This window comes from Coffea eugenioides, chromosome 10 (assembly GCF_003713205.1).
Source record: "Coffea eugenioides isolate CCC68of chromosome 10, Ceug_1.0, whole genome shotgun sequence".
Taxonomy (NCBI): Eukaryota; Viridiplantae; Streptophyta; class Magnoliopsida; order Gentianales; family Rubiaceae; genus Coffea; species Coffea eugenioides.
The window spans coordinates 1,452,984-1,574,879 of record NC_040044.1 but is presented as its reverse complement, the minus strand read 5'-3'; the positions used below and the strand labels follow the sequence as shown (position 1 = coordinate 1,574,879).

Sequence of the window (121,896 nt, the reverse complement as noted above, 5' to 3'; positions counted from 1 at the left end):
ACCCATGAGAGACAGATGAGAACTAAACCATCACTGGATTAGACTACGCACTCATCTGGATTTCTTGGAAGATATACTTATTATAATAATTGATGGGAGATAAAGTTTAAAATCTTGACTCACCCGTCACCGGTCCAAAAGCTGTTGGTTTGCGTGTTTTCATTCTTGGAAAGTGATTTTATGAGATAAAATCTCGTCTCATTTAATAACATCATCTTATCTTTAAGAGTCAAAACAAGAAAGACAGTTAATTTGCTCTAATCAACTTATGTTTTTCATTTTTATCATGTAAAAAAAAAAGAAAGTAAATTTCATTTTGATTTGCAGTGTCAAAGCATAGTCCTTTAACAATAAAGTGCCAAGCTCGAGGGCGATCGGGCTGAGAGTGTCAAAAATTCGGGTTGTATTCTATCGCTATAGAAAGCAAGAAGTCAAAGCTAGAAGGGGAATTTGGAAAATGAAAGGCTTTACACCACAAATATATTTTGATGAAGTGTCACACAAACGTGGTTTCCATATGGCAGTTTCCTGTCAGCAAATTCGGGCTGAGCATTGTCCCCCTGCAGGCCATCCAAGAAAGCCCAACACGGTTCGGCTGAAAAGTGAGGAGTGAAAAATGCAACTATGCAAAAGAGTCGACTGTACATTCACCTGAAATTCACGCCAAATTCACCGCGGACTTTCCCACAAACTCCCACGTCACCATCTTTGTTATAACTCCAATTTTGTGCCTCTCACTCCTCAGCTTGTTAACTTCGTACGGCCTGCACTGAGATAGCAAGAAAGCAGAGATTAATGTATAAATAAAAAAAACGCTTCTGCTTCCATTTTGCACTTTCGTCATTTTCTATGCAATCCGAAGTTTTTTGTCTTTTCCAGAACACCTTTTTCTTCTGCTACTATTTAACGTAATCACCGCCAGTTTCAGCGGGAAATTCGCTTGTTTTCAATATAAAGTAAGCGATAATTCCCATTTCTTTCCTTCTTCCTCATTTTCTTTTCAACGCGGCTCCGCTGATCGATGGTTTGATTGGCTGCATTTCTGATGCTGTAAGGTAAATCACTTTTGTGTTTCTAGAAAAAGTTTTCTATCGGCTTAATTTTCTTTCGTTTCTCGTAGAGTTGTAGGGTTTTGGATGGATAAGAGTTATTGAGTGGAAATGAATCAAAGTTCTGAGTTTTCTCTGATTTTAGCTCTTGGTTTATTTGATTTAATTGGGTTTTTGATAGAATTAGTAAAATGCCGGAATTTTTGCTCCTTCATTTGTTTTGGGGTTTTGGGTTTAGGCCGGGGGGTGGGGGCAAGAAAAACCCTGCTTTGTTTGATACACTTCAGTAGTTGACTAGCTATATTCTTACTCCAGTTTCAGAGATTTTGGGCATTTGCTTGTTCTTTGAGGCTCAATTCAGTGGCCCATTGAATCAGCACTAAACTTCTGGGGGCTAGAGGATAATTTAGGATTTGACGAGGGAGGATATACTTCTTGCGTATTTGTAATCAGAATTTTGATGGCTCAGTTGAATTGTAAGCAACCCATGAATCAGAACTATGGCGCGGGGAGTTCGCACTCCAGGTCTACATCTCAACCTGCATTTTTTGCTAATCATAGCTTGCCCCCATTGAGCCCGTTGCCTCATAGCGAATCCTCATTGGCCTCCAACTCAAGTATCAAGGACGTGTCAATGGATGAAGTGGATGTTAGTTCTCGAGTTCCGCCAGTGGTTGGTGGTCCCTCCGTTACATTTGAGAATAATTTTCGAGGCAATTTTGAGGGTCTTCCGCCTCGAAAAGGCCATAGGCGATCCAGTAGCGATGTTCCCTTGGGGTTCAATGTTATGATTCAGACTTCACCTCAATTGGTACCAATAAGCGGTCAGGGAATATCGGGCAAAACAGCCTTCGGAAGTGATAAAGTTGGAATGGATAAGGCCATTCATTTGCAAAAGCAAGAAATGGATGCAATTAGTGAAGGTAACAGCAATTTCAACAGCATGGGTCAGAGAAGATTGGAGGGAGAGATTGTGAATGACTTGTTTCAATCTTATTTGAAATTGGACAATGCAGATAGTCTAAATCCTTCTAGAACTGATGAGAAAGATAAAAGAAGCATGGTTAGTGGCATGAAGAAATGTGGTGGTGAGAATAGTAATACTGAAGCCCAAAGCATCTCAAAGGCAAATAGTACTAAATTCGATGGGACAGGTTCAGCAGAAGGAAACAAAAGGAGTGCTACTGGGGATATTGCTCCTGCTGCTCGCCACTTTAGAAGCCTTTCAGTTGATAGTGCCTTTGGAAGTTTGCATTTCAATGAAGTGTCACCAAAGTTACCTATCGCTGCTGGGATTCATGTCAGTCAACTCTCACCAAGCAATTTGGCCAGTGAAAACTCAGCTCAGTTTAGCTTGGACTTTGGAAATGGTGAATTTAGTGAAGCTGAGGTAAAAAAGATTATGACAGATGAGAGACTTGCTGAAATTGCCTTATCAGATCCAAAACGTGCCAAGAGGTATGTGTACTGGATATGAATTTGAACTGATGAATTTTTTTGAAGTTACATTTGTAGATTGGATGTCTCATTTACACGGTTGAAATTGTTTATCCAGGGTACTAGCTAATCGTCAGTCAGCTGCTCGTTCTAAGGAGCGCAAGTTGCGATACATCTCAGAATTGGAACACAAGGTGCTGACACTGCAAACCGAGGCCACTACACTATCTGCACAACTTACTGTTCTTCAGGTTTGCACATGAGTTTATGGAAATCCAGTACTAAAATCCCAGTCAGCCCTATGGAAATCAATGCCTTGGCCACAAATGCTTAGGACTAGTTTTTTTCTTAAGGAGGTAGCCTTGATCCTATGGTAATTGTCTATGTTTTTTTTTCCTTACAGAAAGATTTTTCTGAGCTTACAAATCAAAACAATGAGCTGAAATTTCGTCTTCAAGCCATGGAGCAACAGGCACGACTTAGAGATGGTATTTGCACTTCCTCCCTTGATTCTTTGCTGATAGTTTGTCTACATTGTTGATCTACTGGAATCTCTGTATAACCTTTGAATTATGTGTGTTTGCTACAGAACCCTTTTCGTAAATTTCTTTTGGCGAAGAAGAGGGGGGGGGGGGGGGTGGGTGGAGGAGTGATTTGAAATTCGTTTGGATTTATGAATGCAACAATATTATTATGCACAGTCCACTGAGTCCTGATTATTAAAGATGATTTGGTTCTGTTTCTCCATTTGCTGACTTACATTGCACCTCCCTAGTTTGTTGAAAGTCTGTGTCATGATAGTTTTGGAGCTCAGATAAATCTTCCAAATTATTAGTATCTGCAAACCTGTTATCGTAAAAACAAGTGCAATTCTTTGATAGAAAATTGGCAATACGGTCAATATCAAAAGATTTAGGGCCTAAAACTCTTTATTTTACCAATTCTTGTGTCAGGTGTGGACTGTGACGTAGTGCTTATTTATTTATTTGCGTGTTGGGGCATTTTGCTGGGTGGGGTAAAGGGAGGAGGAGGCTCAGCCAGGGGGGGGGGGGGGAAGTTATTGTGACTGAACTTTGTATGAGTTTAATTATGGATGTGTGAGACCTAAAAGTAGCAGTTTGACCATTCAAGATAGAATCATGATAAGTTACATGATTGGATTATTTAAGGGCTACTCCTCTCAAACACCTCCTTCCAGCTTGTGGCTTATTGAAGACTAGAATGCGAGACCTCTTTATAAATGCTTGGTTGATGCTCCTCTTTAGCCTGCTTATATGGCAATTTGTTATGAAGAGTGACTTGGTATGTAATGCGTGCTTTTGCCCTGTTGTTGTGCAGATATGATGAGTTTGCCTGTCTTGTATTATGCAGTTACAAACAACTATTAATAGGCACAAGATATTATTGTACAGATAAATTTTTCCCCCCTTCATTTTAGTCTTGGGTAGAACAATTATTCATGTTGGTATATTTATGGCAGCTCTTCACGAGGCATTGACCGCAGAAGTGCAGCGTCTAAAGCTTGCAGCTGCTGAGCTTGGTGAAGATGATGGGTCATCGACTTCCATGATTCAGCAGCTACCCATGAAGCATCATGTACTCCAGCTGCAGCACCATCAATCCAGTCAAATCCAACAATTATCTGTTGCAACATCCAAAACTGCAACAACAACTTCGGCAACACCTACTTCAGCTTAGTCAGCTGAACGAAAATTCAGCATTCTTGGGCATTTCCTAACGAATCGGAAAACTTTGCCATATAGATAGAGCTCGTAGACTCAGGACGATCTTCCTGTGTTAGAAAAACTGAAACGTTCCGTACAATTTGTGGCTCCTTAACTGCTTGTTGCATACTTTATTTTGGGTTATTTATCCAATGAACCAGTGGCTTTCTTCATTGGATTGCTTTATAAATATTTAGGAATACTTAGACCTGCCGCTCTGTACTGCGGACAGTGGTGCAGCCAATAGGAAACTCTTCCATCTTGTGGTTGTGGCTCCCCAGAACTTCTTTGTTTGTAAAATAGGTGGTGGATAGGTATACAAAATAGATTTTGAACATTCCAACGTTGTCTTTGTTGATGTACATTTTATATCGTGTTTTAATTGGTGAAGAAACTCATATTCAGGAAAGTTATGTGGAGTTGCCTTTCATCAAATTTTCTGTTAGCAAAGTTAACGTGGGGGGAATTCTGAACTTCAAAAAAGATGGGAAAATTGTTCAAAACGTCCCTCACATTTTACAAAATAACTTTTTTCGTCCCTTACTTTTAAAATGTAATTTTATGTCCTTTACAAATTCACATTGGTCAAATTTGGTCCCTGTTTAGATTTTCAACTAGTTTTTTGTCGGAATTCACCACGTGCCTTGCACGTGATCATATTTTAAGGGCAAAATTGTTAAATCTAATTTTATATAATTCGATTCATAATCCCTCACATTTCATAAAATAAAATTTTTCGTTCCTTACATTTCACAAAATGAATTTTTTCATCCTTTATTGATCATGTGTGTGAATAATTTTTTTAAAATTCATGTATATATTTATTTGATTTTACCTGAACAGTACGAATAGCATATGAAATCAAATAGAGATATATTACATATTATTCGTACTGTTCAAGTGAAATCAAATAGATATATATATGGGTTTAAAAAAATTGTTAGTTTTTCACTTATATTCATTTTCTTTTACTCGAATATTGAAAATAAAGAAGACATTTAATCCTAAATATTATCGACTGTTTATATCGAATTAAATTTGGATAGAAAAAGTAAACAAAAGAAAAGTATGACAAAAAGAAATAAATGACTGGCACTTTCAAATTTTAAGACAATCACAAGGTAAGTAATTCAACTGTTAGTCTTAAAAGTGTCGAATAGAAATTTCATATTTAAACTGAATTTTGTTAGCACAATTATAAAATTCGAGTTAGAACCCATTAATTAGATGACCTTATTATACAATTCAATAAATAAATTATTATCAAAAGAAAAATATCACAAATATTGAATAGGTTCAAATGGTGAAATCATATAAATATATACATGGATTTCAAACAAAATCATTAGTTTTAAACCCCTATATATATATCTATTGAATAGTTTGTATATAACTACAATTAGTATGTTTAGATGAAATTTAATAGAGATAAATTCCATGTTATTTATACTGTTCAGATAAAATCAAATAGATATATACGTAGATTTATAGAAAAAAACTATTCATACACATGATCAATGAGGGATGAAAAAATTCATTTTGAAAAATGTGAGAGATAGAAACATTCATTTTTTGAAATGTGAGGAACGAAACAATTCATTTTGTAAAATGTTAGGGACGAAAAAATTTATTTTTGTGAAGTGTGAGGGATTATGAATCAAATTATGTAAAAATTTGATTTGACAATTTTACCCTTAAAAATTGATCACATGCAAGTCACGTGGTGGATTCCGATCAAAAACTAGTCGGAAACCTAGGTAGGGACCAAATTTGGTCAATGTGAATTTGTAAGGGACGTAAAATTACACTTTTAAAATTGGGGGACGAAAAAAGTCATCCTGTAAAATGTGAGGGACGTTTTGAACGATTTTCCCAAAAAAGATGGAGAAGAATGCTTGAAAGTTGACATCTTGACACAGAAGGTGAGGTCTATAAACGACTCCGTTTGGATTGGCCATTTTTTCAAAAATAAAATTTTCAAATATAATACTACAGTAATACACAATAATTCAAAAAACATCTCATTTATACAATATATCAAATATTTCAAAAAATTATTATAGTAAAAATTTTTCATATATACTACTACAGTAAAATTTTTCAAAAACACCTTAAAAAACAGTTAATTCAAACGAAGCCTAGAAGAACATAAAGTAGATATTGCTACATCTCATCAAGTTATCTTCTATTAATAAACTCTAAACACATCCTTCTTCTATTCAAAATTGAAAATATGTTCCCTATTTTCTATTCAAAATAATGCAAGCAAAAAACCAAAATCAATATTTTGTTTGGATAGTGGATTATTTGCACAAATTTATTTACTTGTATTATTGACATATTTTTCAATCGCCTTATTATCTTACATGCATCACACAATAAAAAAGTGTTATAGTATTTTTTTCAAAAAATTATCCCAAAAATAAACAACCATCCAAACACACTCAATATTAATATTTTGCAAATATAAAGTTAAATAGAAAAAACTTATAATATGAGATAGAATAATAATAATAGTTATATATGTATTCATAAGGTAAGTTATGTATAATTTACGTGTTTTCTTATAGGACATCGTTAGAAAAACTCTTTAACATGTTATTAAAATAGTAAAAAAATGAGAAAAAAAGGGGGAGAATATAGCCAAAAGAATTGAATGGGAATCAAGTCACTTCATCCTGAAAGTGAAATGTCCAACAGTTCAACCGTACAAGGCATACGGCGGGCTCACAAGGCTTGTTCGAAGATTTGGCCAACAAGTTAAAAAGCAGCCCTCCTCCCCCTCCCTCGAGTCCAATTGCCCCTTCCGCCCATATATTGCCCCAATGACGAAATTTGCGGGAAGCTTTATGAGGCCGAAACCCTGCAACAAAAACAAACAGGAAATTGATCCGACGGTGACCAGATAAAAGTCATACCAAGCCCATAAAAAGTAGTACCGCACTACCATTTATGCCCGGACTGGATTTCGACGCCGAGTAAACAAATGGTACAATTATACTGCTATAAAAGGAAAGAAGAACGACAGATTTTTGAAAAATATTTGTACGCTTAAAGTAAGGAAACAGGTGAAGTCACTCACTTGAGCAACAATTCAAGTATATATCCCATCCCATCTACTCTTTTTTTTTTTTTTTTTATCCACCAAATTGTAAAGCTGTATTCTTTAATTAGATTCATTCATTTATTACTCATAAAAGTCGCATTCTCGGAAAACCCACAATCCCTGTCTTCGCAGATATATCTCTTTCACTTTTTTCTTTAATCCAAAAGGAAACAAAAAATAATAATAATAACAACTCCAACAAACACAAAAAAAGTGCTTACTCTTGTTGGCATTGTTCGTAGGGTTTCGAATGAGGTTTTCTCTCTGATCTAGGGCTTACTTAAACCCTAACCGCCGATTCCCGTAAACTAGCCGTTGCTCCGTCGATTGCAAGCTCTTTTTGAACCTTCATTCGGCGGCAATCGGGTAATTGCGGTTGGATCTCGGAGTTTCTTTGTTTGCTTTATATATATAAAAAAAAAGTGAAAGGTCTTTTCATACCTAATAGGGTTTTGGTCGTTTAGTTTGCCGGAGATAGATGGCAGCTGTGGAGCCGGAGAAGAAGGTGGAGGAGGAAGAGCAGGCTGTGAAGGGTGGAGAGCTCTTGTTCTGTGGGGCCACTGCTTGGGACGCAGTTGGTCGGCGCAAAGGTTTGGAAGGGAACTTAATTTCTCCGACTCGGCTCCGCCCTCTTATTGGCATTAATATTTCTTTCGTTGCCTCTGGCTGCAGTAAGCTTCTTAGCTTTTTTGTTTTTCTTTTCCTCAGTCGCTGATTTAGCTTCAGTCTTTTCCTTTTATTTTGTGCTAAATATTTTACCTTTGCGTTTATTTACTGCATGTAGCTCTAGTCCTGCCATTTTTTGGTATGCTAGTTTCAGTTTTACCTGAATGAAGTGAAAAGAGCTTTGAAATTTATACATCTTCGACGCTAGTGGCTGTAGACTTGTTTGGCTTGTCATTTTTAGGTCAAAAGAAAAATGCAGCTAATATGGCAACAATTCAAGCATGCCTCTTGCTCTAAATGTGTACCAGGATCTTTCATAATACTGATATTTTGTTCCCGGGTGTAATGTGTGCCTTTAGCTTCTTGTCACTGTGTGGCTTTGGATGTTGATGGACGTTGCTACACCTGGGGCCGCAATGAGGTGATTTTTGAGTTTCAGTTCAAAGTTTTTCTCCCAGTAATATTTTTGTGTAGAAGTATCTGTAAAAAATATTATGTGGTTTCTATGTTGTTAAAAATGTGCAGAAGGGGCAGCTTGGTCATGGAGACAAAATTCAGCGTGATAGGCCCACTGTTGTTTCAGGACTCTCCAAGTTAGTGGCGTACTAGCTCATTATAATCCTTTCTTTGGTATTTTCCATCTGAATTCCGGTGGTATGAGCTCATGGTTCTTGTACTTTGCTTGAATTGCTTTGGGAATATCTTACTGCAGCCCTTTTTGATACATAATTTAGGGTTTTAGTTTGAACTCTGTTGACCCTCATTATCTATCCTTTTTTTAATTCTTTACCATCTCCCTCACTAATGGAGACTAATTAAATTGCTAAACTCTTTTTTACCAGGCATAAAGTCATTACAGCAGGGGCAGGAAGAAGCCACACTGTAGTGGTGACTGAAGATGGTGACTCTCTTGCTTTTGGTTGGAACAAGCATGGACAGCTGGGTACCGGTTCTGCTAAAAATGGTTTGTGTTCTTCTTTGCTGTGCCTTGTATCAATATTCTGACAGTTGATTAAATTGGTGCTTTTTGTGAACAGTATGCTTGATGCACTGAAATGGATTAATATCAAATTTAGTGATCTAGTCTCACTTATATGTGGTCTTTTATGTGAATGTTGCTCTGGACATGGTAATACAAAGTTGTATGTACCTTACTATAAGGGCTTTGTAACTTGCCTACCTTTGCCTTTGTTGCAGAAGTTGAATTATCACCTGTCCGATGTCATGTGTCTGATGTTAGTAACACTGCTTGTGGGGCTGACTTCACTGTGTGGTTGACTTCTGTTGAAGGAGCATCTATAGTGTATGGTTTGGGAATGTTTTCTCCTTCTGCATGTACTAATGTGGAGCTACTCTTTGATGATTTCATCCGTTGACAAGCTCTGTAATTTTTTCAGAACTGCTGGTCTGCCACAATATGGTCAACTTGGTCATGGAACAGATAATGAGGTATGTGTTAAGTTGCTCTTTAGACATATTTGGATTGTTTCCATACATATCAGAGAGAGAGATTTATACCAAGAGAGAAAAAGGTTCTGGCTGTCAAAGCTAGAATCTTCGAAAAGTTGATTTTGTATCACATACTTGATAGTGTCTAACCTAGAAATGATCGATGGGCTGTGTTCTTTATGCTTGAAACAAAGCCTGAGAACATTTACCAGGCTGAACTCCTTAAGAAACATTGTCCATTGTGTTAGTGTTGGCTTAAACCAAACTGTGAATGTTGTGGGTTTCATGCCACTCGATATTAAGATGCAATCTAATGACTACAAGCATTTACGGGTCTCATGAAAAAGGGTATGCTGCATCCAACTGTACATTGTCACGCCAGCAATTGATTTGTAGTTCATATAAGTGATGTTTGCATAAGTGGTGTTGCTATAATTATTGTAAAGGATTTTTTTAATCCCTTTTCTGCAGTACAATACAAAAGATAGCTCAGTGAGGCTTGCATATGAAGCTCAACCCCGCCCCAGAGCTGTAGCTTCTCTTGCTGGAGAAACCATAGTTAAAGTTGCATGCGGAACAAATCATACAGGTTTGTGAGATTATCTTCATACCGTCTATCTTATAAAAGTGTAATGAACCTTTATAGTTATTTCCAAAATGCTGTTAATATACATCTGACTTGAGTTTTTAACATTTAATTCAGTGGCAGTGGATAAGAATGGTTATGTTTACACGTAAGTTGAGTTGCATGTTTAGTGATCTGCTATTAAGTTTTGTTCATTCAATTGCTACCATGTGCTACGTACTGACTTTCATTTTTTTTATTTTCTGGCGTAGATGGGGATTTGGTGGTTATGGGAGGTTTGTATTCTAGATTTTAAGTCAACTCATTAAGTCAATATCAAGAAGGTGTGGGCCTTTCTGATTAGCTGTCTCTTTTCCCCATGGTCATCTTGAATTTTGCTGGTCTGCTAATTACAGACTTGGCCATAGAGAGCAGAAGGATGAATGGGTTCCCCGCCGTGTTGATGTCTTCACTAGGCATAATGTTCTGCCTCCAGATGCAGTCGTTTCTGCTGGTTCTGTCAACTCTGCATGTACTGCTGGTACAATAAGCCACTCCTTTATTGGCTATTTTCAGTGCTACATGATACTCTAAATTTTATTGTTGCCATTTTGTGAGCCTCAACCTCTTCTGCTGGTATGCTGGTATGGCATCATACAGAAGATAACTCTAACTGGGGCCAAGCTCCTAGAATGTATATCCTTAAAAGTGAAAAGGTCTCTGCTTAAGTCCTTTAAATAATAGATAAAATATTGAGGCACTGATTTCAATCAGAGGGTATAAGACCACTATAATACTGGAAAGTTTCTTCTTCTTCTTCAATATAAATCAGGTACTTATGGTAGTTGTTTTTGCAGGGGGAGGACAGCTTTACATGTGGGGCAAGATAAAGAACACGGGGGATGACTGGATGTATCCTAAGCCTCTAATGGATTTAAGGTTGTGTACATGTCTTGAATCTTTATCATTACCTCTTTCTCGGTGTAGTTTTCTTCATTTGGCTGGGCACACATACATATACAGCGATTTCAAGTCATAAGCAGCGTACATGAGTTACTCTTCATCAATTCTTGTCTCTCATTGATGTTAATGTGTTGCTTTCTATCAGGGGAAATCTCCCACTTTTACGAGCACTGCATCTTTCTCCCTTTGAAAGTTAAAATGAACATGAAAATGATGTAAGATGTTAATGGACAAAAAGAATTTAGCTGATTGGTTTATTGCATTCTCATATTAAATTTTGCCATTTATACACTTATATTGAATTTGTTCAATCTAGCTTTGATATGGTATAATTTTGCCCTTAATTATTCCACATGGAGACTAACAGGGTTGTTCTCATATAACCTATGTTCTGAAGTGGCTGGCATCTACGCTGTATGGATTCAGGTGGTATGCACCATTTTGTTGGTGCCGATCGCTCGTGTATAAGTTGGGGACATGCACAATCAGGGGAGCTGGGATATGGACCTGAGGGGCAGAAGTATGGTTGACGTCCTACTGATAATCATTTTTCGTTTTTACCAGTGTTCCTCTGTCAGTGTTACTTATGTTTTCTGTTTCTTTTTCATTGCAGATCTTCTGCAGTTCCCAAAAAGGTCGACATTCTGGAGGGCATGCATGTTATCAGGTTGGTAATTCACCACTAAATACATTTAAATAGGTCACAAATTAATGTAGCAAGAGCTTATTTGAGCTTTCTTTTGTTCGCCAATGTAGTGTTGCATCTGGATTTGCCCACTCAATGGTAGTAGTTGATAGGACTAATGTTGATGATCGACTTGAGCAGGTAAAAACTTTGCTCATCTCTCTCTTTTTTGTTTTTAATTAAATAACAAATTCCTATATGGAGGGGATGGTTATATAGGGAGACGAAGTGGTTGAAGTTTAATTGTAGGATCTATTGTGTGGATTTGCCCACTCAATGGTATTAGTTGATAGGACTAATGTTGATGATCGACTTGAGCGGGTAAAAACTTTGCTCCTCTCTCTCTTTTTTAATTAAGTAACAAATTCCTATATGGAGGGGATGGTTTCTTGGATTTATCAAGAATGGGGTTAATAGGGAGACGAAGTGGTTGAAGTTTAATTGTAGGATCTATTGTGAGGTAGTTACAACTGAAATGCCGGAAGATTTAACATAAGGATATCTACTGTTATTGGTATTTGGTCATAGAGTATCCTTATGTTAGGTGCTGAGTATCATGCAGTTACATCCTTTAATAGGAGTCTGATCTGACGTGATGCTTCTGATAATTATGATGCACGAGTTTTTCTTTTTGTGTGTGTTTTTTTTTGGGGTTTGGGCGGGTGTGGCAATGTGAGGAGACCATATTATAGTGTGTGTATGTATTTCTATCTTATTCTTCTTTTTTTTGTGTATATTTATTTTTAAGGATCAGCTTCTTTAAAAATTGCATCACTGTGTTTTACCCAGTTCCGCCAGAATATAATCTTTGTCCATTTACTTTTGGCAGCTGGACGTGTATGATGGCAAAGCCTCTTTTGAAGGTATTGACTAGCAAAATTATGAATAGGGTGTTGTTTCTGAATGTTGTGCATATGTTTAGGCATTAGTGCGTTGTATATTCAGCAACTAGTTGGGAGATCTTGAACGTGATCTCTTAGGATTTTCATATATGGTTGGACTAGCTGTTCTGTTATGTAGATGGGGTTCAAGACACATAAGCATATCTGATGGACTTAATTTCTTAGAAAATCTTAGTTTGCAGATCCGGCATTGCCAACACTCCTCTGATTTTGAATATTGTTCCTGCAGCAAATGAAGAACCACAGAATAATACACTGGCTCTGAAAAAAGCAAAAAAGGGTGCTGAAAATTCCAAGAAAAGGAAAAATTCAAAAGATCTACCAGAGTCTGAAGAAGATGGCGAATCTAGTGACGATGCTAGTGATGAGGATGAAGGAAAATTGAATGGGCAAGCTGAGAACAAAAGGAAGCAGAATGCCAGAGGTCGAGGCAAGAGCATTGGCAAATCATCGGGTGACAAGAAGGGCAGCGGGAGGGGCCGAGGGCGTCCCTCGTCTGCTAAGAAAAGTTCCGAGAGCACCCCAGCAAAGTCAGGGAAAAGGGGAAGACCCCAAAAATCATGATCTACAGTTTTCTGCCGATGGAGCAATTTTGTTTTCCACCTGGGGTGGTGTACTATGTCCTTGTTGGCTGCTGCATCTGCAGTCTTTCGTATCATCTTTTTTTTTATTATTTTAAATGTGCTTTTCCCCTTTGCATTTTATCAGGATATGATTGTTTCTTTGGAAATGGTCATCTTGAATTTGATGACAATAGCGTTTTAAGGATGTGCCTTGTACCTTACATTATTACTTTCCAGGGAAAAAGAAGAATTTTTCTTACTTCTTATATTCTTTGTTTCAAAGATTGGGTAGCGTAGTAGCGAGGCAAAGAACTTTAAGTGGTGCCTAGTATTGCATGTTGAATAGAAGTTTGAGGTTTCTGGTCTTCTTCCAGTGAGTTAGCAGGTGATGGTTTGTGAGTGGAACATGCTATGTGGAGGAAATGTGCCAGGTTGGTTGGGAAGACTGGTTCGCATAGTTGCTTGATAACATTTGAAGGGAAAGAAAGACTATCCTGCAATGCACGTTAAAACTGATCCCCACTTGAATTGGTTGGATGTTTCTTCAGGGTCCTACCTTCACTCATGTTTGCTGCCAAGTATGGAAAGCTGTAAGCAGGTTTCCGCTTGCTGAGCAGAGGTTGTCAGTTGTGGTCTCACTGCCAACAAAGAATGTTGGAATCGGGGGAAGCTTTTTTACATCACAATCTGATTAATCCTACTGGGCCTTCTCTTCGCAATCATAAAAGCGATTTAATCATAATAATTGAGAAGAAAGGCACACGAGGACATCTGGGCTGAAACGCTACGGGTAATGTGCAGCAGTTGTTTGTTTCATCAATGTATTTGAATCTTCAGGAGATGAACTGTCCATCGCTTTATACGATCTAATAACTAAGTTGATCTCTCAACTCGCTGAAGGGATTTTTATCAATTTCTTTTTTTCGGTCCAAGGATTTGTATTACCTTACCCCCCTTCTTGAAGTTGAACGATGCACCAACGAGATTGTAGCCAGATCCGTACGAATGTTCAAGTCCTCCAGTTGTCCACAACAGACATTGAGACTCTCAACTCAAAGTGGCTGGACTTTATTGATGAAGAGGATGCAGTAATAATTCGCACCAAGAAAAAAGGAGCCTTGAATCAGTCCGTGGTTTGTAATGATTGAAGGTTTCTCCATGTGACCAAGGCTCCACCACCACAATGACCACACCTCTACTTCTTTTGAAAAAAGAAAGCTACACGCTTGAGAATGACCCCTGCTCTTGTTGTACCTAATTCCTTGTTACTTGCTAATTGCCCACAAGCAGCGTGGTATTCTCCACCTTCAAGTAATGACCATTAAGGCATGCCTCTGCAGTTTTCGACCGTGACGTATTGCCTTAAAAGATGTTCCCCAACCTATAACAAGCATGGAAGAACCATTTTATGCCTTCAAAGGCTGGTTTCCTTGATTAAGTAACGAATTCCAAACCCCACAAAAAAAAAACTTTATAACTGATCGTAGAAACATAAATGTCGAATGGAGGAGAAGCAGGCGAAGAGCAAAAAAAGGCTTTAGTTAGACTGAGCGTATGTTTTCTTGAGCTAGTTTGGTGCTTTCATTGAAGGGAAACAAAATGAGGGAAATTATCACGGAGAGGGACCAGACAACTAAGTCGGCATATCCAGTTCACATAGGATGGCATTAAACAAATATTAAGTTGGAACAACAAACTTATTAAATTGAATTTGTTGCGTTGTTGGCTATCTATCACCCACATGATCTGCATTCATGCCTGTGCTTAGTACATTTAATGTGTAAGGTATCCTCTTGTTTGTCACCTTCATTCTGCAAATTGAAATTTGTACAATAGAGAGAGAGATGTGATGGTCATTAGATGCAGACATCTCGTCTCGCTGCTCTAATTGCTATGCCCAGTGTAGACCGAGGACCAAACCAACCACCTCCAGTTGATTATTCCACTTCTTTTATTCTTTTCCTTTGTCCCCCCCGCTTTATTTCCTTTTCTTAAGCTAGATTTTATTTTATTTTTTTCCCCCATATAAGACTATTCTAATCAAAGTTGGTCCTTCAGAGAACAAGTGACTTGGTTTGGCACGCGAGATAAATTAGAGCCACGAGTTTTAACGAATCGAGCAAGTCTTTGTGCCTTCTGAGTTCGATCAAGTCCTTTTATACCTTCTTGAGTCGGACAATTGAGGTGGCTGCAGTTTAATATAACTTAAGATCAGAAGTTAAATAAAGCTAATTTGATGGCCATAAGCCCCACAACGTCCAATTTTCAGAATGTGGGATTGCATGGAAGATGTATGCCATAAGATACCTTTTTTTTTTTTTTTTTTTTTGTAGTGATGATTATTCGTAGTATTCATCCCCCTTTTGGACAATTACTCCGTCAACCATTTGGCTTCCCGCTCTTTTTTTTATTATTTTCTTTTTGAGGGGAAATTGATTTTTTTGTCACCTTTTAGTTTACTTTTAGGTAGGACATTTTTTGTTATTTTGCCTTGTGAAATAAAACACGAAGTTGAGCCAAAAAATTTTTTTGGGGTAACACTTTTCTTCAACATTGCTCCTTATGTTGAAAATATCAAACTTGCATATGAAGTGGCTAAGAAGGGAAGTTGTAATATATAAGGACATAACCAAATAGAGAGATCTGCTAAACTAAAAGACAATTGAGGAAAATTTGTTCAAACCACCCTTCACATTTTGTCAAATTAATTTGTTCATCCTTCATTTTTAAAATCGCAATTTTACGTCATTTACAAAAATTAAGTCGATAAAATTTGGTCCTGTCGGCTACTTTTGTCTCTGAATCTATAATTTGATCCACATATAATCTTTTTATTTTTTAAGGAGTAAAAAGATTATATTCCATTTATAGTTAAAAAAGTGATCTGATTCATATTCAGTTTTGGTCCTAAAAAAGTAAGATATGACCCGAATCATATTCATTTTTTTCCGACTTAATCCATATTTTTTTTGTTGCTAAAAATGTGAAATTTGATATTTTTGTATATAAAAAATGACTACATGTAGATCACATAACGATTTCAAGTTAGAAATTGGTCAAAAACTTAATGTGAGATCAAATTCTGGTAATTTGAATTTGTAAATGACGTAAAGTTCATATTTTAAAAATGAATGATGAAAAAATTCATTCGATGATATGTGAGGGGTGTCTTGAACTATTTTCTTAAAATGAAATATCAAGTGTAAATACTCTCCAGGTTCTCCCCATCTAATTTTAGAGTTTGCTAATAAAATCTAATAAGTTTTACATCATTAATCTTTTAATCTCGAAGAAAATAGTACTCTACTTGTGTTTATTTTTTTGAAGAGATATTTCAAACTGTACAAATGGAAAGAAATAAACGGGGGATGAGTTTGAGATTATGTAATACCAGTGAGAAAAGCACATTCTACGAGTATGTAAATTAAGAAAATTTTAAATTGTTTTATTAAAACCAATAAAAATCATTAGAAGTTTTTTTTTGTTTTGCAGAATAGTTTATGATTATTTTTGGAAAACGAATTAAAAAATAGAAGTTAGTAGAAATGGAAATATTAGAAGTTAGCACTACATTTAAGTAATTATTCTTATAAATCTTCACTTTTGTGAGGAAGAAATTAGAAAACTAAAAAAATGACACATTACTTTAACACCGAACCCATTGTTCATACTTTATATATAGAAGAAGAAAAAAAGGCGTAGAATTAAGCATGTTTTTAATTTAGGGATAATTTCATAAACCTCTCATTTGACAATTTCACTCACCTCCCTTTAGGCTTGAATAATTACACTAACATCCCTTTATGTAGTAAAATGACTATAATATCCTTCACTTATAAATAATTCATACAAAAAAAAATTATACAACTACAACTAGTCTAAGACAACGACTGCCACACAAAATAAACTATTATTTTTTCTCTCTGACCGTTTCTCCTATATTCTTTTTCCTGTATCTCATAATCCACTATTTTCGCAACTGCCATCTAATACATCTCAAATCCTCATTGTTATAGAAATAGATCCTTTATCTTTTTTTTTTGGTGTTCCTTTTTTGTGTAAGTATTATTGAATTGAAATTTTCAAATGACAAGCTGTTGGACCAGATTTGTTGCCGCGCTAAATGAAGGTAAAAATATGTCATAATTGATTTGCATGGAAAGCTTTGGAACAACAATGATAGGCTGTCAAAACTGTGAGAATATGGAAATTAAACTGAAGTGATTTATTGAGTCCGTTAGAGTGGTATAGTTGCAACGTGGAAGAAATTTATTAGTGAGTTTTCCCACTTCTAAGTAACAAAGGAGTATTTTAGGATTTTTTTAGGATAAATTTCGCATACTGGGTCTGTATTGTTACTGAAATGCTAATCATATTGGAGGTAAGTGTAATTTTTCAAACTAGAAGGGAGCTTCTTGCAATAGTTAAAAACCTCAAGGAAGGTTTCTAAAATTATTACTTTAATTTAAGTGTTGATCGTCCTTTTCTTTTGAGCTAAATGCCAAATGACGATGGTGGAGCGGTCCAGCGGTGGGAATCCTGGTGGGTCCCATGGAAAGATATAATGGCGGCCTTCTTAATTGAAGCAGATATCTGACATGGCATGCGCAGCAGAGTTGGGCATAAAGTAACCCGCATTAGCCCTGCCCAGACCAGACACATAGCTGAATCGGACTCGTGTGCCATAACGTGTCGGTTTTGGATCGCAGACACGTGCCCAACCGAACAAAATAGCTGTCAAGATGGTTTGGTTACCTCACACTGGTCTGATCTGTTGGAGACCTCAGCCTCAGTCCTGCCGTCCAGCAGCACTTGTGTTCAGTTCACTGGGAAACTACTATTAGAAAAGGTTAAAGATAAGGCCTGGAGCTGGAGATACTACAGTACTATATTTGAGCCAATATCTACGAATATTTGGTGCTCGAGCCATAATATTGCGGTCCTTGAACAGATGTCAAGATCTTGCCAACTTTGAAGTAATGAGCATTTTCACAATTATGTTGTACTATAAAACAGCTCTTTGAACAATTCTTTATATATACGTAGAGATATGTATATAATTAGTATTCTGATCCGTGCTAAGCATGTCTAACCTGAATTCCAAATTACAAAATATTTAAATTTATAAACTATTATTAATCAAATTAAAATCTATATCAACTAAAAAAGAATAAAATTAAAGTTATACAGGTCATTATTTCATTTTTACATCTTATTTTACTGATCATACTTAAGGTCGAACTATAAACTAATATGTATTTATCTGAACTAAATAACAACCATTTTTTTTTCAAAAAAAAAAAAACTTATTTCGAACGCTATCATCTAACAATTTGTTAACAATCATAGAAAGAGTGAAAATTATTATGGAAATTTTAGTTACTCCAAAATAAATTCGATTAAGAAAAGCTACTTTCAAATTCGGAGCACTCGATCCAAATTTCAGTTGCTTGGTGTTTGTCAAACTAAAAGGATAGTGCATCACACCATAACCTCCGTTTACCCTGTTTAACGTTACCGTTTAATTAAATAAATTACTAGTCCTCCAAATCCTGATGGTTACCTGTCCCGGAGGTCATGATTCCTATCCGCTCGCATGAATGGTCCCACCCTGGGCCCCAACCCCCGCCGCGGTTCTGCTCTATGATTCGCTATCATTTTGACTTTCTCGGCAGGTCTATCGTGTGATGTGTTACGAGTCACCATCTTCCTCTTCTTCTCGCGCTTGCTTTATTCACTCTAATCATGCAGGATTATGACCAAACATCCTGGGTAATAATGGCATCAGATTACGGTCCATTGGCTAATCATGCTGGTTCAGTTGATTAACCAATTAATCCGACATAATTAGCAATGACCCGGCTTTTAAGTTGTAAGTGGTAACAACTATTCAGGTGGGGAGATGATTGCAACTGCAGTCACCAATTAATGACAATTTGAAGATTGATGATTATGGTGTGGTGATCTTATCCTTCCTGTGGGGTCAAAGGCTCATTCTTGTAGTGCTAAAAGTTATCGACAATGCTTGTTTATGCATCCAAATCCAATTCATCATTTTATTTCCTGAGCATTTGGCAAACCCGGTATTGTATTCGAGCATTTGTATGATGCACTAAAATCAAGAACAAAGAAAAAATTCTCTTTCCATCTATCATAGAATGCAATCATCTCCATGCGTACTTCCGTAAGCTAATCTAATTAGGTTGTTTCCTTCATGATAAGAATCATAATAATAATAATGTACTTCCGTTTTAGTTCACTGACTTGACGTGCTTTGTTTGAATACTATTATGCATTATAAAAAAGGTAGGAAAATGTAATTTACACTCCATTTTTTATTATCCGTACTCTCTCACGCTCTATTTTATCATATAGTCTTATAAATGAAAACTATGTTATTAAAATGACAGAAGGAGCATGATTAACCAAAAAAAAAAAGGGAGGATTAGATGTATTTGCATGTTTCTGTACGCTTATTTGTTTGTATCATAAACACATTTTTCAATCAATTTTTTTTTTAAAATTTGTTCAACCACCTTTTTATCTCACATTTATCATATCATAAAAAGTATTACACTAAATGTTTCAAATAATTTCCTATCCAAACACAATATATTTCCCAAAGGATATTACCAACTGTTTGCTTTGTTATTTTCCTAAAATTTTCACGAGATTCTGGGCACAACATTTAGCTAAGTATTTCTGTTAAAGATGACCATAAATCATACTTGAACGAATTTTGTGGCTGTTATGTGGAACTGGCCATGTTAAGAAAGCTTCAACTTGATATAAGAAATGCCGTACCATACGTGGTTATTAGTTTATGAAAAAAGAAATGATAGGCAACTGCATGGAGTCTGCTTTTGCAAGGGGCAAACTCGTTCGGGCAACATATTTGTTATCCTGTTAATGGTCTCATCTACGATGCATTTATTGTAATTTCATTGCTGCAATCGTTTTGCATGCTTCTCTTTTAAAATTAGGTTCATGACAAAGTTCCTCTTTTCTTGAATAAGCTCTAATAAGTGGATTCATCCCACACGATTACGTTATGTTAGCAAACTAACAAATGCTTCTTTTTCAAAATTTATTTAAGTGATGAAAACGTTTTAAAAAAATGGTAGTTTGGCAGTGGGCAGTAGGAAGTACGTTTTGTGGAATTAAAATAATATGGTAGGAAATCTTGTTTAACCCCTTCCCCCGTGGTCAAAATTGTTAGCTGTTGACTGCAAAATACATTTTTAAGAACATCCATCTTAACGTATTTTAAAGAATTTTCTATATAAGCTTTACGTTGACCATTTCTACAAATTTTACCGATATGTTGAATTTCTTGTGTTTTTCTATGGGCGGGTGATAAATCTATGTGCAGAAGATTTTTTACCATATTTTTTTATGCACGTACCTCCTAAAATATCTTTTTGCAAAGTTCAACGGAAAAGTCAATAAGAATAAAACGTTTGGATCGTAGTTTATTAACACAAAATTTTTTACATAAATACGTTTCTTAATCATCATTTTATCACACATACGTCAAATTATTATAGTACACATTTGTACGAAAATTTAAAAAAAAGGCAAATCCAAACGGATCTGTCACCAAAAGGCACACGTACTTGAATACATTTGCAACGCGTTGAGTTTTTAATTCAAAGTTAACCATAATCTATAAAAAGAAAAGGGTAAAAGCAAACTGGATACATACGAGGATTACTTGTTTAAATACCAATAGTAAAAATTAGTTTGCTTTTTTTTTTTTCTAAAGTATCTTCTAAAAAAAAAAAGTATTAGTGATGTAATTAAATAATTTTTTTAAAAATAATGCCAATGCAAACACATCCATTTTTGTTGGTATCATATCCGTGCGAAAATAATAATAATATATCATAATACTGTTTAGACATAAGGTAATCCACGAAAAACTTAAAAAGAAAAAAGAAAAATGTAGAGAGAGAAAAAGGCAAGTATCAAACTTTTTACGGTGTAAACACTAAAACACATGTAACGGATAAAGAAACACAAGTACCTCTAGGCATGGTACTTTACATTCTTTGTCCGCTGTTGACACGAGATAAAGCAAAAAAAGTAAGCAATTTATCGTGATATTTTTTTTAAAAAAAAAAGCTTTACCCGATATTTCAATTTTGTACTAATCAATAATTGTTTTTTAATTCAGAAACAACAAAGAAAAAGGAAAATTAGTAACAGTATGGATCTGACAACTTTTGTTAATCGGATTTCCAAACACTGCTGCTTTTTATCTCACTCGCCACTCATCTCTGGCTTTGAAATCTCAACGGATATATATATAGAGAGACGAAAAGAAAACGAGGACCTTGGCGGACTCGTAAAGCAATATTGAGCTGGATTTCAGGAGAGGGTTGAGGTCCGGCGTTCCTAAAACTTCCTCTCTCTCTCTCTCTCCCCCAGTGTGTCCTGCCTTGGGTACAATTTCCCATAACAAAGACCAACTTTAGAGTGACTCCAAGCAGTAGAAGTTCTACTACTCTGCTGGAGACTGTGAGAAGTGTGTGTACTGTGTGAGTGAGATCACGACATTAGAGAAAATCGATCGATAGAATGGTGAGATCTGGCACAGCTTCATGTTTCAAGCTCATCAATTGCGCCGGCAACAATGACTCCGTCGACAGAGATGATCTTCAAGCTCCTGAGGTATATGCTTCGGTTACTGGTTTGGTTTGTTATTCCTCCGCTGTTTTGTTATGAAGTTTTTGACTTCTGATGAGGAACTGTCGTGATTTTTCCATTCTTTCTGGAGATGAGAAAAGTAAGGATCTTTGCGAGTAGACATGGAGATTGAGGTAATATCTGAGGATTGGTATGGAGGTATGCCAATATTGTGAATGAACTGGCGAGCTAGGAAATTCAGAAGTTGGAGCCGTATTTCAGATGGATTAAGGTTTAACTAAAATCTTACTTTTGTTTACCCGGCAAGTTTAGGGATGAAACGAAAAATGTAATTTAGAGATTCAAGTGCACTATTAATTTCATACTAAAAAGCATATTATTACGCAATTAGTTGGTTTCTCCCGTTGAGTATATATATCATTAGGGAATCTTAATTCATGCGATTAGTCTGCCACGGCCGAGGTATGAAATCGATGTTGTTAGTTGTTTCCCCAGAAGTAATTAGCTATGACTATTACTTCAAAAGATTTAATTCGGTGTCACTGTTCACTTTGCCAAGATCCTTTGATAGTGTATTGCATTGGTAAATGCTGAATGTTAACGAGGTATTAGAAGTAGATCTTCGATTCTGGAAAGATAGAATCCTACATATCCCACTGTTTCGAGTTTTATTTGTCCTCCTTCCTCTGCATTTCATTTATCGACGAAAAGTGTGTAGAATGACTTTTGATTTCCAGTGGCTTTGCTTAGTGTAAATGGATTCATTTTATTGCATAACTGAATCAATTAGGATATTGAGGAATGAGGGCTGGGGTTTAGGATTTGAATCTTAAATTCGCTTGTGATTAGTCATTGTGGATATATGGTGCTACAGGATTTGCAATATTAAGGGAATCCGTGTCTCAGAAGGAAATTTATCTGTGTACAGGAAGTTATCTTGTTGATTCCTTTCCTTTCCACCTGGAATTATCTTGCTTTTTGTTAGATTTTAGACTGTGAACCTGATATCTTGTCTTTCTTCAAACCTTCAACTAGCTTCTTTCTATTAGAACAGATTATAGTTGCTAGCGGAGGAGTATCAAGATGTTCTATATTGTTGGTCCTGAATTGCTGCAGATTTAGCTTTAAATTTATCAGGGACACTGTAAGGGAGCTTTTACAGTGCAGCAGTTTGATTGTGAAGCTATGCATAGTTCTAAATGTGTAGTCCATTGCTAGATTGACATGGACTATCCAGAGAAGATACTTCTTGTTGTTTCTGCTTTGTCTTAAATAGTGGTCATTTAGTGAGATTGTTCCTTTCTTAAAAGTTGGAGGATGTGTGTTCAATGCTTCTAGGTTATTACTTATCTATCTATTAAATTTAATTTGTGGAATTGAACCAATCACTTTGAAAACCTGGGATGAGTCAGTAGTTCAATGCGTCTCATGGTGCGCCTTACTAAAAGAGGGAACAAGAAATGCAAGAACCTTGTCTAGTGGCAATTTTTACGTTGTTATTTTCTGCAAAATTATTGAGATATTCATATTTTTCTGCTCATAACAAGTTTTGTCAAGATTTTATTGCCTAACAATATTTTGCAAGATATAGTAGCATGGATATGGCGTACATGCTTGAGGTGACTTGTGTTGCCAGCAATGAAATGCATGCAAGTAATTCTAATTAATGTATGTTGAGTTTTGGACATATTATTTAAGTTTACTCTAAAGAAAAGAACATGTTTCTCTCATCTACTTACAAACTACAACAAAATTAGAAATAACAGGCTGCTCTGCCAGGTTCATGGCTGATGCTGCACAAGCATTATTAGAAGTTACTAGTGGTTTTAAGGCCAAATATCTACCTACATAAATATGTTAATTCATTTACATCTAAACAGAGCATTTCTTGTGTTTCCTCCCTGAGTCTGCCCATGTGAAGAAAAAGATGAGCGCCTGAGCTTATTGTCCACCATAGTCATGGCTGCTTGTGAGTCTTGGTAGCAGGGTGGCTAAATGCTTGTTTAATTATTCAATTTTGTAAACCATCAATTGAAAATCAGGTTGATGGCTATTTCATCTGTCAATTGGAGGGTAGATGAAATTGTACAACATGAGTGTAATGTTTGCTAGTATCTTATCCGGTTTATGTCTAGGGGGTATTCTATATTAATTTCAGAAGGAACTTTTATTGTGCGCTGCAGTTATTAGTGACTTCCACCCACCTTTTATTTCCTATAACCAGCATCAAAGTCATCTGACTGAAATGGTTGTGGTTTCCTGGCTTCTCAACTTCTGAATAAATTGGTTAATTATGTACTGATTGCTTATCATGCATTTTGCTGTCTTCTTTTTGCAGCTACCTTCCAGCAGGATAATGTCTTGAAAGAAACTTCCAAAAGTATGGATATATGTTGTGTGTCAGCAAAATTAACATGTGTTGTGGGCTCTTTGGAGCATTGTGAGTCCTGACCAAGTGTGATTCTTCTTGGAAGAAGCTAGCTTTCTTCTGTTTCTGATAAAAGATCACAATTGATAATTAGGAACTTGCACCTTTAGAGTCTTTGTTAGCGTATGCTGTTAACCTAAATTTTCTTCACACTTGCGCATTTTTCTCGTTGTTGTGCGAATACGTGCATGATTAAACAAGTAGTAGCATTTTTCTCATTGGTATGCTATCTCTTCGTTTTATTCTTTTTCCTCCTCCCTACTTCCGATGATTTTGCTGCTTACAGAGTAAGGGCTCAAGTGATAGAAGTAGGTGGAGTTTCCGGAAAAGATCTGCAAGACATCGAGTGCTGAGCAACTCTGTTACCTCAGAAACACCTTTTGTGAGCAAGACTGATCCGGATACTGCTGCTGTCAGCTTGCAGACGCAGGCTAGCTCTACTATTCGAGATAAAACCTCTGCTGCTCAATGGACAGAGGAGAAAAACGAGGTGCAAATTCCTGTGGATTCAAAATCATCATCAGCTATAGCTTCTGCCGAGGATGAGAACGGAATTGCCAGCATCCTGGATGAAGCAATTGTAATTGTCATCCAATCTGCAGTTAGGAGATATCTGGTGAGGCTTTCAACGTATTGATTGTTTAACTTAAGATGAAAATAGATTTTTATTATGTGTTTCTTATGTTTCCAGGCTCAAAGAGTGTTATTGAAGCATAAGAATATAATTAAGTTGCAAGCTGCTGTACGTGGACACATAGTTAGGCGGCATGCTGTGGGTAGCCTTCGATGTGTCAAAGCCATTGTTAAAATGCAAGCGCTTGTCCGAAAACGCCGTGCTCGCTTGCTTCTAAAACGGTCAAACATTGAAGAAAATTTAGATGAAAAGAATGGAATTAACAATCATGGTTCATTCATGGTAAAAGTTCAGCTCAAGTTATCACTTTTCACAATTTCATCGTGAGTTAAGTTTATCATGGTGGTTATTTCTGTTTCCATTGATTGACTTTTAGACAAGTACCTGCATGAGTTGTTGGTCCATCCTGCATATTTAGGACGAGGATTAAGGGTAAAGTTTGTTTTTTTTTTTTTTTTTTGTCTTGTATAAATAGTATGCAAAATGATTTTCTAGAAAAATTCATTGTGATCTAGACAATTTGTGGTTGTTGGTATTATTTCTGGATTGTACTTTGAAGATGTCTTATTGTCAGGCTGACTTGCCTGATGGAAAAGTTTGAGGAAGAGAAATTTTGTATCTAAAATTTTACTGTGTTGTCTTTTAAATATTTGTCTAAATGTTCTTCAATGTGTTCAGGAGAAAGAAAATACGGGGACCGAGCCATACACATATACTTCCATAGAGAAGTTGCTAAGTAATGCATTTGCACGTCAGGTAAAAGAAGTTATTATGATTCCTATGTCTTTTATTTAATCTTATTAAGATTGGATGGTTGAGAATCTTATTCTGTTGTATCTTGTTTTCTGTTACTCTTCTTGGCGTAAGCTTCTGGAATCAACACCCAAGACCAAAACCATCAATATCAAGTGTGATCCTTCCAAGTCGGACTCAGCCTGGAAATGGTTGGAGCGCTGGATGTCCGTTGCATCAGTGGAAAATGGACAGTCACAGAAATTAGAGTTTGCTAAAGATCAACAAGGTAAGGACGACATCGTGGAAGCAGACTGCCAACTAGAAACTGCAGTATCATCTCCAGAAAATTGTCAATCAAGAGACATCAAGAGTAGTGCTGAAGCATTGTCACTGGCTTCCGAAGCTGATAATAATGTCAACACATATGATGCAGACAGCTACAACTTTCAAGAATGCAGGCCAACCGTATCTTCAGTGAGTCACAGCCACAAGCAGTCCCATCCTCAAAATGTTGAACAAGCAAATTTGAGCAATAACACATTAGAATCTCTACCTGATGATCATAGAGCATCTGATGTTTGCAAAGCTGAGCCTGATTCATTTCATGATCAATCTGAAATGGAACGCAGGCAGCATGTGGACGTGTCCGAGAGAACTGCACCTGAAGGTTCTGAAATTGATGGAAAGAAATCTTCATCCGTATCAAGAAAGGCATCAAATCCTGCATTTATTGCAGTTCAATCGAAGTTTGAAGAACTTAGTTCAGCTGCCAATTTAGGAAAATCAGTTGGTTTGTCCAATCAAGATGCTGGTGTAGATTATTCTATGGATGCTGTTTTACCTGGCACAAATCATGCATTTGGTGCCAGGGAAATTGATCATGCTGAAAGTTCTATTCCCCAAACTTCTGGAATTCAAGTTGGTGGCTCTGAATGTGGGACTGAACTTTCTATTTCTTCCACACTTGATTCTCCGGATAGGTCTGAGGTTGGAGTGGTTGATTTTGAGAAGGAAACCAAAAGTTCGGAGTACGGCACTGAAAATCCTAAGAGCAGTCTAAACTTGGAAGTTGATGAAAAGGTTGAGTCCATACTCTCGGAGAGAGATGTATCACACTCAAATTCGAGTCAGCCAGAGAAACAGGAGAACAGTACTGCTGTTGAATCCGAGCATGTGAGCTCTATAGTGACTGTTGAATCATCTGAGATAGAGGAGAAGCCAGATTCTATTGCCACTGGTGTGCTTGTGGAGATGGAATCTGAGTCAAGCCATCCAGTGTCTAAATCATCACCTGAAGCTTCTCCAAGAAGCCATGTAACAATCCCTGAATCCCATGGAACACCTTCTAGTCAGGTGTCAGTGAAGCCCAAGAGAATCAGGAGTGGGAAGCATGGTACCAAACATAAACATGGACCTGTATCTACTGGTAAAGAATCCCAATTGGAACCTAATGAAGATAATGGTGCAAGAAGTAGCTCAGAGCATTTATCGAGGGAGCATAAAGCAGGGAAGCGGCGCAACTCCTTTGGGACAGCTAAAACTGATCATGGTGATCAAGAACCAAGGGAAAGTAGTAGTAGCAACTCTCTGCCGAGTTATATGCAAGCAACAGAATCAGCAAGAGCCAAAGCTCTTGCTAATAACTCTCCAAGATCAAGTCCTGATACGCAGTACAAGGATGTGTACATTAAAAAAAGACAATCCCTATCTGGTTCAAACACAAGACAGGGGTCACCTCGTGTCCAGCGGTCTCTGTCTCAGGCACAGCAGGCTGCCAAGGGAAATGGAACTCATTCTCCTCAAGGTATTTTGGTTTTTTTAGCTCTACAGAGAGCTTGTTGAAAAGTTGATTTCATGTGTAATCATTATTATGTGTTTCATCCAGTGTTGGCTTTTTTTTCTTCTTTTTTTGTAAAATTTATTATTTTAATATTGTCTGTGGTTTTTTATTTGTATGCGGTTGATGTTTGGCTTGTAGCCTTGTATCTTTTTGTTCACAATGAGATTTTACTTTTTTTCCAGAGAGGAAGTGGCTAAGATGAACATATCGATGACACAATGCACATGATGCTCAAGATTCCTTGAAGGTTTATTTGCGCGGATTTGACCAATTTACAGGACTGGCCATCTGCTGGTGATTTCTGGCATTTTGCTCTTTATGATTCATACTAAAACTGGTACCTCAGGCTCATACTTTTCAGAGGCGGAGAGATGTGAAGAGACAAATTTCATGTAAATTAACAAATTGCTCTTAATTTCTTCTTTTGTTTATTTTCCCCTGCTTTGCCTAGTGAAGATTCGTGGTAAGGTTTGCCTGTATGCTTGCTGTAATTTGTGATTGATCACTGCATCTTGACACGATTTTGTGTGGGGCAATATATAATTAAAAGAAATGGCTGCTTGGCTAAGTTTTTAAGTCATGATCCGGTTGTATGCCCGAATCATGTTGACTACTTCGGCACCAAAATATTCCTAAAGCACTGCAGAAGTTGTTTGGTCGGACTTTTAACGGGAGGACGATGAGGACCATGTGTATGATGGTTCTGCTGGAATCAAACGATGAAATTACCAAGGAGTTTCCCTCAGTGGAACAGTGTCATCTCTGGGCTGAGAGGTCTTGAGTTTAAGCTACAGTCGGGCAATGCATGCCAAAAATTCGTTTTTAAGAAAAGATTATTAAAGTAATTTCTTGTTGAGAGTGTTTGAGTTTAAGCTACAGTTGGGTGGGGGAAGGATTGGGTTGAGTGGTTCGAAAGAAGGGATGCAAGTGAGAGGCTCTAGATTCGAGATCTCTTATTTCACTAAAAACAATTTAAAAAAATGTCACAGTTGGGCCATATGTAATGTACCAAGAAAATGTTTTTAAAAAATGACTAAAGTAATCTCTTGTTTCTTCTGGGTTTGGGTTTATAAGTCTCTGGGAGGACCTCAAGAGTTGCCGGCTTTTGAGAACCAAGAGTTGCCGGCTTTTGAGGTTTTTTCTGGAAGTTAGGTTTATAAAAGTCGAATTTCTAACTTCTGTTAGAAAAGGTCAGAAGTAATCTCTTGTTATGAGTGTTGCCCTTTTTAGTGGTAGTTCAATTTTGAAAGAAGAGCCTTGACTTGAGTTTGAGTGAAGTTGAACAATATGCACAAAAAATGGAGGGGAAAAAATGAATGATCCTCAAATTATATAATTGGTTAACTTAATCGATCTTTTTTAACTATTGAGTGTATATTTTTGCCAATTGAATTTGTAAGAAGGTATACTTTTTACCAAAAAATAATTTTAGAAACCCTTCTTAAGATTTATGATAATGTCATTTGGCATTCTTAAAATTTTAGAAATATTACTTAACTTCCATTTTACAATTTATAGATGGGACCATTGATTTTTTTTTTTTTTGGGTAGAAAGACCATTGATTACTATCAGAGCATATAAATTGACAAAATTATCTTTGCTATTTTAACAATTTTTAGGCAAAACATTAATAAAGAGAAATTTTTAAGTAAAATATATAAATCTTTTATTATAATCAAATTGGTAGAAAATTTAATATAAGACAAAACAAAAAAGGAGAATTAGGAGAATAAAATATCTCTCTTATTAAATGATTATTATAAGAATATTTTAATGATACAAGGATGAGATTGTTACAAAAGGTATGATTTTAAGGGAAATTAATAGCATTTTTAAAATTTTTTGAGTGCCAAGTGATATTAACATACACTTCAGTGGAGAATTCTAAAATTATTTTTATCCAGAACCGTGACCACCAGTAATCCACGGTAAGAACCACCAACATTTGAAACTGACGATAACCTAATCAAAATTTTACAGGTGTGGTGACGCAGTAGGACCTAACTCCAAAATCAAACTAGTTTAGTTTAGAGTGTTCACACATTTTGTTCTCTTTGCACCAAAAATGACTCTGAGTTTACAGATTCTCTTCCAAATCAGCATTGTTTGTTGTTTACAACAAATCCTACTGGAGAATTCACGAATCTTCCAAATCTGATTAAAGTGACTTTGATCAGCTCTCTCATATTTGAACGCGTGCAGCCCCAATTTACTTGAACTAATTCTTCAACATGGCTCTCAGTGGAATATTATTACTTTGACAACAAAAATTTGATTTTAACCATCACTCAAACACAAAAAACAAAAAAAGAAAAAGAAAAGAAAAAGGTCAACAGTAAGAACACGATTAAAAATACTAAAAAAAGAATTCGGATCGACCTCTATTACGTGGTATTATAGATGAAACGGGCTGAATAGCCCAGCATTTGCCAGGAGAATGGGCCGTTGGACTGCGCGGAACTAAGTTTGGACTTCAAATGGAACTGGTGCCGGGCAAGGGTGTGCTAATTAGCCGCTTATACAGATTCTCTTTTTGGGCCAAAGCTGCCTTCTTACATTTAGGGGTTTTTCTAATTTACTAATATACGATTAGAGCAAATGATGAAGTAAATGGTTACCAAATTAATATAAAATTCCTGTTTTGGTCCACTTAATTCTTTTATTTAGTGAGGTGGTCGCATAACTAATAAAAACATATAATTTCTAGACAGAAAGTTAAGTAACTAAAAAAAATATGCGTTTGTATAGTTGACTGACTAAAGGTGTATATTTTTAAATTGATTGAAGAAAATTAATTATTAGCCAAAATAAAAAATTTAAATTGTTTAATGACAATTCATGTCATTTGGCTACAGTTTTATTTCGTAATAGAAAAATCTGTACAGCTATAATCATATGAAAAGAAAAAACAGGCAAATCCAAAATTACAGTTTGAAAAAAGATTTGAATAATTTATATTAGACAAATGGGACGGCCTATCAAGAATTCAAACATCAAGACTTCCAATCTGAGGAGGCGTTACGGTCAATCGGCAAAAATCGTACGTTGATAGTACGCAATGTTCAAAATCGGGAACCGTCGTCGTTTTGGCTTCTGCCGTAAAGTGAGGAATCTAAAACCAAATCCAAAACCAGAACAAAACAGAGTGTTGAGTCCCACACTCTGTCTATAAAAGAAGGCAGGTGACGGTCCCAGTCACGTTAATTCACGCGCTGTACTGGGGACCACTGGCAGGTTCCAACGAAATCGTTGTAGAAAAAGAAAATAAAAAACAAGAGAGGCAAAAACAAAATAAAAACTTAATAAAGGCAAAGGATCTAGGGTTCCTATTTAGGGTTACCTTGGATCGATCTCTCTCCTCTTCGCCCATTTACATATCCCTCTTCGATAAGTTTACATGCAGGTTTTGTATTGATGTGTATATATCGAGAAGAATAATCGGTCTCCGGACAAACATCGGCCTGTTTTTGTGGATTGGTTAGTAAAAGAATTAGGGGTTTAAGGGTTTTGAAAAAGACAATTGATAATAAATCCCCCTATAGAGTTTGGGTAGTTAAGATAACTTTGATTGGTACTATATTGTTATATGTAATAATGGGAGGATCGCAGAAATCAAAAAGGGTTAGATGGCCTTCCGATGATAATCTTTGTCAGGTAAACATATATGTTTTTTGTTAAAAATCCTTAATTTTTTTTTCCTTGCATATTGATTATTTTCTTTTTAAACAATTGGGGATAAAAGACAACTTCCATTATCAATGTTGATTGAGAGATTGGGTTTCTTCTTTTCATTTTGGAGAGGTTTACTCTAAATAAACCGGGTAAAAAAATTAGCGTGGGCTACGGATATTGTACAAAAAATATTTTATTCTTGTAAGTATATCAGTAAAGTTTGTATCTTGTTCTGTTTGGATGTGGTTAGTAAGTGAAACCGAATTGGATATTTTCCTTTTTATTTTTGTACTGGAGTTGCTAATGAAATGAAAATGTGTTTCAATCCTTTGGCTTTGCCAAGTTCTAATTCGGAAACTAAAGCTCGAGAAAGAATGTAGTTTGAAGAAAAGGAACAATCTTTTTACTATCTATAAATTTAAATTGGGAATTCCAATGATCTAAATGGTGATATTATTTGAAATTGAAGTCCATTGAACTAAATTTGGATCGTATTTCAAGTTTTTGGTAGTTTGGAAGTAGAAAATGTTTATAATAGTTAAAGGCATGATGCTGAATTTGACTTTAATCGATCTAACTTAGGTTAGTGTGATTTCAAAATGCTTCTAATGAATAGAGTTAGTTTGATTGGTAAATTGCCTTCACTTATATAAATTCTGGATCAATATCCTAAGGCAAGATTGCTGCAAACAAGTCAATAATAACTTCAAACACTTTACAAAGAAGATTGTATCCTTTTCGATTGTGACTTTGTAAAGGTTGATGACACTCATAACGTGAAATTCTTACACCAATCTTGTTTCCCCAACTAATAGGAAAGACTAAATTAGATGTTTCTTTGGGTGCTAAGCTCATGCTTTTGGTCATTTAAAAGGTGATAATTGAATCAACTGAAAGATTCTATGGCATTTTTCCTACAAGTTTCTGAATGCTGTGACCTGTGAATGAAGAGAAGTGGTTTATTTATAATAACCTGGATAAGTAATTAACTTAAATCTTGAAAGGGCTTTAGTGCTATGCCTTCTTTTTCCAGCATGAGATTACATAACAGGGTGGAATAAGAATATAGGTGGAAGTTTTGCCAGCTTATATAGTATAAATGACTATTCAGGAGAAACAAAGCCTTCGTATTCTTCTGTAAGCTTAAGAAAACTTTTAACTTATTTGTGTTTCAATGAAGTACTGTTGCAGAGATACTCTGAGAGACTGGATTACCTCAAGCGTTTTGGTGACTTTCAGTTGGTAAACTATTGCACAAATAACTTTGAAAGATTGGTTTAGGTCAGGCATGTTTGCTACAAGTGTTGTTGTATTATGGGTCTTGAAATGGGCAAGAGGCTGTGCAAGTAGGAAATATGAGCAATGGCTAGGGTATGAGAAAATGCGTATGCTGGAGTTACTTCAGTTTGTGGCTTGTAGTTGGGTAGCACTCAAAGTTTAGGGAATTCCAAGGTTAATGTCTGCTTCTTTTGAACTTTTGTATGATAGAATTATTGCATTATTCATGAGTAATCTATACAAAAAGCTAGAAGTGGAGGTTAAACTTTTTCTCATGGACTTTTAAGATAATCTCTCCTGACGTGTGATGATGATAATAGTATGGAGCAGGTGTTTCTGGAATATCAGACAAGAATATATTACAACCGTAAGCATACCAGCCTTTTGATTAAGATAAGATGGTTTGTCTGCACATGACACTGAATTCGGGATTTGAGGGCAGTGGTACAGTGACAGGTCAATATTATGTTCGGATGTACTAATTTCTTGGTGGGTTGAAGAGGTTTGCACCAAAAAAAAAAAAAAAAAAAAATTCAAACAGTAGGAAGAATGAACTGTGCTGAGCTGGGGTCTAGAAGGAGCTTGACTTGGCATGTTAACCTATGTCCATGCTTAAACAACTGTGGATGATTAGTATAGTATACTTCAATCGGGGGATTTTCCAAAACGACACTTGGGAAGGAGTGAACAATCTGCAAAAGATGTAATCCTAGACATTGGTAGACATTGAACTCTATTAACTTTTCCCCGTGACAAGCGCATCAGCATTCAAGTAGTGTATAACATCTGATATTGTTGATGCCATCTATAGTTCTTGATTTTCAGAATCTTGAAAGAAAGTGAGTGATGGTTGAGTGGATCAGGGGCAACTTGCATATCTGTCTTGGTCAAGAGGTTTATATCATCTCGCTGCTTTAAAATAAAAAATTGGGTTTTCAGTTCCAAGAAGACATGTATTTTCTATTTTATCATATTCATCTAGTCCTTTACTTTTCTATGACAGTCTCCAGACTTCATTGTGCATCTGAGCATCAAGAACTGTGTAGTATGTGCAGCACAGGGTTGCCAATGTTCAAAATTTTATTGTTCTTTGGACAATACGGTTCCACACATGCTTCCAAAGCTGGTCACAGATAAGCTGCCTTGTCACTGGTGAATGAGGTTAGACAAATGGATGCAAGGATGCTACCACTTTCTTGGGAAGCAGTCATGCTCATCTGTGTTTTTGCATCTGGGATGAGGTGGTTTGGATTGTGGCAATTTGTGGAGGGAGGGGAGAGAGGGAGACAAGTGGGGTGAAAGTATTCTAAGGCCAAAATTGATTGGAGCTACTGAAGTGTTTTGGAACTTGGGAAGTGTGGTTTAATGTGGAAATTGCTTTTGCTGGCAATCTGCTTTTTGTAGTAGTTCTAACCAGACAATTTGTCTGTCAAGTTTTCTACTTTAAATTTCTTTACTTGGTTGTTCATATTCTTTTGCAACTTTATCTGGTTATTCTGGAAGTTCTGTGTCTTTTCATTCTTTTATTGCTTTATTGTTTGCATGCTTTAATGGATACACTATCAAAATTTTCATGGGAGTATTTTATCTGCTTGTCCCTTTCTTGATAATGTGGTACTTACAAACTTATATGATTGATTTATATTTGTGTTTGATGGATTAATGTATTTCTTTTAATAGGTAAGACTGTTTTTATCGGAAGAGACTCCTGCACAAGTTGGGTTTGGGTGTCAGGATCACCTCCAAGCAAAGACATCATGGTCATCAAACTCAAATTCCTTAGTGTCTGATGACAATTTACCACCAGGCTTTGAAGGAACTCAGCCTGCAAATCTCCTTTGGAATAAATTACCCCAAATACCTCTTATCAAATGGAAATGCCCTCCTAGAGTAAGAGACTTTTTCCACTGAATTTGTGGCGTTTATATTTCTCTTTAAACTCTTGAGCCATTCTTTCCATGTATGGGGAAAGGAAGAATAACACTGGGAAAGAGGATAATTTTTAATCAAATTTGTGATCAAAATATGATTGAGTAGAAACAAAGATGACTTATGGTGCTACTTTTTTTTTTAAATTATTTTTGGGTGTAATGTGGAGTTGTATACTTGCATGGAGTTGAAAATCTGCAGTTTTAGTTTGTGTTTTATGGAATAGAGGATGTCACATGGGGTGAAAGAACAGATTTTCGTTTAGGTTTTGGATATTTCCTGAATTACGGGGTAGGACGATAACTAATTGTCTCACGAGTTTCCCACTGAATTTATATTCGTTTAGATTGTGTGAGTTTGTTTCCACTTTGGTTTTCAATTTAGCATAAAGTCATATGTATGCAAAAACAAAGTTGCTCGTAAGATTCCAAGCTTAAAGTTTTGTACGTCTTTGTGGAAAAAGAAAATTTTCTTGGAAATCACTCTTTGTAGTAATGTGAACTGTCTCTTAAAGTGCATGATAAAGCATACTAATTGAAGACAATTTGCAGGTGCACGATCATGTAATTTGGGTTGCAGAACCCGTTCCTTGTTGTAACATTCTGTTTGTTCCTTTGGATTTGGCAGTTTGTATTGGATGATGCTTGGAGAGTGGTTGCTGGAGAAGAAAGTGTAGAAGTTGAACGTGAAAATAGGCGGGAGAACACAGTGCTTGAGGCAATTTATCCACGACCATCTGCTATTCCTCCAGAGTGGGTTTTCTTTCTTACTAGGTGCTTTATATTTGTATGTGTTTTGAGACTTATTAGCATGTAAAGTTTTTCCTCAAATTACATCTATTTCCATGCAGTCCTTCTACTGATGCGGGTGCAGAAATCTCTTCTGATGAACCAGTTACTCATATTCCCATCACTCCTATTGAAGATGAAGATGCACCTGCACCTACAAATGCATTATTTGATTCTGTGACAATGAACACTCTTCCCCTCAGCTTACAGTCCCAGCCCTTGACACCTGGAGCTTCCTCATCTCATGTGACAATTAATCATCCCCAGAGAGCCCCTGCAACTGAGGTAATCACTGGAGTGGATCTTGATGTTGTAGCAGCTGCACATGCTGCCTTGAGTGCGGTAATGACCAACACCAATCAAGGAAATATGATTGACCGCGACTTGCTCATCAAAATTCTGAGTGACCCAAAAATGGTTGAACAATTGGTCAAGAACCATGGATCCTCCACTAGTACACAAACCATGCCAGCGACCAGCATGCAGAATGTGCCAACTAATATGCAGCATATGGCATCTATCAGTACTCGAATGCCTGTTGCAAGCATGCAGAATGTGCCAGCCACTGCAATTCCAAATATCGCATCAACAACCACACAGAGTATACCAGGCCCTAGCATGCCAAATAGGCCCAGGCCAATGACACCAGGAATAAGTTTATCTGATCAGTCTCAGATTTCTATTAGTAGAACAGATCGGCCTTTAGCCCACATTAGCAGACCAGAAGTTGTTGCACCTCCTGTTACAGCTGCTTCTGGTGGAGTCTTCTACCCTCCGAGTCGGATTGCATCTATTTCCAATATGCGGCCGCCAGTACCTGATGTTGTCTCAGCTCCATCTCCATCTGTAGGGGCTCCTGTTGCAAAGGATATTAACTATTATAAGAGCCTGATCCAGCAACATGGAGGAGATAGACAAGAACCAATGCTACATTACAACAACCGCAGCAACACTCCCTTGCTCTCGGCCAGAGAACCCTTAAATAACCCGAAATCCAGAGATATGAAACCCAAAATAATGAAGCCTTGTATGTATTTTAACAGTTCAAGGGGATGTCGGAATGGAGCCAACTGTGCATATCAACATGATGAATCATCACCCCAGCAGAGGGTTAATGGAATGCCAGATTCACAAAGTGCTAAGAGAATGAAAATGGATAGGGAGATCACTGGTACATAATCCGTACAGTTAGCATCTCCATGTATATCATTTTTTGTTTTTTGGGTGGAATGCTAATTGTAGTGGGCCGTTTTCTTTTGTTTTCATTTTTAATACTATACAGCAAAAGAATCAATTTTTAATTTATTTATTTCTGATCGGTTGAGATTATTTTGACGTTTTGCAAATGTGCAACTTGATAGTTGGCATTTATTTGACATGGTTCCCGGAATTTCATAATGTGACCTTTTCCTTGTTTCCTGCCTTTCAATGTCTGATATCGGTTGAACATCTTTGGAAGTTTGATCAGCGATGATTGTTGTGTTCTGAGAAAGATGCTCAAAAGTTCGTAACTATTGAATTTGTGGATATTTACAGTGGGAATAACACATATGCAGTTCAATTTTTTTCCTTTTTTTTTTTTTTGGGTCTTTCCACTCATTATTCTTTCAATCCTTTTGCTTTCTGATATGTTTATGTGCATTGACGTGATAATTTTAGACAAAACTACAACTTAAAGTTTATTCGGAAAGTTAAAAAGGGAGAGAGAAGCTAAAACAATTTTCGCATTTAACTAGTTTTTTTTTTCTTTTGTTTTACGGCTTCTTATATTTCTATACCCGGATTAGCAGTTTGTTTTATTGAATCGAATCCCTGCCACAAACTAAAAATGTGATCAAACAACAACCGCATTGTGCTCAAAATAAAAGTATGATCCAATGCTGAAGGATGGAAATTAACATACTAAATTGGAAGCTAATGTATGAGATTTAAATATTAAATTGTAATACGAAGAAAAATATATGAATCCGTATATCCTTAATTCAAAATGAATTTGACAAATAGAGAGAACAAAGTTAACCACAATTTAGGGGTTAAAAAAAAGAGCCAAACAACGAATTATTCTCGCATTTGAGGGCCCAAATTTGCCGTCCGAAAAACAATACTTCAAAGCAACACTGTTGGCCCAAAAGGCGAACACCACGGATCATAAGCCCCGTTCTGTTAGTCTCAGTGGACCAAGTGAATAACTGTTTTTCGGCCAAGGTACTTCTGGACGGGAGTCACAAGGCTCCACACGCGTCTCAGCCCAACGGACTCCCCAGTCCAGTCAGTTTGCTCGTTGCCGAGCCTGTATCTCTACAGTAACGGCCCGGGGACTTTCCTGGGTCCAAACTCACACAGGTGGTGGTCCTGACCCGCTCACTTCGTCCGCGGTGTGATGCCCGCTTAGCCGCCAAAAAATCAATTAAAAGAAAAGGATCGTTATTAAGAGGACCGATGTGGGACTGAGTAAAGGAGAGTTCGACCTGGTTTGTGCAAAACCTCAAGCGAGAGAAACAGAAGAATAGGAAAAAGGAAAGGTGGGGAAAATGTTGAAGTTCTTGTCGAAGGTGAGGATCGAGTTCAACGCATTGGATCCACGGACGGCGGCGTGTATGGAGTTTTTGGCTCAATGCAACGCCCGCAAGGCTAAGGAATCGAACCCAGCTTGCCAGGTCCAAGTTAAGCGCCGGACCGACGATCAACCGCCTCAAATCACCGTCACCTTCGTCAACGGAGTTGAGGAGAAATTTGACGCCACCGCCACTCCAGCGCAGACCATCCGGAACATGATTCTGGAGAAGGGTCAGTACCTGGAGACCGAGCAAATGTTCCGAGAGGCTGGGGAGCGGTGGCCTGTCATTATACCTGAGGAAGAGCTCAACCAACCATTCGCTGGTATTAAGGTAGCTTCTGTTTCCATTTTTTGGGGTTTTTCCCTTGATTATAATTTTAATGTGGGTTGGGAGTGGCTGTGGCATTTGGTCGAACAAGGTGTGTGCTTGATGAGTATATCTCATTAACCTTGAGGTTAATGAAGCAATATTCATGATGATTTTTGTAGATAGATGTTGATTATGGGCTTATATGATTTTCCTTTTGCTTTTTTTTTTTCGGAGGATTATGAAGCAAAATTCATGATCAAAATTTAATTTTTCTGCTAAACTTTAGGTCTCTTTTATTGGAGTCTGCCAAGTTTTAGCTTTCATGCTCAACATGTTCTTCATTTTATAAACAACGCTAGAAGTTAAATTGTGAAAAAATGCTAATATAAATGCAAATAATGTGCAATTTGATAGTGCATATCAGCTTTAGATTCTTGAGAAATACAAAGAGCTGAAACTCTCTCTTCTTGTAGCTGAAAATAGAAATAATGTGCAATTTTTATATCGAATTGGGCTTCTCATTCATTACGATTTCAACTTTTTTTTTTTGGCCTATTTTACCTTGTAAATGCCAAAAACAAAAAGTACAAGTGTATTTCACGACGTGTATTTCAACTTTTTGTTTTTGGCATTTAAGTACTCTGGTGGGGTGGTGATTTTCATACTCGAAGTAAATGCTTTGATGGACTGCGAGCTACTGTTGCCATGACGCGGTGGTGTTAAATTCCTGTGTCCCTCTTAGATGTAGCTCTTCGTTCCATGTATTTGACCCTTACACTGATAAGCCTTGAATGAGTGAGAGCTTTGGTTCACTAAACCGTTAAAAGTACTCGACTTGGATTAGGTAATTTCTAGCTCAGATTGATGGTACTAGCTCTCTTACCCATCCATAGATCAAGAAATGAATGGCCAAGCAATTTGTATAGTGGTTCTGTTGAGTTTAGTTTGAATAGCTTTGAGCTCATAAAGTATGCCATTTTTATTAGTGGTTCATAATTGGACGTAAGGGCCGCATGGTAATGCCTATTGAATTAGCAGCATCATTCTCAATAGAGTACATGGCAAAAATTATCACTTAACTATCTAAAATAGCACGGTTTGGTCATTGAACACATTTTTTTTTATTATGCCAAAATGGTCATTCAACTCCTTAAAGTGGGTCTTTTGGGTCGTATCGTCCAATTTCGCTAGTAAACCAACAGTAAAGAAGCACATTTGACCTGGTATTGTACAATTTTAGAGACAAAAATGTCTTACATTGCAGGTGATTTCAGAGAATGATCCCAAAGGCTTGTTTTAAGGAGTTAAATGACCTTTTGGTCGAGGAAAAAAAGAAGTTCGGTGACCGAGCCATGCCATTTTTGATAGTTTAGTAACCACTTTCGCCATTTACCCTTCTCAATGTTCAAGTTCCCTTTATTACATGACATTATTTCAAATCATCTGCATGGTGCTGAATGTCGTGAATGGAAATATTTTGCTTGATTGTAGGCGCAGGATTAATTTTCTATAGCAGATTGTATACTCTAGTAGTAATCTAAAGTATACACGGCTTTGAGTACATAATTCTTTGTGCTTGTTTTTCTGTTCCAGCCGAAGAAAGCAGAAGAGAAGAAGCAGTGACTGCAGTCAGCAATGTCAAGGATATTAATTGAGCAATAGGGCCGAGTCTTTTAGTTGTGACTTGAATCTCAATTTTGAAGACAAATAGTTTGTACATCTGCGTTATTGAAGGCTCATACTTTTAAACTGGATCCACAATCTGTTTCATCAGCTTTCCATTCTTCTATTTCCCCTTCGTAATTTTAAATCAGTTAGGAAATTTATAAATCACTTGGAATTTTGGACAAGACAGGAAATGATGGAATGCACTGAGAAGGGCTGGAGGAATATTTAGATGAATCAGGAAATCTGCTCGAGGTTTTCTAATTCCTTCAATTTGGAAAAAACGGATGAAGGCTTGCATCAAGGCATGGTTGAATGTTCTATAACTGAACATTTCAGATAAGTGTTGCTCCAGACCTATATCGCTTGGCTTGCATGCCCAAGAGCAATAATTGCTTCCGATTAAATAACCGAACATTTCAGACAAGTGTTGCTGCGGACGTATATCGCTTGAGTATGCAAGTAAATGCCCGGCGGCAATAATTGCTTCCGATTATCTGTTGACAAAAAAGAACTAATACAGTAGGACCCAAGTGAAACAGTGGTGAGCAATCAGTAAAACAGACTTCCTGCCTCGGGCCGAAGTCAAATTTCTCCACAATCCATATATTCACAAATTTCTGTACATCCGAATCTAAGTAGTTTTCTATTGAACCCTAAAATCACAGCCTGGTGAAAAGGTAAAAGGAAGAAAAGGAAAAACAAGGGGATACTGTCGCCATTTAACAGTCTGGCTTAAAATAAAAGATCCGCTTAGCCATCAATAGTCTGGCTTAACATAAACTATCCGCTTTTCTATCGATCTTCCCGTCGGACTATATTGGGATCAGATACCATGTCCATCATCATCTTCTCAGGCGAGTCCTCCCAGTTTCCAAACGTCTTCAAGTCAACCTGCACAGAAATTAGAAAGAAATACTTGAATAATTAATCTAAAATAGTTCTGATTTGATCAAGTTTCAAACGCAGAAGTGTCCATTCCCTTTATCTACCTTCCGTCTTTGCTCAGTGAAAAGCTCTTCTCGCTTCTTGTATGAATTTTGGACTTCTTTTGCTGTTCTTCCTCCTAATCCCCATACCTCCACCTCTAAAACTGAAGCTTCAAGTGGTAAAAACCCCTGGAATAGGGAAACTATAAGTCTTCATAGATACTACAAAGTCACTCAAGTTACCCTCAGATAACAAAAAAGCAATACTATTAAGTGTGCCCGATGGTTGAGGGGTACTCAGTTTAACATTATCCCACTGAACCAGGAGTGAAACATAAAGGGGCAATTACCACCATTCCACTAGATAATTTGTATTCCTAATTGCAATAGAGAAAGAGTTGAGTACAATACTATCATTAACTGTAAGGACTTTTAAGTAAACAAATAGTACTGAAGGGTTCTACTACATGGCAATTGGATGAGGTCAGGTTGGCATCTGCTCGCTACTTGAGGACGATGGAAGTATGAGATGAATATAGACTACAAAATTATAGTCTTCTCATAGATCATACAACATATCCCAATATGCATCCCATGGTTTGCTTGTTTCTTTCAGAGTAGTTGCTTATTGTAATTTTCATCTCCATGAAGCAAGACAAAAAAGAGCACGAAAAACCTTAGTGCCACCAATTTCTATAGTGAACCAAGAAATTGGTTCTAGGACAACAAGAATCCCAGTACCCAGTAATCAGTGGAAAAAAAAGGCATACATGATGACTTGCAGGTAAAAGTGATTGTCTCTAGCAACCTGAACATCATTAAAACTGTACCTGATCAGGGATGAGGGGACCATGTTGATAAGTTTTGTCAACAGCATGATGACGAAAAGTAACTCTAACAAAATCCTCATCCATAAGTATTCTCTCATTCCCAATGGATCCTCCAAATGCCATTCCAGCTGGCTTTGGATGAGGGTCATATGCCCTCATAGTTGGATGCAAGTGGCTGTACACAAAATTTTTTTCCCTCCCTGCAAAGGAATAGTAACAATTTTTTAACCTTACATAAGTAAAGAGATGGATTTCTCCTAACTTGCTGAGAGAATGCAATTTGTGTTCATTCTAAATTAAAAAATAAAAATAAAAATAAAAAGAATTCTGTTTAGTGTTTACCTACCTGAAGACAAGTAAACACGAAAGACAGGATCTATTGCATAGAGGCTACCAGAACTTCCGTAGAATGCATCCCTATTTTCAAAACCCTGATGTGTGAGGGCACCAAAAATTGACCTCCTTTCATTGTTATCATTCTTGCAAGCAGCAATGAGCACTAACACTGGCCCATTATAACCCTCAACATGTGACCAGAATCTATTTAAACCTTTCCCGTGGAGAGATGACCTGCACATAATTAATAAAAGATCATGAGGCTACCAACTGCAGGTGTCGGCCAACATAAAGTTTGCAAGTCCAATGGAAAAATCCCACATGTCAGCAAGTCAGGCTTTTACTCTTAAAACCCTTATTATATCTAAAGAGCACTTTTTCCTGAAAGAAAATTTTCAGGTGCACCTAAATCACCCATATTCATGCAAGTTATATTACACATTTCTCAAGATCACAGGTCCATCAGAAGCAACTAGGTGCATAGCTAAACATATAACTTGAAGTGGAGAATTAAAAAGGTGAAAAAGTACACAGAAATTGAAATTAATAGTAGCAAAAAGACGTAGGTAAACTATAACAAACACACAAGAGAGAGAGAGAGCAACTTGTAAAGTAGATTTTCGCATATCCCATCTGTTTCACTTGGGAAGCATGCTTTTAAAATCTCTTCATTTAGAGTACCACTTAGGGTCAGTGATACAGCCCAAGCCCTTCCACATGTAAGAAGGTGGGTATTGCAAACTTCTGCTGCAGAATTGGCATGCACAGGGAAGCACAAATCCTCCGATTTGCCCTGCCAATTAGGTATCCAGAGTCAGCATACTGTATAAGCTTAATATGTACTTATTGTCCACATTGTTTGACAATGCCATTCTACAGCTTTGTATTATCAATTTTGTGTCAGATGGGGACACACAAGAAGTCAACTACTCTAATAAACTGCAGACACTATCAGAACATCCAAAAACACTCACCTTATGGGACCCCAGAATGACATTAACAAGCATGGGCTGGGACAATGAAGAGTTCTCAAAGAGCCAGAACCCAAAATAACTATTTAGTTTGACACATTACACAAAAAGAGTTACAACTGAATATTGAATAAAGGAATTGAAAGCACAAACCTATTTCCAGAACAAGTCATCATGAGAGAGACACATGGTTTACAACTTCCGATTTCTAAAGAGCTCAAAATAGATAATCTGTTCGCCTCAAAGAATGTTGCATTTACCAAATTAAATCATGTAAAACAAGTTGTGATTTGTCCTTACCACTTGTTAGACCATATAACACCCAATCCTGACTTCTAAACATGCGAAGGAAGATACAAGAAAAGGTTCAGAAAAAGCAAAGATAACACATCCAGAAAATCTCAAGGAAAAGGTACCTCATGGGTTGTAAAGTAACCCAATCTTGTATACACAAAATGCGCCAGGCAGTCTGCAAGATATGGCACTGTCTTCACTGCCCACATGTGAAATTTTGCAGCAAGAAGTTGAACATCCAAACCAGAAATTCTTGAGTTCCATAGATCAAATTTATTGCTTGATTCTGCACATGACTCAACAGCTGACAGCACCAAGTGATGAATATCTGGAAGACCACTACTCCCAGGGCTGGTAGAAGATTGCAACTTCCTTGAATCGCATGACATAATCCAACACATCCAAAGAAGCATAACTAAATCAGTGGGCAACAAGGATCCACTCATTTTACCATCATCTTCAGCTGGATCAAATTGCAGCCCCACAGGAAGGCCAGCCTTGTTATGTGCGATAACAAACACCTTGAATAAATTATTAAATGAAGCTGAAGTAACTGTCCTTCCACAGCAATTCACGTAACCTCTCAAAAACTCAACCCAACTGACCCCTCCTTTCTCAGTCAAGAAGAATTGGTCCACAATGGCAGAACCCACGTGACTCAAGAGCACCGGAAATTCTTTTGGCACTATACTTCCTTCAGTTGTTGATGATTGGTCCTCAATAATGAGGCCAAAGCATTTCTATTGTCCATAGAGAAGGAATGTAAGCATTTCAGTTGGAAAAACAGTTGATTTAACCAATTGGAATCCTAAACTAATACGATGAGAGAAAGAAAGTATGGAAATATGAGCTCACATAAGAGGTTCATCAAACATCAAAATCATCAGATGGCACACTTTTTGGCTCTGAAGAATATTAATACGAAGAAGTAAAACAATTATCCCGCGTATCAATTATCATATCATAACAGAGGTGCGACAAACATCAAAATCATTGAAAAAAAAATATTTTTCGGCAACTACGAACTGGGCGTTTAGTTGCATATGAGCATGAATGAGTTAAATAAGAAAATCCGAAAAAACAAAAGTCTAAACACCGCCAAAAACAAAGAATCAACTAAAGAATGATAGCTGAAATTGGTACGATCAGTTAGACTTATTTACTTGATGTAAAGGGAACTTGGGATGATAATTCTAACGGGGATTTCGTGGAGATTGAGTAATAAGCACCTACCTGGAGGGAATCAAGAGGGATAAGTTCCGTTTGGGGATCAGAGAGACGGGAAAATGCTTTCTGAAGAGTCGGAAGAGCCCCAGTAGATGCTGCCAATGATTCTGCCTCCCGTTGAACCCCTGAAATTTGTTCTGTCGATGATGATTGCCCCATTATTCTTCCCCTTTTCCTTCCTCTGGTTTCCTCTTCTTTCTTCAACCTTCCACACAAACTTCTCTACACGTTCTGCTGGCTGAAGGCTTGAACTCTACCGACGGAGAAGGGGAAGGCCAAAAAAAAATTGAAAAAAAAGCTTTATGAATATCTTTACTGGTCTGGGCTTTACGCTCCCTGGACCTGACCCAAGCCCAAGACAATCAAAGTTATGACCCAAACACTTTTTCAATTTTATTTAGTTGTTATTAATGTTATTATTATTTAGTTAATCTACCCCCTAATTGGGTCTTGTGCACCAAATTGAGCAGAGTAAAGCAATGGGTTATACTAATAAATGACCCAAAAAAAAAAAGCACAGTAGTGAGATACATTAATTAAATAACTGTGACTTTCTTTATTTAACTCTTAATCCCTCCCTCTTTTTAATTCATCTATTTGTTCTCAACAAGACTACAACACATAAGATTCCAAACAACAACTGAAAAGAAAAGCAGAAGGGAAGAGAGTTTCCGCAGCTATGATTTTCAGTTTTTGAAAACTTCTGATAATTTAGTGCTAACATTTTCATTTTCTCTTTTCTTCTTACCACGACTTTTCCTCCAACAATTTGGAGTCAAAACTAGTTTATATTAAGTTTATAACACTAGTTTATATAAAGTTTTTTTTTTTTAAGTGTCAGTGGGAGGTTGCAAATTTCGAAACCAATCCAGTTCATGCAATTCCTCTTCCGTTGTATCAAGTCACTTTACGGTTGAAGATTTCATATAATGTGAAGTTATAAAGCAGGATACTAAGAAAAGCACATGACACTTCTAGTTTTTACTTGTATTTGTGCCACACATAAACCAGATTTTAAGTCCATTTTACGAGTTGAAAATTGATGCTTTCACAATATTTCGACGGTAATAACATAAACCAAGCGAGGGCAACATTGCTCAAGAAATTAGATTCAATACTTTAAAGAATCAAATGGCTGAAGGGGAACAGCAGGACATTGCCGATTGTTCTCCCTGCTTCTCTTTTGGGCTTGTTTTTCATGGCAAGCTCTAAAGTGAATGGTAAATTAAACTACTGGACTGGACGAGTGGATGTTTGACACTAACTAATGTTCTCGTGCCTGAGGTTTACATCCAGTGATGATGGGAGATTGGAGACCAGTCGTGGTCAGATCAGTCTTCCCGTCTTCTCTTCAGTTGCTAAGTGCAAAGCGCATTAACGCCCCCCCGTTGACAACCCTTTGCTTTCTTTGGAGTGATTTGACTCGTGGGTCCGACACCCTTTGTCATAATACTCCATTAATTAGCAAAACAACCGTGCCACTTCAATACATTATTATTTTCACTTCTCCGGATCAATTGATCAAGCAAATCTTAGCCCATGGGCATTCCATCTTTTCCGCGAGCTCACCAGGACCGGAGGATGGAGGAGAGCGGATTCAGGTCATTCTGGACCAGACCCCACAAAGGTCCAATCGATTTCATACACGTACACGTCTTACAATAAAGCATCCCCTATCATAGCCCAACCGACGAGTATCTGACTCCCAAGTTTATTGTCTTAATTTCTTCTTAATATCATAATCAACTTTTTAATCTTTTCTCTCCCACTTGCTGGCTCACTCACTGTCAAGACTCTCACAAAGCTCACTCTCTCTTTCACGGGCTTGTGATTTCCGATTCAGTTCAGCAAGAAAGCAGAGCAAAGATGGGCTCTGTTTCGCTGAAAATAGGTGATGGAACAGCAAGATTCAAGAGGGCTTCTCTGTGCTCCTCGGCAGTGAATGTGCTGATGCTTTTTTCTGTAATCACTACCAATCTTTTTGCTTTGTATGCTTTCACTTACTCCCCTAAGGACCCTCTGACCAACCACTCAATTCACCATACTCAAAAGAACATATCTTTGATATCCGAACAAGTCTCCTTGATCCTCAGGGAGATTGAATCTTCTCAAAAGAAGCTCGCCCAGATGGAAAAGGAGCTCTTAGGTTATGAAAGCATCGATCTTTCCAGACCCAATACTGCAAATGAGCTAAAAGCTTTCTTGCAGCACCATTTGCTGCCTCTGGGAAAAGATTCAAGAACTGGGATCACTGAAATGGTAGCTTCTGTGGGGCATTCTTGCGAGAAATCTGTGGATTTGCTGTCTCAGTACATGAATTATAAGGTCAGTGGACCTTGTCCTGATGATTGGAGTCTTGGCCAAAAGCTGATTTTGCGGGGATGTGAGCCATTGCCTAGGAGGAGGTGCTTTGCTAAGACTATTCCTAAGGTGGGTCTCCAACCTTTTCCTATTTCACTTTGGAAAAGTGTTAGTGAAAAGGTTTACAGTTGGAGTGGTCTTACTTGCAAGAATTTAGCTTGTTTGAATAGCAAGAAGTTGAATAGGGATTGTGCTGGTTGTTTTGATATCGTAAATGGTTATGAAACTCAAAAGTATATTAAGGCAAGAGGCAAAAATGATTTCCTTATTGATGATGTATTAGCCTTGGGGAGTGGTGGTATTAGAATTGGATTTGATATTGGTGGAGGTTCTGGGACTTTTGCTGCTAGAATGGCTGAAAGGAACGTGACTGTAGTTACTGCCACTTTGAATATTGATGCACCATTTAATGAATTCATTGCTGCAAGAGGGCTCTTTCCTGTGTTCTTGAGTTTAGATCATAGGTTCCCTTTCTATGATAATGTGTTCGATTTGATTCATGCTGCGAATGGATTGGATGTTGGGGGCCGCCCTGAGAAGTTGGAGTTCTTGATGTTTGACATTGATAGAATACTGAGAGCCGGCGGATTGCTTTGGTTGGATAACTTTTACTGCTCTAATGATGACAAGAAAACAGCTTTAACTCGGATAATTGAACAATTCGGCTACAAGAAGCTTAAATGGGTAGTGGGAGAGAAGATCAATGGATCAGGAAAAGCAGAAGTTTACCTCTCTGCTGTTCTTCAGAAACCAGTAAGGGTACAATGAATTAGGACTGGTCCCTGCATATTAAGAGGTAAGAATAGCTTATCTAGCAATAGACTCCACAATAGATATTTTGGCTGTTATCTTATTTCTTAACTGCCTCATATATTTCTTTGCAATGTGAAATAAGCAAGGTGAATTGGTTATATCTTTCTCGACTGCAATCAGCAACATACATGATGATAGGCTCTGCCAATTTCCAAGTGTTGTATATCTGTTTACTTTATAAATTTGTTTTACTTTCTTCTTGATGAATTTTTAAAGAAAGATGTCTTCTTAGTTGGATTTTTATTGACAAGGTCATTTGTAATATCAATTTATTCAATATTTTGAAAATTTTCAGCACAACCTGAGGCTTATATCTGGATGAACTTGCAATGTGGGTCACTAAGGTGCTTCCAGTGAACTTTTTTATCTCACTGATAAGCCCAGTTGTTGAATGCTTTTGGTGGGTGTTGGCTTCTGACCGTCAAAAGATTCTGCTTGATTTCTTCAATCACCTATTTAAGGGCTTTTGCTGCATAAGTGCTCGAGGCATTTCATTGAGATACAAAATGGTCCTCAAATGCTGTTTATGCTTTTCAATGTTCAGGACTTTGTGCTCGTTGTTTCTGGATCATTGCCTTTTGTTAAGCTTTTTATTGTGTTTGGTTCTTCTGTCCGTAATTAGATCTGTTAGCGTAGAGATTCCATATCTCTAGAATAGGTTTTTAAGGTTCATCATGACTAGCGGGCATGTGCCAATTTTGCATCTGGTTCATCGAATGGTTTCTACGACCTAACTTTGAGAGAAATAATTCTTAGCTGTCATAGCATGTGTCAGCTTTTGGTCGACAAGGAGACTCTGCAGAGTATATGGCGAGGTATTTGATGCTTTCAAGCTTTTTTATCTGGATTTCCAGGGAAGGATAAAGTATTAAAATCCAGCTGGCCTGACAAGCAGCTCCTACGACCATTCTTGCAAAAATTGTTGAAAATCCTCCTCCCTCTTCCTCCATAGTTGCCAGCATTCAGCTTTAGTACCCTTGCACAGGGAAATGTTAGACACGATTAGAAAGCCCTACAGTTTTGATTAGATTTCATTCTTGGTCTTTCTGGTTAATCCTACTGGTTGGTTGCCATATTAGGCCTTCTTAATCCATTTCAGCCAGTAAAAATGTTTCCAAGGGGTTCAGCCAGAACGACAGAAGTTCCAACAATTCAGTTCCCCAACCCACAAAGTAGACCTACTCTCTTAAATGATAATTCTCAAGCTGGTTGTTTTCTGTATGCATTCTATCATCCATCAGACTATACAGACTAGCAATCTGATACAGTGGCGAGTCCCAGATATTCCTGATAAGTGTAGACCATCTTTATCAGTGATACAGTTATAGCATATCTCTCGTAGGTTTCTTTAAAAGATAGTTTTTGTTCTTTTTGGACATCGTTCAAGAGTATTATTTGGAAGACTGCCAGGGTTCTCAATTTCCCAAGGATCAATACTCTCCCAAGGGTTCAAGAGTATTATTCAGGCTCATCCGACTCGTCTAAAAGAGACAAGTTCAGTCTCTGTCAATAACTTGTATTACGATGGAGATCAACAGTTAACATTAAGTTTGCAAAGTTGATTGTAGCCCTAATTATTAAGCTCTAGGCCTAGTTCTCACCAACTAAAGACTTGTCCACTTGCAAGCAGAGTTGTTGGCTCTCTTCTGGGGCCTCTATTTCTTCCATTTTAGCACTTGATTTTGGGAGTTTGTAAGAGTGAATGTCATGCTTCAGCTATGTCAACTTCATTTTAACCATCATCTCCAAATATTCAAGTGTTGTATGTTTGACCGTCTGCATGGTTGGGCCTGTTAATTTAGACAACAAAAACTCCTGAGGGGGCATTCAATTGTTTAATGGTATTTGGTTCATTGCCATGGAAGATATACGCTACTGCCAGGGCCACAGTTCCCTCTTTAAGCGCTTTTCCAGATTATTAACTCTCCTGTTTTTCTCTGAACCTCGGTACAATGTACATCCTTAGGAGGCATCTTTCAAATGCCTGAAATGTTAAGTAGCGAAGCGAAGCGGAAGAAAGGTGATGTAAGGTGAAGCAAATGGGAAGCTGTTTCTCTTAATTGTAGCTTGTTTGAAATGCAAAATACGAATCCCTACGTGATGAAAGTTGAGAAATAATAATAAAACAGAGTTGCCTTACTTCTGCATAGGATTTGGTTCATTCCTTGAACACAACACTTGTAACCAGTTTTCTGGAGAGGTCTATTTCCACACTAGCGTGTATGAACTGCAAATTGTCTTCCCATAATAGCTTCATATGCTAAAAATGTCGCCACTCGCTACTACAGAACCTGATACGTTTCCATCATACAAGACTTGCATTTAAAAATGCTCAAACTACTGGTACGTTTCCATAACACAAGACAAGCATTAAAAGAAAGCTCAAACTACAATACTACTCTACACCACCTGATAAGGTTGTACATACATTACATTAATACATTTATTAGCATCTACGCTGCAAACCAACATGATACTGCGATGCATGGATTAAGCAGAGTTGAAAATCAGACTTTATCTCAGCATCAGCGAGGAGGGGCAACAAAGCACCGCGATTTCAAAAGCAGGCGTGCTTTCTCACATATTAGCCAAGGCCATCACAAGAACGTCCTGCTTCTGAGACAGAGTTTAGAAGTTGCATTCCCTCTTCACCCATTTGCTGAACCTCAGAGGGTGATAGGATTCTGATGCACTTGACACAACCAACAAATTCCCTGTAATTCCATTTCAGGATGAAAAAACAAAACCTTTGTCAGCAAACATAATTGCTCTGATTCGCCATACATGCTATGCTGCATAATCATGGAGTAATATAGTAAATCTGAGAGAGAAATTTTGCTCGCAAGTAGTGTCTCCAGGACAATATCTGCAATAAATTTACAGCAAGAAACTAAACGTGCCTTCTGATGTTGATGATACACAAGGCTTTCTATAGACACAGAATAGAAAAGCAACTTACTCCCAAGGATCATCCCCAACAAGAAGCACATCATTCTCAAAATCCACATACACCAGTTTCCAGCCAGAACCTTTCGAGTCGTTTAGCAGTCCCTTGAGACCAAACATCCGCTCAATTGCAGAACATAGTTCATCATAATTCTTGAAACTTGAGACGTCAATTGACCTTCCAACAGATCCAGCCTTTTGGATCTATCAGCCAATACGCATTCCATCATTGAGGAAGTAAAATAAGCGAAAGCCATTAAAAATTTGGAAAAGATAACAGCAATGGCATGCATAACATGCACAAGGCAAGCTGAAAAGTTGAAAGCCAAACAGACATGAATAAGTGTATGCCAAATAATCTTCCATAGAGAGTCAGTGACTTAGCAGGAAGAATATTCTACAGGTCCATAACATCTGTCAGCATTCCAGAAACAAACTTGACAATGGGCGACCACTTACTAGAGGTATGACTCCACAATCTTTTGCTATGAACAATGGGTAACCGAGATACTCCAGTCAACCAACAAAGTGGTTGAACATATCTCGGAAGTAGATGCAATGACATTACCTCTTCGTTTATTATAAAAATTACTACATTCAACTCAATACTTTTGCAAATACTCCACAACCAAATGCACAACTTGCTGCATGCAACAAATTGCTTACCTTTGTATACGTTCGCACCCTTGGAGTTGTTTGCTGCCAGGAGCTATTTGGCAAAGCATTGCTCTCATCAAAATCTACATCGCTTGAAGACGTACCACCCGAGTTATCAACAAATTCTTGCACAGAGAAAGCTTGAGAATCAGCCAAGCTTGTAGAGGTAATCTGAGATTGAACATCCTGGCACGAATTGAAGTTTCCCATGAGGTAATCCGAAGGACTCTGGAAATTAGAATTCTTTAGCGTGCAGAATTCATCCAATGCTGTGCTTGAAACAGAAGGATCAACCACTGTGCTTCCACTGTTATTTCCATCAAAATTTAGACAACTATACATATCACTTTGGTTAGAGCTCTCATTTGACAAATCTTTTAAACCAAATGAGCTGGCTAAAAGGTGAAGGTTGGGTAGATCATGCTGAGGTAATGCAACAAGGGGGTTTGTCTGGGACAAAAATTTCGTATTATTAAATTGGTTATTCCACAATTCTTCAATTGTCGAAAGTTCAGGGCCCAATCCTCCTGATAATATAACTGGCTGATCATGCTTCCTAATTGCAGCAGATGAAGATCCAGGAGGTTTGAGAAGCCCAGCCAGAGATTGGCAAGATGAAGGATATAAATTCCATTCATTGTGATCTGGGTACACAAATAGACCATTGGCGATCGAATTTTCTTCTTGGGATGCATCACTTGGCAGAGACTGGAGAAGATGCGAGTCCAACTGTGCCTGCATCATCTTTGGACTTGCTTGCACTGCTAGCATATTATTATTCTGATTCAATAATACGATATCATTTACGAGATTATGCGAATTTGCAGGCTTAACTACCAATCTATCATCGTTACAGTGTCCAAGTGATGAATATTGGCTCAACTGATCAGATTGCAGCTCAGGCTCTAGTTTGGTAGCTTCGGTATGAATTACAGAAGGTGTTTGGTTTCCAAGTTTGTCCAGATGTTGTGGTTTCCCAGGTAGAACTGATTGGGATGAAAAGTTCAGTTTTGAGTTGTTGGCTTGGTCAAGATGGCTTTGCTGAATACTCTCACTTTGCGAAGATACATGATCTCGAGGAATAATCTCAGCCTTTTGCTTGATTACTGCCTGCGTAATCTTTTCAGCCTCCAGCACTGGAGAAACCTTAGCATTTGCTTCTAGTAGAGAAGATGCAGTGCTGGGAAGATTGTCGACACAATTGGGTCTTATCAGCATCTTCATTAGTTGTTCTGACCATGGGTTGGAAACAGAAGGACACACAATATCCCCACTAAGATTTCCTGGAACTCGAAGAAAAGGTTTGTTAACTAAACTTTCCCATTCAGTTTGTGCTCCTGATGCAAGATTATTTTGATTTGGTTAGTATCACTTTAATACAGGGGCTGGCCACAAGACATCATAAGAAGAAACTTACCCAAAAATGCAGATTGGAAAGGTCGTTTAAGACCTGCAGTCAGAGAAGGAAAAATGAAGAGACTTTCAGGGGTTTCAATCTCCCAAGGACTCACTCTATTCTGCTTATCCCCACAACCAGGCTCATCCCACTCTACCTGTTGTTTGAACAGAGGTAAAGTTCAATAAGCAAATATGAAAGCAAAACTTGCCGAATTTGCCAAATTGACTGTTCTTGAAGTATCCAACATTAGTCCCAATACACTTTACCTGAAGACTTCGCCACTTGGAACCAGGCCATCTCAGTGGATCCAAGTCACTTATGCCAACAATTGTACCCATATATCTGTCCATGAAACAGAAAAGTTTGAGAAAACCGAAGTCAAAAGGGACCTTGTTCAGTAAACAGCCAATGACAACAGAACTTACCTTCGCTTACTTGATTCCTCAGTTTCAAACATCATTCCAAACCTCATACCAGCTGAAAGCTGTGTTCCATATACTGATTTTCGATATCTTGCCAAAGGGATGACAAATTCAGAAGGACATGCCCTGTGAAAGTACAAATTTCACCAAAGGGTACTCGTTTTTTTCAAATAATGATTGATCATATAAAAATAATTATTGTAACAAAATATTTGCAAAGTACCTGGGATTGTAGAAAATTGTAAACGGACTCCTATTTGCAGCAGCATGAGCTGCGGCAGCAAGGACTCCTATATGCATGCTATCAGCAGAGAGTACCGATGATGGTAAAGCAGCCTGTTGACGGTTAGCACGCCTCACTCCAAGCAATAACTGTGACTTCTCATCCCTATCACAAATAGCGTCGTTCATTACTAATCTTCAAAAATCAATGAATTACACATTCTTGATCTGTGAGTATTTCGAACACTTTTTCTATCATGAATAACCACACATGAAGCCAACTAAAAAACTAAATTTTATGTGATGAACCGTATTATTCCAATAATCAGCACCAAATAATTTATGAAGATCAATAGTCGCATTGCACGCAACAATGAGTTTCCATTTCTTTTCCTCAAACAGAGAAATGCACATGCTCATCAGAATTTGTAATAACATCACTTTATGGCTTGAAAAAAATAAAAAAAAATCCAACCATCTCAAGAAATGCCACGCATTGGAAATCGAAAAATAACCAACAGTCAGTTGATTTGACTTGAAATTACCTTATAAACAGAACAGAATCACCTGCTCTAAGTCTCTTTGTTCCAACAAACATGCTCCAACCAGTAGTAAGAAGATGCCGCTTTGGCTGGCCTACATAAGAAACCAAAGTATTAAAAGCAACAGTCAATAAAAGTAAAATGAGAAAAGGTCAATGCTGAAGATCAATTCTGACTTCAGGTCAGTATTGGATAATAATAATGTAAGACTTAATCCGGCCTCAACAAGGACAACCCTGCTATATTACAATACAATTATGACAAACATGTCTGCATGTCATTGGCTTCCTGGTTGGAATGGTTAATTGCAAGTTATCAATGAATAATAGAAAATTGGACATTGTAGAAATATGGAGACTATCAATGTGAAGATTATTTTTCAATGAACCTTATCGTTACAGACGAAATTGTGCTAGGCAATCCTAGTATCAATGAAACAAGCATGAAATAATATATAGAGTGAAATTTAAGAGGGAAATCAGAGAATGCTCACCTCGGTATATATGACGAAAAGTCCAGGTATTATCGTGCAAGTCTCGGACAACAAGCTCTTGAGTTGGAGGTTGCATTGAGTAATCCTAAAATGGCACGATTGAATATGGAGATAAGAAAAATCAATGGATGGAGTAGATGATCCATGAACAGAAGCTGGCAAAAGATATCTCAAGCAATAAGAAACCTCACCAGTTGAGGAAAGAGTTTTTCAGCTGCCCTTCGAGGAACTGAGAAGCCACCATGTGTGCTAGTGTCACTTGCGGTCAGAGTCTTGCAAAAGAATTCGGTAGGATGTTTGCTTGGCTTTATTCCAAAGTCTGGCATGGGAAAAATATCTTTATCCTGGTGCAGAAACAGAAGAAATTCCGTCAAGGAAACTTTTTCTAAGGTAAAAGAACTTAAAAGGAGTTTGTTTATTTATTTCATTCTAGGCTTAGCTGATTTCATATTATGACAAGTAAAAACAGTTTTTCAACTCTGAGCTTACAGAGTTCACAGGTTGAAGGCTCATTTGGGCATAAATCTCATCAGTATCCTTATCTGCCTATCACAACCAAAGAATGCCACGAGAAATGTCAATGACTTGTACACATTAGCGAAGATTTTATATAGAGAGATTCCTGAAAACATCTCTGAGAGCACATACATGTTGTGTGACATTGTGCACTTGACACAAAAGTTGGGAGGGGAGATTGGGATAATTCGGGATTTGAGACGTTGCTGTTCTATTTGTTGAAACTGAAACCTGTGTCAATGAAAGCAAAATCCCATTAGCCCAAAAAACCAACTCGGTAACCCAGAAAAGCATCCAAAGAGACTGCATGTATTAACATTTTAATCATATCAAAAGTAGATCATACTCCTGATACATCCCTATGATAGCACATTTAATCTATTCTAAGTTTAGTCATCCATTTTTAGTGATCATAATCCTGCAAAGTTCTAAATAATCTGGAAAGTCCACAACATATTGTACCTAACACTAAAGCTTGAAAACTTAAAAGCACCAAATCTGGAAATGGTCTGGCTACTTCAATAGTCGATGAAGCCTACAACCAAGGTATTGCACACACTGTCTAAATTTAATTAATAGTTCATTTATATCATTCACCAAGCTGTTATTTACCAAAAAAAATCCCCAATTTGTCAGCAATTTCTCAGACCTCAGAGCCACTTTTGTCAAAGCAGCAGTAAACTGGCATTGTGAGCTTATAAGATTCCTTATTTCTAGGCCTCTTCTTTTTCTTGTTTTCGGGTGCACTGAAAACCTTTTCCCATCCCTAAGGCCATCTCCTAAAAGGTAACATTCCACTTGAACTTTAGAAAGAATCACTTCGCCTGTCATAAACAAGCATCCAATTTACCGCACTCTACCAAAGCATGTGAAATTTCCGCCAGAAACGTGATAAATTCAATGCAAGTGCAAACTGAAAACAAGCAGCGTTTTACCTGTTTCTTTAACATGATAACTCTGTTGAACTTAGTAGCAACAAAATGAACTACTAACCTGCTCGCTGTGACCTTGTGGAAAATAATACACAAGGCTTCCCACCTGAGGCAGCATCACCAGTGGACCAGCACATGCGTGCCACAGCTCCGAATTTATTGGCTTTCTAATTCCTATGGAAATTCAGGTTCAGCAAAGAATAAGACTCCGATCAGAATAATGTCAAGAGACAAATGCTAAAGCCAGAATATTGAAGATTACCTCTCTCTCGAGCCTCTAACTGGTGAAGACATTATTCAATTTAAGAGTTATGAGACAAATAAGAATCAGTTTAGGGAACTAACCAGACTGATCCTGCATTTCCTTCAACAGTTTCATCTCCTCAAGTAGACTGTTCTGTACTCCGGGAACCAAAGCTCCTCCTTTGATCTTCTCTTCAACGGCACCCATCTTGGCCGGTACCTCTTCTATTTCAACTCAATAACACAGTAAAAGAACTCATCTTTGCTCAAGCAGTGAACCTAGCAATCAAATCAGAAAGAACCCTTTAATATGCCATGCAACTGATCAACATCACAAAAAGTTCCAGTCTTTCCACCCATCCTAAGGGAGTAATACAAGCTCAAAAGAAGGACCAGAGATAGCAAACCACTAACACACCTGAAAAGGGATCACATAATTCTTCAAAGCAAAGAGAAATATCCCTTTACCCCTTTTAAAGATTCTTCTTCATACTTTCTTCAACTTTATTAATAGGCACCAACAAACCCATGTCAAAGTACTAGCCTAACATGATATTTCTGAGAGAAACTGAGGATTACGCCAAAAGACCAACAAGTGAACACAGCTGATTAGAGAATCTAGAAGTAACACTATGTGAGAAAACAATCCATTTGACACACGAGAGAGAGGGAGAGAGCATGCCCAAATAATCCAAAACCAAGGAACAAAAGCCCTGCAAAAGGTACTGAAAATCTAAGTGGGGCTTCTCTCCATCAACAACGCCATCACAGCGAAAGGGAAATTTTTGAAAATGAACTCCCCCTAAAAACAAAGAAGAGAAATAAAAGGAGGTCCGGGAGCAGGGCCAAGACCGGGGCCGGTCAGTTGGTATCAAAGCACGCGGATCAAAGCATGACTAAATATTAGCGAGTGGTCGGATTATCATTTATCAAGTGTGCCTTTGATATCCCTTTTATCTGTTCTCTTTTTCTACCTATCCTCAAAAGAAACCGACCTTTCAATGAAAGTGATCATTATTCTGATTCCTCTCTTCTAAGCTCTGAAACTACCCGCCCATCCCAGTCCTATTCGGCCCACCCCTTGTTTTGCCTTTCCCTTTTTCTTTTCCCATTTGTCTCTCTCATTCATCATAATTGACACAAAAGTTTCACTCTTTTTTACCAAAAACTTTTCTCCAAAGATAGCCCATTTTCTTCTGGGTTTTTTCTACTAATTTCTATTTCTTGATTGAGTAAATGAACCTAAAACTGAAAAGGATTAGTGTGAATGCATGGTCTTACCCAGCCCAGCTCATATACACTGGATATGGGTGGATTTTTTTGCAGCTTTAGGAATCTGATGAATAAAACTTTGTGACGAGTAAATAAAAATGGGATAAATGCAGCAGGGGAAAGCTATCCCAACACGAAATCGATCGTGTCAGAATTAATAACTGAAGTATTCTACTACCATCTCCACCGTTTCTTGCGTGCATATATCCACTGGTCCAGTAGTAAAGAAAACAAATCTTTGAATTTTTCCCGTTTTCTTTTGTAGTTTCGAATTAAAAAAGAAATGGAGGGAGTGCTATTTGGGACATGGGAATGAGACAGATGCGAGGCGCATTTTAGCACGTGGATATCGAGGGATTTGACTCCTTTTTTTAAAAAATTTGACTCTCAGTCCTCAAGGTTTAGACCAAATTTGTTGCGTCCCTTGTGTTTCTTCTTTAGTACATGACAGGTTGGGATTTGGGACCGGTCTTTCAAGTATACGAAGGGCGAAGAGGAAATCAGCTCTTTCTTGGGCACAATTAATTTCTTGTTAAATGTTAGATTTTTGCTATTGACTATTTCATCATATGAAATAGTAATACCGTATCTAACAAACGTCATCATCAGTTTTAGCCATGATCCAAACTTATTCGTATGTCTTTTATTGTTAATCGAATTTGGCATCACTATACAAAAATTCTCAAGTAGCTATAATTTATTTAGTTTCCTTGTAAATCATGTGATAATTTTTTTTAGCAAATTCCGTTTACATGGAGGGGTTATTTTATTAAATTATCAACAAAATGCGGAGAGAACAAGGACCTAGCCTTCAGTACAAAGAAATAAATAAATGAAATAAGGAGTGCAACTCTCTCAGCTCACAATGTGTAATTTTAAGTATGGCAAAATAATTCTATTTAAATTAATTAATGCCTGAATTCTAGATGAAAAATGATGGAATGAGGGAAAACAACTACATGATCTAAGTGAAAACGAGGCAAGACCCTCAAGATTTACGGTAAACACGAGAGATAGATTATTTGAAGACATTAAGGGTGATCTGAATCTATTTCAAATATTTGCACAAAGGCCACTTAGCTTTTGAACTGGAACTTAACAACCTAATAAGTGCAGTTAAATCCACTTCCACTTATATAGCATGATAACCCTAAGAAACACATAATTGCAACCCATGAAGCAAAAGCATAGCTCTAAGTAGTAAAAAAATGTCCAAAGTTTTTGAACTTCTCGAAGAGAGAAACAATAATGTCACTATTACAATCTCGAAAGATGCCTCTACCATAAGTATTGTTGCTGAACACACTAGCATCAGTATTTGGCTTGTAAAAACCTTTGTAGTGGCTTGTACCAATTAATAGATTGAAAATACAATTCCTAATCTAGCCCTAACTTGAAAAAATCGAGCCAAATAGGTACCTTGATCACCTGACAACTATTGATTAAAAATTGAACTAACTGCTCCCAACACTTTGAAAAAAATGGGTTGACTTCATAAATGGCTTTTTGAACTTGAAATGAGACATTTTGAAATATGTGATATATCTAATAGTATCATATTAACAAAATACTTATCTATGATTGTGATGATATAAAAAAGTCATGTAATTTTTAACTATACTATTTAAATTATAAATGACTGCATACTAGATTTACCTAAGTATTTATCAAAACTTATATGTTTTTCTTTTTAAGTACATTTGTTGCACTTAATCGTATGAAAACTACATCTAATAATTGTTTTGTCTTCAAATGGTTACACTTTAGGTGCATAAAGGACCAAACGTTTTAATACAAAAACACGAGAGACCAAAATAGAATGAAAATAAGAATTTAGGGACCAAATATGATATTGTTGAAAATTGACAGACTAAAGTAGAATTAAAAATGAAGCCAAGGGATTAAGAGTGCAAAAATTGGGCATATCGAGGAAATGCTCCGAGTTCTTAATGTATTTCAAGAACCAAGAGATTCAGATTCCACGACTTTGTAAAGTTTGCATTGCTTTTCCTGGGATGATTTTTCAATGCAAATTTCTTCGTGGGATCTCTGCCCTTTTCATTGGGGCCTACCTTTTTCACTGTGCTTTCCCTTCTGATGTTTGACCGTTCGGCCACGCCTGCGGTTCACGACAAATTTATGAGAGGCGCATGTTAGTGAAACTGGCCACGTGCCATTCATTTAATGGTTCATTCTGGCGCAGGTCTGCTCAAACCGTTTTAGTTACAACGAAAAGCAATTAATAAGGTTTTTTTTTTTTTTGGGTTGTTATCAAAAGAATGTTCCGTTCAGCGGACGATAAGCGACATTAATCATCCTTAAAACCGCAAGCATTTTTACATCGCCTACTTTATATGGTAGGAGTAGTATTTATTATTATTTTTCTGAACAGTTCAAAAAAGAGAACATAATCTGAATAGAGCCCCCAGTTTTCTTAATATATCCTGCAGTAAAGGTGGATTCGTTTTTATCATCTCCTTTTAGTCCTTTAATCTGAAAGATGACTCCTGCACAGGATGCAGAGGATAGCCAAAGTGAGCAAATGATTTGTATTGATTTTTATTTATCAATTATGTTTATGACAAAAGTTCGAATGTAGTAATTCTTTTTTGAAAAAAAAAAAAAAGTTCAAATGTAATTATTGACTCAGTGTTCTATACTAAGCTTATCTTATTGGGTGAATCAAATAGATGTGAACCTGCACCAAACCCAGAACAAGTTATTCCAAGTTTCCCACCGCCTTTTGATCCAAATTTTTGGTCGGATTTCTGCAAAAAAAAAAAGCTAGTGTACTACTACTTGCCAGGCTCGCTTTTCAGTCCCATTCAAAATCTGCCCTTTTGCAATTTCTACAAATGCAAGGCCCGCTGTTTTCTCTTCAGTCTTGCATGGAAGTAATGACGATTTTTTCCCTGGAATTATGTCATCAGTTATAGAGCTAGGACAAGGATGTACAATTAACAGCTCAGATTTAATTTGTGCTTTTTTCTTTCTGAACCACTAAGAGTTCAGAGATTAATGCAAATGCAGTATTAAATTTGAATATGAGTTGGGATCTCATAGCATGACACTACATAATTATAAACTTCAGAGTGTTAACAATGGCAGTTCCCACTCCCACCTCAGGGCGAAAGTCGAAAAAAGGATTAATATTCTATGTACTGATATATATATATATATATATATATATATATATTCATATTTTTAGATTCAGATTTAAGAATCTGTTTGAATTGTTATTTAGTGAATTTTTTGTAGAATAATGTATTATGACGATTTAATATATATGAGATAAAAAGATGATTGAAAATGTATTTACAAAAAATATTTAAAAAAATAAATGACAATCCAAACAAGGCTTAAATTTATTTAGATTAAATGGGATGCATGTAAAAATAAAAATATTACCGTGTAGTATTTAGTAGTGACACTGCAGATTTATCCTTGATCCACAAATTCGCATCAATCCTGCGCAAGCCACGTGCTTAAATGGATGGGGACCACAGAGTAAGTATGATGCATGCATGCATGCGTGTGTGGATGCTCACTTGATCCAACGGTCCAAACTCTTCTCCGAAATCGAAATCCCAGTAGCACGCGAAGTTGCGAACTACTCCTCCTCCTCTTCCCACTACCTGCGATCTACTCTACTCTACTCTGTATAGTGAGGAGTAAGGAATTGGATTGGAGGGTTCGTTTGCACTTTGCACACTTTTCAATACCTTTGGAAATTAAACTCGCCGCAATCCCAGCACCACATTATTGATTATTCCTCAATTTTGTGGTACTCTCGATACCTCTTAATCCCCCACCCTTAATCTCATCACACGTGTCGATCATGCACATGCTTCCCACCGGGTCCCACGACATGGATTTTGCCTTAATTTGGGTCCTATGGACTGTAATAAGCAAGCATCCCACGAAAGTACTGGTAGTAGTAAATACTAAATACCCCTCCTTACTGGTGCTAGGAATTCCCTACGTACGGAGGTAAATTTGGCCTACAAATCTATCTATCGCTTCTCTGTCCATGTGATACAGTTCAAGACATCAGGTGAAGAGGGCCAGGTAATTTATAAGAAAAAAAAAAGGAAATCTGGTTCTATCTGCAGCAGCCTCAGGATAAGGTGATTGTTTTATTAACCTTTATTGGAAGTTGAAAGTGTCGTCCTTCGTTCTTCTTTGTGTTGATCCTATATACTAGTACCATCTATCAAAACAACAAACAAAAACATGAAAGACAAATTAATTCTATCAAGTCTAGAGGTTGGAGGACGTTAAATATCCTATTTGGCATCTACTTAAAGGTGGTATCAAAATTCTCGGTTTGGCAAATGAGTTCTTTAGGTGTTTGTCTAAAATTTTATTGTAAAAGTTGTAGAAAAATTGTTTGAAGTGTATAAATTTTTAGATATTTTGAAACGTATAATTTAAAAATTTTGAGAACTTTTTTGAAATTATTGTAACTAAAGTTAGCAGATAAGGAAGGAACAGCTCCCTCCTCCCCTTTCGAAGTGCTACCAAGTTGTGATCCGTTGTTTTAATAAATCAGGCTAAGATTACTCAGGAGAGAAATGAAACAATCAGAATAAGAATGAGCTTCCTTTTTCGTACTGCACAAATTTTGAGTACTAAAGTGATGCACATATTGCTACTTAATGCGCAGAAGTTTGCAATTAGTGAGTGCCTTGCAGATTATAGGGATAATTGATCGTTGCAAAATTAATAACATGACCAACTGCTTGCTAAATACCATCAGATTAGATCCACAGCAATTCCAACAAATATAGGCCTTGTTCTCAATTGTGTTTAAATTTTGCAAAAATCTGATTATAGAAAATGATCATAGAGATTAATCAGAATCAGCAAAAATCTATTATTTTGAGTGATTATAAATTTTAGTACCTTTTTCGTTATTAAAAAATACAAAAGCAATCGGTAGTATCACAAGCACTGATTATCCAAAATTAAAATTTATAATCAATCGAGAACAAACCATAATCATGGACAATGAATTATTAATGGGGTTTATAGGCTTGGTATCGTACTCTCTCTCTCTCTCTCCCTCCGTTTTTTAAATTTTTTTATTTTTTATCCCTGTACTGTACTGAAAGCACCACTGAGCTGGACGAGGACGGTGAAAAAAAGCCAAAATTCTAGTACTGATGTCGAACGTATCTCCTGTTTGTAGAGTGGTCCAGGCATCGGTCTACATTCTGTTCTACGACAGTAAGATCACGATGAATACTGGTAAAGCTGAGATATTCTTTCAAATAAATTGAAGAGCCCCACGGTTTTAGCCTTTTATTATGGTTTGGATTTGGATGTGGGGTGCCTTTTTTTTTTGGACCTTTACGACAATCGGGAGATAGATGGCTCATATGACTAGTATCCATTAATTAGTAGCAATCACTTTATGAAAAATGCAAATGAATTTACAAAAGTAAGTCATGCACAAAAAGAACAGCATAAAGGAAGGAAAAAAAAGTGAGAGATACATAGCTGGAGAGTCATATCAGCCGATGTGGATCTGTCCATTCCATCATTAAGTTCTGGATTTGCTACTCGTGATTAATTTTGGTCAATTGTGATAATTTACAACGTTGAATAAGGAGGACACTGGCATTATTGTGCTCCATCCTGCGCCTTCGTCAAATCCATTCTAGATCATGCACAAATTAATGTCAATCATTTACCACCCAAAAAAAAAAAGAAGAAGAAGAAAGTTTTATAGAGCAAAAGCCAGGACATCCGGCTGCTGCGGTTGCTTATGATGATTTGAAGTGGGCTACCCTCAATCTGCAACCACAGGGACGACCTGTACCTGTAGGCCGTATGTGGTATGAGTTGAAGTGTGGAGATTAAGCAATATGGCAATGACAGAAGAGAGAGCGAAAAGGAAGAACTGCTCCTCATCAAATTACGTAACTTGAGCATACAGATAACGCAAATTACTATGATTTATGAGTTGCGCTTTTAATTTTTTGCGTGCCATTTGTTAAGCAATATGGTATGAGTTGGTTATATGCTTCCAGGTACGTATAGGTGTAAATTACAATTCAATTATATTACTTTATCCACATCCATCCATTAATAAGTGAATTTGAATGCGCAATAAATTTTAAATAGGTTTAGGTGGATGACTCAATCAAATCCATCTAATCGAAAAATTGCACGTTCGAACTCAATTTTTTGTGAACATTAAGTGGATGAATTTGAATTTCTAGCAAACTCAATAACAATAAAATGTTGTTTTCACTTGTCAAACAACATCTAGACCCAAAAAAAAAAAAAAAGTAAGTAGAATTTTAAGCAGGTCATAAATAGGCAATTAGGTATATTCATGTTCATTTATTAAGTGGGTATATAGGTGTGTTTATTCAATTTGACATACTTATTGAACTTGTATGAATTATCCATGTGGCACCTCTACATCTGCGAGATGGACTCCAAAGCTGCAAGCACTTAATAGAATGACGATTTAGCGTGTTCAGGTAGAAGATGATTTGGAAATTTTTTTAGGGGAAAAAATAAAAAGTGTAACGCTACTGTTTTTGTTATATGATTCTTTTTTTAAGATGAAAAGATGATATGCAATGCAACCAATCCTACCTTTTTCTTTTCCTCTTTCTCCGTAGATCTTGTAAAGTGCGTTCAATTTGATGGCCAGAAACATGTCATCTCTCAAAAAAAAAAAAGCAGGTAGAAGAAGAAGAGGAAGACTATGCAGTAAAAGTCTATACGTGGGTATTTCCAGGTTTAGGAGATCAATAATTACAGGAGTGTAAGTGGTGCAATCATGACATTCCATCACAGAGGAAGCACTTTTTCATAATAGATGGGTCAAAAAATTGCAGGAACTTTATGGAACACTGGAATGATTAAGATTATGATTTGGGACATAATAAGAGAGTATTTATTTGGGTAAAAACAAAGGGAGTGATTAGGAGGGGGTATTAAGAGAGACAAACACATAATAGGAGGAGGGGTCCAGACACCAGTGGTTATAATTGACAGAAGGAAAGAAGGCAAGGGGAATTTTGAGCGTGCTGCCAGGGGAACATAGCAACAGTAGTGCGTGTAGGGATAGAGGGAGACACTTGTATTGCTTCCTCTGATGACGATCAAGTACGAATCACAACACATTAGAGAGCCCCGTTTTGTCCCACTCCAGTCCAGCCCACTTATCCTTCATACCTCCTGTACTACTCGCTTCGGTTTTTTTTTTTTTTTTTTTCATCACTGTGGGTATTCGGGTCTACACCTGACTAATTCCACAGCGCTCCAGCAAAGCGGACCCGATAGATGCTGAAGAAGATAACAATTGGGTTGCTGCCTGGGATTGAACTCAGGTGAAACTCACCTAAGGAGGCTACTTCCACCAGCAGACCAATCCAGCGCAGGCGGTACTACTCGCTTCGTTGGTCGCACCCACTCACTCCCAGTTTAATTTGGGAGATTCGGGTAATTAAATTTTTTTTTTCTTATTTCTTTATTTAGTATGGGATGTCTAGAATCAATCAAGATTCTCTTATTTATACTTTTTTTCATACCATTCAATCTATTTCTTCCTCCAATAGGGTAATTAACTTGTTAATCCTTTTACTAATGAAAAGTTTTATATATGCTCAAAACAACTATAAAAAAGCATGTCTAATACTTATTTCCTAACTAATGAAAGGATTCCACGTGAACATATAAGAGTCCACTTGGCTTCATTTAACATGTCAATTGAACTCCACTTAGCATGTGAATTAGTAAGTGAGATACTTGTATGTTCATGTGATGTTTTTTTTTTTATAGGTTATGGACAAAATACTACGCATGAGTAATTCAAAAGAGAGAGTGTATGTGAGAGATTTGGGATTCGAGACTCTATTTACAAAAAAAAAAAAAAAAAAAATAGATTCCATTCAGTATGGGATTCTATTTAAAAATCTACGAAATTTGCCTAAAAGTCTGGATATAAAAATATCTAAAATGTGAGGGGGAAAAAAGAACAAGCGATAGATTTGAAAAAACTAATGGCTAAGAGCAATATGTAACCGCTAACATTCCTATTTTCCTTTGACATATTAGGTGCACTAAATTGCTCATCTACTTACTTTTGTTATTTATTTCCTAGTTACTTAAAGCGACAACAAAAGTAATTATTAATTTCAGGGTGCATTTTGGGTTTTACAGTCCCATTTATCACAAATTGCTCTTCAAAATAAAAGGGTAAGGGTGTGACAAATTACCTTAGTTCCCCCAACAAGCGAATTTATGTACAAAATATGCTGCTATTTTTCTTCTTAAGAAAGATTACTGTCCCTTTTTATTAGGGCCAATCAGAGACCGGAACTAAGTCGCATACAAATATCTTGTTGTTTGCCAACGCGTTAGTAGACACTCCATGGGCCAGGAAGATACTCTTAATCAAGCAATAGCATGCGTAGCGCCAGGCGGGTCAAACGGCCCAGTAGTTTCAATCTAACATATTTTTGGGTGTCACGCAATAATAGCATTATGAAGTTGGGGTCAAGATCAAAAACTGGTGCCCGCAACTTGTGGCAGATGAAAATGTTAGGCCCGTGCCCGTAAACGTCTGCTTCCTTTTCCAGACCCGGCAAGTTTGAAACTTCAAATAAGAAGGGTTTATCTAGGGTTTGGGATAGTTTCAGAAACCTCCCTTGAGGTTTATGACCAGTTTCACTGTCCTCACCTAAAGTTTTCAAAATATCATTAACCTTCCTTAAAACTAATGTTCTTGTAACAAATTAGCCCAATTCAACAAAATCAACAATCAGAAAAATGATTTCAAAAGTAAGAAGAATATTTCATACCAAAAAATACCCCTTAACTTATTACTAGTTGGTTATCAAAAGAAAGTATAAGTTAAAAATAGATAATAAAGACTAAACTCTATCATAAGTGTAATAGAATATAGTAATAATGACTATTTTTCATAGTACTACATAAAATAGCAAAATCAAAGTATTGGAGAGAAAAACTTGTTAATTTGGAATCAAAATTTACGCGAAAAATTCCTAAACTCTTATAGCTAATTTGGGAGCTGTGATTTGATTAGAAAAAACACTTTTTCTAACGTTTGGGAGTTTTTGAGGGATATAAAATTATGGAAAAGCATTTGATTTAAGCGGATGAGGTCCTACTGTTATGGTTACCCTTTGGGCAGAAAGTATCGAAAAAATTGAGAGTGCCTAATAAAATTTTTTAAATGCCAATTTTGTTCTCAAATGCGTACTGAACAAAATTTATTGACATATATATATATATGTATATGCAAAATCATCCATTTTCCTACCTTAATTTCCAAACAACATTAAAATCTCTTCTCTTCTTTACTTTTCTTTCATAATTTAACATTTCCCATCTTTTCTTTTCTAATCTCAACTTCCAAACTAGCTATTAGTATTAGAATTTTGAATTATTTCTTTAACTTATGGGGTCCATTATTTCAAATGATTAACAAGAAATTTTCATCATTTGTAATTAAAAAATAATAATTCTCAAGAAGCGTTTGGATTAATAAAAGGGTATGATTTTAATGGAAAAGCAAATAAATCAAAGTAGAAATTTTTTTTTTCTAACCATCTTGTTTGCGTTACTTATACAAAGAAAGAAAAGATTTACCAAATATTTTGGAAAAGAAAGGAAAGAATAGGTTATGTGCAATTGCATTTTATCCATAACTTAATAAAATATAATTATAAATATATATTTTAATACTTTACCCTCTCTTTGTGTATTTTTCATATTCATCTTGTTATTCTTATGAAAATTTTATGAAAGAATATATTTAAATAGAAATTTTAACCTTTTTTTTAGAAAGAAATTACAAGAACTACTAAAATATAGAAAAAGAATTTTAAAATGTTAACAATTATCGTTATAAAATTTAGTATTCAAGATTTTCAATTTTTTTTATATTCAAATTCATGATTAATTTAGTACAAGTGACTAAATTATTTATCTCCATATAAATACGTAATATTTCCTAAGTTGTAAGGATATAAAAGTTATTTGACCAATCATGAGGTAAGCATGGACCTAAAATAGTTTATAAGGGAGGTGAGTGATATTTTCAAAACTTTAGAGGAGGGCAGTGAAATTGTAGAAGAAACCTTCATGAAATTATCCCTAGGGTTTCCCTGCTCAACACAAAGCAATTCTCTTCGTGGGTTAAAGCAATGGAAGGGCTGAAGTTGGCTGCCGCCAAATTGGTAGTCTATCTACATCCATCCAAGGCCAAAAATGTTGCCGATGCTATTCATGGTGAAATCAGCTCTCTACTTTTCAAGTAATAAATTTAATTAATTTCTGCAAATTCAATTATCCAAAATTATGTTACAGAGTGCAGTTAATTTCTAGTTTCTTGTTAATTCTCCTTATTTGTTTTTTAATCAACCGCGGCTATTAAGGAACGGTGAGTTCATGTTGATGGTTCTTTGCATTCAAGCAGATTTCATACCTTTAAGTGAAACTTCAAATCCAGAACTTAATGTATTCTTTAGCATCCCGGTCTTTAGTAATCTTGCGTACTGAGTCTTAATCTTCGTTATTGGTGAGTGTCATGAATGTCAGTCAATGCTGCTGTGCTAGCTGCCAATTGTAATGCGTATCGTCCACTGTAAAACTCAATTAAGATTGGGTGAAGGTTTATAATTTGCATAAATTCGTTTGCATAGATTTCAGTTTTCGTTCTCCAGGTTCTTCTCCATGCTGGTCAACTTATTGGCAAAAAATGGATAGAACAATGTTGTTTTAATGCATGAAAGCATGCTGGCCACCGAGATTGTAAAATGGCAATTTATTCATTTATCTGGTCTGAATGAAGCTCAAGTGCAGCTATTTTGGGAAGTGAGTTTGTACTATGGTTATGACGCGAAAAGACCCAGCTGCAATCATACCTGCCAACTCTGACAAAACTTGGGAAGCCAAAGCTATTATGATAATATACTCCATAAGTTTCTTAAGGAGTGATTTTCTAACGGATGTTAGCATGTTATGGCAATTATGTGCATTTAGGTGCTTTACAAGTGCCACTGAGATAGTAAAACGCCTATCTGTTGTGTGTTTTGATTGTCTTTATTAAGTTGGGCAATTTAGGACCTTTGAGTTCGTATTTGTGATTAGTACGCACAAACGATACGTTGAACTGGTATTTGATGCAAAATTCATGACTTGTGTTTAAGAGTTTTGTGCTGTTGTGTGTTGTTTTTTCAAAATGATGAATCTTCATATGGAGTCAAGCATAGATATTTAAAAAGTTTTGAGTTCAAATAGCTTGAAGCGGAACTTGATGTAAGGATGCATCAGGTTTTACGATTTTGGTTTGTTGTAGTTTTGTATTTTAGCTTGAGTCATCATACAACATGATCTTGATGAATGTGCACTCAATGCTGATGTCCTAGCTGCCAATCGTAAAGCTTGATTCTGGCCCATGAAAATTGATTGCATGTATTGTTTGGTCAATAACTGAATTCCTCAGCTTTCACATATCTTAGCACATCAGAGCCTGCGAATTCTCGAACTCTTCTAAGATTGTGGAAGTTTTTTATTGTACTTTTAGCTTCATTGTATATTTTCCCCGCATTCTAGTGAAACTTGTCAAAATCCTTCCTGTCCTAATTGGAATCCAATATGAATTTTTGATTGATTGCTAATATTCCAGTAAATCCCATGGATGTGAGAAATCATTGTTGACTGGTTACAGAATGGAGTGAAAAAACGGTTTATTTGTCAAAAGAGTATACTTGGATTTTATGGCATGGTAAGAAAAAATTCCTTGAACCTTAAATTATACTGTGTATTAACCATTAATCTTTGTGCCCAGCATAGAAAGTATAGAGTTTTGTGATAGAATGGTAGAATAATTGCAGCATTATGCTAGTTCATTGCAGAATCTGTTTAATTTGTGGTTAATTTAGTTATCTTTTTTTTTTTTTTTACCTTGGGTAATTGATGCATGTACCAGGTTCAATGAAACTTTTGATGGTGTTTTATTGGCATATGACACGGACTTCCCAAGTAATTTGGCTAAGATTTTGCCGGGAGTTCATCCTTATTTTGGAGTGCGGCTAGAAACAAAACTGCTGCTTTTTCATCCAAAACCAGACATGGTTTTAGGTACTCCCAAAGTTTGTCTTATTAGATTGCAACATTTTTTATTGTATTAAAACAATACTAAACTTGAATGATGATAAATTCGCCCGGACACTGGGGGGATTCTGTTGCACTGGTTAATACTGTCTGTTTTCTTGCAGATGCTTAACTTTCTCAGTAATTGCTTCCCTGTTGCTTCTCTTTTGCAGAGGGAGAGGTAGTTAGACTTAGCGAACAGTCCATTCATGTTGTTATCCTTGGTTTTTCTGCCGCTGCTATAATGGCCGAAGATATTCGTGAGGAATTTAAGTTCAAAGCTGTGAGCTTTCACAAGTGAAAAGTTTACTCTTCTATCTGTTTATTAATTTGGTTGAGGGAGGCATGGACTAGGGGGATGGAGGCTGGTATGTATGTGTGTATTTAAGCTCCTAAATGCGACTACAATGTAAGTCAACTCTTTTGCTGCAGAAACCTGGCAAAGAAGTCTTTCGGAGTACAATTCACAAGAAACACAGGATCAAAATTGGAACTATTATACGCTTTGTAGTTAAAAGGTAGAATGGCCGATCTTCTAAATACTGTATTTTTTGTTGGCTGTGCACTATTTTAATATCCCTATAGGTACTTGTGCAGAATGTCTTATATTGTTAGGTTAGACACACTGCAAAGATCTAGTATCCTGGTTGTCTTTCTATGATTTTTGATAAAAGAAGAGCAGGGAGATATGAAGGATGTTTGCATGTCTTTTGCATTTGTTCTGAATTCTAATTGGATTACAAGTTAATTTGTAACTTGGGGTTCATGTGTTCAAGTTCCTTTGTTTCAGTTGATCTCACTTTAATTGGAAAGTTGCTTGTAAAAGATGTGTTTTTCTGTCTATGATTTGTTGTTGTTGTTGTTTTTTTTGGTGGACTTTCCTGCTCTTTATGTGCATATGCCATTGTGGTCGGCATAATGTGTGATGCGTTCTGTGAAAATATTGGACCTTATATCAAGAGGGGCCCAAAAGTCATGTGAATCATGTTTTTCTGGTCAATTGGAAAAGTTGTAGGAAAATATCTCCATAAACTGCATCTGATGGCTTTTTCACAGAACTGTAAGGCTGGCTAATATGATCTCTAAGATTGTTTCAATAGTAGACCCTTTTCCTGGATTTTTCATTTTTTGGGGTTTTGTTGTGTGGGGGGGGGGGGGGGAAGAGAAAGGATCTTCTGTGTGAAATTGACCAATTTCTGTTATTTGGGATCCTGTATAAGATTGTTGTGATTGCTTTTTTTGCATTAGTCATAAAGCCTAGTTGTGCTTCATATGGTAAGAATATTTCACGAGATTAATTTAATACTTGCAGATTTAAGTAGTTTCACTATGAAATTTGGATGAAATGGTTAAATAATTGTATGTCGTAACTTGTCATTGTAGCTTCGATGAAGAAATACTGCACGTATCTGGCTCATTGCTTCCTGCTCACACAGGATGTGTTAAATGGTTGGAAAGACATTTGGAGGAATGGTCACAATCTGACAGGTTCTAGTCTGAAATTCTACTTGGCATAAAAATGAATTTGGTCTGAGTTTATTTATCTTGTTTTAAATGAGTGCGTCTATCTTACGGTTTATTACTATTTGGCTTGACGAGTAGTGATGTTGTCTGCGAAAACTGGTATTGCAGTACAATTAAAAAGAGGAGAGCAAACGAGCAAACCGGAGAAATTTCAGAGCCTGATAAAGCCGCAAATGATGGGAAAACATTTGCTGTAAATACTGAAAGTCATAATAAGAAGTCTAAGAGAAGGAAAAGTGAGAATTGATGAAAATTTCCTTGAAGTCGATGTGCATACATTTTGCAGGTTCCACGCTTGGTAATTGTTACTTGTGAAAATTGAAAAATTGAATAACATTCTTCTCTGTATTGTTGGCTTGCCATCTTGTCAGCTTTTCAAGTCACCCTCTTGAAGTGATTTTCCTTTATGCTCTTATTTTGCATACTATCTTGATTTGGTGGCTCTGCCAATTGTTTCATGTTTTCTTTTCTTGATTTAGATGAACTAATGTTCATTGTATTTGGATTTTGTGTGCCATCCATTGTGTAGGTAATACCAGCATTTTCTAAAAGCTTTCTTTGAGCATCAAGGGCCTATAATAGTTCATTATTGAAGTGAAGAATATGAGAGTTTTGAAGGCAATGCAATTTAAAGCTGCAAGTCTACTGGTGATGTTGTCATGGATGCTGATTATACCTAGTCATTCTCTGTTCACGATGTAAATCTCCAGCTATGGAGGCAAATGCTTCGTTATTTCTCAAAGGTGTAATTGTCCCGGGCATGAGAAATTTCCCTTTATTTTCTTTTTCCCTTTCCAGGATGATTGCTTACCGCAAAAAGGTCGAGTTGTAATACTATTGGACGATTTGTATCTATATGATTTTAGATTTCAGTTATTTTGCGCCACTAAAGTGAAACAGCTTCTACTCTGCGTTGATTGCTTGGTAGGTTTTCTGCTGTGCAGAAGCAAAGGCAGTCTACAAAAGTGCTGCTTGTCACTGTTTTTTTTTTATTTTTATTTATTTAAATTTAAGAACATGGCTTTGTTTAAATGGAAAATATTAGTGGCTTCATCCTCTCAGTGTCAAAATATTTCTCCCTATGATCGGTCGAAGAAAGTTGGGTTGAATGGTTTCAAAGGCAAATTATTATTCTATGCATATGCGTGTATGCATTGCAAGTTTAGGTTAATTGTTGAGAAATGCTTTGAGTTGCTCTAATAAATCTTAAGAGAACTGGACTTAACCAGTCCAAAAATGCTCTTATTGTTAACCGAACTGTCTCGAATGCTTCAAAAATTGTTCTAGCCACTTGCGTCAGGCTAATACTGGCACAGATTGGATCTTACAAATTTCAAATTCTCCGTTTTTCTTTTGCAGTGATGGCAGCTGAACGCTTCCTGTCGTCGGTTCATGATTACAGCAAGTAAGATGGAGGCAAATCTTAGCTGATTGTGAATCTAGATCGCTCATTTGGATAAAACTCGGATTGTGTTTTTTAGGGGGACCCGTCGTGATAGATAGCCCTTTATTATTTGTAACCTAAACTCTAGAGACGTCAAAAACCTATGAGATCGAAGTTTATTTGTTTTTTGGTGGGCTTGTGAGACAAAGTGCAAGAACTTTTTTTGTGATTTACAAAATCATATCTGCTGTTTTAGGGTGTAAGTACATTGGATTTGCCAATGCACTTATAATTAGAACCAATCAACAATTATGTAAACCATATATCAGATCAGAGAATATATTGTAGGGGAATGGATGATCAGCATTGGGTACGGGGTCCCTTTCTGAACACTCCATATTCCACTTTGGGTCCCTCCTATAAATCCAATGGAAAACGAAAGCTGTAAAGGAAAGTAATCGTTTTTAATAATAGGAAATTTGCTGTACGAAGTATGGAGATGGGAAAATGGCGGAGTTTCAGGTTGGTAAATGATGGCCGGAGTTGCATCTTCCTGCCATGTGCGGGTTGGATTTTAATAATAGGAAGAAAACAGAGAGCGTTATGACAAAAGCTCCCGTGCAATCCGGGCCAATAACATGGCTTCTAGAGTAGACTCTCCATCCTAATTCCTAAGAAGGGTATGATTCCATCACATCTCCCCTCTCTTGGTCTTGGGCAGGTTTTATTAATCAAGTAGTTAGTAGTATTTGAATGAAGAGGAGCAGCAGTTAAAGGCCGAATCTTTGTTTGGTTTACCTCTTTCTAATTTGTCCAACCTCTGACAACCCCAGTTCCCGACCTGCCAAGAATGGATCTCAAAGATATTTTCAAGTACTTTAATTATGGCTATTCCGAATTTATGACACGAAACTTGAACTTGGACGGCACCCGGAAAAGAATTTTACCACCCGTTTTGGAAGCTAAACTGGAAGCTGTGATATTTCTGGTTGCGCTAATAGGAGAAAATGGAACAGGTTTTTGCTGGGAAAGATCTCAATTGAGGTTCATTTAGCTGAAACATTTTTGTGTCTTGGCTATGGAGAATCTGGAAATACATATGATTGTATAGCATATGCCTTCCCTGACTATTTTCTCAGGAATTTGAATACATGAAAATTCTTTTGTTAAATCCGTTTACCTGCTAATTCTTTTTTTTTTTTGCCATTCTTCCGCCGAGAGGCAGAAGTCCATGTGAATCTCATCTATTTCGCTGGTAAGCCTTGTAGCGTTTGTTTATTATTCTTGGAATTGGCTAAAGCTGCAATCAATCATTTTCAATCATTTGCTTTAACTAAAGAATCGAATGATGGGAAGTGATTGAGAGAAAGACTAGCGAACCTCAACTCCGCATCGTCCACTAAACAATGGAATCACTAGGAATAAGGTCATATGCCCCCTGCATGATTTAGTAGGCTAATCGTGTCAACGGTTGCTGAATTGAAGTACGGTCCACGATTGGTACGTTTGATGCAAAAGACGGGGCATGCTCGCGAGAGTTATAGCATCTACTTTCTGCAAAAGATAGGAGTCCATTATTTCCTTACAACCGAGAGAATGAAGGATGAAACCTGCATCCTGGGTTTGAAGCCCTTGACAATCGTCTTCAATAATGTCTACTTTTATTCAAGAACTAGATTCTGGTGCAATCAAATTGTGGCTGCTGTTGCTGAATCAACGATCACCTAGACTCAAAATCCTTGAATGGGGAACTTGTTCCTCTCATTTGTCCATCATTGCTTTAAATGCTTTTTCTCTATAATGCAGCGGACCACGGAAGGAAAAGTTTATATGAAATCCCACAAGGGATGGATGGAGCTAGAGGGATAAAGACTAATACGTATTTCTCGGGAATGACCTATATCCTTAATCCATGTGTAAGAACTAAGAATACTAATCCTCTGCAATAGGCTATGCTGCCTCTCCTACTACGCCTATCACGTTCGCGGTCGTGGGTTGCGGTCTCGGTTGTTTCACATCCGTCGCGGCATATCGGTTGAATATCGGGTGATACGCACATTATAATACATGAAAGTTTCCAAAAAATTTGAAAAAATTACAAAAATTAGAAAATATAAAAAAAGACACAATTTGAAAAAATATCTGAATCGACTCCGAGTGGACTTGGATATATCGGTCGATACCATGCATCACGAATTCGAATCGGCCAATATTAGCTGAGTCAGAGTGAGTCGCCGCGGACATGGTAATATCCGTAATTCGGAGATCGGTATCGTATCGATCCCTTCTGGTTACGATTCGACCGATACGCATCGGTATCGGCTGATACGTAATACGTATTTGTCGGGAATGACCTATATCCGTAATCCATGTGTAAGAACTAAGGATAATAATCCTCTGCAATGGGCTACGCTGCCTCTCCTACTACGCCTATTGTTCTTTTGACTTTATACATCAGATAGATTATTGATACAGGCTGCAGAGCCCTTACACCAACCCATGTGAGTATCTTTTAAGGACTTGATCTGCACCCTGCAATCATAGTTGTGAAAATCATTCAATCACCATAGGATGACTTAGTTTAATAAGAACGGATGAAAAGTTACTCCAAGTTCTACGTAATCAGAGTGGTCGTTAGATTGTTTATACATGTACAACATTGGCCGCTATCAATCAGGATTGGTGGGTTAGAAGAGGGTTTATGAATTGATGGTCTGAAAAGCTGGAACAAGCGAAGCTTTCGGTTCGCGCCGTTGACGTCAACAGTAGTAAATTGTATACAATTCATGATGCTACTAAAGAAGGAGGCCTCACTCCTGAGGCAGACACTTGGGGCTGAAATCTATAGGTTTCAGTGCAGTTTTATCTGTACTGTCTTCAACTTTTTAGTTGTAGAGCGGTGTTTTGTTTAGACCTTTAACATATACGCAAAAGTACAATATATGACCAACATCATCGAATCCAGTAGTGGTACAATTACAAGTAACGAGGATCTCGACAACTCAAACTACTGAAGAGAAGGGATGGGAGAATTCCGCTTCCAGATTGAAGGCAGCTAACTCCTGATATTTCTGTTACCTGAATTGTGATCAAGGTACCAACTACCAAAGAGGAGATTACATAAGAAGTGAATAACTCGAATTAAGGGCCTGGAAATCTGTTACTAATAATTTAGTAAACATCTCTAGCTAGTAACTTTTCACAGATTCATCAGATCACCCTAAAAGTTTTCAAAACGCTGGTGGTCATCCAGATACACAGACGGCCGTTCTTTCACTTACAAGTCACCTGGACAGTTGATCCAATCATGTAGAATGTGACAGTCGGTCGTTCCATGATTCTGGAACGGTTAGCCAGGAAATTCATCCAAGAAATATGCTTCCCAGATACAGAAACTGTCTGGCGTTGAGGAGTTAATCAACGTACTCATTTACATTATTATTGGAATTTGAACCTACCTCCAATTCTTTTTATGCTGGATTCCCACCATCATTATTTGGACCCCATTTTTAGCTCTCTTATTTATTTATTCATCTATTTATTTGTTGGGTGAGTTGTGACTGAGAAAACCAGCATCTGGGCGTTTGCTAGAATTGTGAAATTTGAATTAAAATACAACTATGCAAAAGGGCTTGGAAATTGGAATTGGTTATGTAGTTAATGCTTTTCTGACTAATCCGGTCATCTTAAATTGATTCTTTTGCAGACTATCATCCCATAAAAGCCAGGCAGCAGGACTGGATTAGCAACAAAATGAGGGTCTACCAAGTGTGGTGTCCGGCTTTCGCTTTTGTTTAATTTATTTATGGAATAAAGCTGGCTACATCAATTTAATCATAACAAAAGCTACCCTAAATCAAGAATCTTTTTGCTGTCGCCATGCCACGGTTTCATTGACACGTCTTGCTAAAAGCTAAACTGATTAAAACTAAACCCCGCTTAATTAGAACCGCTATTTTACTACTCCAGCAGTACGCTACCAAACAAAGCGGGCACCTTTTGGCGTTTTCTGTTTTCTCCGTTTCATGAATCCGATTTCTTTTCTTAATTAAGTACTGATTAAGGAGGAGACGAAATGTACGGAGTTGATGATGACACTGCTTCCTTTTACAAGTCACAACAGCCATGAGCATGAGGACGTACTATGATGAATGAAATCTTTCACCATTGATGGTTGAGAAAATCTCTTAGTTTTTTTTGACGTGGCGATATGCGTTGTACTACTACTACCTTCACAAGAACTACATCACTTGCTCATAGATGAGTTTGTTTGAGGAGCAAGATTTAGGCCACAAACTCCTTTGCTTAATTAATTATGTCATGAACTTAGAACCAACTCTTGAGAGGAGTAAATCTTGAGGTGTAAATCCAAGCTCTGCCAAAACTGCGTTGCTCATAAATATTTGCAAATCCAACTCATTTTGTTGCAGTGAATCTTGGATCGAGCTTGTTTTTATTTCTCCAAATCTGTTTGGTCGGTTCCTTCTCATAAAAAAGTTTTGCCCTTAATGCACATTTGTGTCAGAAATGCACTAGCATCGCTCAGAACTGTCATCTCTACGTGTTCCCAAAAGCTGGAAATAAGAAGTCATAAAGTACCGATCCATCGTCAGTATGAATTTTATCCCAACTGATTTGTCATTCATTTGACCGTGTTGTTGATCAATCAAATCAAGGTTTGCTTGTCAAAGATAATTACGCAAGAGCCAATCAAGTGAGGTGGACTTGAGGTTCCATGGATGTTTTCTCGTGGCGCAATGTAACTTTCTTAGTTTATTACTCATAACCATGCGGGAATCTGATCAGCGTACGAGGCCATGTATACGTACATAAGAGCAAGATTTACGCCCTCACGTTGCTTTGTCTGCATATAATCAATTAGCAAGAAGAATATTGAGCAAACATTGAACATTTGATGCGCAGCTGCTATGTGGTTGTTGATTCCAAATTTTTGCATGAAGCCAAAAATGAGTTGAGCTAAGCAATAATATCCATTGCCTGTGACAGCTATTCTGCTATTGCTAAAGGGGCATACGTCCACCGAGATTGTCGGGCTTAATCCCACAGCATTCTTCGCAAAGCCAAAAAGCTTGGATGCAAATTCGTGGATAGAACTGGACATTCTCTATTCTACGACAAAACACAGTTGCGGAATTTGTGAACTGGTGTTTAAAGCTTTAGGAAGTGTCTAATGAGAATATTTAGCGATGGTTGAATAATCAAAGGATTATTAGCTGTAAATGCAGAGGTCGGCCCGGCCCGCCTAAGCATTTTTCTAGACCATTCTTTGTTTTCATCTATCTCATCCCCCCCCCCCCCCAAACAAAAACTTCCAAAAACTTAGCTGATTGCAAATTATTATATAGCTGGAACCCGTACTGAACCGAGTGCCCGCCGTTCAAAAATCTTGACGTTCGTGTGTAAGTTTCGTCATGTTCAACATTGAAATGAATAAACTAATCACGTCGAAAGACCAATTCCAACTGGGCCGTACAAAAAAGTGGCCACGGCGGGTGGAGGGGAGGGGCCGTAAAAAACTTGCGAGTCTGCTGAGTACAACTCAGCTGCCCGGAACCTAGACGCCCTTGCTGCAAATACTTCTGAGTAGGGATGGCAACGGGACCCCTACCCCGCCTCCCGTCTCCCGTCTCCCGTCTCCCGTCTCCTTGCCTATTAATTCCCTCTATTTGTTATATAATTTAATTATAGTCAAATTTTAACAAATAATTAAGTATTAAAATATCAACATATCATCAAATTATTATTTATTATAATTTTATAATTAAAACTCATAAAAATAATCAAATAAAAGCTATTTGAATACAATTCAACCTGATGAAACAAATACAATTAAAGTAGTCAAGTTTTCACTTTTGACACAAATACAATCACTAAATCATTATTGTATTTTTGTTTAAGAAAAAGAGTGTTATTGTATCAAGTGTAATTAGAAATTTAGTAAAAATGTATTAATAAATTTAATATAACTAATTAATAATTTCTATTAGTAGACATGTATGATTATTATTATGATTGATAATATCAATTATATTACATATACCAATATATATTATATAATATATATAACTAATAATATCATTATTATAAATTTATAATTAATTAAATTAAATATTATATATATAATTAGACATATATTTATTAAATTTTTTATCTAATGACAGGGCGGGAGATGGGGCGAGGATATACTCCCCCGCTCCGTTTCTAAAGGGGAGGGGAGGGAGGTGGAAATTCCCCGTTAGTCCCATGTGGACACCCGTCCCAATTACCATTCCTATCTTGAGGCCCCTCCCCCAAAAAAGGTTTTAACATGGGCTGTTAAAATATTGATGTAAATGCCGCCATATTGGGCTATTTGAATATTGAGTGACAACTGGTGATTGGCCCAATTGGAAGGGGTCAGTGGATCAGTGCAGTGCCCCACTACCACCAGAGCACCAATAGGAGATGAACTGTAGCTGGAGGCGGTGCTGATGCCTCCCAAGACGGTGCCATATCAGCCCCTGACGCTGACGTGAGATAACGGTATTTCTTTGAAATACGCGCCGAAACGTAGCAGATAACACTAGTGACACTGCCACATCATCAAATCATTGGGGGCCCATCCTCCTTTCTTGATACTTGTATTGGAGTAGTACCATACTGACCTGGATCATTGATCGATGCTCCTTTAACCCTGGGACGGGACCAATGCAGCCATTTTTATGCAGTGAAAGAAGTTTAGCTTGATTCCCCAAATCCCCGCAAGTACTGTTGTCTATCCATAATACAGATAACAATTCTTGCTCATTATATTCCCAAATCTTCAAATACTTATTGAAGAGTTAGTAAGAAGCAACAAAATCGGGGAAAGTGTAATTGTCGTGAAATAAAAACAAAAGTAGGATAGGAAAGTGAGTCTAATTTTTTTTTTTTTTTATGAAATTATACATGCACCAAAATTGTCAAATGGTTGTATGGATTTTATATGTTGGAGAAGTGTAGCTTGGCTTTTTTTTTTTTTTTTTTTTTTTTGGGGGGTATCTGATTAAAACATTGAACAAGGTATATAATTATAAATGTTGTGCTCCTTAAATCTTAACAAGTGGGGGCACTAAATGCAATATTGAGGTTTAGGGGGATGCATTCTAACTCTCACTTAACAAGAATGCACAACGTGGGACCTTGAGCTTTCCTTCCAATGAGTGGCTTCAATGCCAAATTACGGATACCAACTATGGACCTTCAAACATCCAAAATCCCTACAAATAAAGAGCATTATGGATACCAAAAATCAGAACAAAATGCATTATTGTTGTTGAAGTTCGGACAAACGCCACATGTCACACACCTTCAATGTCCAAACGTTTGAGTTTCAAACAGTGCATACCACGTAGTACTGTACATTGAGATTTAACTGAAATTTGATTCGGTAGAAACTACTAAACAAAAGTGATTAATTAAGAGGAGGAGCATTTTCATTTTGGCTGCTTGTTCGGATGAAACTGCAGATGGGGCAGCCTCGCACATGGGTCAGATGTGGAGAATACAGAATAGAGAGCTTTTAGTTAAAGGGATGTAGTATTAAGTAAATATTTTTTATTTTAAAAGGAATCTGCCTCTTTCGGCCCAACTACCCTCCCCCTAGAGAGACAGAGAGTCCTACAGTCCTTCTCTGCATGTGATGTGGCGGGTTTTGGAGTTTGGAGTTTGGACTTCCAAACTTCGTGCAGCCACCACTATGACTCTATCTATGGCTGCTTCAATCACACATACATACATATATATATATACAACAATAGTGAGTGAGATCAATATAAACTGATTACAAACCATTCAATTGAAAAACACATTTAGCGAGACTTAAGACTACTAAATTCTAAGATCTTTTTAGTCACGAGCATTAGATCAGAACTTCATTATTATTTCTTCTAAAGCCTCAATTGTTCACCAGTAGTGAAAGTAGCAATTTTCCAATAATTACGGTTAAGATATAGAATTTCAAATAATTACTCTAAACTGTAAAAACATACCTTGTTTGGATTGCTTCAAAGAAAAATTGCTACATTTTTTCGAAAACACATTTTTTAATCACCTTTTTACCTCACATATACTAAATCACAACAATAATTTTTCTACAAAAAAAAATCTAGAAAAATGCAATCCAAGCAAGGCCTTATAAGAAATCTTCAACCATTTGAGCTTAGCAGCCAACGTTTAAGAAGTTGATGTCGGGATAACGAGGCGTCCGAATCCGTTTTACGGTTTACAACTAATCCTGTTCGAGTTGGGTCAGACCCCATAAGGGGTAGCTCTCCCAACATTATTTTTTCCATTCTCATGGATTTCAAACTCGAGACCTCATGGTTAAGGGATGCAAGCCCTTCCACTTGCACCAACATATGTTGGTTATCCTCTATTATTAGTAGATACTACGTACATAGGAACGGTATCCCGGTTTTTTTTTTTTGTGTGGCCTTTTCTAACCTGTGCTCTTTTGTCAAAAGTTCAACAACTAGTGCGGACACACACACACGCACACCCGAAAAAGTGTCTTTATTTAAAATTTTACTTATTACTTCCCCACAAAAGATTTATCTTCCAAAAAACATGGCAACTCATGTGCGTAGTTCAAATTAATTACTTACCAAATGAGAATAGATTACTTTTTTTTTTTTGGTTATTATAAGAATAGATTACTTAATTTGGCAAAGCACAATTAATGGTTAATAAATTATGGAATTTTCTAATAAATATCCTGTGACACTCAGTAGCACACTTAAATTACATCCCTTATATTTAAACACTTTCTTAAATTTCATATATATATAAAATTAAAAAAACCAAAATAGCGACAGCAGTGAAAACGAAGAACCTGTATAGAGTCTAAGAATCATATGAAAACGCATCTGAACATTTAAAAGTAAGCGAGCAAATAAGAATATTCCTTAAAGCCTAAAAATCAACACTTTTCCATTTATAAATTCGGCAGCCAAATGCTATAAATTATAAATCGTCAGAATCAATTCACCCCTATATTCTCATTAAACATCTTTTTTTTTTCTTCTGACCAGTAATTTTCGGGAAACTAAGGTCGTGTTTGGATTGCATTTTCTAGGATTTTTTGTAGAAAAATTACTGTAACGATTTGATGTATGTGAGGAAAAAAGATAATGAGGAAATGTGATCATGGAAAACATGCAATTTTTCGATGAAAAACGACTGTCCAAACAAAGACTTAATTATTTCGCTATACAAAATCTTTTAGAACAAACATGTAGATGAATTCATGTACTAGCGAGCAAGACAAGTGTCTTTGTAATTGCCAAAAGAAAAGTAATATTTATTTTTCTGGCATCGCCTTAATATGCAACCCCCTTCATTTTGCCCGTCTAATCAAATCTAACATTTTAATATAAATTTTACTTCAAAGACGTTTGACCACAATCAAGTTATGTAACAAAATTAGTGTACTGTAACGATTTGATATATTTGATGTAAAAAAATGATTGAAAAATGTGTTTACGAAAAACTTAAATTTTTTTTTTTTTGCAAAAAAGTTACTAATACAAACAAGGTTGTAATAATATATTCGAATCCCTTAACTAGTGTAAATTTGAGTAATCCAATCAAACCGCAGTACAGCCAATTAATCAAACCGCAGTACAGCCAATTAAAAGCCATTTAAATATGTGGCAACACAGCCGCTGCCATTTTGTAATTATTTCAGGAAACCAAGGGCATTTACTAACCCCACCTCTACATATATCCTCCGCCGTCCCACCTTCCGAGCCCCCTCGCCTTCTCAGCTTATTAAGAGGTTCTCTTCCCTCAACTCTCTCTCTCTCTCGTGAAAGAAATATAACCAAAACAAAAAAAAAGAAAGAAAAATGTCAGGGTGCAGCAAAATCCGGTACATTGTGAGACTCCGCCAAATGCTACGGCGGTGGAGGAAGAAGGCATCAATGACTGCCAAGCGCTTACCGTCGGATATACCTGCTGGACATGTGGCCGTCACTGTAGGGACCGATTGTAAAAGATTTGTGGTCCGGGCGACGTACTTGAACCATCCATTGTTTAAGAAACTATTGCTCCAGGCGGAGGAAGAATATGGGTTTACGAACTCAGGGCCACTGGCCATCCCCTGTGACGAGTCCCTGTTCGAAGAGGTTCTCCGGTACCTGGCCCTCTTCGAGTCGACTCACAGCAACTCAGCCCGATTCATGAATTTGGAGGAGTTCCAAAGATATTGCCACGTAGGCATGCGGAGCAACCTTGAGTTTCTAGCGGAGTCACGCCCCCTCCTCAACGGGATTGCCGATAAGTCCGTTTGGTGAGAGGGGGGGATTGATGAATGAGGGTGGGCAGAAGCTGATTCTTTTACCCGGATTTTTCTTCTTAAAGGTTGCTTTAATAATTCTTGGAAATTTGATTCCGGGAGGGTCCTGAATTACCCAGTCTACTGACTACTGAGTCGCGGTGGTACTGAGTCTGAGTCTACTCCGGAGGATGTGACGGAGATGGCAAGTAGGTGGGCAAGTAGCCACCGAGTCGTCCCGGGTTCCAACCGGATGAGAACCAGCCAACAACAGAGGAAAGACCACCCCGCCTAATAAAATTTGCAAAATGCGGACGAGGGAAGCGAAGAGCAAGTTTGCGATTATGAGGGGAAAATTTTATTTTATTTTTTTTAAAAAAAGGACCAAAGGAATAATGATAAAGTCACTACTGTTTTGTACATCATTAATGTGATTTTTATTTTTTACTTCCACTGATTAATGGTTGGAAATTGTAGAGAAATTCAAGCATGCTTGTCCATGTTATTATATTATATTTATCACTAATATTTTATTATGGATAGTAAGTTGTTCATTGTTTTACTCTTCTGGTACTTAAATAGTACTCCTCCATATAAATATGTTAGCAGAGTAGTGATGATAATTGAGAGTATAACGTGCATGAGCAGTTGTGGAAGTTATACAGCAACAACCCATGTGAATGAAAGCAAGCGTGAGTTCAGGACGTGCCTTCTGCCTTTGTAGTATCATTTTGTTTTGTCCTGCACTTTTGTCTGTCTGAGATAAACAGGTTTGCACTCTGTTTGGATTGCAATTTTATTTGTAAAAAATGTACTGTAGTAATTTAATATATATATATATATATATATATATGAGATAAAAAATATATTCATAACAGCACAGAGAAATTTTTTGGGTGAAAAATGCCTTTCCAAACAAGGTTAGTTCTACTATCCTTTTCTCTCCTCCTCTTCTTATTTCTTCTTTCAGTTTCTTTTCATCCAATTTTTTGAGTGAGTGATTTAGATATTTGCATGGATCGGCTGGAAAAGATTTGCATGGATCAATAGGAACCGATCCACTTTAAGCGGAGTACCAAATGTAAATCACAGTCTATGTTACTGTTGGGTCAGCTTAGTTAAGACTTAAGAGTAGAAATTGGAGATAAATTAAAAATAGTAGTAGTAGTGGAACATCAATAGTTTTATGAAAATCAATAGTTGGTCTCTCATAAGTAATATAAAAAGTTATGCCTTGGGTATGGCATCCCTATGCCCACATCAAACATTCAAATTGAGCAAAAAAATGTGTTCTGATTTCTTGCTAACAAATTATTATAACATCCATCATTTGATCGCCTTAACCTTTGTTGATTTGTTCGGTCCATATTCATCTATTCATTCATGGATAAATATAGATAAATTTAATTAAATGGATTTGCTTTGTCTCCCGCCGGAATCTTGAGGTGATTAACAAACAGTCCGAGACTATGTGGCTTTTCCTTCTGTTCTGCTATATATATTTTTTTAATTATCTGTAACTAAGACCAGAGCTAATGATGAAGTTAGTTCCAAAAGAATCTTCAAAAGCCCACCCTATATATGGCTATGATGAAGCTGGTGACGGAGGACTTGGTCAATCTAAATACTGCTAATTCCTTAGAATGGTCATCTTGTGTTTGATTTCCACAAGGGATAAAATAACAGCTTGGCTAGTTGCTTTTTGGGTACTTTTGTAAAAATGTTACAGTAACATAGACTTATTAGTTACTAATGTGTTTGCGAGATTATAAAAAAAAAAAAAGTGATTGAATAAAGTATTTAAATTTCTTTTTAAACATGTGTATATCTAACATAGGTCCAAAAATAAAAAGAAATTGGATATATGACTGAATGTCTGTATCTCAAAAAGTGGTAACAAGTGAATTCTCAATGCAATTGATCCGTGTGTGTTTAGATAGTAAATTATTTAGGATAATTTTCTGTAAAAAATAATGTAGCATTTTTCTTTTTTGATGTCATATATATAATTAAAAATATATTAGTAATGCAAGCAAATAATATTAATTTTTTTTGGAAAATAAAGACAATCCCAAGTTTGAATTAGCCGCGTTTCTTTTGGAAAAGAACGAGAATTGCATGTACTCCCAAGTTGTTCGCTATCAGAAACCGGTACAGTTGTACGCAATACGGAAAAGTGGAAGAGACGGCAGCAAGCTGTACAAATTGTACAATCTAATTATAAATGTTTTTGACTTTTGATGCATCAACCGCCTTCTTCAACATTTCATAGCTAATTTTGTTTGACTTCTTGGTTATGGTTTTAGCTTGTCCTAATTTTCGTTCTTTGCTGCAATTATTTCAACAATTCTCATCGAGTAAGGCTTTCCCTTCGTCAAGGATGGATTAATTATCACCTATCCTTCCTACCCCATCCTATCAAGTGCTCTTTTAGAAATTTTCCTAGTAGAGTGTTCTTCCCTTTTCTTGCTAGTCCAGTTGTCTTTCATTTTAATGCTTGGATTCCATGTCCTTGACTCACGTTTGTGTTTGGGCTTGTTCACGTGAAAGAAATTTTAATTATTTGATAGCGTATTATTTGAAATAATTATTGTAACACTTTTTGTGATATAATATATGTGAGATAAAAAAGTGATTGAGAACATAAAATGATGGATTTTAAAAATGTGTTTATAATGCAAACGAAATATTATTTGAAAATTTTTGATATCCAAATTATGATCCTCGCTGGATGAGTGGGGCATAGTTTACTGTAATAAAACTCAGCCCGTTTCCCTTTCTGAATACTCTAGTAAACTAATCTGATCCAACTTTCAAGTATAGAATAGAAGTACCTCCTGGTTACATCAACTTAAATTGGGCTCTCCGAAGAAATGCCTCACATCTTCAAACATTAAACCCGACAACAGAGACAAAGGATGGTATTGATTCAGCTAATGAATTGCTGTTTCACAAACGTTTCTGAAACCAGGAATGAATGATAGAGATTTTTTTTTATAAAAAAAAAAAAAAAAAATTGGGCTTTTTTGTGCTTCATCCCTTCTACTGGTACTTTTAATGGCCCAACCTTGAATTATAGTTTGATATCGGCCCAACTGGATATCTTGATCATTGTCAATCTTTGTTTCAATGTTGTCTTCCTCGACGATATTAGTTGCATTTGAAAGAGACAAAAGGGCACTGAGGCAGGCATATGATAATGGTTGTTACCGTCTGCAAAAGTCTATACAGATTTGAGAGATGTAAGCAGTCTTGTTTCCTTACTTTATATTTCTTAGCTATAGAGAAATTTTAGGAAATCCGTGAATCTATAAATGTTTCTCAACAATTAATTACACAGCAAAATCAGGATCAGTGTAATGATTTGTGTTCTCTTCTCTGAGAAATCTAGCGTTGGGAACTGAAAAAAAAAATTGTTTCTTCGAAGAACATAACTGAACAAAAGATGAAATTATTATAGGTTTCCATATTTGAGGCTTAAAGCTAAAACAGGATCGCATCAGGTTAAATACTAGTTGGTAAGGATCCGAATGGCGGTCAAGAAAGGCCTTGCAAGTAGCTGCGAAGGCATGGGGAGCCGGTGATCAAGTTCAGCTGTGGAACGCTGGAAATGTTCAGCATGCTGGCACAAGGTTGGAGGTCAGTGCACTAGCCCAGAAAAGGCCACCAATTTGTTAGCACTTAGCGTCAGTGTTTGGAGCATCTGTGTACTAACGCTGATGCCATCCACATAGAAAACAACAAAAGCGAAGCCCATAATCATGATGATGCATGCACTTTTGCATTATAGGACTTCATGACAACCCAGCAAAAGAAAACTCGACAAGCAGAACCCCAAAATAGCGAAACAAAGATGGTTCGGATTCTGTTAGTGCAAGACAGGAAAACTGGAACGAGTAGGTGGTGGTCCTAGATTGGTCATTGTTCCTTCGTCCTCCTTTTAAGGGTATCCTATTCTCTCAAACTTCACCTCAACATAGATTCTGATCTATTTTGGGGGAAAAAGGCAGTTGCTGGAGGTTCAAAATACTCCCAAGGCGTTGATACGGACCTTACGGCATGCAATTTCGTCAAGGCCGGCGATAATGGCAATGCCGCAACAGATGTTTTTTCGAAAACAATCAAATTATCACACAATCTTTGACTATTGGATGGAGTCGGATCCTCTCCAATGGACGTGGGGCAATAATGATTATCAAAATGACCTATTCTAAAGGATTCACGGTCAAGATTGGATAAAAGAAATGTGTTAAGGGTTCGGCGTATCATTTTAACGTCATGTCATACGTGAGATTTATAAAATTTTGTTATTTTATATTTAGAATATATTCAAAGTGAATTACACCCTAAATAATTTTACATCTTCTGGAATTTAACAAAATCGTTCAGCCCCTACCTATCATTCCTCTCAGATTCCCTCAATATCATGTCACTTGTCTTGCTTTTTTCTACAACAATAAGTACTTAACCTACTCTTACTTCTATCCCTCTTGGATTCCCTCGATGCTTGCTTATATATATGTATATTCTCTCTTTCTTCACCTCCAAAAAACCAAGGAAACAAATGTGAGCTTCTTCCCATTATACCGTGAAATCCATTATAACTTGAACTCAATTTTTTTTTTTAAAAAAAGTATATGTCTCGATTACTAGTTAAACTACTAAATATGGTTGGTTAGTGAAAATATTTTGAAATGGTGAAGCATTCACTACTTTTACCATTATGGATATTTACAATTACTGACTAGGTTGCTAATGATAAATCAATTATTTTCTTAGTGTTGACATTTCATAGTAAGTGATAGCATATTTTTTATTTTCCAAAACAAAAAAGCATTTTTTTAATGGTCACTCTTACTTTACTAAGTAAAACTCACATGAACTATTATTCTTTTCTTTTTTTTTTATACGGTTTGGTAGTGAATAACTTTTGAAGCAATGACACACTCCCTCATTTTACAAGTAAATATATTTAAAATTACTAGGATTGGCTAACCCAAAATTATTTCTTCAATGTAGTAAACTTTTACTTTTCAATTTGTAATTTGGTTGTACAAATCAATTTCTTAACGATGCATTGTCTTTAAAAAATAGAACTAATAATATGTTTATATCTTTTTATATGGTTGGCCGGTGAAAAGTGAAATTAGAAATAGTAAGACATTTCCTAAATTTTAGACGTACATTTTTCTAAGTTGACCAATGAAGAATTAATTTCTTGGTATTTTACATTTATATTAGACCATGGCATTGTTTTGTTGTCCGGAGTACATTTTATGAAGGTACATTTTCTTTTGCCAAGAACAACTGCTATAAATTTCTTTAATTTATTCTCTAAAATTGTTGGTTAGCGAAAAGCCTTTACGGTGTCTAACAAAAGATTTCTCAATTTTATTATAATAGATAAGTAAAATTATTAAGCCAGCTAAACACAATTTTTTTTTATTTCTTTGTTAATCTGAATTTATGTTTCAACGGCAAGAGGTTAGCTGTGCTCAAATCGTAAAATCTTTGTTTTTTCATTTGTTAGAGGTGAAATGGAGAAATTAAGAAATATAGTCGGGAAAAAAAAAACAAAAGAAGAGAGATACTTTATCCAGAAATTTCATTTTTTTTTCCTGATGTTATCCTGCATGCAATTACCATTATTGATAACTGCTACCGATGGATTTGGCATCGAAGCAGGTGACTAATCATTTCCTTTATTGTACGATAAAATCATTTGACCAATTTACCTGGGGTTAGAAAACTTTAGTTAAGATAAATTAATCTGGGACATTGACATTAAGTGAGACAAGTGGCATAAGCTCAAGGATATATTGAAGGAATTGGAGAGGAGGGTATATTATTATTTTGAAAAAAATTATTTTCACATTTAAATTACATGCTGTGACAATGCCATTTTGGTCAAATCTGTTGTCACTACGCAAAATTATCCTAGATAAACAGTAGTGATTTAGAATTGTTAATGCTTTAGCCGATCACATCTTAGGAGTTGAATTTTTCCACTAAACTCCATGCTACAGATGTAACATTTTCTCTACACAACTCTGCACTAGCTAGACCGACATACCCGTAAGTTTTGTCTTTCGCATTTCCAAGTAGTCAGACATTGGAAGAAATGTGCTGGACGAATGTCGGCGAAAGTGTACAGCGCGGTAAAAAGAAAACGAAATGGTAACTCAACTGCAGCCGGTGCTCAATTACGGTTAATAATGGCCTTTTTTTTGGCTGCTGTACTGTAGTAAATGCAAGAGAGATTGCACAAGCAAGAAGACGAGCTAATGATTTGTGATGCAAATTAAATGACAAAGTGATATTTATCTCTGCAGGCTATATTTGTTGAACTCGTGTTGAGATCCGTGAGAAGAATTTTCGTGCCTTTACAAAAACAGTACGCGTTTGTTTTTCCCACTACGTTCGAAAAGAGTGCACGTTGTTGGTGAACCAATGTAATAAAGACAGTCTAGCAAAGCATAAATTTGTCTGGATTAGTCAGTCAAAACACAAATCATGGTAGAAGCTAATCCATTTAAAAATTTGATCATGTATCATCCATCCGGATGTACTGATATTGTATATAAAATTTACTCATAGTAAATTCAATCGAATTTGTTTGAGTCGCAATGATACTCGTGTATAGTGCTGTTAATCAAGTCGAGTATTTGACTGTCGAACTCGACTCGTCAAATGAGACATATGACTCGAGCTCGAAACATTTATCACAAATGAACCGAGCTTGCACGAGCTCGACCTCGAACTCATGCAAATTAACCACAATAAAAACTTATAATTTTTAATTTTTATTCTTTTGAATTGTAAAATGACATGTATGCCCTTCATCATCGAGATCAATCGAGTTATTCAAATAACAAACGAATCGAACTTACTTGACTCGTTAATTAAACGAGTATATTTCGAGTTCGAACTCGACTCATTTATCACAATTAACGAATCGAATTCGAGCCTTATTGAGTCGAGCGCAATCGAGCTTTTGAATTACTCGTTCCATTTAACAGCTCTACTCGTGTAGTATCAATTATGTGGGTAGTATACACAGACCATAGGATAGGAGCGCTTCTATTGGTTCTGATGATCGTAAACGATTTACCACATAAGCTTCTAACGTGCGGTGTTTGAATTTTATAGTATAATTTTCAGTCGACCTTGAATGACGATCCAATGATTAATTGCCGGGAGTTAGGTAGGAAGTAAAGTCCTTATATATAGAATAGAATACAGTACGTACATTTTTTTTTTCAACGTAAACTTCAGTCAGTCCAACTTAACTTGCCAATTTGGAACAGGTTAACGGTGCTACGTTAATAACCCTTTTCAGGCGAGAATATATGCCCACCATTAAACTGGAGGGAAAAAGTAAAGGACTGGTAGGAGAAGGATATCTATCTTCAACAGGGCATCCACTCCTTAAAAAGCTGGGTGTGATGATGGTCTTTGCTTAAACTGATGCAATATTCCAATTGATGAAGTGATCAGTGAACTTACTGCAAAAAATCACATCACAAATTTGGACTACTTTTTTGCCATTGTTAAGTTTGTAAACCAAACAAAGGTGGGGTACATCCGGTCAAAATCTGTACAAACCAACCGAGTAACTCAATTAATATGCCCAACAGTCCAAAGATTGCCACCACACCTCCTGTTAACTTTTATTTTTGTTATTTTTTTTTTGAAGTTCTATTGGTTTATTTACAACGATCGAGAATGATGAGCACAAAAATGTTAATCCCCGAGCATCCAGTTCTTGTATGTAGTGGGTTAATTATCTACTAGGTTACATTAATTATGCATCGCTGATCACAGCATTAGCATTGTACGGGGAAAACAAATCATCATTGTAGGGTTGCTAATTAATATTGGAGCATAAAAAATAAAAAGGGGGCGCGTAACAGGTGGCAAGAGGCAATGCTAATTGCAACTTAAGACAAGAAAAGGTTAGAAAAAGAAAAATTTAAGATGATTAGTGAATGGGTGAAAGCGGATATAGTAAGAGAAAAGTGAATGCAGATGGAATACAGATTGCTTGGTATGTGGTTGAAGTACCAAAGCAAAAATCGAATCCAATGAAAAACGCTTTACTTTTGGGATGGGGAGTATTATAAAAGACCAAAAAGAGCAAAGAAAGGAGAGGGGCCGAGGGGCAGGTGGATTAAAGCTGTCTTGCGTTAGTGATGGCCGATGACAGGGACCCAATTGGTATAATTTGTTTCTAAATCTTATCTTCCTTCCTTCCTATATGGCTGTATCCATCCCCACCTCATGTTATGCTTTCGTTTCAACAAAGCAAAGGCAGGAATTTTGCTGTGATAGATAGATAGATAGTAGGAGTAGAAACTATTACTATTGTTAATGAGACTACAGTACCCAGTGCTAGTAATCATTTTCTTCCCATTACCCAATGCTTTTTACATTTCGGTGTAACTAATGGTTTAACCACATGCTCTTGACTAAATCAGATCACAAGAATTATATATAGACGACGACGACGACAAAAAAAAAAAAAAAAAAGTGGATTTCTTCTTTCGATTATATTTTCCATCATGATATATTAACCGATGCTGATTTATACATGAATGCGAGCGAGGTTGCCTTTTTCTTCTTTAATTTTTTTCCCCTTTCTTTTTTATTCAGCAGGTTATTTCAAGAAACCATCAACACGAGTCAATCAATAATATTAATGTTCATGATGCAACTTCGTCTAGGTCTAGGAGCTGCGCTGCAACTTTGATTCTTCAAAAAATGAGTTTGTTCTTGTTGTTCCAAATTATTTACCCCATGCCACCACAGTTTCCTTATAGTAATCCAAAAAGACGAAAAAGAAAGAAAGGAAAAGAACACACATGTATATAAAGATAAAAGAAGCCGCTGTTCGATCGGCTGCTCTTGGTGATTAACATGTGAATACAATCAACGTAAAAGTTACGGTGATTTGTCGACTTTGATTGGTACCATTGCAGCTTATTTGACCTGTGACTTATCAGACAATTATATATGCTTGTAGTTGTCAGAAATTGTTGAAGCATATTCGATAGTTTGAAGATTTGTTTAGATGCGAAGAAGCATTCATGTTTTCTATATTCATGCAACGTTCTAGAATCCCAAATATAAAGTGCATAGAGGGAGGGAGAAAATCCTCTTTTAATTTAATGATAATAATCTTCCCATCAATTGCTACCCCATCATAGTTGCATACACAAGAAAAATCTACCTAGCTTGCTTCCGTGCTCATTGATATTATTAGAGATACAATTTCCTCAAAAAGAAAAAAAAAAAAGATATTCGAGACCAATTATTTACCTACATTCCATTCCATATAATTGGCATTCTTATTTTGGCACAACCATCTTCTTGGAAAGGACCTACCTCTTCCATGTATTGTTGTATAATTATATATCTCCATGCACATTATTAATTATGTGAGTCCTTTTGTTTTCTTTCTTTATACGGTTATTAGTATTTGAGAAGACTTTTTCGCCCCACCATTTCTTCCCCTCCCCCCAAAAAATATTTGAGAAGACTTTTTGCCACTAGTGTAGTGGCATGATTAACTTGCAATAAATTGCCTACATATATATATATATATATATTCTGTAGTTGACTGTGTAACATAAAGTTGATGGGAAAAAAAAAAAAAAGAAGAAAACATTAGTTGACGTACTTGCCATGTAACTTTGCAAAATAAAGAAAAGAAAAGACTTGAGAATTAAGCAATGTAACTCCTTTTCCGATTCTCAAACAAAGATAAATCATGAAAGTGAGAAGCCTCCTATTCCTCTAGTCAAATCTACAGGCTGGTTTCAGAATCCACAGAACTGTTTTGATACTCTTCAAGACTTCCCCAACTCCCAAATTCATTTTCCTTTTTGGCCGGCTTTTCTTTCCTCAGAGATGCCATGGCATTGGCAGGCTGGCTGGGGACGATAAAAGTCAAATGCAATCAATATTTGCTCTCCAGAAACTTGCAGCAGAAGCTTCTTCTACACAGAATAACACATTCCTATATGTGGAATAGCTTGGCAGTGTGCAGTCGTCACCATGACCCCTGCTCCCATGCTCGACTGCTCAGCTATCGTATCATCCCAGCAAAATCCCTGTTGTTGCCTGTTTCACCATTCCCAGCTGCTTCCATCTTAGCTGGCTATGGAATTTTCTCTTTTGCACTAATTGACACTTGAGAAAACCGGCCTCCACTTACCCATCTTTAATCATTTACAGTATTTTTTTTTCCCTTTAAGCTTATGATGAGTGTAGAAATATGTATCACTCACTCCTATACCAGCTCATCATAAAAAAGATTTGGACCAAGAAGCAAAACGACAGTCAATTGCGTAACCCGCAGGATTAGGATCTTTGTTATCATTAGTATTCTTTTTGAGTCGAATCAAGAGGTTGGAATTCTTTAATGTAGCTTGATTGGACTGTTAATCAAATATATTTACTATTTGGTGATTAATTGGCATTCCAATTTGCCAAAAAGCTGACTACTAGACTGGTTCATCAATCTTGTACTAAGTTCCAACGTATTGTACAGAACGATACCTTCCAAACTTCCCGTGAGAATAATGATCAAGCCTAATCAATCTTTTATCGAGCGAGTTAATTTAATTATATATGCCACACCTACTGTTTTGTGAGGCTTGAAGAGGAATATTAGTGGTAGATTAGTGGGTACAAGTTTAGCGGTTAGATTGTTATTATCCAGCGACTGAAGTCTACGGATACACTTGATTCAACAACCGGGTTCAGTCAATAATTCTTTTGTTAGTATTTGTTTTAAAACCTTGCGTTCTTCTCTAAAAAATGACTAGCAGATATCATTATTGTTTTCTTGAAATAAATCAATTAGGGCCAATCCACCTACCAATTTCAATAGTTTTAATGCGCTTGCATGAAACTGACTTCTCCATAACATCTATATCTATACCGTATTATGTGTACACGTCCCATAATATCCTTTACCTAATAGTGGTACCACGGTTTATAAACAATTTCAACAAGATAATCATTGATATAAGCTATTACTTCTAATGTGACACCAGCTAATTACAGGACCACACATATATTTAATATATATACATATATATATTGGATTAATCTTTTCTATACTATACACTATCAGTTTTGGATGAATAACAAATATGTAAAATTTAAATTTAAAATTTAATTTTTGCGCTTATGTCATGGATCCAAAGATAATAATGTATACACTGTCAGTGTATATAAGATTTACTCGTGTATATTTGCTGAAAATTATTCAAGCTTCATTTCTTCCCCTGAACATATCTTGAAATTAAGCTGTGAAAATTCATCCTATGACGCCATTAACTGTACACACCGCCAAGAACTTTTCATATATCCCTGCATGCCTTTGGGAAGACAGAGGACTGGAGAGAGGTATAACAAAATACGTATTTCTCGTGTTTAACCCCAAATTTAGCGGAATGCTATTAACCCCTGAGAAACATATTCCAGGAGACATGCCTTCAATCTATCTATTTTATGTAGAATCTTTTTCTCGACCATTTATTAAATATTTCTTTTGTACTTGATTCTGATTTTTTTATCCCCCTGATTTGATGAGCGACACACGAAAATCCCGAAAAGCGTAACAAGCATATACCTGATTGAATTCCAGTAAAAACATACTGGAGTGACAAAGGCAAGGAAACTCGCATTGAAGATGTAGTATAACATGTCTTCCTAAATCAGGGAAACCGTAACTAAAACCTAGAGGTGGCAAAATGGGCGGGATGGGTGCGATTTGCTTGAGTTTGAGATGGAACCGAGTCATATGGGTTTGGGCCCAACCTTATTCATATGTGTTTTGGGACTAATTTGGGCGGGATCACTTTGGAATGGGTTTAGATTGATCCCGCCCAATACCTAAATCTATTTTCTATATTTTTTTTTCCTTTAATTCATTTTTTATTTTTTATATAACTTTAATATTTTTTATTTATTAAATTTCTTTTAGTTTTATTAAATAAACATGCAAGTGCTTTATACTCAGGATTCCCACCAAAATTTGGATTAACAAATAAAGGAAAAGATAGATATACAGCCATATTCCAATATATATCAAGATGGTCAAGGCACTTAGGGTGTTGAATATTTATCCTCATCATTGTCCAAGGATGGCAGGTCTAAATTGACTGAAATGTTGGAAATTCTTGTGGATAATGACTAGGAAGACTGCTAGATTATATTCGCTGGTATGACTATAAAAATTGTTAAAGATAATTTTTGAATCTAAGACTCCGTTTGGATTGGCTATTTTTTCAAAAAACAAAATTTTCAAATACAATGTTACAGTAATATACAATAATCCAAAAAACATCCCATCCACATTAGTATATCAAATATTTCAAAAAATAAATTATAGTAAAAATTTTTCATAGACACTGCTACAATAAAATATTTCAAAAACACCCCAAAAAACAGCTAATCCAAACGGAGCCCTTGCTTTTTGAGCCTAATGGGTACCCAAGTATTTTCCAAAATTTCCCATCAATTAATGTGTATAATTGGGATTTGTCCCATTTTAAACCCAATATCAAATTCCAGTACCCAACTCGTCCAAAGTCCCCATGGGCATGGGTAACCCATTGTGACTTGGGACAAATTGCCACCTCTACTAAAACCTAATAGTATTTCTTTTCGGTGGATGCAATACTACTATAGACATTTTTCAGCCGTATTAGTCGGATAAGCATTACATTAACCGAGAGATATCGACAGTGGAAACAATGAACTTTTGGACTCCTTGTATTTCTTTTTTTTTTTTTTTTTTTGGGGGGGGGGGGGTGTGGAGTGGGGAACACTTTTGGACTTTGGATTGAATTGTTATGTTTGTTCTTATTCAACAAATTATTCTGAAAAACCCAGTTTCCCATCAACTACTGAACTTGCAACGTAATTGGCCTAGATTGAAATAAAAACTCGCATTCAGTTTTCTTACATAGGTTTTCCAACATGGTTATTCCGGTAAGGAAAGTTACACACACATGCTTCTTCAATTACCCAGAAAAAAAATTATTTTTAGAGAGCAACATCAAATAAATTCGGAATCTCAACAGTCAGTAGTGTAGTATTCTATATTTAATATATAAAGATGCAGTTGGAACATACACAATAACTATGTCAAAAATTGACATATGTGGATATCCTTAAACTTCATATAAAAATAGAGAGTTTAACTTATATACGCTGACAGTGCATATATTATCACAATTTGATGCATGATGCAAACGTAAAATTTAAAATTCAATTATATATCGTATATCTAATGATAAGAATATATATTGTCAATCTATAAAAAATTAATGCTTAAATAGAATTAATCTTCACAAATTGTCGCCAACCATGTCGTTGTTGTTGAACCCTTTTCCTGCAGTAGAAACAGTAGAAACAGCCGCCTTGAAGCTGAGGCCGAAGCTTTTGCCAACACAAAATAACTCGACAATCCAGATTCGGTTGTTTGCAGAAATAATCATAACTTCAAGCCAACCCGAATAAAACAACGCAGTACGAGTTATTGCTCCATAACTAACAAACCATCCAAAATTATCTGGGCCAACTTCCCCTCGGGCCGTACAGATTGCCGAAGAACATTCACGTGTGTATGGAACCCTGCGGGAGCATTAGTACTATTATCCATGGGGTCTTATCAATGAGTTGACCACCGTTGGTTTTATCATTATTTTTTGGAGAAGGCGCAGAAAATTTCCTTGGTCCGGATCTTTTGACGCGATTTTTTAATTATCTTTTTATTTTATATATATCTAGCCGTTATACTAATTTTTTTAATAAAAAATTTAAAAAAATATAATCCAAACATGAGTTGTGATTCACACCGGCACATTAATTTAAAAAATTACTATTTTCTTGTGAATGAATATATTATAACGATTCGATACATATAAGATTGAATGGTGATTAAAAAATATATTTATAAAAAATGTTAAAATTTATTAAAGAAAACTGGCAATCCAAACTAATAAGTATTGCATCAAATTAACACTTGCACACACATAAAAATTGAACGACATAATTGATACCAAATTCCCCAAGCTTTCTTTGATTAAAGGGATATTAAAGTGAAATGATAATTTTTTTTTTTACTTTCTTGTGTGTGTTTAACAAAAAAAAAAAAAGTTTCAAAGAAAACAAGTTATTGGTGATAGTTATTATTGTAAGTAGGCAATTTTTGTACCATTTTTCATACAACGGGCCTAAAAATAAAAAATCCTTCAACAGGGAAATTGTTTTGTGATTGCTCATATTCCACTCTGCCGACAGTGGACTTAATGAGTTCTGTTTTCCCAATCAGGAGCTGAAAACACGAGTTGGGTGAAAGGTGATGGCTTCGCTGGACACGTGTCAGATGGGATTCCGTGCACCGGAGACGACGACAAAGTAACTAAATGTTGGGCCCCACCATGATTGGAATATGAAAAAAAAAAAGTACCATACTTCTGTTGTACAGTTCTGCTGTAAAAAAGGCTTCAGTTTCACTGAAATGTGTGGACTAGTTGGTGGTCCCTACGCGTCTTTTACAATTGGCAGCAGTGCAGTTGTACCTTCTCCGCCCGGTTCCTGCTTGAAGCAGGAAAACGAAGCAGTATCACACCTCCTCCTACTTTGAGTCAGCACTATGGATGGATGATCCTCTGCAATTTTCAGTCGTAATTGTATGGTGTACAATAAATATTATTAAAATTAAAATAAATATAGATATTAACATAATAATAAATAAATAAAGCAATAGATTATTATTCTTATTAAAATTCGTATTGAAATTTTATTATATTAATATCTATATTTATTATGCTAGTGTTTACAACTCTATATGCGGCAATTGTAGAGAATCTGACGGACTTAAACGGTAGTATTAATTGGTAAAAATAAGAGTTGAGGGTTGGGGTCTGGGATTTAATTGTTGGAGGGCTCCGCTTGATTAAATGTCGAGGCGATTGTCTCAAACCAACCGCACCGGGTTGTCTGCGGCATCATATTCAGCGGCTATGGCGGTGCAATATTTGGACAAAAATTGGTGCTCTTCTACTACCCCTTGTTATTTATTACTTCATCTGTTTGAAATTGATGTGGTAAAATATATATATATATATGTGAGTCATTATTCTCAAAAAGAAAAAAAAAACTGCAAGTTACTCATCAATGTCGTATTTTAAGTCAGATGTGTATCATAATCAACTTGGACCATATATGCTACGTACCACTTACAAACTAACAAGGTTAATGCTATTGACACTCCATTTATTTTATATATTTTTCTAAAAATTACAAAAAGACATAGTATTATCAAAAATAATTGGAGTGTCATTGACAATATGCCTGATTAACAATAACGGGTTGCTATTATCAGCAAATCATTAAGTTCTGAATGACATTAAGATTGATAACAAGCTAATGGCAATTGGTTTGTTTGGATAGAAGACTATTTGAAAAAAAAAATGTTTAAAATAGTATTGTAGAAAGGCAGAGGCCTGTTTGTATTGCTATTTTCTGAAATTTTCATAGAAAAATTTACTGTAACAATTTGATGTATGTGAAATAAAAAATGATTGAAAAATATGCTCACAGGAAACGTAAATATTTTTTTTTTAAAAAAATGGCTTTCCAACCAGTATTGGAATTCAGAGCGAAAAGGTTTTCAGCAAACTAATTTGGGTCATCTTTTTTGTTTGCCCTAAAGAAGTATGAGTTGCCTTGGATGAGAGACTTCTATAATTAGCAGTCTTAATTGTATCGTGTAATGTAAGCACTAGCAAAATAAATGTACATACTAAGAAAATAAAAATTAGATATTAACACAACTATACGATAAAAACATAACAAATTTTACTTTTGTTTGTTGTTGCATTAGATCTGCATTTTTTATTTTTAATATCTATATTTATTATGCTACTGACTACACTTCCATGCAGCTACCCTCGATAACTGTAGATGACATTGACCGGAGTTGCCTTGGGGTGTCACCGGAGTCAGATTAATTTGTCAGATGAATAAACAGTAGACTGTAGTTGACTTGATTAACCGTAGGAGAACCTAGGACAGCTCTAGCCATAAATTTGATGGCTGCCCATGTACTGCTATCTACCCAAAAACAGGCATGGCTCCTGTAGCATCCTACGCTCTTTTTTACTACTGCTTACAGCCACTTTTAAGCCTGCTTTTCATCTGCAGCGCTCCTCCCTCTTACTTTTGAAGCCAAAAAATAAAAAAAGAAAAAACTGGCGCACAATCAGTCAATCAATGATGTTACAGAATAACAGGCAAGAAGTATGGGCTAAGCTTCACCGCGCAATTCATTCCATCCACATCCTAATTAGTATAAATATGGAATAGTCATCATAGATGGCGACTTGCTTAGACTCTCCATCTTGGATTTAAGCAGAATACAAAGTTCTGATGATGGTGGTCTATATGCGTAGCTTTCTTTCACCCCTCATCCCAAGCAACCTGCAAGACTTTTTAATCACCTGTTGATGTCATACTTACTTCTTCCATAATTACTTGTCTTAATCACTTATCAAATCCACTTTTCTTGAATAAAAATCATGCATGCACGAATTGAAAGATTCGAATCCATTTAAACCTGATACATGGTTGCAAAATTTTAATGACCATGCATATAAAGAGAGAGCACGCCTAACAAAAATGTGTTACACCTTTTTATTTGTCTAAATTTATTTGGTTACATTATCCATACAATTTTCAATACATTTTTTTATCTTCTCAATTATCTTTTTATCTCACATACATCACATCACAAAAAGTGTTACAGTATTTAGGACATTGGGTTTAAAGTTTGCGCATCAAAAAAGCTTCTACAGTTATAAGCAGGAATTGCACCATGCAATGTAACCCTTAACATAACAGATGTAGATACTGAATTGATAAATATAAAAACTAATACAACAATATCTAGAAGCACAATAAATTTTTGGACACAAATAGTAAGAAGAGATAAAATTTACTGTGATTTTGGGTAATTGTTATTTTAGTGTCTACGTTTATTAATTTGCCTATACTTGTTATGTTATCGTCTACACTGAATGCTGCACGCTGTAGTTTTCGTTGATAATTGTAGAAGCGCTTGACCCAAAGCATGTAGGCATAAAATCCATATGTGTTGTAGAAGTTATATTCAAAATTTATCACATTTTTTATTATTTGTTAATCTCATCAATTATTTGTGCAAGTACACACTTAAAATAGTTGTTACGTAGGCCCGCCAAAATAGATGTTTAGTCGTCGAGCCCTAAACAATTCAATTTTGTCAATTTTGGCTGTCTCTATAGTCTATGCTACCATTCTGCAAAATTAGAGCCCCGCAAATAGACGTCGATGGCGTTGATCCTTCAATGTGCCGTCATCATATAACCCAGACGGGTATGATATCAATAAGCTAAGCGACATCTTCCAGTATGTCAGTAGTATCGATCTAGAGGGTGAATTTGACAGAACAATTTGATCTCCAAGTGCTCAACTGAAAGCAGATTTTGGATTGCTCTACTGGAAGAAACATTCCATCGTCTTGGACAAAACCTTCATCAAGCCTTGAAGGTGTGTTACTATGAGTTTGGCAGCTCCTGCTCATCAATTTTCTTCAGCCTAAAGCCTAGCCCTGAAATTGCATTTATAGCTTTCTCTTGTTAATGTCAAATACGAAGACCAGCATTTTCAATCCGATGGCGGGGGCCGAAGGAAAAGTCAGAACATCTTTCACAGCCGGTCTGTCTATTGTGTGAAAATGTAATATGTTTATGGATTTTTTCAAGAATATCCTAATCAATACCAATGAAAATAAACTAGTAAATCATACATATTAAATAGTAGACATTTTCCAACCGGCATTTTTTAAGTACCAAAGATTAATGTAAACAAGGAGATAACATATACAATTACAATTTGGCTGGGGAATAATCTTAGTTTTACATAATAATTTCTCAGTAACAAAGTGTTTAATGTCGATAATATTCACTTCAACACTTAAAAAATGATAGGTAATTGTAGTTGTCAAAATTTAAGAATAATCCAATAAATTAATGTACTCAAGAGAAGGATTATGCATTTAGAATGGGATTAATGTTTTTATTTATTACTCCATATGCAAGTGGGGGTTCATTTTGAATAAAGGGTATCAGAAACACTTCTTTTCTTTTCGGATTTTAATTTCATAATATCTCTATGCGTATGATTTTGTTCCCGTTTCCCTAATCAGTAGTATTACTCCTTAGATTCACAACTGTCCATTTTATGATCCCTTTCTTTTTTCCCTAAAGTAAATATAGCTAAAAAAGAATATCTATCTATGTAACCTGCTCTTTTCCTACTTCTTAGATCCCATCTCTCTTTATTAGGAATTTTTTTTTTATATAATATATAAAGTCAAAGGTGTGGCAATGAGTGTAAACTGTTTTATGTTATTTTTGAACTTTCATTTTTTCCATTAAAGAAACTAATTTTTATTCTAATTACCGAATCACATTTTCCCAATATAAATAATCATAATCACTCTTAAGTGTGGTAACTACCAAACTACCATAACTTTATAAACTAAAGTTTTTAAATAAATTTTTAATAATTGTATTTATATGAAAATTAAAATTTAGGTTAAATTAATTTATTTTAATTATTTTTGAATTATATACACATTGGGTACGATCTCAACAACGGTGTAAAAGAGGAAAAATGGATGTAAAACTAGTGGCGCGACAAGAATCAGATACAGTGGCTTCACATGCCACCCAGTGTGGACGCACCAATCCACTAATGAGCTGGAGCTGAAGTTTGGGTGCTACTGCAGGACTTCCTATTAACCTCGTGCCGGTGGTCCAAGTTTTCTCCTCCTGTACAGCTCACCAGCTATGACAATTACACCCACTTTAGTGGGAGTGAAATTAACAAATATCTCACTTTCATGCTTCGAAGGCTAAAGCCGTCATTTAAATCAACAATTAATTAATTTGATTAAGAATATCCATGTCACCAAATCAACACTAAAATAATTAGTACTTCATTCAAGATATTGATAAATATTTAAGGGTGTAAATGAGGTTAATCAAGTCGAATACTTTAAAACTTGTTTAATTATTTTAATGAGTTTAAAATTTTATTCAAACTTGACTCATTTATTTGCTGAACCAAATTTGAACAAGCATTTTATCAAACTTAAAAGTTATCTTGTATAAAATGTTTCTCCAGCCTTTGGCTTCATTAGTTGACGAATCAAGTTTGAATGAATTTCCATCAAATTGAGTTCGATTTGAATATTGAATAGTTTCATTCTTTCAATTCTATAAATATTTCACTCGTTTCCAAAAAATAAAAAAAAGAAAAAGAAAACTCTAGTCTTATTTACCTTTATCATCATTCACCATGCTCATAGCATATTCTAATATTAAAAAAAAATAAAATGTTATTGACGTTGCATAGAATTTTCTTAATTATTAATTTTTTAAATTTATCGCTTTTGTATTTGTAATCTTAAATATTTTTATTCTTGAAAAAAATTCAAAAGATACAAAGTATCGATCCAAAATTTTTTTATATGTGTTGTAATTTTTTGAAATTAAAGAGTATGTAATGTTACTAGAATCTTTAACGCCCTTTTATGACTTATTTAAGAAAAAACAAATGAATAATAAAAAATTGTTTTTCTTTTTAGGTCTGGAAATTATAAATTTGTATTTAAAGGGCTGATGTTTTGGAGCTTTCCAACGTCTTGCCTTTTAAGTGACACCTAATGCGAATATTTGTACACATCTCCCATGCCCAACGCCCCTCCTCCCCATCCCCAACCCACTATCCCCACCACCACGTCCTCCATCACTCCATCACCACCACCACCGCCGCCGCCACCTCCTCCTCCTCCGTCCTTTCTCTCTCTTCTTAGATCTTAAACATTCTCCGGAGAGCTTAACAGTAAAGCATTTTTACTTTTTCTTATTGTTTCTTTTCTTCTACTACAGCGGTAAATCAGCTGCATTGTCAGTGTCCAGTGGTGAGTAAAAGTAACTCTTTTTTGTTTTGTATAGAATTAGCTGATCTTTCGGTTACATATTCTTCAGGACTCGATTGTGTCATTCACACTTTTGATGTTTTTGTTGCGTCATTCGCTTTGATTTGTCTTCTCTGCTTTCCAAAGCTTTTCCTTCTCTATTTCCTCTATTGGTTTTCATATTTGAAGCTTCTCTTGCGCATCGGTCACTATTCTTCTCTTTCTGTCGGTGTGTTTTCCCTTCCTCACTTTCCAAAACCATCAGGTCGCTTTTCTATGTAATTTTCTCTTAATTTTAGATTTTTGATGGCAGAAGCTAAGCATCAATGCTGCGATGCACCGGTTTGCTGATCGATAATTTTTAAAATTTATTTATTTTGCTTCATTTTGAGTTTTAAAATCGAAAGCATTTGAAATTTATCTTTTTGCAATGCAGCCAATTTTTGTGGATATAATTTTAAGAAAAAAGCAATTCTTGCGGATAAATTTGTTGCTGATTGTAGTTGATAAAGGATTTTTAGTCCTTAAAGCAAACTTGAAAATTCTTTTCTTCTTCATTCTTTTAAGCTAAACGTTTAAATTAAAAGTATTTTGAAAAATGTGATTGTGCTGGCCGGATATGATTCTATAGGAGAATAAATGTATAGTATTTGGTCTACACTGGTATAAAATGGGTATTGCAGAAATATTTCAAGGTTGCAGTGATTGGGAATATGAGGTTTAGGCCAAATATTCCGATGCATGTAATTAATGTTTCCATTATCAGATACGAATTAGTTTGTTTCCTTTTGGATATGTATATCTTTTTGTAAATTATACATGAATGCCATTTTCATGGTGTGTTTTCTCGTTTCTGGTGGTCCGTCCTTTTCTACATCCCACCTTTGGTAGATTTTTAATTGCCCATGCTAGTTGTATGCCTCGAAAGTTGCTCTCTACTTTTAAATATGAAATTTATGTTGTTTTCTGAGCTAAATATCCGTATTAATTTGTCTCTTCAAGACTCTAAAGTCTAACCAACCATTTTAGTTTCCCTTATATTAAAGACATATCATAATTAAGGAAAAGTTTTGACTTCTCCGGTACCAATTTCTTCCATGAATATGCCCCTTTGTTTATCTATTTATCGGTTTAACTCCAAGATGATTTTTTTTTTCTGTGCCTTTGAAAGTAATTTAATTTCCAGTTTCGTTTTATGCGTGTTTATGTATCTTGTGACGCAGAGAAAGTACAAGAACGCTCTGTATATGCCTCAACATGAACATTGCATTTCACTGTGTCCATACTGCGGTTCATTAATTGTCCTAATATCTAGATTTCTTGTTTTGCTGGATCTTCCTCAATCTTTGGTCTGTTTCAGTACAAAAACCTGCTGTATAGTATGATGTTTTAGATGTCAAATCTCTTTTGGAATAGAATATTCCTCAACCACTCTTACAGGTAAGCTTGATGGTGATGGATGTGTGTCATCATAAAGCTTCCAGTACTCTCATAGCACGGTCATAGTTTGGTGTTTCCTCACTTCCCATGTTGACACTTGACAGGGGTGGTCATGACATTACCATCCGCATGAAATTTTGTGAATAGTGGAAAGCCAAAACTTGAAACTAGAATTACGCACTTCATTTAAAGGGCACCCGCAATATACTGTTTTGTGAAATCAGTTTTTGGTCCATTTGCATTTTCACTTTGCCCATTCTTCTAGTCTGTTTTTGGATTATGTTAGCCATTGACATTTGGTTCTGTCTCCTTCACATTTAGAATTGGCAATGGACCGAAGGAGCTGGCCTTGGAAGAAAAAATCATCAGATAAAGCAGCTAGTGTCACTGTTGCTTCAGACTCTAATAATGCTCCTTCAGATTCAGCAGGATCTCACGGTGATCAGGTCTGTTCATTCGCATGATAGGTCTATTGAGGAAAAAACATATTAATTCTTGACCCAGTTCGTCTTTGTTTTTAATCATATTTACTGCTCATATTTTGTGCAAATCCTAATTCACTTGGAAGTTTTCTGGCCTATGTTAGAATGCTTTACATTCTGGTCTTCTTCAGCAGATTATGATTGTTGAGTGCCATGTCTTCATAAGCAAGTTTGCATAATATTGATTTTTACACAAATGATATTTGTCAAAAAGAAAAAAAGAAAAAGAAACAGAGGGCTTCTGGAACAACAACGCATGCTCTTGAATCAATCCCTCATTTGCAACGGAGCTAACAATCATTTAAACTACCAGAGTGTAGATAACTGTGAAACTTACATCTTAGGCCAGTCCTTGCAATTATTTTTCTTATTTGTATCCCTCGAGTTGTATGCATTTATCCACTAGATATATCTGGATGCACTTTAATGAGAAATTCACAATAACTTATTTTACCTCTCAACATCTTTTGCTTTTTCTGGCACTAGAATAACTGTCATCATATCCTTGTTTTTCTCTATTTTAGTATTTTCATTTGTTTCCAGGTAAAGAAGGATGACTACAAAAAGCCGAAGTATGTGCAAATATCCGTGGACACCTATTCTTACCTAACTGGATTGGAGGATCAAGTGAAGTCCTATGAGGAACAAGTGGGCACTTTGGAAGAAGAGATCAAGGAACTAAATGAAAAGTTAGCTGCAGCCAATACAGAGATGACTAATAAGGAAAACCTGGTGAAACAACATGCTAAAGTGGCTGAAGAAGCTGTTTCAGGTTTGTTAACTGTCAGCTTCTAGCATATTCAGGAAAAGGCTAAGCATGCATTCAATCTTCTGGCATTTCAACTTTTTAAAATGGCATTGGTATGTGAAACAGGTTGGGAAAAGGCTGAGGCAGAAGCTTTATCTTTGAAAAACCATCTAGAATCCGTTACACTGTTAAAGCTAACAGCTGAAGATCGGGCATCACACCTGGATGGAGCTCTCAAGGAATGCATGCGGCAGATACGAAACCTGAAGGAAGAACATGAACAAAAACTTCATGAAGTTGTTGTCAACAAAACAAAACAGATTGACAAGTTAAAGCTTGACTTTGAATCAAAAATATCCAATTTGGACCAAGAATTGCGCAGGTCTGCTGCTGAAAATGCTGCCCTTTCAAGGTCTTTGCAAGAGCGTTCAAACATGCTGATCAAGCTAAATGAGGAAAAATCACAGGCTGAAGCAGAGATAGAACTTCTGAAGAGCAATATTGAATCATGTCAAAAGGAAATAAATTCGCTAAAGTATGAAGTCCATATAGTTACAAAGGAGTTAGAAATCCGTAATGAGGAAAAGAACATGACTGTAAGATCAGCAGAAGTGGCAAACAAGCAGCATTTGGAAGGAGTAAAGAAAATAGCTAAGCTGGAAGCAGAGTGCCAAAGATTACGTGGTCTTGTTCGAAAGAAGTTGCCTGGTCCTGCTGCGTTGGCACAAATGAAGCTAGAAGTTGAAAGCTTAGGCCGTGATCAAGGGGAAACTCGGATGAAGAGATCTCCAGTAAAGCCTCCTGTGGCACATTTGTCGCAATTGCCTGAATTTTCAATAGACAATGCACACAAATATCAGAAAGAGAATCAGTTGCTCACAGAACGCTTACTGGCCATGGAGGAAGAAACAAAAATGTTAAAAGAAGCTGTGGCCAAGCGTAACAGTGAATTGCAAGCCTCTAGGAGTATTTGTGCTAAGACAGCTAGCAAGCTTCAAAGTCTGGAGGCACAGTTGCACGCTAATGGAGAACTAAGAAGTCCTCTAAAATTCAACATTCAGATGCCTATTGAAGGTTCTTTGAGTCAAAATGCAAGCAATCCACCAAGCTTAACATCCATGTCTGAAGATGGAAATGAAGATGATGCGAGTTGTGCTGGGTCTTGGGCTACTGCATTAGTGTCTGAGCTCTCTCATTTCAAGAAGGAAAAGAACATTGATGGTTCTCAGAGGTCTGAAAATGCTAATCATCTGGAGCTGATGGATGACTTCCTGGAAATGGAGAAATTAGCATACCTATCAAATAATTCAAATGAAGCAGTTTCTGTCTCTGATATTTCAAACAATGGGATATCTGATATTGTAAATCATAACTCTGCAGTTGAAGGAGGATTACAGGAGCATCACGACTCTGATTCATTGGAAATTCAGATCTCTTCCAAGTTAGAACTGCCACAAAAAGACCCTGAAGTCAATGCAGATCCTCTGGTAAAGCTCCAGTCAAGACTTTCTGTGATACTTGAGTCACTAACTATGCATACTGACATTCACAAAGTTTTGGAGGATCTTAGACATGTGGTGCAGGAAACATATGATTGTCTGCACCATCAATCTGTGAGCTGTGTTGTAGAGGCAACTCAAGCTCTCGATGCTTCATCTGATTTCAAAAGTGAAGCCGAAGTGACTTCGGAGAAGGAAACAGTTTTCTCTGACCAGCGCAAACCTTGTATGGAGACTTTGTGTGCTCTAAGCCAGGAATTAGTTGCTGCTATCACTCAGATTCATGACTTTGTAACAGTTTTGGGCAAAGAGGCCAAGGTTGTGCAAGGAATATCTGTAGATGGTGAGGGACTAGGTGAAACATTGGATGACTTTTATGGCAAATATAATGAGGTTGCAAGCAGCAAAGGTGATCTGGTTAAATTTGTCTTTAGCCTTTCTCGTGTGTTAGGTAAAGCAAATGAGCTCCATTTTAATGTCCTCGGCTACAAAATATCTGAAGTAGAAAGTAACAATTCTGATTGTATCGACAAGGTTGCCTTACCAGAGAATAAAGGCTCCCAGGATTCAACAGATAGGTATCCAAATAACTGCACCAACTTTTCTGATTCCAATTCTGATCCTGATATTCCCCATGAGGGAAGTCCTGTTCCAACCTCTGAATTAACTGCTACCTCATGGAAATGTTCATTAGAGGAGTATGAACAACTGAAGTTAGAGAAAGAGAGCTTTGTAGTTGATCTAGCTCGATGTACTGAAAACCTGGAAAACACCAAGACTCAGTTGCAGGAGACTGAAGGACAATTGGCAGAAGTTAAGTCACAGTTAACTTCTGCGCAGAAGTTGAACAGCTTGGCTGAGACTCAGCTCAAGTGCATGGCGGAGTCATATAAAACACTTGAAGCACGTGCAGAAGAACTGCAAACTGAAGTAAACCTCCTCCAGGTAAAAATGGAGAGTCTGGATAATGAGCTCCAGGAGGAGAGAAGAAATCATCAGGATGCTTTGTCCAGATGCAAGGATCTTGAAGAACAGCTGTTAAGGTTAGCAATAAAAAAAAAAAATTAAAAAGGTTATTGATACTTGCATATATTATTTCTGCTCATTCCACTTCATTTATGATTTTGAACTTGGTTCAAGACATTGTCACCGTCAAGAAAAGGGTAGAGTATTTTTTAAAATGTTTTTCCTCTCTTAACACAAATTATCCCTGAAAATATGTTCTGAACTTTGAGACTGCAAGAACATCTATACTAATTGACATGAACAATTCACCCTTTTATTAGTGTATTGAACTTTCAATGAGGTGTAAAAAGTCCCTTTTATGTTGATTTTTCTTTGTCAACTATGAATTCATGTTAATCAATGGGGTTCTACAGCATGCTTTCAAATCTTAAATGCATTGATGAATCAGCTAGTTTATTTAATTTTATTCATGAATTTGCTTTCCTTTGTTTTACCTCGTCTGTTTCCAGGATCAGAAGTTGTCCGCCTGATGTTGATGCCAAGACTAATCAGGTGAGATGTGTAGACCTTCTTGAGATGCCCTTTTGGATTGTTACTTGGGTTCTTAATACGATCCATCCTTGGCACATATTTAAATCCACAGAAAGAAATCTAACAAATATCAATCAGCATCAACGTATATGGCGTATCATACTTTCCTATGCTTCGTGTTAGATGATAAAAGAATAAATTTGGAGTTTGGAGGATATGCCAACTATTTTTAAAAAAATAACCTGTAGCAAGTGGACGCATTTTTTTTAAAACCTGAAACTTGCTCATTCTTGCTGCCCATGATTTGAGGTGATTTGATAGGTAGCCGCTACTGCTTCCCTGAATAAAAGGAAATCACGAATTTTAGTGTTTCATAAACCACTTTTTGTGGGATTTTTTTTATTTGGTATGTTCTTGGATCTAGTGTCTTACAAAGCATATTTTGCCGTTTTGTATTATTCCAGGAGAGAGATCTGACAGCTGCAGCAGAGAAGTTGGCTGAGTGTCAGGAAACAATATTCCTCCTCGGCAAGCAGTTGAAAGCCTTGCGTCCTCGAACAGAGTCGATAGGGTCCCCAAACCATGAGAGGAATCACAAGGACGAGGGTTTCAACGAGGAACCCACCATCAGTGGTATGAACTTGCAAGAAATTGATCCATCTGAGTCAGACATGGCCACTTCAGTCAGTTTGCACCGAGCAGGCGGCGACTCCCCAGTAGACTTATACTCTGCCCCGTTTAGTCCTGACTCTGAAGGAAACAACCTGCTGAAGTCGCCAACAAGCTCAAAATATTCAAAGCATCGGCCTACTAAGTCGGGCTCATCTTCTTCATCTTCTACACCAACTCCAGAGAAACAGTCTCGTGGATTAAGCAGATTCTTTTCCTCAAAGGCGAAGACTGGCAACTAGTGCTTTTGTCTTTGCAAGTCTATCGAAGGTTGGTCGGGGCTCAAATAAGATGTATCTAGAGAAAGCATTTGTAAGTTTGTCTGTAGATAGAAGTCCAAATCTCTTTTTAGTTTGATGTTGTAATGTTCCAATAGTCCGTGATGAAGCTTGAGATGGTCGCGAACCATCAAAATGGGAAACTCTTATCCATTTGGTTATCACAAGGGGTATTAAAAAGCGAATCTTCTTCAAAAACAGAGGATCATACTCATGCCATGGAGACTTTAGTAACGGGCCATAATTACAACTACACTATTTTGTGTTCCAATAATGCATGGTTGAAAATATGAAGCTTCAGATGGTCACGAGCTATCAAAGTGGGAAAATTTGTTATCCATTAGGTTTTCAAAAGGCATATTGAAAAGCCAATCTTCTTCTCGAAACAGATGATGATATCCACGCCATGAAGACTCTGGTTACGGGCCACAATTTAAGCATAAGAAGCCAATATTGATGCATTGTGATTGGGGTGGTTTTTGTTTAAGATGAATGCATGTGATGTTTATAGTACCTTTACTCTTTTTACTTCTCTTCCATGATAAATTGCAAGGTTAATGTTTGACTCATTGACATAATAGTTTTAAGAACTTGTATGTTTAAGTTAAAGCAATGATGTAAATATGTTTTAATGCGTGCCTACCTCCTTTCTGTTTCTGGCCCTTTCTTCTTTGTCATACCAAAACCTCTTCTATTGTGTTATATACATCTGACAATTCAAAACTAACTCCACTACGTAAATTCCAATGGAAGATAAATAGCTGGAACCAAGCAGTCCTTAACAACACTAACCCTAACCAAGCAGTCCTATTATTCTTACCCGAACTGAGGAAAGCTAAAAACACATGCACAATAAGCTTTGACAGCGCGAGGCGTTAAAAGAAATCTCTGGCCTGGCATTTTACAGCGATCCATTATATATACTCTGTTGACTAACACAACTTGGCTGGAATTACAACTGGTACCAAAGATTGTTTTCTTTTTAGTATCGCTAAACAATGCTAGTGAAGATTACGAGATCTCTTCACAACAAAGTTTGAGCAAAAAGAACTTGAAGTGGGATCCTTATCTTATCCTATTGAAAATTATTGAGAAAGAGGCGTGAACTTCTTTCTACTTTTGGGTTTCGAAGTCTTTTTTTTGTTTTTTTCCCTCCTCCTCTTCGAGAAGTGGATCCAAATCCAGCCCACCTGTTTAAAGTTAAACATCATATTGGATATTTACCCAATAAATCGATTGAATGCATCTGGGCTGCAGGGACCACAAAAAAAAAAAAAAAGAGCAAAGAACGAATTTCTAATTGAAACTAAGTATATGGTAGTATATTTTTCATGAGTGCTATTTTTCATGGTTGTGGTCGACATAATGATGACTTCCCGCATTTCAAGCGTCCATGTCTGCAGCTCAATGAACTGTTTTCGGATTCTAGTTTTAAACGGAAGCGGTGGCTGAAAGCCTGAAACAATAATTACCCAATATAAAAAGAAAAGAAAAACAACCAGAAAGAAGAGATGTTGATGGGCTGGGTAGCCCACGTGAGAAATGGCCCATATGCCATACTCCTCGGCCCCCGTGCAACATAGACCAGGTAAAGAAGAATAGCGTTCACGTGATGGCCGCTATATTCCAGCCAGCCTGATTCTCAACTCAGATCGGGTGAAGGAGCAACGGGAACACTTCCTTTCTTATGATATATAGTAGTATTCATATTATTTAGACCTGCCTGCCGTTAGGATCCTGTAGATGTCTTCGTACATGGCTGGCCGTGAAAGAAGGGGGTATCGACCTGTATAGGAAGTTGCCTTTTTTGGGTTGCAGACGTTTTGTCGGTGTTGGCCTTTAACTCCGTATTGTTCTCTGGTTTGATGTGGACTGGAACGTCCTCAAAATGGATGGATCCATTTTATTGGACCTAATGTGTTTTTACGGTCCTTTTGTTGGATTTTGCCGGATCGAGTAATTCCTTTTTCGTAATAATGCTGCTGACTTGTCGCGTGAACGAACAACTTACTCTTGCGTAGAAGACACAGTAGATATTTGCTCATTAGCTTTCGTAGTCTGGCTTCGCTCTCCACTTTTAACTTAAAGCTTGGGAAATTCCTTTTTCTTTTGCCGCATTTCGCTCAAAAATAGAAGACAGATATGTCTGGCATAAAATCTACTATTGGATTCAAAAAAGCATATGCCTTCAAATATATTGAAGAAAACATGAATTTTTAGTTACACAAAAAAGACCGTGAGGAAAAAAAAAAATTAGTTCTTACTAATGTGGTATTGAAAGTTTCTAAAGATGTATTAGGGTTTAATTACTAGCATTTAAAGCTTCTAGCAAGTCAAATTTGATTATCATATAGTCAGAGTTAATTTTATATACACTGACAGTGACAGTGTAATACATCAACTGGTATAGATGCTTGCCACATAATATCAATTTAAATAAAAATATTAATTCATGCACATGTGTCATGCATTCATATCTGCTGGCATATGTTCCGTCAATATATAAATAAGATTAATCCTATTAATAATTAAATTATTAAGAGTTCTGCATCTTCGTAAGTTATTAGTAATTTGGCATTGTGATTACTAGTGGGATGGTAAAAATTGATTTGCCACTTCTCCAAGTTAGCTTTTATAACTGGTAACAGAGAAACAAACTAGTAACCAGTTTATTCACTTGGTATGTTCTCAACTTTGCACGTAACTAGTTTAGTTAATTACTAGTTTATATTTTACTGAGAAACACATAATTAGCTGCGATAATCAGGAGGAACCGGTGATAACCGGAAAAAACGTGTCAATCTACAAATTCACAAGTTCATGTATATATATGTGGGATGAATATGTTGCTATAGAATTGGGCAGAGAGAATAGAAGGTATGCATGCATAGAATTGATCGAATGGATATGGGCAGTACGATGAATTGCCACCATTGAACAACAGAGGGTTTGTCAAGATACATCATCATAGTAAATGAAGAAGAAAACGTAAAAATGTCGGGAGTCTGATTAGCCACCAGTTACGAACCTGTTAGCCAAGCGGGGAGGCTGTCTTTATGATTTTATTTCCCAGATGAAGATATTATATAATATATGAGTTAAGTTGTACTTGAGTTTTGTGGTTCATGAGGTTTTTCCATCATCTCTGCAGAAAAGCATTAGTCTGTATAACTCAGCTAGAAAAGCACCTAAATTAAAGGTTCTGTAAATTAGAAATTGGAATCCAACAAACATGTCCGTCCCATCAAGAATGCCCAACTTCCAACACAGCTGGCTTTTCCTGTCGATATATGGTTCATTAAAAATTTTGGATCGAAGGGATGAGTTTGCAGCCGACCAGAAAATAGCAATAACTTCCATCTGCGCCAAGCAACACCCCAGCCATATATGCTGAATTCTGAATATATATATATATATATATATATATATGATCATAATGGAATGCAGAACATAATCAGAGAGATACCACTAACTAGACGACAATTTCAGCTCTAAATATTGGCGTGACAAGAGGTAGCCCAGGTCCACACTGGATCAAGATATCAGGCAGGCATATTCATTATTTTAGATATTTTCTAGGACGAATTATTCGAGCAATTGGCGGATATTCTATCCTATGAGGGTGCTCCGTGTTGTTAATGAATCCATTTTATTCAACGATCTTCAGACGAGAATGTTTTAAGGTAACAAAAGAAGCTTTTTGAATTTCAAGATTTGCAATAGCTAAGATGTTCTGATCATATTCATGCTTTCAGCGAAGGCATATGAATGGTTGCAGCTGTCATTACTTTTTTTCGTTAATTGGGTTTAAAGGGTAAACAAGTGCTCTCATAGCATACGCGATGTTCGTTGCGAAATCTAATCAGAGGAAAGGACTTGGAACGAAAAGATGATTAAACAAAAACAAGTTGTACTAATAATGGTACAAAGAGAGACGTGGTGGTCAGTTTGGTTTTCCAAACAAAACTATGAAAGTGGAATGGGACCTGGAGAAAAACTAGTAGTACATCTCTATCTATCTATCTATCTGCTGTCCCATTTGGATTGCCAATTTTGACATAACCTAATGACTCGATTAAAGAATTGAATTTCTGAATGGGGAAAATTAAGCAAGAATTAATGCTTCAAGGATGGGTTTACGCTGTGATTTATATTAGTGGTTACTACTAGTGCCGAAAAGGCATGTGCATGCATGGATGGATGGATGGATAAAGATCATGATTTGCCATTGGCTAGTTACGTACTCTCGTCCCCTTTTTTCTCAACAGGAATCATATTTTTGCAGCCGCTGCTCAAGTCTACAAGTAGTACTGCTTCCTGTTGAAATTGAACCCTGAGAAGGATTTAAAAATAGCAGTAGATGATAAAGCCACCCCATGGGTTCGGTGGCAAACTTTATGGTATCAAAATTACCAGAAAATTCAAGTTTTCTTGGCCTCAACAGCATATGAAGATAATATCAGTACTAGCTCCATCTCAACTTTCCAAAATTCGATCCAGCACAGATACTTTGTATGGATATCAAATACCAAGGACATATATGAATTTCTCTGCTTAGTATAGAAAGGGTAAAATACCGCAAGGAAGGCCACATCCAAAATTTTTCCGGCTAGTGACGGTGATGGGCAGAGGAAATATGTTTTGCTCACAAGAAACAAACTGATCAAGTCCCCGCGTGAATGGTCCAGCGGTAGCACTTCCAACCGGTGACCCCTAAGGTCCTGAGTTCGAGTCTCTGCTCTGATGGATTCCTCCGCGCACATATCGTGCTTGGGCCGGGTTGGGGCGCGGGCCCGGATCGCAGGGAATTAGTCGGGCCTCGTAAGGATTGACCCGGACACCCCTGTGTCGACAAAAAAAAAAAAACTGAACAAGTTCTCTACCACCTGCTTAGGTTAGTCCGAGATAGAGACATGGTGAAAACCAGCTGTTGTTAAGGTGACAACATATAATGCTTCTGCATTCTTACTTATAAACTTATTTTGAGGCTAATCAAATTGTTGAAAATGGATATAAAGATTTTGTTGGAGACATCATCGCCGTGCATGCAGAGGGTATCTAAACATTTGGGGAGTTTGAGATATGGTTGAATTCAGCAGTTCTATGCACAATCAGCATTGTACAAATAAATTGCCTTGATCCCTTCCAACCACGAAATGCGTAATGTGAAAATTTTGGCACCAACTTAGGAGCATATCGTACAATTAAATTAATTAAGCCGTACGAAGACGAGTCAAATCTCGAATAACTGATCATCCCAAACTCTTAATTTGCAATTGCAAGTTTGTTTGGATGGTAAGTTATTTGGAATATTTCTACTGTAGCACTTTTTGTGATGTGATGTATGTGAGATAAAAAGGTAATTGGAAAGATAAAAAGGTGTATTGGAAATTGTAATGATGATGTAAGCAAATAAAATTGGGGAAATAATGCTCAATCCAAACAAACCGTAACATCCGATTTTGTGAAAGCTAAATGACAATATGATATAAGGCTGCAAAAAGAGAGAGAGATAGAAGGTGAAACAAACATTGAATTTTTTCTTTTTCTTTTTCTTTTTTGGAAATCAAACAATCATGGTTAACCAACTTGTCTTAGACAAGTTAGCTACCAAAACAGATTTAAAATTCCTCTTTAAGATGTAGATCAGAATTCAAATCTTGCACACTACAGTTTAAAAAATACAAAAAAATGTGCCAAAACACCCCATTAGTTTAGATGTATCTATCTTTCGTTTAGCTCCTTGTACAACCCGATTGAATTTCTTCTGCAAAATAGGATAATATAGATGTTGTCCTTTTTTTTTTCAAAAAAAAATAATCGTGGTTAATTTGAATTTTGGAATCTTTCAGGATAAGACGACCGAGCGTACACTGCTAGCTGGTGGATCGATCATTCCACCATCCTTCCCCATCACAAACATTTCTGGAATACTCAGCTAATTCATGGGCGCCACCGCGCCAGCTCCATTATAATTCCTCCTACACCAGCAAATTTCTCCGCAACTTTTGTAGACCCATTTTGATGTCATATATCGGGACAAGGGGCAGCAATTTTGTGCATTTTGCATACCGCGTAACTTTATTTGCACACGACGTAATTTTGTTTGCACAACATGTAACTTTAATACAAAATTTTGTGAACTTCACACATGTTGTGAAAATCGAGATATAAGAAGTAATCTGGAGCGTACATTTTTTTTGACGAAAATCTGGCCGTAAACAGCTCAGGAGCGGTCATTCTGCCCCTCATCCCATATATCGCTTGTGTGTGTTTGGGGGGATTTCCAAGAACATGAGATTGAACAAATTATAGTCACAACAGGATTATTCAACAACGATGTCATCTCTTTTAGACCAGGGGAGTGAATAGAAACAATCTCCTGTATTCCGTCTGATGTATATCCATCTACATTACAAGGTGAAACATACTACATGAAACAAATGTACCGTAATAATCTTTTCTCCTCGAAGAACCAACCAATGTTGAGTTCCAATCATTTTACTTAGAGAGATTCTGCAATTTCCTTTTCGAGTATATATACCCTCGAGTATTTTTAACCTTAGGCTATACTAACAATTTTGATCGTTTACAATAAAGATCACTGTCATCGAATACAAATTCAGAAATTGGGTCCACAGCTAAAGGGACCGTACAATTTTCCTGTAACTTATTTTTCGAGGGGACTTATAAATTATTTCCTGGAAGAAACCAGTAGCCACATAAGGATGCACCTTGAGAGCTGATGAGTGATGGAGTGAGCGAGTGTCCGGTGAGTACGGATATTTTTTGGCCCATTGTTTTTAGGGCTATAATTGAATGGGAGGCTTAAGGGACCACCTGCATCCATCTGATCTGCATTCAACAGGGATAACAGATTCCGTATCTCTCAAATAACGTGTGAGGTTTACCCAGAAAACTCAGTCAGATAACATAATAATTTTTCACTGCAACAAAAGCAAGTGGCTCTGGAAATCAGTACCATCATACTCTTTCTTGGCCATCACCTGTCTTGAATTCTACATGGATCAGTTTGGGTTATGGAGCACCATCATGACTTAAATGACGATCAAGGTCAACTTCTCAGTGGAAGAAGGGCAAGGGCTTTATATAGATATAGTAAGCCAGAAATTGCACTGGTAAAATGGCTGCATGAAATGCCATGCAATGGAATAAGAGTCCTATAGGAGCCACTACTCTTTTTCCCTTTTCCTTTTAGACTTGGACAAATTTCTATGTTTCTGTTTTTCTTAAAAAAAAAAAAAAAAAAGGAACTCGGGTTGCGGATTTATTTGCAACACATTGTAGGATATACAGTACGAAAAGTTCAAGATCAACCATCCAGAAGAATAACAAAAATGTCAAGACTATGACGCTTTATTCGAGATATGCAGAAACAACAATGGAATGAAAAATTAAAAGAGGAAGAGAGGGAGGGGGGGAAGAAGAAGCCAATCTCTTACTGGAAAAGAAAAAGAAAATTGGTGAAGCAGAAATGTCATCATATCTTCAATTTTTACTTTAGTAATTTGGACTTGCATGTGATCCGGAAGGTACGATGGAGAATTTCCGTATGAGACAAGTAATTAAACAGGAGCCAACCAGCATCAGCTCAGATAGCAAGAGCACCCATTTGAAATCCGACATATACATTCTGCATGACAACGATGTGGAGATTCAACCAACGATATCTACTATACTCCTGTTTTGTTCATTTCCGCGATTCTTTAACACTATACTCCACCCAAGAAAAAAGGGACCACTCCATCTTTTCTTCTTTCTTTGGTTCTATGCGTTTATTTTTCCAAAATTTTCTGCCAGGAAAAACAAAAAGAAAAGAAAAAAATCTGCCAGAAGAACTCGAAGCGGACGATACTATACAACTTGATACTATCAAAATCAAAGATTCTTGATATATAGCTGTATTAGTTACTCTCACAGGGTACACATTAAGTTACAATCGAACACCACCGCGAGGGAAAATTTCCGAACTTTTGAGATTTACAAATCTAGCTAGCTAAAACCCACAATGCAACCTGGCTTGGGTTTCTGGTTAGCCATAAACAACATCTCAAAAGCTAAAAAGAATAGGTAGCCAGAGAAGGTTAATATTACATAATTATGAGACAATTAATGAAGTACCCAGCTAACTTCGTGATAATCTTCTGCTTCTGCCAAATTTCTCTCTATCTAAGCATTGATGTTAAAGATTCAAAGACGACTTCTTCGCAAGGAATTGTGAGTCCCATGTCGTGATCGAACCCAAATTCTTCTTCAGCTCTCTGTAAAAGGATTTGGAACTCAGGCCTTGTCAAGAATGAAATGGGAACTATATATCTTGTTCTATTTTCCCCAACGTACACGACAAAGTGACCTTTTGGGACGTCCACAGGAAGCCCTTCTTCATCATAACCTTGTTTCTTTCCCAAGCTTGAACATCTCTTCATGATTTGCTTGATCACTGCTGCTTGTGAAAATTTGTTGGAAGACTTTCTGATTGCCATGGTGTTTCTAACTAAAAATTTGCGACTGAAAAAGACCAAGAGAGCTAGGAAAGAAAAAGAAGAGGCTAGTTTTTACTAGCTACCGGTGTACAATAGAAGTCTAGAAGAACAATAGAATAGAAGGGATTGTGGTGCGGCGGAAATGAGAGGACATTGGAGGGGTATATAAAGTGGGACTTTGAAGAGGGAAAAGGAAAATCAGAAGAAATTGATAAACAATGCCATGTGGACTTGTGGGGGCGACTGGGGAGACCACGAGTGTTTTTGAAGACTGTGTGAGCTCCAGGGCATGTTGGGGGCCATAGGCATCGGCCTTACTGATCCTTGTTGCCTTTGATCAAGACATCGAGGACCTCTTTTCCTCTCTTCTAAAAATTTTTTGCTTTCTTCCCAACATATTGTCTTCTTTCCACTACGGAACCTTCCTCAGAATTTACAGTGCAAATTTCCAACTTTCCATGGAACTTAACGAATGCCTGCTGAATAGTTTATCCATTCCAGTACACATTATTGTACTTTATTTTCTCCAGCATTTTTCAACGAATCATTCTTTATCAGATGGGGACAATGTTTGACAGACTTTAGATTTTAGAGCATATACAGCTTTAAGTCCAAGTAAACTTTCTCTTATTTTCGAACAGAGTGTGATAAAGGTAGATTTGGCTTTCCCCCCCCCACAAGTCAACAAAAAAAAGAAAGAAAGATTCAATTTGGGGATAAACTCATAATTTGCGTACATGTTTTTTGATGTTCAAAGCGTTTTATTTTGTTTCCTTTTTGTTACTAAAAATTTGCATCTAAACCCTTTTTTAACCTACTGCTTGAGTAAAAGAACAAATTGTTGGGTCGAAATTCACGAATGCCATCATAAATGATCACATTTTTAATTTATCAGTTGCTGTCTTTTTCAATACATGAATAAATGTTTTGGGTGCATTGTATTAGCAAGCATATAGCATCGGACAGCGCAAGTTACTGAGGAAAGGTTAATGAAACAAGTCTCTTTTCCATGATTAGCTCATCTTGTACCATTAATTAGTTTGTTACTTGTGTAAACTGGTCTTTGTTGTCTGTTACCTTTGCTATCTGAAACTGAATTTAGGCACATTTCTATCATTGAAAATGAATACTTTCCCTAATTCTATTCTACACAGAACAAAAGATCTTGTACAGCGCTCGTATGAGGACAGCTTAGCGTCGTCTTGGATACCATAGATTCTTCAGTTCTTTGGATACCAATTCGAGGATTCTCTTAATCTGTAAAATGAGAGCTTCGGCGGTGTCACTTCTTTGATACCTAGCAACGTACCTCGATTTGTCTAGGTGAAGATTGGACGTGACACACTCCTTTTCAGGACTTTTTTTTTTTTTTAATGAACTAGTTCAAGTATCCGATGTTGTATACATTATCTTAACTTTTCATTAAAACGGTACTATTTATGTGAGGTGGTTAGTTTCCACTCTTTCACTTGTAGAATCTACTTTTATCTGTTTTGGTACAGATGCTCAGTTTACCTTTTCTATTTTTGGTTGTGGTTGTGGTTGTGGCCTAACTGTTTGTTCAAGACAACTCTCTTTTACCTCTTTTTGTGGCAAGAGCTTAAGTGTAGCATAGGTCTTGTAAAAACAAGGTGACCATGAAGCCAGTTTAGTTTGAGGACGGAGACGGGAGGAGTTATGGAGTAGTAGAGTAGCAGGTAACCACCCCCCGGCCAAGCGTTGGCATTTATGCTACGTTTCTGTCTCAAAAAACCGACATCCACCAAATACTCCGGAAATTAGTTGCTTCACATTGCTAACTAAGTCAGTCCAATCCATCTGTCCTCTTCAACTTTCTGCAGTGTTGTAGACCGAAGAATTCAGCCTCCAATTGCCTCATTTCAACTAGTACAGTCACTAGTACATTATGCCCTTTATATCTACATTCGGCTAACTCATTAGATGCGCCTTAAATGAAGAAAATCATTTCCCAACCAATTCAGCTAACAACACATTCACCATTAATTGGATGATTCATCGTAAACATCCCTAAAGAATTGGATGGTTCATCGTACATCTCCCTAGCACAAGAAACAACTGAGGATAACGCAGATCTCAAGAAACATCGTTTGAATGGTTGAAACATCAAAGAATAGATGCAAACGACCTTGTCTATGGATTATTGCTGAAACTTTTGAGGCCCTAAATCATAAGAAGGGAGACGGTGTGTGATCTGGAGTTTTCATTGTGCTCGGAACTAAAAGTAAAAGGCGGTACAGAACTGGGAAGTTAAACGATTGACGATCTACATTGCAGTTATTGCAGTTAAAGATAGTACAATGAAGCAAAAAGAAACTCAACAGACTAAAACTTAGGAGTGTTTTACGGTATATATTATGAGCTTGAGTCAAACTGGCTAGTCAAGGGGCCAAAATGGCTAAAACCCATTATGCTGGGGAAGTTAGACTTGACGTGGAGTGGCCCATAAGATGACCTCTTTCAAGGCCTTCCCATGTTCTGTGAATGAAATTGATTAGTGAATGGGAGATCCGAACAGAAAGAAATAGCAGGGGTGGCCCCATTAGGTTGTCACGGAAAGCCGGAGCCTAACAATAAAGCAAATAGGCAAAAGCCAATTCCAAAAGGTGGAACAGAAGTAGAACTACAAAGTGACCTCTGTTAACTATTGAGCACATGATGGCCATGTTACTTTTGCCCCCATTTCTCCTCTAAAGACAACATTGTAAGGACCTGTTTTGGTATCTGTGCCTACACCTACTCATCCATCTCATTCATCCCCAAAATTTTAATTCTCTCGTCAGTTTGTACCCAATTAGAGCTGGAGCTGAACCAAGTAGTTCGGCTCGAGCTCGCGAGCTACTTGGTCAGCAGCTCGAGCTCGAGCTCAGTTGACCAAGCTCGAGCTATAAAATATTAATTTTTATTACTTGATCTTGATTAGACTTGATTGAGCTCGAATAAGCGCAATTGAATTTGATTTGAATTAATTACATTTAATTAAACTCGAGCTCGAGTTCCATAAATTGATATCGAGATCGAGCTCGAGTTCCATAAATTGATATCGAGATCGAGCTCGAGCTCGAGCTTAGTTATTTTGCCTCGAGTCGAGCTCGAATAGTGCACTGCTCGAGCTCGACTCGACTCGACAGCACCCCTATACCCAATACGCCAATGCCACATCCTCCACTCTTCTCTCCCTCCCAATGCACTACTCGAGCTCGACAGCACCCCTATACCCAATACGCCAATGCCACACCCTCCACTCTTCTCTCCCTCCCAATGAACTAAGAAAATATGAGAAATGAAATTAGCAGTCCACACGAACTAGTAAAGGCAACCATTCTGCCTTCCTTTTTTTTTTTTTTTTTGCTGCGAATTGATCATTCATCACGCAATGCATTAATAATGCTTGCTCCAAAAGGTTATCACATGCACTTGATTACCTTATTGTTATACTAACAGGCTGAAGTTGGTTAAGATTGCTAATATGGATTAACCGCAAAAGGGTCAAACCAAGAAACACAGCCAAAAACAACTGTTCTATGTTTCTCGAAATGTATTAGCACTCATGCACCGCGATGAACAACTTAATTAAGCACATCTAATTTGTTCACCGAAGGAGAGGACGAACGTGGAATTAGGTTATGAAGAATATCTGTTCCAAATTATGGCTTTATAGATGCCTTTTTCTAACACAGGGAAAAGTGTTATTACACCAAGTTTTACATGTTAGTGCATTGCCGGACACCTATCAGATGAGATTATCAACGTCTAAGAAAAGATCTTCGCCTCTAAAAAGCCATTCTTTTATCAGCTTTATCGAAAATCCGTTTATGTCAAGCCAAAGATGAAAATGATGCGATGGAAGCTCGAATCATATTAAACAATGAGCATGACATGATTAACATGAAACAGACGGACGTTAAAAAGAAAAGATGAAACACCAATGGGCAATGGCCCCAGTACAGCTCACTCTGGTTTTTTGGGAATCATGAACACCACCATAAGGACTTACGGACGTACCTGAGCCATATGCTTTGATCAATCATGATCAGCTTCTCACATGTACTGCAGAAATGTCAAATGTGTAAAATGAACACTACTTACTATATCAATTGATTTAGGACCTGGGCTCAACTGTCTGACCTTAAAGGTGCAGAGCTCGCTATAGAAGAAAGAAGAAACCACACTAATAATCAAGGGGTCCAAGTCCAGGGTGGATTATTTGTTGCTTGGGTCACAAAGAACAAACATTTTGCGTGCCTAGTGTTTAATGATGTGTGAGAAACCAATCATAATCATAGTTCTTTCGTACATGCCAACTCTCCAATTTCATCGCCATACAGAAATGGGAAAATTTCTCAT

At 36.7% G+C, this 121,896-nt stretch overlaps 12 protein-coding genes across 20 annotated transcripts; 9 read left to right on the top strand and 3 right to left on the bottom strand.

Moving 5' to 3' along the window:
- Positions 1 to 767: 767 nt before the first annotated feature.
- LOC113750911 (transcription factor RF2a-like) lies at positions 768 to 4,619 on the top strand. The gene is made up of 5 exons (XM_027294858.1): positions 768 to 1,055; positions 1,365 to 2,507; positions 2,605 to 2,737; positions 2,890 to 2,974; positions 3,967 to 4,619. Exons 2-5 carry the CDS (start codon positions 1,510 to 1,512, stop codon positions 4,182 to 4,184), a joined length of 1,434 nt encoding a protein of 477 aa, XP_027150659.1. The 5' UTR covers positions 768 to 1,055; positions 1,365 to 1,509; the 3' UTR covers positions 4,185 to 4,619.
- Positions 4,620 to 7,262: 2,643 nt separating this feature from the next.
- On the top strand, positions 7,263 to 13,373 carry LOC113749455 (protein RCC2 homolog). Of its 3 annotated transcripts, none has more exons than XM_027293205.1 (18): positions 7,263 to 7,278; positions 7,559 to 7,682; positions 7,781 to 7,987; positions 8,342 to 8,403; positions 8,508 to 8,575; positions 8,825 to 8,946; positions 9,180 to 9,285; positions 9,380 to 9,431; positions 9,903 to 10,020; positions 10,135 to 10,165; positions 10,269 to 10,292; positions 10,413 to 10,537; positions 10,854 to 10,935; positions 11,357 to 11,479; positions 11,573 to 11,626; positions 11,716 to 11,785; positions 12,474 to 12,507; positions 12,776 to 13,373. In XM_027293205.1, exons 3-18 carry the CDS (start codon positions 7,795 to 7,797, stop codon positions 13,108 to 13,110), a joined length of 1,599 nt encoding a protein of 532 aa, XP_027149006.1. In that variant the 5' UTR covers positions 7,263 to 7,278; positions 7,559 to 7,682; positions 7,781 to 7,794; the 3' UTR covers positions 13,111 to 13,373. The 3 variants fall into 3 exon arrangements, with proteins under 3 accessions (XP_027149006.1, XP_027149004.1, XP_027149003.1); XM_027293203.1 differs by lacking the exon at positions 7,263 to 7,278 and adding an exon at positions 7,283 to 7,308; XM_027293202.1 differs by lacking the exon at positions 7,263 to 7,278 and having other exon boundaries at positions 7,433 to 7,682.
- Positions 13,374 to 21,480: 8,107 nt separating this feature from the next.
- LOC113749647 (protein IQ-DOMAIN 32) lies at positions 21,481 to 27,975 on the top strand. Its single transcript, XM_027293467.1, has 6 exons — positions 21,481 to 21,782; positions 24,473 to 24,802; positions 24,878 to 25,102; positions 25,499 to 25,576; positions 25,688 to 27,359; positions 27,578 to 27,975. The coding sequence occupies exons 1-6, from the start codon at positions 21,690 to 21,692 to the stop codon at positions 27,595 to 27,597; spliced, it is 2,418 nt and encodes an 805-aa protein (XP_027149268.1). The 5' UTR covers positions 21,481 to 21,689; the 3' UTR covers positions 27,598 to 27,975.
- Positions 27,976 to 30,700: 2,725 nt separating this feature from the next.
- Positions 30,701 to 36,400, top strand: LOC113748627 (zinc finger CCCH domain-containing protein 6). Its single transcript, XM_027292118.1, has 4 exons — positions 30,701 to 31,050; positions 34,027 to 34,236; positions 34,903 to 35,027; positions 35,126 to 36,400. Exons 1-4 carry the CDS (start codon positions 30,991 to 30,993, stop codon positions 36,240 to 36,242), a joined length of 1,512 nt encoding a protein of 503 aa, XP_027147919.1. The 5' UTR covers positions 30,701 to 30,990; the 3' UTR covers positions 36,243 to 36,400.
- Positions 36,401 to 37,522: 1,122 nt separating this feature from the next.
- LOC113749674 lies at positions 37,523 to 39,686 on the top strand. Its single transcript, XM_027293497.1, has 2 exons — positions 37,523 to 37,951; positions 39,524 to 39,686. Exons 1-2 carry the CDS (start codon positions 37,595 to 37,597, stop codon positions 39,551 to 39,553), a joined length of 387 nt encoding a protein of 128 aa, XP_027149298.1. The 5' UTR covers positions 37,523 to 37,594; the 3' UTR covers positions 39,554 to 39,686.
- Positions 39,687 to 40,140: 454 nt separating this feature from the next.
- On the bottom strand, positions 40,141 to 44,445 carry LOC113749516. Its single transcript, XM_027293274.1, has 7 exons — positions 44,189 to 44,445; positions 43,078 to 43,695; positions 42,296 to 42,483; positions 41,701 to 41,924; positions 41,355 to 41,554; positions 40,588 to 40,713; positions 40,141 to 40,489 (listed from the first exon to the last, which is right to left on the bottom strand). Exons 1-7 carry the CDS (start codon positions 44,339 to 44,341, stop codon positions 40,391 to 40,393), a joined length of 1,608 nt encoding a protein of 535 aa, XP_027149075.1. The 5' UTR covers positions 44,342 to 44,445; the 3' UTR covers positions 40,141 to 40,390.
- Positions 44,446 to 45,768: 1,323 nt separating this feature from the next.
- On the top strand, positions 45,769 to 47,961 carry LOC113749573. Its single transcript, XM_027293357.1, has 2 exons — positions 45,769 to 47,339; positions 47,652 to 47,961. The coding sequence occupies exon 1, from the start codon at positions 46,049 to 46,051 to the stop codon at positions 47,309 to 47,311; it is 1,263 nt and encodes a 420-aa protein (XP_027149158.1). The 5' UTR covers positions 45,769 to 46,048; the 3' UTR covers positions 47,312 to 47,339; positions 47,652 to 47,961.
- A 1,618-nt stretch (positions 47,962 to 49,579) lies between these two features.
- On the bottom strand, positions 49,580 to 56,462 carry LOC113748696 (auxin response factor 5). Its single transcript, XM_027292228.1, has 15 exons — positions 56,147 to 56,462; positions 55,831 to 56,007; positions 55,547 to 55,659; positions 54,686 to 54,784; positions 54,527 to 54,583; positions 54,229 to 54,381; positions 54,038 to 54,122; positions 53,548 to 53,638; positions 53,004 to 53,168; positions 52,784 to 52,906; positions 52,625 to 52,700; positions 52,377 to 52,512; positions 50,969 to 52,296; positions 50,316 to 50,506; positions 49,580 to 50,070 (listed from the first exon to the last, which is right to left on the bottom strand). Exons 2-15 carry the CDS (start codon positions 55,934 to 55,936, stop codon positions 49,941 to 49,943), a joined length of 2,853 nt encoding a protein of 950 aa, XP_027148029.1. The 5' UTR covers positions 55,937 to 56,007; positions 56,147 to 56,462; the 3' UTR covers positions 49,580 to 49,940.
- A 10,652-nt stretch (positions 56,463 to 67,114) lies between these two features.
- On the top strand, positions 67,115 to 71,559 carry LOC113748609. 7 transcript variants are annotated; one of them, XM_027292084.1, is made up of 8 exons: positions 67,225 to 67,303; positions 68,678 to 68,776; positions 68,981 to 69,132; positions 69,318 to 69,427; positions 69,577 to 69,662; positions 70,528 to 70,632; positions 70,777 to 70,904; positions 71,198 to 71,559. In XM_027292084.1, exons 2-8 carry the CDS (start codon positions 68,769 to 68,771, stop codon positions 71,215 to 71,217), a joined length of 609 nt encoding a protein of 202 aa, XP_027147885.1. In that variant the 5' UTR covers positions 67,225 to 67,303; positions 68,678 to 68,768; the 3' UTR covers positions 71,218 to 71,559. The 7 variants fall into 7 exon arrangements, 6 of the variants coding, with proteins under 6 accessions (XP_027147887.1, XP_027147882.1, XP_027147884.1 ...); XR_003464422.1 differs by lacking the exon at positions 68,678 to 68,776 and having other exon boundaries at positions 67,115 to 67,303; positions 70,777 to 70,966; XM_027292086.1 differs by lacking the exon at positions 68,678 to 68,776 and having other exon boundaries at positions 67,115 to 67,303; positions 69,318 to 69,325.
- Positions 71,560 to 81,869: 10,310 nt separating this feature from the next.
- On the top strand, positions 81,870 to 82,743 carry LOC113750106 (auxin-induced protein 6B). The gene has a single exon (XM_027294043.1). The coding sequence runs from the start codon at positions 81,940 to 81,942 to the stop codon at positions 82,384 to 82,386; it is 447 nt and encodes a 148-aa protein (XP_027149844.1). The 5' UTR covers positions 81,870 to 81,939; the 3' UTR covers positions 82,387 to 82,743.
- Positions 82,744 to 102,232: 19,489 nt separating this feature from the next.
- LOC113748759 (filament-like plant protein 4) lies at positions 102,233 to 109,194 on the top strand. The gene is made up of 6 exons (XM_027292306.1): positions 102,233 to 102,417; positions 104,176 to 104,300; positions 104,880 to 105,108; positions 105,211 to 107,626; positions 108,059 to 108,101; positions 108,545 to 109,194. The coding sequence occupies exons 2-6, from the start codon at positions 104,184 to 104,186 to the stop codon at positions 108,989 to 108,991; spliced, it is 3,252 nt and encodes a 1,083-aa protein (XP_027148107.1). The 5' UTR covers positions 102,233 to 102,417; positions 104,176 to 104,183; the 3' UTR covers positions 108,992 to 109,194.
- A 7,721-nt stretch (positions 109,195 to 116,915) lies between these two features.
- Positions 116,916 to 117,686, bottom strand: LOC113749354 (auxin-responsive protein SAUR50). Its single transcript, XM_027293054.1, has one exon. It carries the CDS (start codon positions 117,529 to 117,531, stop codon positions 117,214 to 117,216), a length of 318 nt encoding a protein of 105 aa, XP_027148855.1. The 5' UTR covers positions 117,532 to 117,686; the 3' UTR covers positions 116,916 to 117,213.
- Positions 117,687 to 121,896: the final 4,210 nt, after the last annotated feature.

What these genes read in the sequence shown, in the direction of transcription:
- LOC113748609 (XM_027292081.1), top strand. Translation starts at nt 67,194, where the DNA reads ATGGAAGGGCTGAAGTTGGCTGCCGCCAAATTGGTAGTCTATCTACAT. An exon ending in AAAACCAGACATGGTTTTAG is followed by an intron (nt 69,133 to 69,317) that starts GTACTCCCAAAG and finishes TCTCTTTTGCAG; the next exon opens with AGGGAGAGGTAGTTAGACTT. An exon ending in ATACGCTTTGTAGTTAAAAG is followed by an intron (nt 69,663 to 70,527) that starts GTAGAATGGCCG and finishes TTGTCATTGTAG; the next exon opens with CTTCGATGAAGAAATACTGC.
- LOC113750106 (XM_027294043.1), top strand. Translation starts at nt 81,940, where the DNA reads ATGTCAGGGTGCAGCAAAATCCGGTACATTGTGAGACTCCGCCAAATG.
- LOC113749573 (XM_027293357.1), top strand. Translation starts at nt 46,049, where the DNA reads ATGGGCTCTGTTTCGCTGAAAATAGGTGATGGAACAGCAAGATTCAAG.
- LOC113748696 (XM_027292228.1), bottom strand. Translation starts at nt 55,936, where the DNA reads ATGGGTGCCGTTGAAGAGAAGATCAAAGGAGGAGCTTTGGTTCCCGGA. An exon ending in CACAAGGTCACAGCGAGCAG is followed by an intron (nt 54,785 to 55,546) that starts GTTAGTAGTTCA and finishes TCATTGACACAG; the next exon opens with GTTTCAGTTTCAACAAATAG. An exon ending in AAAAACTCTTTCCTCAACTG is followed by an intron (nt 54,123 to 54,228) that starts GTGAGGTTTCTT and finishes GTGCCATTTTAG; the next exon opens with GATTACTCAATGCAACCTCC.
- LOC113749354 (XM_027293054.1), bottom strand. Translation starts at nt 117,531, where the DNA reads ATGGCAATCAGAAAGTCTTCCAACAAATTTTCACAAGCAGCAGTGATC.
- LOC113748759 (XM_027292306.1), top strand. Translation starts at nt 104,184, where the DNA reads ATGGACCGAAGGAGCTGGCCTTGGAAGAAAAAATCATCAGATAAAGCA. An exon ending in GGCTGAAGAAGCTGTTTCAG is followed by an intron (nt 105,109 to 105,210) that starts GTTTGTTAACTG and finishes TATGTGAAACAG; the next exon opens with GTTGGGAAAAGGCTGAGGCA. An exon ending in CTTGAAGAACAGCTGTTAAG is followed by an intron (nt 107,627 to 108,058) that starts GTTAGCAATAAA and finishes GTCTGTTTCCAG; the next exon opens with GATCAGAAGTTGTCCGCCTG.
- LOC113749647 (XM_027293467.1), top strand. Translation starts at nt 21,690, where the DNA reads ATGGTGAGATCTGGCACAGCTTCATGTTTCAAGCTCATCAATTGCGCC. An exon ending in ACAATCATGGTTCATTCATG is followed by an intron (nt 25,103 to 25,498) that starts GTAAAAGTTCAG and finishes CAATGTGTTCAG; the next exon opens with GAGAAAGAAAATACGGGGAC. An exon ending in TGGAACTCATTCTCCTCAAG is followed by an intron (nt 27,360 to 27,577) that starts GTATTTTGGTTT and finishes CTTTTTTTCCAG; the next exon opens with AGAGGAAGTGGCTAAGATGA.
- LOC113749455 (XM_027293205.1), top strand. Translation starts at nt 7,795, where the DNA reads ATGGCAGCTGTGGAGCCGGAGAAGAAGGTGGAGGAGGAAGAGCAGGCT. An exon ending in CAACTCTGCATGTACTGCTG is followed by an intron (nt 10,538 to 10,853) that starts GTACAATAAGCC and finishes TTGTTTTTGCAG; the next exon opens with GGGGAGGACAGCTTTACATG. An exon ending in TGGCAAAGCCTCTTTTGAAG is followed by an intron (nt 12,508 to 12,775) that starts GTATTGACTAGC and finishes TTGTTCCTGCAG; the next exon opens with CAAATGAAGAACCACAGAAT.
- LOC113749516 (XM_027293274.1), bottom strand. Translation starts at nt 44,341, where the DNA reads ATGGGGCAATCATCATCGACAGAACAAATTTCAGGGGTTCAACGGGAG. An exon ending in GTTACTTTACAACCCATGAG is followed by an intron (nt 42,484 to 43,077) that starts GTACCTTTTCCT and finishes CCTAATTGGCAG; the next exon opens with GGCAAATCGGAGGATTTGTG. An exon ending in TCACTGAGCAAAGACGGAAG is followed by an intron (nt 40,490 to 40,587) that starts GTAGATAAAGGG and finishes ATTTCTGTGCAG; the next exon opens with GTTGACTTGAAGACGTTTGG.
- LOC113750911 (XM_027294858.1), top strand. Translation starts at nt 1,510, where the DNA reads ATGGCTCAGTTGAATTGTAAGCAACCCATGAATCAGAACTATGGCGCG. An exon ending in CACAACTTACTGTTCTTCAG is followed by an intron (nt 2,738 to 2,889) that starts GTTTGCACATGA and finishes TTTTCCTTACAG; the next exon opens with AAAGATTTTTCTGAGCTTAC. An exon ending in ACAGGCACGACTTAGAGATG is followed by an intron (nt 2,975 to 3,966) that starts GTATTTGCACTT and finishes TATTTATGGCAG; the next exon opens with CTCTTCACGAGGCATTGACC.
- LOC113749674 (XM_027293497.1), top strand. Translation starts at nt 37,595, where the DNA reads ATGTTGAAGTTCTTGTCGAAGGTGAGGATCGAGTTCAACGCATTGGAT. An exon ending in AACCATTCGCTGGTATTAAG is followed by an intron (nt 37,952 to 39,523) that starts GTAGCTTCTGTT and finishes TTTCTGTTCCAG; the next exon opens with CCGAAGAAAGCAGAAGAGAA.
- LOC113748627 (XM_027292118.1), top strand. Translation starts at nt 30,991, where the DNA reads ATGGGAGGATCGCAGAAATCAAAAAGGGTTAGATGGCCTTCCGATGAT. An exon ending in AATGGAAATGCCCTCCTAGA is followed by an intron (nt 34,237 to 34,902) that starts GTAAGAGACTTT and finishes TGGATTTGGCAG; the next exon opens with TTTGTATTGGATGATGCTTG. An exon ending in CCATCTGCTATTCCTCCAGA is followed by an intron (nt 35,028 to 35,125) that starts GTGGGTTTTCTT and finishes ATTTCCATGCAG; the next exon opens with TCCTTCTACTGATGCGGGTG.